The sequence below is a fragment of the Chlorocebus sabaeus genome, chromosome 25 (genome assembly GCF_047675955.1).
Source record: "Chlorocebus sabaeus isolate Y175 chromosome 25, mChlSab1.0.hap1, whole genome shotgun sequence".
NCBI lineage: Eukaryota > Metazoa > Chordata > Mammalia > Primates > Cercopithecidae > Chlorocebus > Chlorocebus sabaeus.
Genome location: NC_132928.1, coordinates 71,598,218 through 71,742,396, shown reverse-complemented (window position 1 = coordinate 71,742,396; position 144,179 = coordinate 71,598,218). Strand labels below are relative to the sequence as shown.

The following is a 144,179-nucleotide window of genomic DNA, read 5'->3' as shown; positions in this document are numbered from 1 at the left end:
ATGACAGAGGTAATGAAATTTTCTGAAACCATAAATTATTCCTGATTTATGTTCTAGGCAAAACAAAGTATATTCTTGTGGTATAAGTATATCTTATCTAAGCGTTGAGTTAGATAAATATCAATCATGTTTTCACTGGCATAGAGGTCCAATGGGATACTTGAAAATCAGGCAGAATGGGCGGTACAATTCTTTACTGGGGATGACTGCCTCAAGGGTGGAAGATTATACAGCATTCTCAACCTCTGTTTAAATGCCATATCAACCCTACTCCCAATTATTGTGACAATCAAGAAATGCTTATACACATTTCCAAAATCCACTGATACAGACTGAGAAAGCTTAATCTGGGGTCTGCTGCCCTAAATGACTCTCCAGCTGGCTCCCAAGATCCCTTAAGTTTCCACCTGTAGAGTCATTGGTTTGGGTTAATACATCTTTTTCAGAGCATTATTGCAAAACACATGTTACCTGGAAGAGGACGTAGAGCCAATGCTTGCAACACTTTACATATTGACTACATTTATTGTTATATTGGAGAATTTGTCTTTGCAGTAATAGAAAGTGGGCAGAAGGCCAGGTGTGGTGGCTCACACCTGTAATCCCAGGGCTTTGGGAGGCTGAGGTGAGCAGATCACCTGAGGTCAGGAGTTCAAGACCAGCCTAACCAACATGGAGAAACCCCATCTCTATTAAAAATACAAAATTAGCCTGGCATGGTGGCACATGTGTGTAATCCCAACTACTCGGGAAGCTGAGGCAGGAGAATCACTTGAACCTGGGAGGCAGAGGTTGCAGTGAGCCGAGATTGCACCATTGCACCCTAGCCTAGACAACAAGAGTGAAATTCCGTCTCAAAAAAAAGAAGTGGGCCAAAATGTTCAGATGTGGGCTGAAATTCGGGAGGGGATGGGAAACGCCCTAACTAAGAAATTCTGTGAGAGGAAGCAAGTCTAGATGTCATGCTCAATGCACATGACTGGCTTCAGGTGAATATTAGTGCATCTGTCTTCAAACTTCTTTCTCTGTGAAACCTGAAAGATTTGTAAAATCTATCACCTAGAATGTTAGGTTGACACCCCAAATTTTTATCATAGGTTTATATAGTTGCAAGGGATATAACTTCTACAGTATTGTACATAGTGTCAACAAAATAAGAAAACTTTGTAAAATATTTAAAGAGGCTTATTCTGAGCTAGTATAAGTGACCACGGCCAAGAGAACAGTCTCAGGAAGTCCTGAGAAAGTGTCCCTGAGGTGATCAGGTTGGTTTTATACATTTTAGATAGACAGAAGTTACAGGCAGATATAAATTAGTACATGTAAGGTATACATTGATCCAGCCCAGAAAAGTGGGACATCTTGAAATGGAGGTTTACAGCTCAGAGGTAGATTTAAATACTTTTGGATTGGCAATTGGTTGAAAGAGATGAGCTAAAGATTTGAAGTCAGTAGAAAGAAATGCTTAAGATAAGGGAGGTTGTGGAAACCAAACTTCTTCTTATGTAGATGAAGCCTCCAAGTACCAGGCTTCAGAAAGAATAGATGGTATTCTGTTCTCTTAAGAGGTGTCAGTTTCTTAGTCAATCTCTCTTAGATTGGGGAAAACCCTAGCTGCATTAGTGGAAATTCTCTACAGATGCAAAATACCAGCCACAAAAGATGGCTTTGCAAGGTAATTTCAAAATATGTCAAAGAAATATATTTTGGATAAAATATTCTGATTTCCTTCATGATCATGTGATGCTATACAAGAGTCAGGTTGGAATTTGTTCTTATTGCCAAAGAGTCTGTTTCGGCAGTCTTCAGGTCTCTATTTTAACATTAATGCTGGTTAGTTTTGTCTAAACTCCAAAAGGGAGGTAAGATCCATTCAGTTGGTTGGAGAGTTTAGGATTTTATTTTTTGTTTACAATATTGTGATTTCAAAACGTAACTTTTACATTTATCTTCTATATCCTGTGTAAACTAAATACCAAATGGTTTGATATCATCATTCAATTCCTTCCATTTTATTATGAAACATTTCATACACACAAAAAAGTCAAAATAATTTTACATTAAGCACCTATATACTCTCCACCTTGGTTCAACAATTAAAATTTCTCTACTTGATTTATTATGTATCTATCCATCTCTCCATTCCTCTATCCAGCCATCAAGCCATCTTAGTTTTTATGCATTTCAAAGTAAATAAAAACCATCAAGCTCTCTTCCTCAAAAATTTCAGCATATGCATCATTACCAAGAATCAATATTTGCTTATATATTTTTTTATTTTGAGAAAACGCAGAAATCTTTTAAGCATGTTACTTGAACCTCAAACCCTTATCAAGTAGACTATATTGTCTTTATCTTAGAAAGTAACTCTCCAACCCCATTCCCTCAAAGTTCTGATTTTTTTCTTATACATTAGTTTTACCTATTATAGTACTTCATAAAAATGAAATCAGACAGCACGTACTCTTTCACCAAGCATAACATTTCTGACATTCATTCATAAGGTTTTGTGTTAGTAGTCCATTCTATTTTAGAATGACTGAGTAGTATTTCATAACTGAGTAGTATTTCATAGCGTGAATTTACAACAATTCTCTTATTGGTGGATACTGGAGTGTTTCCAGTTGGGACAATTATAAATAAAGCTGCTATGAACATTCTTGTATAAGACTTTTGGTGAATACATGTATTTACTTCTTTTGGGTAAATACCTAGAAGTAGAATTTGGACTATGTTGAGTTTTATTAGAACCCAAAGAGTTTGTCCCACTTTACATTCTCAACAATAATATATGAGAGTTCTGTGTGACACTGTTAGGTTTCTTTGTTGTTGTTTTATGTTAACCATTCTGGTGGATGTATTGTGTTATCTGATTGTTGTTGTTTTATTTTGCATTTCTCTAATGACAAAGAATGTTGAGCACACTATCTTCATTGCTGAAACTTTGTAGTAAGTTTTGAAATCAGGTGATGCCATTTCTTTGTTTGTTTTCAAAACTGTTTTGCTATTTTAAGTCCTTTGCATTTTGTATAAATTTTACAATTCAGTTGGCAATTTTTTACAAAAAAAATCTATGGGATTTTTATTGAGATTGCACTGAATCTATAGATTATATTGATAATAATTGACATTTATTATGATGTTAACAGCATTAAGTCTTCTAATTCATAAACATGGCATACTTCTCCATTAGTTTAGTTTTTTAAAAAAATTTCTCTCAACAATTCTTTGGAATCTTCAATGCAATGACTTGTTAAATTTATTCCCAAGTAATTTTTTAGTGTTCTTAAAAATAAAGTTTTATCAAATTTTATTTTTCAGCTGTTTTCTGTTAGTACATAAAGATACATTTAACCTTGTATCCTGCAACCTGATTTGCAAAGCACTGACATCATGAAAGATATTGAATTTTGCTAATTATTTTTACTACCACTATTGAAATAATCATATAATTTTCTCTTTTATTCTATTAATATGACAAATTAAATGACTAATTTTGAATTTTAAACTAAGATCCTATTCCTGAGATACACCTTATATGATCACAATGTATTATTCTTTTAATGTACAACTAGATTTGATTTGCTAATTTTTTTTGTTAGGGAATTTTGTATCATTGTTCATAGTGATATTGGTCTGTATTTGTTTTCTTTTCTATTTATTTCTGTCAAGTTTTGTTACTGGATTATGCTATTCTCATAAAATTAGTTAAAAAGTGTTCCTTGTGTTCTTTCCTTTATTTGCTGAAATTAGTTTCATAAGATTGGTATTATTCTCTCCTTTAATATTTGAAAAAATTTACTATTGAAAGTTTCTTTGCTGAAGTTTTCTTTGTGGTAAGGTTTTTGATAATTCAGTTTCTCCGGTAGACATAATGCAATTTTTACATTCTCTCTCATCTTGTAAATTTTAGTTTTCAAAGAATTTGCCTCTTTCATCTAATTTGGCAAACTGTCAACTTCAAACAGTTATTTCTTAAACATTCTTTTAATGTTTGTGGGGTCTGTAATGATAACTGTTTTTTCATTTCTGGTATTAGTGATTTGTGTTCACCTTTTTTTTTTTATGAAATCAATCTTGCTTTGGGTTTATCAATTTTGTTGATCTTTTTAAAAGACATTCTTTTGACTTTGTTAATTTTTTACTTCTATTACTTTGATTTGTGTAATCTTTTCTATTGCTTTCCTCGTACATACTTTGGTTTTTAATTGCTTTTCTTTTCATAGCTTCTTAAGATAGAATTTTAAGTCATTGATTTGATGCATGTCTCCATATTAAATAAAAAAGAAATCCTTGTATTTTGAGAATATTTTTACATACAGAATACTTCCTTCTGTATTGTCATCAAATAAAAAAAAATGTTTTCCAACTGAAGAGTAGTCTCCCTTTAACAAATATAGAAATGTGTAAAAGGGTTTGGGTGAAAAAATTATTCAGTCTACACTTAACCTATAATATAAATTGCTATACGAGGAAATAAACTAACATTGGTTCTCTTTAATTTAAAACTATCAGCTGGACATGATGGTCCACCTGATTTTTTAAATTAGTACTTGTAGTCCCAGCTACTCAGGAAGCTAAAGTGGGAGGATTGCTTGAGCCCAGGAGTTTCAGGCTGTAGTGAGCTAAGAAGTTGCCACTTTACTCCTGCCTGAGTGACAGAGAGAGGCCTATTTCTAAAAAAAAAATTATTTACATGCACATATGAACAAATAAAATGATAATGAATGAAAAGATATAAATATCTCTCTCATTCACACATTTAACTTTGATGTAATACATGCTCAGTATGAATATATTATGTACAATGTACTCTAGATACTTCAGGATAAGGGCTAAGTAGTGGGGGAAATAGGAATGAATTTGAAGAGTGAGGGTATTTCACTCACCAAATGTCAGTGCATTTATGAAATGAGTACAATGGCAAATAAAGATTTAATGAGAACATTGTAGAGGCCCTTGGAGCTTGGACTGAAGAAAAGCTTGAGTAAATTATGGGTTGAACAAAACTTCAAGGCATTAAAAAAATGTCCAGTAAGTCACTACTGCTGTCTTCTAACCCATTGTAAAGATGCAACATGCACAAAAAGTATTATCTAGCAACCATCAATTTTCTCAGTCCTCTTCTGGAGAGTTCAGCTTTACATCAATCAATTCAATTTGCCATTCAATTTGTCATTCAATTTGCCAACTTTGGTACTTACACTTAGCATGTTTATGGTTTAGTGAGATTAAACTTTGCAATTTCCTAGCTAAAACTAGTTTTAGAATATCAATAAATAATACTGTTTGCTGTCTGTGTAGCACATTAGCTTGGATAATTAAGCACTGTATTTTTAAATAAGAATACTTTCAAATTCCAAAAGTAGGGTTCTTGTCTCCATTTATATTTTTAGGCAATTAGAGAACTTCTTCACTTTGATTATCTTATTTTAATTTTAGGCATCACATATATGTTACCCTTCAGTGGGTGTCTTTATGGGTCTCATCACTAAATCTCATAATAGGATTATGAAGTAGACATTTTTATTTCTAATTCACAGGTGATAAAACTGACACCCAGAGAGATTAGCTGACTTCTCTGAGGCTCAACAACTGTGTTAGTAAAAAGTATGCTGCTTAAAGAGGATTTAAATAAATGGAAATGCAACCCATGCTCATGGATGAGAGGACAATATTAAGATGGCAATACTCCTCACACTTATCTACAAATTTTATGTAAGTATTATTTTTAAAAACTCAGCTGCCTTTTTGGAAGAAATTGACAAGCTAATCCTAAAATTCATGTAGAAATTCAAGAAATTCATAAAAATCAAACTGTATTTTTAAAGAAGAACAAAGTTGAAGGACTCACACTTACTTATTTCAAAATTTCCTACAAAGTCACAGTAAACAAGATTTTGTAGTGTACCATAAGGACAGACACATATATCAATGGAATAGAATTGACAGTTCAGGAATGAACCCCTACACTTATGGTTGATTGATTTTTGACAAGAGTGCCAAGAAAATTCAATGGAGGAAAGAATAAACAAATGTGCTGCAACAAGTGAATATCCACATGTAAAAGAACGAAGGTGGACCCTTTCCTCACACCATAAACAAAAATTGACTCAAAATGGATTACAGACTTAAATGTAAGTGTCTAAAACTATAAAACTCTTAGGAGAAAATGTAAGAGTGAATCTTCATAAACTTCAGTTAGGCAAAAGCACAAGAAACCAAATGCAGAAGTAACAAAAGAAAAGATAGATAAACTGAACTTTATAAAAATTAAAAATGTTTGTGATGCAAATAATTATCAAGAAAGTGAAAGACAACATACAGATTGAGAGAAAATATTTATAAACTATATATCTGGTAAGAGACCTGTAGCCAGAAAATGTAAAAACTTACACAATCCAAAAATAAAAAAAGAAACCCAATTTAAAAATGGATAAAGGATCCCAATAGACATTTCTCCAAAGATGATATACAAATTGTCAATGACTACACAAGTCCAACATCATTAATCATTAGAGAACTAAAAATCAAAAGCACAGTTAGGTATGATTTTACTCTCATTAGGATGGCTATAATAAAAAAGATAGACAATAAAATTGTCAAGGATAGGGAGAAATTGGAATCCTCAAACACTACTCGTGAAACGTAAAATAGTACAGCTGTTGTGGAAAACAATTTGGCAGTTCCTCAGAATGTTAGCCATGGAGGAGCCACATGAACCAACAATTCTATTTCTAGGTATATACCCAAGAGAATTAAAAACAGATGTTCACACAAATATTTGCATGCAAATGTTCATGGTGGCATTTACTTAGAGTAACCAAAAAGTGAACACAGCCCAGATGTACATCAACTGATAAATGGACAAATAAAATGTGATAAAGCCATATAATGAAAGATTATTCAGCCATGAAAAGAATAAAGCTCTGATTTATACTATCACATGTATGAACTTTGAATACATTAAGTGAAAGAAGCCAGTCACAAATGACCACATGTTGTATAACTGAATTTATATGAAATGTCCAAAATAGGCAAATCTATAAGAGACAGAAAGTAGTGGCTTCCTAGGACTGGGGCGGGGTAACTTGGGAGGGGAATGTAGAGTGACTGCTAATGAGTATGGGATTTCTTTTTGGGGTGACAACAATGTTCTAAAATTAGATTGTAGTAATGGTTACACAACTCTGAATATACTACAAATTATCAAATTGCATATTTTAAAAGGGTGAATTGTATGTGAATTACATTTCAATACAGTTGTTAAAAATTAAGATAGTATTGTCTGATATTACAATCATAATAAATTTAACTTGTATTTATTCCCATTATTAGGGACAAATTATTAGGGGTAGGTAAATCCGTGACAAATATGTCATGTGCAAATACTTCAGAAGCCAGACAACATTAGAATGAGAACATATGTGTAAACACAAGTCTATTCTACAAATGTGAACTTTGACTGGATTTGGCTATGCTGTGTATAGACTTCATCAAAAGAAGTATATTTGAAATAATAACACTGGTTTTCATTTCTTCATATGACTTTTGATGGTTTTAAATCTATTGTATAACTTTTACATGGACACATTGATCCTCTAGCATGCACAAACACAGTTGAGCTTCACTCTTACATTTTTCTTGAGGCTATTGTCATTTATTATTTTACAGAGTCAACAACATCACAGTTTCTCTGTTTTGGGAGAATTTGCCCTTCTTACAGAGCTATAATCAGATGGCTGCTGCTATTTCTTCTAATTCCTAAAACTATTACAGAGTGATTTACATTTTATTTTCAGCTCTTCTCCACTTGGACTAGATGCAAAGTTGAAGCAATTTAAAACGCAGTCAATGAAAAACAGATCAGCAGGGTGTCTCATTTTTGCATCCTGATGCAGGTTCATTCTTAAAGCACTGTGCCAGGCTTGGGCCTAACTCTTTTTTGGAAACAGCCAATTTCATTTGGCTAAGTGAAGTACGAAGTGAGGTCATAACAAGGATTGCTGCAAAATGGCGACCAGAGGCCAGAAATATGAAGTATCTGATTGAGTTTGATGTTTCCTTCCTTAACTGATTCTATTCTGTGAAAGATCTATTATTTTCCCATATTGCAGGGCTTTGTTGCACACGAACATAATACATTGCCAGTCATTCAGGAATCTCCTTTTGTCATTGTTTCTGAATTTCTTACAGGGACAGATTCCACAGAGGCACAATTTGGGTCACATTTTATGAAACTGTTGAGTCATATTCTTTATTCTAGATTCCAGAGGTGAATCTAAATTTTCTATGGAAACTTAAAGGAAGAACAAATAAGAAGCTTAGAGAGTGATTTCTAGGATGTCATTATAAAAAGAACTAGGCAATTCTTGATATTAGAGAAAATTAATGTCTAATGACTTCATCTTAAAGTAAATCCTTATAAGCATAGTTTCTACCAACCCATGCAAGTTCAGTACAGCACAGAGAATGCCTGGAATCATGGCATCTGTGTTTCTCCCAGTTTGGCTTCCAGTTAAATAACACATGGCCAGTTCTCTGATGATGCTCCACTACTGCTCATATGTGCCCCTCACCACTCCACACGGAATAGGCTAGGGTAGGAGGAAGGAGGTGGGATCTGAAAAATGTCTGAGTACATGGCTTGTCCTTATTGGGGTGTGTGTGTGTGTGTGTGTGTGTGTGTGTGTGTGTGAGATTTCCTAGCACCCTCAATACTCTCCCTCTAACTTTGAGGTCAGCACAATACTGTTGCTGTCTATTTAATCTCAGTCTCCTTTCACTATAGCATTCTTTCCAGGATTGGCCTCACGACGGTGCACCTTTACATTGCGTGTCACGACAACGATCTCATTAAATTCTGTTATTACACTATCATTAAAATATAGCTCTTTTTAAACCTTATGACTCTTGAATTCCTGTCCCTTCTTATTCATTTGTGTTAAGCAGTTCTTGACCTGAGGCCGGGTAATTTATAAGAAAAGAAGTTTAACTGACTCATGGTTCTGTGAGCTATACAAGCATGACACCAACATGGCTCAGCTTCTGGGTGGCCTCAGGGAGCTTCTGGGTGGCCTTAGGGAGCTTTTACTCATGGTGGAAGGTGAAGTGGGAGCAGGCATGTCACATAGTAAAAGCAGGAACAAGAGAGAGAGGTGCCACACTCTTTTAAACAATAGCCGGTGCGAATTCACTCACTATCACAGGGGCAGAACCAAACGGATGGTGCTAAACCATTCATGAGAAATCTGCCCCCATGATTTAATCACCTTCCACCACCAGGCCTACCTCCAACACTGGAGATTACGTTTTCTTTTTTTTTTCTTTTTTTTTCTTTTTTTTTTTTGAGACAGAGTCTCACTCAGGCTGGAGTGCAGAGTCTCTCTCAGGCTGGGTCACAGTTTCATAAAATGTCTCGCCCAGGCTGGAGTGCAGTGGTGTGACCTCGGTTCACAGCAACCACTGCCTCCTGGGTTCACACGATTCTCCTGCCTCAGCCTCCCGAGTAGCTGGGACTACAGGTGCCCGCCACCACTCCTGGCTAATTTTTTGTATTTTCAGTAGAGACGAGGTTTCACTGTGTTAGCGAGGATGGTCTCGAGCTCCTGACTTCATGATCCACCTGCCTCAGCCTCCCAAAGTGCTGGAATTACAGGTGTGAGTCACCACAATGATTTCTTTAGTTCACAAGTCTGAGTGGTGATTGGGCCAGGCTTGGCGGGTCTCAGCTGGACTTACTCATGTATCCATGGTCAGCTCCCGGTTCAGCTAAAAAGGGCTTGTCAAATGGAGCCTCAGTTGAAAAAAATACTCTTCTGTGATCCATGTGGTCTCATCCTCTAGCACACCAGCCCAGACTTAACAAAGAACAGCTGGACAGACTTATGAGACAGACATGCAGAAGCACCCAAAGCTTTTTGAGATCAAACTCTGAATTGGGCCTTCAATTCTGCAGCATTTGTATTGGTCAAAGCAAGAGAAAATTCTAGCCCAGAGTCAGGGGGTGGAAAATAGGCTCTTGACAGAACAGGCTGCGAAGTCACATGGCAATGGGATGTGGAGACAGAGAAAGAAACAATGGCAACTATTGTAAGGGGTAAGGAGACAGTAAATTATTTCCCGATTTTTTCAGAAATAGAGCTTATTCCAAGGAGATTTTTTGAAATATCTTCCATTTCCAAATATTTGGAATGATAACAAGTTAATTCCTGACATCTTGGAGTCAGTGGGGCTTAAAGAAAAGCAGAAGCACATCTTCATTAAATTCAGATGGTTGGAGGTTGTGTTCGGTGGTTCACATCTGTAATCACAGCACTTTGGGAAGCCGAGGTGGGTGAATCACCTGAGGTCAGGTGTTCAAGATCAGCCTGGCCAACATGGTGAAACTCTGTCACTACTAAAAATACAAAAATAAAATTAGCCAGGTGTGATGGCGCAAGTCTGTAATCCCAGCTATTCAGGAGGCTGAGGCAGGAGAATCACTTGAACCTGAGAGGCGGAGGTTGCAGTGAGCTGAGATTGCACCACTGTACTCCAGCCTGGGCAACAGAGCGTGATTCTGTCTCCAAAAAAACCCAAAAAAACAAAGAAAACCAGACGGTTGGAAATGAGAGACTGGAGCCACAAGCACATGCTCTAGCGAGAACCCAGAGCTCAGTGATTCTGCCCTCAGCTTCCTTGGCCCCCTTTCAAAGACCATCTCTTTCAACCTTGTGCAGACATGCTTCATTTCACTATATAAATACAATATTAGTAATTTTCATTTATGAAAAAGAATTTTTCACTAGACTCTAATTACTGAATTGTAGAATAGCCATGTCTGTGCCAGATTCTGTCAAGTACATTTTGTTTTATGCAAACATTAAACTCTCTATATGTGCAGTCTTCATAATTTGTTATTATCATAGCTTGATTGTCCTTTTCCAACTTAAGATATTATGGTAAATACTGGCTGTAAGACAAAATTCAGCCTGCTCCTGTGCTGGGTCTTGACTGTCTAAGTCCTGGTCCTTCATCTGTTGAGGATCAGCAAAGCTTCTAAATTAGGGTTGCCAGATTAAGAAAGGAAAACACAGGATGAAACTTTGCATGGCATCTACTTACACTAAACACTTACTCATTGCTTATCTGAATTTCAGATTCAACCGAGCATCCTGTATTGTATCAGCAACTCTATTCTACATGAGCAGGAAAGATAGAGGGGCAAAATATAGGCGTGGGGACAATAGCCCCTGATAAAGAGAGTGACACATTTAATGCAGCAATAATAGGGGACTGACTTGAATTTCTATTATAATAATAATATCATCAGAAGGACAGAACATTGTAAAAAAAAGAATTATATTTCCTGGGTTAGACATTGATAAGAGAGTTGGGTGGTAGATATGATTCTGTTAATTTTTATATGACTCAGGAAAATTAACATGTTTCCAGATATTAAGACATTTAGTATGCACAGTTTTTAATGAAAGGTAGAAAACAAGACTAATTCCTAAACTGAAAACTACTGCTCTTTTCTTCTTTTAGAGGTGAGGTCTCACTATGTTGCCCAGGCTGAGCTCAAGTTATCCTCCCACCTCAGCCTCCTAAAGTGCTAAGACCACAGACACGAGCCACCACGCTCGGCCGTGGAAACTCCTGCTTTATATAAACAAGTAATTATGTTCTCTCTTTTTTTTTTTTTTTTTTTTTTTAGGTGGAGTCTCACTCTGTCATCAGGCTGGAGTGCAATGGCACAATCTCGGCTCACTGTAATCTGCGCTTCACAGATTCAAATGATTCTCCTGCCTCAGCCTCCTAAGTAGCTGGGATGACAGGTGCGTGCCACCATGCCCAGCTAATTTTTGTATTTTTAGTCGAGACGCAGTTTCACCATGTTGGCCAGGATGGTCTCGATCTCTTGACCTTGTGATCTGCCCGTCTCAACCTCCCAAAGTGCTGGGATTACAGGCGTGAGCCACTGCGCACGCACCCAATTATGTTATCTTATTTTACACTGTGCTTTGCAATTTTTTCTGAATCCCTGTTACATCTGTTTTATTTTTTCTCACAAAGATGCTGCGAGAAGCTATTCTGCATCCATTAATTTATATTATCAACACTGAGGTCCCTGTAGGTCCATTTGAATATCCTAAAGTCCATAGTGAAGAGACTCCTTCCTGATGTCCAGTCTGGTGCTGTATCCATGTGACCACAAAAACTCATAGAGAGGTGAGTTTTCAATTTTGCAGGCAATTTTCCTTACCACCTTTCATGTAACACATATGGTGTCCTGCCTACCTCACGTTAGTCCTGGCTAACTTTGGAGGGGCCGTGAATTGCCTTGCTTTCCTTCTCCATCCTCCCCCAACAGGAAAAGTAAAAGGACAAATAATCTCTCCTATCAGCATTGATTTTTATGCATGTCAGTCCTTATACAAGGCATTTCCTATTGATTGCCAGCTACACAGAATTTACATGCTAACCTACCACATCAGTGTATTTTGTTGTCTTCTCTGACTGAATTTGGAACTTGCTTTTACTAATATGGGGATTCATTGCTACGTCAAGTTTAGTCCAAAATAAAAGAGCTTGTTTGAAGATAAAAAATTAAAATCTTCAATTTAGCAGTGAGCTAATAGGGTTCAAAGACATTACCTTGATTCTATTTTAAAAAGTAAACGAGGCAGCAAAAGCAGGATTCTTTTATCTCTAGCATGTTGTTTACAAACTGTCAGCTTTGAAGATTTTTTTAATATGTATTTTGAAGAGACAAGCACATTGAATATACCTTCCATTAGAAAGCAAATTGTAAGTTTTCAGGAGGACAGGATTTATGGAAGAATTCATTGAACTATCTACACTATGAATAAGAACCCTTCTGGCATCACAAATATTTATACGATACCATTTATCTCAAAGGCAGTATAGTGGATTAGGAACTAGCAAACCTTATGTAATTCAATATAACCCTAATTAACCAGAATCACATTCTGGAATTTGGTCAGAGAAGTAGCTAAAGATATAGTGTTTTCTGTTCGCAGTGGAAAAAGAAGGAGTTCCCAATAGACACTGACTGTTATTTATGAAACATCTGAGCCAGATGATATCCTAAAAGCTTTATATGTAAAATTTTATTTTATTCTCACAAAAACCTTGTAGCTTAGGAACTATTATCGCCTTCATTTTGCAGATGAAAACATTAGAACACAGGAAGATTGGTCAAGATCCTATAACTAAATGTGACAGGGCCAGGATGCAAACCCAGATGGTCTAAGTCAAGATTGCAAATGCAGAATCTATCCTTGATCTGCCTTTTAAATTAAATCACAGGTTCCAACTTCCAGTAATAGTGGAATAACTTGTATCTGACTACCCTTCTATAAACAACAATTATAAACACTGGGATAAAATACTGAAAACAGATTGAAGACACTAATGGACAAAGAAAAGCAAGCTGACAACAGAGAGGATGTGATCGAAGAAGGTAACTACGTTTTTGTGATGCACATTTATTTAGCTTTTCCCCTGAGTGCACGTATTAGTCTGCTGATAAATATACCCGAGATTGTGTACTTTGTCAAGAAAAATAGGTTTAATGGACTCACATTTCCACGTGGCTAGGGAGACCTCACAATCATGTTGGAAGGTGAAAGGCATGGTGGCAGACAAGAGACAATAACAGAATCTGTGAAGAGAAACTCCCCTTTATAAAACCATCAGATCTTGTGAGACTTATTCACTATCACGAGAACATCACAAGAAAGACCCGCCCCCATAATTCAATTACCTCCCACCTGGTCCCTCCCATGACACACGGGAATGGTGGAAGCTACAGTTCAAGATGAGATTTGGGTGGGGACACAGCCAAACCATATCAGTGCACTTTTGGGTCTGTATAGTCTGTAACAAACAGAACTCAAGTAGAAAAGTCCACTTGCATTGGCCTAAGCAGTCGGGAAATAAAAACAGAGGAAGAACATCCTAGAATAGAAAAAACTAAGGGAGGGGAAGCCCCTAGTCCTTGACTGACACCTGAACTACGTGTCTGTGGAATAAATTGAAGAATTCACTCTGAAAGGCTGAGTTGCTGAATAGTAGTTTCTGGAGACCAAGTTTCAGTTTGTGTCCCGTTTAGTTATTAAGGCTTGAAAAACGCATCTTGCTTTTTACTAGACATCAGAAAAGACATGCCTTAGAGGAGTAAAGCTCATGACTAAAAGATCTGCCCTATCCCCAGTGTTAAAGGAAAAATAAAGACCTAGTCTAACAAAGCTTAAAACCATGCCCATACAACAAGATCAAGGGTCTTTTCCAGTCTATCTGTTGGATAGACCCAATGTTGGGCAATGAAATAAGTCCCAGTAAATTTCAGAGGACTGAACTCATATAGCACATATTCTTTGACTACAACATAATTATATTTGAAATCAGTAATATTAAAATAACTAAAACATCCTCCAAATATTTAGAAAGTAAGCAACACTCTTCAAAAGAAGCTCATGGGTCAAAGAAGAAATCGCCAGGAAAATTTTTAAAAATGTAAAACACTATGCAAAAGAAAGCTGCTGTGTCTATATTAATACCTAACATTATAGACTTTAAAACAATGAGGGGTCTTTAGTAATAATGAAAGGTTGAGTTCATTAAGAAGATGACAAAAATCCCACATGCCTATGCATCTAATAAGTGTGCCACAAAGCAGAAATCAGCAGAATTGAAGGGAGAAATAAACAATTACACAATTATGATGGGATATTTTAAAACCCCACCTATCTCAGTAATTGATAGAACACTTAGCTAGAAAAACCAATATGAACATAAAAGATTTTAGCAGCACTAACAATTGACCTGATCTAATTGAAATTTATAGAACATTGCACCCAACAAATGGAGAGTAAACATCCTTTTTAAATCCACTTGAAACATTCTCCAAAATAGACTACATGCTGGATCATGGAATACATTTCACAGGATCAAAATAATACAGAGTATGCTCTGTGGTCACGATGGTATTAAATTATAATAATATATCTAGAAAATGGAAGAATATTTAGAAACTGAGCAACACATTTTAAAAATAACTCATATAGGTCAAAGAAGAAATCACAAGGGAAATCAGAAAATAATTTGAGGTTTGGTGCAATGGTTCACACCTGTAACCCCAGCACTTTGGGAGGCTGAGCTGGGAGAATCACTTGAGGCTAAGAGTTTGAGACCAGCCTGGGAAACATGGTGAGACCTGTCTCTACAAAAGAAATTAGCCAGCCATGGTGGTGTGCATCTATTGTCCTAGCTCCTCAGGAGGCTGATGCAGGAGGTTTGCTTGAGCACAGAAGTTTGAGGCTGCAGTGAGCCACGATCATGCCACTGTGCTCCAGTCTGGGTGACACTCGAGACCTTGTCTCAAAAAAAAAAAAAAAAAAAAAAAAAAGAACCTCTATGAAAGCCTACATCATACAAAATGGTGAACTATTGAATGCTTTGCCCTAAGTTCAGGAACAATCTTTGGATAAGTATATCCAATTCCATAACTTGTATTCAAGATTGTGATAGGATCCTAATCGGTAAAAGAGAAGGAAAATAAATAAAAGGCATTAAGATTAGAAAACAGAAATAAACTTTATTCATAGATGACATGGTCATATGCATAAGTAATGCTAAGAAATCTACATAGCAACCACTAGAATTAAGTGAATTTAATGTGATTGCATGATACAAGGTCAAGATACAAAATTTTATTGCACTCTACATAATAGGCACAATTAGAGATTAAGATTTTAAAATACTACCTTTTATAAAATCATTTAAAAATTAAATGCTTAAGAATAAAATTAACAAAAGACAAGCAACACCTGTAATGCTAAAAAGTACAAAATGTGTGCAAAAAGTGTAGAGAGAAATTTTAAAAAGCTCTAAATAACATCATGGATTGAAAGGCAGTATTTTTAGTACGTCAATTTTCCCCAAGGCTACTGGTTCAATACAATCACCACCTTATTCCCAGTAGCTTTTTTTGTAGATATTAAGTTCATTCTAAAATGTGTATGAAAATGCTAAGGTTATCAATTAGCCAAAACAATCTTGAAAAAGAACTCAGCAGAACTTACTCTAATTGGTTTAAGTACCCCTTATAACACTACAGTATTTAAGATAGCATGATACTGGTATAAGACAGACAAGTAGATCAATGCTATCGGAAGAGTCCAGAAATAGACTATTAATATTCAATTAATTTTCAACAAAAGAAGGCATCAAGGCAATTTTGAAACAAAATAAAATCTTTTCAACAAACAAAGTGACAATAACCAAATAAACATATAGGAAAATGTGAGCCATGATTTCTATTTTACACTATGAACAAAAATTATTTGGGGATGGATCATAAGCTTAAACGTAAAGCCAGAAAACTTGCCGATGAAAACAGAGACTATCTGTGCAGCTTTGAGTAGGCAAAAATTTCTTAGGTGGGCCATTAAAAGCACTAACTATAAAATAAAAATTATTAGTTAATTGCAGTTCATCAAATAAAAAATAATTTTTTTGACACCATTAAGAAAATAAAAGGTGAGACACAGAGTAAAATACTTGCAATACATATATCTGACATATGTTCAGGAATATATCCAGAATGTATATCCAAAATACAGAGATAATTCCTATATATCAATATTTAGGCTGGGTGGGGTGGTTTACATCTGTAATCTCAGCACTTTGGGAGGCTGAGGTGGGCCGATCACTTGAGATCAGGAGTTTGAGACCAGCCTGGCCAAGATGATGAAACCCCATCTGTACTAAAAAAAAAAAAAAAAAAATTAGGCAGGTGTGATGGTATGCCCCTGTAGTCCCAGATACTGGTGAGGCTGAGGCAGAAAAATCACTTGAACTCAGGAGGCAGAGGTTGCAGTGAGCCAAGATCACACCACTGCACTCCAGCTTGGGCAACAAAGTGAGACTTTGTCTCAAAAAATAGATATAGAGATATATATGTAGATATATAGATACATGTATATCTAAAAAGCAAACAACCTAATATAAATTGAGCAAAAAGCTTAAAATGAACACATTGCAAAAGACAATATGAAATGTTTGTAAGCACAGGACAAGATGCTCAGAGTTATTAGTTATTATGAGGATGCTTGGTAAAACCCCCATGAGATACCACTATCCACCAGTATAACGACAAAACAAAAAGAAACAAAAATCTGACTACCTCAAACGTCAGTAGGATAGAGAGCACATGGAATTCTCATACATTGCTAAGTCAGCGTGTAAATTAACATGACCACTTTGGAAATGTTGACAATTTACCCAAGAAAGTTAAACATATATCTATTCTATGCCTTAGCAATTCCGCTCTTACATATTTCTTCAAAAATTAAAAAGTGAAAAGATATGACTCGAAAAGCCTTGTAAAAGAAAATGAAGGTTCATAGCAGCTTTATTCATAATAGCCAAAAATTAGAAACTACTAAAAGGGCACGTGAATGGCTTTCATTTGGAATCATACTCAGCAATAAAAAAGCAAAAACCTATCAATACAACATGAATGCATCTTAAAAAGCATTATGTTATGTGATAGAAACCAGGCCCCCAAAAAAGTGTGTAATATTTGATTCAATTTTTAGAAAGTTCTAGATCTGGCAAAACTAAGCAATATTGTTAGGAAACAGAATAGTAATTGACTCTAATGAGAGGATTGACCAAAAGAACAGGTGAGGAAACGTTCCAGGGTAGTGGAAATGTTTTAACATATCTATGGGTGGTGGTTGCACGGGTGTACATGCGTGTCAAAATTCACTAAGTAGTATGCTTAAATGGGTGCATTTTATTTTATCCCAATGAAATACTTCAAAGTTATGTAACAATTAAATTATGAATGGCTGATGCTTCTGCCATATCCTCTCCCTTGAAGCATAAATGCATTCTTTTTTTTTTTTTTTTTTTTTTTTGAGACAGAGTGTCTCCCTTGTTGCCCAGGCTGGAGTACAGTGGCAGGATCTTGGTTCATTGCAACTTCCATCTCTTGGGTTCAAGTGATTCTCCTGCCTCAGCCTCCCAAATAGCTGGGATTACAGGCACATGCCACCAGGCCTGGCTAATTTTTTGTTGTTGTTGTTGTATTTTTAGTAGAGACAGGGTTTCACCATGTTGGCCAGGCTGGTCTCGATCTCCTGACCTCAGGTGATCCACCTGCCTTGGCCTCCCAAAGTGCTGGAATTACAAGTGTGAGTCACCGTGCCTGGCTTGAAGCATAAGCACATTCTATGGCTTGAGAAAGCAGGTGCCACGCCCATGAAGAGCACAGATATTCCGGTGTAGTGCAGAGGGCAGTGTCCTCAGGACAACTACATGCGCTGCTTCTACCACAGGCCACAGCATTTGTCAGTCTGCAGTTCAGCTCCACAATCCCTCAGATTTGCCACACTTATCATCCCTTTTCCAAGAGGGGCAGCTCTCTGCTTGGAATGGTTCCCCCAGTGTCCCCAAAATTGAGTTGAAGCCTAAAACGCACATCTGATGATCCATCTTCCTTCAGCCTTTTCCCTTCCTATACAAGTTATGAGTTAAGCCTTTCAACTCTGGACTCTGGATAGTGAATGTTGTCATTCTAGGCGACTCTAAGGAAGCTTCAGGTATTTGTCTACTAACTCTGCATTCCGTGACATGTTCATCTTGTAAAGTAATTTTTAAAATAAGCAAATAAACAAATAATAATCTCTCTCAAACCCAAGAACGTAGCTTTACAAATCTTTACTACTAGGCATGATCTCTTTTTGGTAATGACTTAATTCTAGAATCAAATAATCCCCAAACATCCTTCTTACAACCAAGTATCAATAGCTCAGGAAATGTTGCAGAACTCTCTCCTTAGTTCAGCTAAAACCAGGCTCTTGTCACAGGACCAGGAAAGATTAGGCTCATGGACACATAGAAAATGTGAGGAAAATGGAATTACTGTACAAAAAAAAAAAAGGAAAAATAATTCTCAGCAAAACGAGAAAGAGTCCTGTTAGCAGGTTTACAGACTGAATCCCAGGTCACCACGCAAGAACACCAGACACCAGGCTCCTCCCCTGGGCAAAGGTTGCTAACTTCCCGAGGCTCCACTCCATCCTCCCAGCCTGTGGGTGGGCATTATTCGGAAAGAATCAGACGGGAAAGGTCATCCGGGACCAGAGTCCGGCTTTTCGGCCTTCAGGCTGTTTTAGGCTTGGAGGCAGGGGTTTCGCCAGGGACTCTTGGCTACCTTTTGTCTCTATCAGAAACAGTCAAACCATGACGATTTTCCAGTTTTAAGTTTTGATCATTAACATTTGCTGTGAATAACCAAGTTTCTGATACAAACTTCCTGGTTAATTTTCTTATATTTAATTAATTTCTATTCAAAACATTTTTTCCTATGAATTATTATGTCCATTCTTATTTTAAAGGTCATTCGCTCAGCATTTATGGTAAATACGGCCTTAGCAGCTATTCTCACGTGAGTAGTTGGACCTAGGAGAATGCATACAGGGCTGGCAATCTGGAAATCTGGATTCTAGTGTTGACTGTGTTATAAGGTATGGATTTTTGGTGACTTCCAACCTATTTGGATCTCAGTGTCTACAAATGTAATACAAAGGAATTGGACTAAGCGTTCTCTGAATTTTCCCTTCTGTTGAAACCTTTGGTGACGGCGTAAACCCTAAACGGGAATTATTTTATTTCTATTTTTCCGGCTAGGTTATCATACAAGGATTCAGATGAGATGAGGCGGCTATAATATTCAGGGACTTTAGCAGGGAAAGAAACGCTGCCTTTTCCGCGAGGCTTTCTTCACTTAAAAGTACCACTTAAGGGGCAGAGGGGTCTATTTTGTTCACAGCTGTGTCCCCAGCACTTAAACCTGTGCCTGGCCCTCTGTAGACACTCAGTACACGTTTGAGTGAACTGTAATTAAACATTTGCATAGGTAGTAAGGAAGCTTGTCCGTAGGTGCAAGCATCCTGTCTGTCTTGCTCACTGCTGTACCCTGATGCCTGGAATGTGCTTGGCATATAGCATACGTGCAATTACTATCCATGGGAAAAATAAACGAAAGAAAAATAGTCATTCTCACAAAAGTGTTAGTCACAGAGCAAGCGCGGAAATTCAAAATATCTGTATCTTCCTTGAATGGTTTTAATATCCAGATCAAGTGCAATGCCAACTATAGCCAACTCCCCTGAGGAGGCCTGGAAAGTTATTTGTAACTTCTCGTTTGGTGGAATCCTAGTGGGTGTTTCTGAGACAAGGAGGGAAGGGGCAGTGAGGAGTACAGCAAAACATAAGCAGCACCAAAAACTCTTTAGAGGTTCTGGACGTGGCTTGATCTTTACTTTACATATACGCTGGGTCTAGAAAAAGCAAAAGTTTAGAAATAGAAGTAGAAGCCAGTGGTGAAGATTTCTGTCCTAACGCTCAAAACAAAAGTGATTGGCAACTTTTTTCCTAATGGCAGTAACCTCCTTTGAAATCTTTACCATTGGTTTTTACCTATTAACTTTTGCTTTATAAGGTCCTGGCACCTTATCTTTTGTAACAACTACACGGTTGGGAAAGACAAAAGAGCAACTGGGGTATTTCCAGCCCCGGGGATCTCGTCTTAGCTTCACTGAGCTACATACAAGTTTTTCAGCAAACCGATTAATTGCCTACGCTTCAGTCTTCTCCTCAAGTAAAGAAGTAAAAGTGCAAGCTCTTATAACAATTTAATGTAAAAGAGCTATTAATCCTCATCATTGTTATCATGTTCCCAAAAAGCAAGACCCAACTATATAGTGTCTGAGGGATACTCACTTTAAATACTAAGGCATATTTAAAAGGGGTACAACTTACAAGTAGTTAAAAGTAAAAGAATGCAAAGTACAAAACTCGAGCAAAAGCAGAAATTTGTGGGGGACCTGACATAGCCCCAGGAAAGTCAGGGGTGAGGCTTGCTTCAGGGAGCAGCTAACCCAGGGATACAGGGTGGTGGGAAGGCATTGCTATCTATTTTTGTCTGTCACTCTTACTTTTTCCACTGTGCTTTTTCTTAGCTCTGATTATCTTCTTCCAATGGGTAGGGAACAGAGATAGGAAATGGCAGCTACCATTTCTCACAAAATGTACTGAAAGTTTATTGTGTGCTGAATATTGTTCTAAGTTTTTTAGATGTGTTCACTAAAATTTCACCACTTTATCAGGTTAAGTGCTATTATTATCCCTATTTTACAGAAGGAAACTAAGAGACAGAGAGTCAAAGTAACTTGCCCAAGGTCACACAGATAAAAGCGGTGAAACTGGGATTCTTAGGTTTAGCCCCAGAGACACTGTGTTTTTTTCTCTGGCTTCGGTTAGGAAATCCTTCAAGTAAGACTCTGAGTTGGGGACGGCCACCAGGCCTCTTCTCTCTTTTTCCTTTTGCCCAGGTGTACTCTCTAACGACAAAGCAGCTCCCTCCCACTAAACCAATATGCCTGGAACAGGTGCATTTCCCAGAGGAGAAAGGAGAGCTGGATTCTAAAATCAGTATGCATTCACGCAGAGTCACCTGGAAATGAACCAGTCAGAGGATGCCTTTGAGATGTGCAGGTTCAAAGGGGTAAATGACACCAGTCTCCTTGCAAGTTGCTTCTCTTTCTCCTCAACAGTAACTTCCACTATACTTTGGAGATTTACCTTCTACATATGTGAGAAAAGAAAGAAGTGTGTGTGTGTGTGTACACATGTATGTACATATACACAGATATGTATACCATTATATATATGTATACACGGATATATACACATCCATGTGTACTAAACTTTAAAATTCTCATTGCTTCAGTTTTTATACCATGCTAATGTTTCAGTAAAACAGGGCTCTGCTGAGATCGCACCACACACTCAAGCCTGGCGACAGAGCAAGACTCCGTCTCAAAACACAAAAAACAAACAAACAAAAACAGGGCCCTGTTTTTTATAAACTAACCATCATCAGACAGGCCTGTAGCATTTTATTGTATTTTGTCACCACATATTTGCTTAATATTCACAGCTGACAGAGGCACTTAACTGCTTCCAGTCAATGTGGTTCAGAAAAGATAAGACATATGTTAATAACCTGTTAGAGAAATTACACCTGGAGGCTTTGTTGTAGAAAGGGAACTGCTCCTGTATCTAACTTAGCAATCTTATTTAGACATTCCTTTCTCAACTGAACATATAATTCTCTGTTTCTCAAATATTTTCCTATGCAGTTCTTTTGTCTTTCTTTAATTGACTGAATTAAACTTGGGCACTTTCTATCAAATCTGTTTGAATGTTGCCTTAACATATGGAAGGCACATGTATTTTCTGACCTAGATAAAAGCTATGATGTTGGAGCTATAATACCCCTTCCCCTCTTCTGATGGAAGAAATGCTGCTGAGTACTGGACTGGGCATCTTGACACCATCAGCCACCTCCCCCTTTCATGAAGGGTCCTCCTGTGGTGAGGGAGCCTTAGATGGGGAGGCAAGGGCATGGGAACAAAAGGTAGGGGTCAGCCGGCCATGGGTGAGGAACGTCCAGTCTGAGAGCTGCTATTCTGAAGTACAACCTTAGAGCATTTTCTATTCCTGGCATTTTTGCTGTCCTGAGGCTGTCCTGACATTGAGGCTGAGTTATGCTCTTTGCTTCAAAGGCAAGATAAAATCTAAACAAGAGCCAGGGAATTAAATGGCCCCCTTTTGGCATTCAAAGCACTCTTGAAGCCCTTTTCAGAGACAATAGTTGCAAAAAGCTAGAGCTAGACTTCTTTTGAGAGAAAGAGATTTTCAAGTTCCAGTGAGCCAAGGCTTCTGGGAGTCTAGGTTTATAAACTAAACAGAGGTAGGAAAGATGAGGATGTCACGTTAGAACATTTCTCTGGCTCAAAGTGTTACCGGAAAGGGGTCTCAGTCAGGACCTCAAGAGAGGGTTCTTGGACCCCACACAGGAAAGAATTTGAGGAGAGTCCATAGAGTAAAGTGAAAGCAAGTTTATTTGTTAAGAAAGTAAAGGAATAAGGAATGGCTACTCCACAGGCCCTCAGGACTTCTGGCTGTCTATTTTATGATTATTTCCTGATTATATGCTAAACAATGCATGGATTTTTCATGAGTTTTCTGGGAAAGGGGTGGGCAATTTCCGGAACTGAGAGTTCTCCCCTTCTTAGACCATATAGGGTAACTTCCTGATGTTGACCACGGCATTGGTAAGCTGTCACAGCTCTGGTGGGAGTGCTTTTCAGCATGCCAATGCAATATAATTAGCATATAATGAGCAGTGAAGACCACCAGAGGTCACGAAGTGAAGACGACCAGAGCAGTGAAAATGATCAGAGCAGTGAAGATGACCAGAGCAGTGAAGATGACCAGAGGTCACTTTCATCATCATCTTGGTGGGCTTTCTCTGGCTTCTTTACCACATGCTGTTTTACCTACCCCATTGCCAATTCTAGGTCACTGTCCCAACCTGTCGTAAGTGTGGGGAACACACTCTTGTATTGACCTCCTCTCTCGTCCTGTGACTTAGAATGCAGCCCAGTAAGTCTCAGCCTTATTTTACCCAGCCCCTATCCAAGATGGAGTCACTCTGGTTCAAACACCTCTGACAAAAGGAAGGCATGGAAACTTTTTCTGACCTGCACAAGGATGCAGGAGATATTTGAAGCCAAGGAGCAGATGGCGGACTGAGTAGGGATCCAGTGGCCCACCCACCCTGGCCCTTGTGTGTATATGTGTAGGTGTATGTATGAGGGATGGGACAGCAGGTGATAGATTAAAGAATTGATAGGGCTTGTCTTTTATTTTCTGTTTGGAACTCTTGGAAGGAAACCAACTCAAAAGGTTCCCCATACTTATGAAGGGTTGGGACAGTGACTTAGGATTGGCAGTTGGTAGGCTGGAGAGAAAAAAAATCCCAAAATAGTACCTTTCTGGCCTCCCTGAATGAGGAGAGAGGCAGGTGTTTCCGCAAGTCTAGTGAGGGTCGAAGGAATGTAGAGGGGATTGGTGGATTGGAAGAGGCCTGGGGCTGGCAAGAGAATGTTGCAGAGTGTGCAGACTTTGAGGTCCCACACCTGACAGAAAAAAAACGGTATCAGCAATAAGTGAATTGTCCCCTCTGGAAGACTAGGTGGAACCAAGGAGATCTGTAGTAGGTTCAGAAGGACTAGAGACCACCTTACAAAGATCTAGGGTTTATGCAGATCAAAGCTGGTAGGACCCAGAGGACAGCACCAGGACGTGAACCCTGCTGTACACAGATGCCATCCTAGGAGACAGGCAAGACACAACAGAACTGATAGAGAATCTGAACTTTAAGTTTAAATCTTGGATTGAGTGAGTAATCACCCCCAAACGGGATGTACTTCTAAACCAAAGAAACCAAATCTTCCTAGGCAGAATTAAGTGGGAACTTTGGAGCTAAGAAAAGTTCATTTTCTGAAAAAACGTCCCATCTCTATGTGAACTAAACTCTGTCCTTTTTTTCTCTTTTGCCCAACTTTCTATCTAAGCGGCCTGGGAGTCATGCTCTACACAGTGTAAAATCTTGCCAGATGGGTTTCATTTAACCCTATATAATATTTACTTTTCAACCTGACTCTGGCATAACATCACATGGAAAAAAAGAAGGAAACCAAAATATTTTAACACAAAATATGTTTCTTTGCCATATTTTGAAATGATTCTGTGGAGTGGTCTTTTGTTGGAGGGAGATTTGCATCCTATAAAGAATTATTAACACAATGAAATATTTTCCCTTCCAGACCCTCCCAATCCTGAAGAGATTAACTAAGAATCTAGCACTTTTTACAGGTGTGAATAGGAAACATTTGCCACTTATTATCTCTAAGAGTGGCTACTTCTGAGACTTGATGTACATAATAAGTACCTTGGTTTCCACAACCCCTTCTTTTAACACAGACACTTCTTTCTGTTGATTCCAGGCTTTTAGATCATAACTTAATTCTTTCAACCAATTGACAATCAGAAATTTTTTGGGTTTGTGTGTGTGTGTGTGTGTGTATTTTTTTTGAGACAGTCTTGCTCTGTTGCCCAGGCTGGAGTGCAATGGTGCCATCTTGGCCCACTGTAACCTCTGCCTCCTGGGTTTCAAGTGATTTTTCATGCCTTAGCCTCCAGAGTAGCTGGAATTACAGACAAGTGCCATGCTGAGCTAATTTTTTGTATTTTTAGTAAAGATCAGGTTTCATCAGGTTGGCCAAGCTGGTCTCAAACTCCTGGTCTCAAGGGATCTGCCCACCTCGGCCTCCCAAAGTATTGGGATTACAGGCATGAGCCACGATGCCTGGTTGCCAATCAGAAAATCTTTGAATCTACCTATGACCTGTAAGTCTCCACTTCAAATTGTTCTACCATTCTGGACCAAACCATGTATTAATGATTGACATTTTATGTCTTCCTAAAAGGTATAAAACCAAGCTGTAACCCAACCACCCTGGGCACATGTCCCAGGACCTCTTGAGACTGTGCCTTGGGCGATGGCCACTAATATTTGGCTCAGAATAAATCTCTTCAAATGTTTTAGAGTTTGGCTCTTTTCGTCGACATCTACATGTATCAGCATTCACACAAAATTCTCTCATAGAATCATAAGATAATCATAAGATATAGGAGACTTCAGCCCCAGATCAGTCTTACCCACATCAGATCTAACCTATGACTGTGTACAAATAAACTAAAAGATCTAATTTTTAAGATAGCTTTTTACCAGCAAACCGTCTTATTAAAAACCTTTCTTAGGATAAAAAAAGCTTGCTTTCTCTTTTCTTTTCTTTCTTTCCCTCCCTCCCTTCCTCCCTTCCTTCCTTCCATCTCTCCCTCCCTCCTTTTCTTTTTTCTTTTCTTCTTTCTCTTTTTCTTTCCTCCTTTCTTTCTTTCTTTCCTCTTTCTTTTCTTTTCCCTCCCTTCCTTCCCTTCCCTCCCTTCCTTCCTTCCTTCCTTCCTTCCTTCCTTCCTTCCTTCCTTCCTTCCTTCCTTCCTTCCTTCCTTCCTTCCTTCCTTCCTTTCTTCCTCTTTCTTTTCTTTCTTTCCTTCCTCCTTTCCTTTCCTTTCCTTTTCTTTTCTTTTTTCTTTTCTTTCTTGACAGGGTCTCACTTTCTCATCCAGGCTGAGTACACTGGCAAAACCTTGGCTCACTGCAACCTCCACCTCCCCAGCTCAAGTGATTCTCCCACCTCAGCCTCCTGAGTAACTGGGATAGAGGTGCATGCCACCATACCCAGCTAATTTTTGTATTTTTTGCTAGAGATGGGTTTTCACCCTGTTGGCTAGGCTGGTCTCGAATTTCTGGTCTCTGGTGATCCACCCACCTCAACTTCCCAAAGTGCTGGGATTACAGGTGTGAGCCACTGCGCCTGGCCCAAAGCTTGTTTTGTACTAGGTCTCTCAATTCACTCATACAGCAGTGTCTTGTTGGGTTTTGTTTGTTTGTTTTTGTTTTTGAGACAGAGTCTCACTCTGTTGCCCAGGCTAGAATGCAGAGGCATAATCTCAGTTCACTGGCTCACTGCAACCTCCACCTCCCAGGTTCACGCAATTCTCATGCCTTAGCACCCTGAGTAGCTGGGATTATGGTCATGTGCCACCACGCCCTACTAATTTTTGTATTTTTAGTGATGACGGGATTTCACCATGTTGGCCAGGCTGGTCTCAAACTCCTGGTGATAGATACAGGAGGAAGATATGGGGGCCTGGAGAATCTTCCACTGGTCTGCCCACTGGGTGGATGGGGTGGAGCCTTGGGAAGTTCCTGCCATTTGCAGGGGCAGGAGCATGGTTCCTCCTCAATTTGTGAGATGGGGGCCTGTTAACAGAAACCCCTCTCACTTTGCTGAGAGTTTATCTTCCTTTTCACCAAATAAATTCCATTCTCCCTTACCCTTAAAAGTGTCTGCATGTCTAACTTTTCCTGGTCGAGTGACAAGAACGCAGTTTTTTTTTTCTACAATATTTTTGGCATCTAGACAAAGGGCGTGAGGGAGGGTGAGTATCATGCAAACCAAAAAATCTTTTTTTCTTTTGCTTCTAAGCCTTTTTGTCCTTATACCTCTTCTGAGGACAGAAGAAACTGTACACCACCCCACCCCAACAGCTGCAGGTGCACATGGGATGGATCAGTGAATGGTGCCTCTCCTGCTTCCCTCCTGGCCAGGGCTGGAATGCATGGCCCAAGGGTGCCCAATGGCAGTCTGGCCAGCTCCCCACCACACAGCCACAGAGCCTTCCCCTCCACCAGCCAAGGGGTCCCACTCCATCGGACAGCAATTAAGTTACTCTTCCTGGTGGAAGAACCCATTTGCATAAGAATAAAATGTTCTTCCCCAGGCATCTTTTTCCTTTTCCCTACCCTGTCAGCAGTTGACTTTTAAGTGAGGTATTTTTCTCTTTTGAAAGACATTTTGCTGGGCCAAAAATAATAGAGATCACTGTTTATATTCTCTGTAAAGTTTTAATTATGAAAAAGGATTTGTGAGATTGGTCTTGAGTTGTAGCCAATCTGGTGTGCTTTGCGTGTCTTTCTGTATAGTCTGTAGCAAACTCCGTGGCAGGCCTCCATCTTGTTTCACATCTTTGGGAGTGTGGCCTGTAACCACGTGACAATGCTTTTGTTTTGGCCTCTGCCATTTTACATTGGTGGCCTGGGGTTCAATCCTGGTGTAGGGAATGATTCCTTTCTGGTTTGGTATCTACGCAACATTTGCTATCTGTTCTCTTCCCCTCCACAAACAGTCTTGGATTTTCCTTTCTCTGAGCCTTTAATACAGATTGAAAGCCAGAAATATTGGCCCCCTGGCGTGGTTAAAGTAAGGTTATAAGAGAGTTAAAAAGATTTTCTTAAAGAGAGCCCAAGTTAATTGTAAGTGGATATAAGTCATAAGTATATTTAAAAGCCCTTTACGTTTTTCTTGTCTTGGATCTTGTTTTGCTGGAAAGAGGTTTTTTTCTCAGTCGACTGAATTATTTTTCTGTATTTTGCCTTGCCACTCTCAATGCATACATGAGAGAAGAGAGACCTCTGTTTTCCTTATGGAAGCCCAGGAAATAAAAGTGGATAGATATCTCTCAAAACCGGGTTTTTTTTTTTTTTTGCCCCATTTATGCCTGTGTATTAGGCCTTAGAAGCTGCATGTTTTCCCAGCCCTGTTTCTTAAAGGGCTCCACCTGGAGGCCAATAATCCATTTAGGAGATTGGCCAATGAAAGATCTTATGGTGACTGGGTTTTCTTCTGCCTGTCTCTGTAGCTATGTATGTGTTGTGTGTGATGCCTATAAAAAGACCTCTAATTAATTGACCTAAAGGAAGATAAGTGCTTGGATCAAATTTCTTTAAAGGGAAGATAAAAGCTGTGGTATCTTTCAGTTCATGTGACTTTAATCTTTGAGAAATAAAAACAGTATTAAAGATTACTGGCAAAAAGCAGATGTTGTCAAAATATAAATAGATTGGCTAAATTATGCAGGTCAGGTGCCAGGTTTGCTAAATGTTTTAAGGTTATAAACTGCTTTTGGATTTTGAGAACTGTTTGATTTGCCTTCTCCACATTTGGTAAGGCCTGAGGACATACAGAACTAATCACACAATTAATTACGCTGGAAGGAGTCAAACCTTGGCTGCACCTAGCACATAATCAAAACAACTTGCCAAGTTTTACATTAAAGTTAAAAATTGCTAGGAGTTACCATTGTAACACGTAATTGAAACTACTGGAAATAAATTTACATGCTAGGTGTGCAGGAACACTAAAATGTGTTTTTAGTCAAAGATTATAAGAAGGCATGGAAATGTAAATCCTTGCCTAGAGTTAAAGGATTGTTTTGAATTAGATATAATAAAGTTAAAAGTTTGAACAAGTGGTGGAAAGATTGACAGAATTAATCTTGTAAAAATTCTGTGTGTGAACATATTGATGAAATTCAAAAAGGTATTATATGGCTTTTCTGTAAATTGAACACTGAAATAAACGCACTAATCTGCACTAGCAAAATTTTTAAAGGATTATAAAAAGTTCTTGCTTGTTATAAATTTCTGAGTCATCATTTTGGCAAAATAAATAATTTATGATAATCTGGAATTCTATTTCATTACATCAAGTATTTTAAATCTCTAACACTTAACAGGCTTCCCAAAATCAAACCTCAGTTTCAAAACTGTCTTTCCTCACCCCTGGCTTTTGGATGCTTCAGAGGGCCCCTGGAGTATCCAAAAGAGAGGTAAACAGGATTATTTGACATGTTTAGGTATATGGGATTGCCAAAATGGTGTTCAATTATCTTTAGGTTAAATTTTGGTGAATAATACTGACATATGCTCCAAAATTGTATGGGATTTCTAAAATTCTAATGTCTAAACTACATGCTATTAATCATGATTAAGGTTATGTTAATTTATTATAAACTACAGAGGTAACCAAACTGCTTTTTCAATTGTATTTCCAATTGTAACTACCCTGGATATTTTGTTATTCACAGAAAATCATTGTCTTGTTTTATGCTTTTCAAAAGATGGTTTACAGTAAGCTATAGGACTCTGACAGGTGCTCTCAAATACGGGTTTCTGATAACTTAGGAGATTGTGACTATGGAACAAAAGAAAAATGTACAGGACTCATGAAGAGCTAAAACCTTGATGAGTATCAAGCAAAACAAGAGTTAACTAAATGATAGACTGAACTCAGAATGCTGAATCAATCTTTTTAACTTTTTCTTGGAATATTGCTGATCCTTGTTTTGTTTTTCAGAGTCAAGGAAACTTATTTTGAACTATTTATGGCCTTTAATAATTGAGTAAACTATACTCCTGTGGACAAAATTTGGAGTTTGTTTCTCTTTGCCTGGTTCCTCTAGAATTTGAAAACTATCATGAGTATTCTTAATTTATGGCAATATAGTTGTTTGCATCAGTGCAATTAAGAATCCATTTTCTTTTGCAAGACAATGCATTTAGAGAAACTGGTTGTTCTATCAAGGCTTTGACTGGAAGAGTATGCTTCCTTTTAAGGAGTCAAGCTCAACTTGCAGAGCCAATAAAAGGCCCTTGGGAAAACTGGCCTCATACCCTTGTCTACACAGTCCCTGCACAGGGTTCTGACAGGCCCAGAAGCTCCAAGTTAATTTTGGGACTTTAGAGGAGAGGATCATCCAACTCACAGGTATTTGAGGATGCAAACCTGTGGCTGGCCTTGGCTTCAAAAGTCATATAAACCTATGGCTGGGCTCAGCTTAAAAGGTCTTATCTGAGAATCCTTATGGAACAGAGTTCCATCAAAGCCAATCTAAAAGGCCTATGTAGAAATAGTCATTCTTGCTGCACTTTATGCAAATAATCAGGCCAAGTATAAGACTAAAATTTATTTTGCAAACAACTCAGTCCTATCACGATTTTTTTTTTTAACAAAAATGAGGACCTGAGAGATAGAAATTATGTTTCAAACCTTATCATATATTTGTCATTAAATTCTAAACTCATTAGTTATTTTTAAGTTTTTGCCTGTATTTTAGACTAACCCTACTTGTTTCTGTAAACCAACCAGCAATCTCTGGCTGCAGCTCAGAAAGAACAAAAGGGATGCGTAATGTAGAAATATGGATCAATATTCTAGTTCTAAACAATTATCTTGCAAATCCTGCCAGGTGATGGGAATAAATAGGATGCCCATCCCTAGAGGTTTTATTTTGGGGGGGGGTGGGGAGTAAGACCAGGGGCATTAACCAAAGCCAAGCACTATGTACCCAAATCTTAGAAAGCATAACTATAGCCACCAGTTATCTGGGCATGTCACAAGACATCCTTTTTTTCTCCTTGTTGGAGGAGGACTCAATTCCCCAGCTTAACCTTGGCATTTGGCTTATGATAAGGCATCCACGCAAACCCCGAGACAAATTTTTGTCCCAAACTCGATGCCAAGCTTTGAGCCAAAGCTCTAGGAAAGGAAACTGGATCTGAAGCATCCAGAGGCAGATAATAACAGAAATTAAAAATGCACAGCACAGGTGAATGTGGCTGATTCCTGCCAATTAAGCCAAGCTTCCCATTTCATGGATAAAGGTCACACTCGTATCCATGGCATAAATGAACACTAGGGAATTCAAGGCTATTGACCCCAGAGGATATAGGGCATACATGGGAAAGAGCAGATATTCCCACCTACTAGGCCCCACTGTTAATATGGGTGAAAGCTGCTTTAACACTTACGTGTGGCATCCTGTCGCCGTCACCAGGACTCAGGGATACAAAGTCAGAACAAAGAGGAAGGCCTCACCTTCTCTCCCTCACATACCCCAGGTATTTGCTAGAAAGAGAAAGAAACCAGGGTCACCTGCTCTACTCTTTCTAGATGAGTAGCCATTCATCTTCAGTCTGTACCACTTTCAAATGCATCCTGAACCCCTGGGACTCCTTTGAAAACGAATTTTTTTTTTTTTTTCCTTCCTCCTCTTCTGTCCCCTCTTTACTAATAGGTAATTGCGTCTGCATACTACAGGACACTTCCCTCAGATGCATCCTCCAAACTGGAAACCGTTAATTTCCCAAACCTTAAACTGGTTGCGTTAGGATTGGGCTCAGGGGAAGAGAACTCAGAAACTTGACATGCTCCCACATGGGCTTCTGGCCTCCCTTTCCCTGTGAGGACTGGTAAAACGCTTTGGGATTTTCGAGCTGTTCTTACCCGCCCGCAGCCCAAACCTTGTTTCATTTTGATACATGTTTTCTAATAACCCGGTTTGTCTCTTCTCACCTTCAGGCCATCCCACTCCAAATGGTTATGCAACTGAAGCCTCAGATGCTGGCCCCTTCTGCCAGGGACCCTTAGATATTCCTCTGAGGGAGCTCTGATGGCCATTTCCTCAAAACAGCGCCCCCTGTCAGCAGAAGGCAGTTAAGATTGGTCTTCATCCTTATCCTTACTCTAATGGCAGGTAGATGTACTTCTTTAGACGGGGGAATGACAGATGCAGGAGAAAGATAAGGGTGAACATCCCCAGAGAATCTCCCACCAGCCTGCAGGATGGAAGGATGGGGTAGAGTCTTGGGCAATTTTCATTGTTTGCATGCGGGGAGCCTGGCCCCTTCTTTTCCTGGGTGGAACCTGGGATTCAAACTGTGAAATGGGGGCCTGTTAACAAGAACTTCTCTCACTTTTCTGAGAGGTTATCTTCCTTTTCATACAATAAATTCCATTACCCCTCACCCTTCAAAGTGTCTGTGTGCCTAACTTTTCCTGGTAGTGTGACAAGAACCTGTTTTTTTCTACAACACTGGCCCCAAGTGACCCACCCGCCTCAGCATCTGAAAGCGCTAGGTGTGAGCCACCGCTCACAGTCTGCTGCAGTTATCTGACTTATTGCAACCACCAGACACATCACTCACTCCCAACACTCTTATTCCTTGAAAATGTAAGTAATTTTAGAGCAGGGCATGGTGGCTCACACCTATAATCCCAGCACTTTGGGAGGCTGAAGCAGGTGGATCACCTGAGGTCAGGAATTCGAGACCAGTCTGGCCAACATAGTTAAACCCCGTTCTCTACTAAAAATACAAAACCAGCTGGGTATAGTGGCAGGCTCATTAATCCCAGCTACTATGTCCAGAACTGATGGGTTCTTGGTCTCACTGACTTCAAGAATGAAGCGGTGGTGAGTCTTACAGTTCTTAAAGATCGTGTGTTCAGAGTTTGCTCCTTCTGATGTTCAGACGTGTCTGGAGTCTCTTCCTAATAGTGGGTTCATGGTCTCCCTGACTTCAGGAGTGAAGCTGCAGACCTTCGTGGTGAGTGTTACAGTTCATAAAGGTGGCATGTCGGGAGTTGTTCATCTCTCTTGATGGGTTTGTGGTCTGGCTGGCTTCAGGAGAGTAGCTGCAGACCTTTGCCGTGAGTGTTACAGCTCATAAAGGTGACGCAGACCCAAAAAGTGAGCAGCAGCAAGATTTATTTTGAAGAGCAAAAGAACAAAGCTTCCACAGCATGGAAAGGAACCTGAGCAGGTTGCCTCTGCTGGCTCTGGTAGCCTGCTTTTATTCCCTTATTTGGCCCCACCCACATCCTGCTCATTGGTCCCTCTTGGAGAGAGCTGATTGGTCCATTTTACAGAGAGCTAATTGGTCCGTTTTACAGAGTGCTGATTGGTCCGTTTTGACAGAGTGCTGACTGGTGCATTTATAAACCTTTAGCTAGACACAAAAGTTCTCCAAGTCCCCACTTGATTAGCTAGACACAGAGTGCTGATTGGTGTGTTTACAAACCTTTAGCTAGATACAGAGTGCTTATTGGTACATTTAAAATCCTTTAGCTAGACAAAAAAGTTCTCCAAGTCCCCACCTGACCCAGAAGCCCGCTGGCTTCACCTCTCACTTCTAGGGAGGCTGAGGCAGGAGAATCTCTTGAACCCAGGAGACAGAGATTGCAGTGAGCCGAGTTCACACCATTGCACTCCAGCCTGGGCTATAAGAGCGAAACTCCACCTCAAAAAAAAAAAAAAAAAAAAGAAAGAAAGAAAAAGTAGATCATTTTTAAAATATTTGTCTCATGTAATGCAGAATTACTATTTACCTTTGGTGATTTTATTTTATTTCTAGACCTTTTCTTAACCTCGAAGAAGATGTGTGAACCCTGTAACCACAGGCCAGAGGAATGAGAGTGCCAACGGTGTAAGGAGGCTAAGGTTGTGACTGAGACAGGAGCTGGATGCAGAGTGCAGCAGGCTCAAGTGCCACTGACGTGGTTTTCTTATTTGTCCTGCAAGCTTAAAAGAGGAGAAATAAGAGGCATGCTCTTCGGGGGGTCAGCTCTTATCTGGTGGGATGAAGAGTAACACAGCTCCATGTTATCCTAACTGGGCAGCCTTCCCTGGCACCTCTCAGGCTAGCTGAATGCCTTTTCTCCTTCTTTGTCATCCTAGTATGACACTATATTATGATGGCCCGTTTGTCCAGTCCTCTAATAGGTGAGCTCTTTTAAGTCAGTGATTTTTATTAATAATCTTAATAATCCTGATGCCTTGCACATTGCTCAAAATTTAATAATGTAACTGTGGGACCAGTCCAAACTGGGCCTACTCTGATGATAACAACATGTCAAGTTACTTTGTAGGTATAACAGTGAAATAACTGCAAGTCATGTAGCCCAGGGATGCTCAAGAGAAAAAACTTTGACCTCTAATAATGTCTGTAACCAGCCAATTTTCTCAGAACCAAGACTAGGATATGACCAGAACCTGAATATTAGAACTCTTTCAGAAGCAAAAGCTTCACTGGCCTGGAAGATCTTGTGCTAAAATCTGTCTCAACATACTTCCAGTCAGACCCTGTCAAGTCAACATTCCTAAATTCTATCCCTAGCCCTCTGATCCCTTAAAATTTGTCCCAGATCCCAAATCAGGGAGCCAGATTTGAACCTACTTCCTGTCTTCTTGCTTGATGATTTTGCAATAAAGCCTTCCTTTTCTCAAAAGCTGGTGCCGTGGTTCTTGGTTTCCATCTACATCAGGCAGAGAGCCCATTTGCTCAAAAACAGTAGAAGCTTATTAATTGAGAAGTGAGTAGAATAAAACTAGGGAGGAAGAAGAAAGAAAGAAAAGAAGGGAGAAAAAGGAAGGAAGGAAAAGGAAGAACAAAAGAGGAGAAAATATATAAAAGGGAAAAAGAGGAGATAGAAAAGTTGGAGTGGGAGCTTCAGGGCATTGTGCCAAACCTCTGATCTCAAGGCATCATCCTGGCCTGACATGAACTTGGAATTCTCTGGACACAGGAAGCCAGGACCTCTGTGCACTAACCTTGCTAAAATTCTCTCCTGCCTCTGCACTTTGCCAAAGTTGAATTCGGTAGCATCCATTCTTTTCCGTTTCCACCCTAGAGCAACATTTTAAGTAGTAGAGTTATTCTGGGTTCCACAGGCAACAGAAATCAATGTCTGCCCAGTCTCTTTGACCTTGCATGTGAAGGGGAGCTTTTTTAGGTAATGCAAGTACAAAGGGAGAGTGAAGCCATAGGCAATTTGGAATGCTAAATATAGAGTGGCAATTTTTAAAATGTTGTCTTGGCTGCTCTGAGTGTCTGGAAAGACCTGCCGGTCACTGGCAAGGACAAAGGATCAGCTTTGACTGGACTATCTGAGGATTCAAGGACCTATATGGAATTGAGAAAGATTATTTGTAGCATATCTTTGGAAATTGCCATGGCTAATTATGTGCATCTTGCCTCCTGGCATAATTTCCCTGCAGGTGACCAATATAACTGTTTTTATCCCTGTTTCACAGCAGCCCTGAAAGCAGGCTGGAGTGACTAATCTGGTTTTATAAAAAAGTGTTGGGGCTCAGGAAATGACTTCCCAAAATATGGAACTAAACAAAAAGCCTCAAGGTCCCTCTAACCTTCTCCCGACCCCCATCTCTCACACCTTTGTCTCTCCCAAAGCAGAGGACGAGGCTATTCTCTGAAGTTTCCTTATCTACCCAGAAACTGGACTCCCAAAGAGAAATCCAATTGCCTGCGATCCCTTCCTTGAAATTTCATTAACCAGAGAAGATTAAAACTCATCACAGAGAAAAAGACTAAAAATTGAACACCAAACCTAGAGCTCAAACTCTGAACTGTGTCTGTTCTCCAGTCCCATTCAGTTCCCTAAGAGAATTATTTAGTTATCACCATCTGAATATTGGGTACATTCATTCCCCCTAAAAGTTATTTAGTCCTGCCCCTTCTCCTATGAAAAAAGGTTTATAAGCACCTGGACCCCATTGAATTATTGAATAATCATTCTGCTGCAATTCTCCCATGCTATACAAGTTAAAATAGATGTGTATGCCTTTTTCTCCTATTAATCTGCCTTTTTTAGTTCATTTTCAATGAACCTTCAGACGATGAAGGGGGAAGCTTTCCTTGCTCACCCCTGCGCAGAGAAAACAGCAACTGTGATCTAGGGTCATTGCCCTGGGCATAGCTGCCGTTATAATGGTAATAAATTGCCTAGAAGCCAGTAAAGTGAACTCTTCAGCTAAAGCCACTCTCGGCCACACAGTGTCACTCAGCCAGGTCCCTTTTAGGTAATGGCAGAAACTGGAAATTGACAAGGAGTTATTTCTCTATGATACAGCTTTTACCTCCTAGCCTTCATGTGACTCCTACTCCACAGTCAGGAAAATTGGTTGCTGAATCACAGACAATGAGCTGAGGCTCCTCGGAGGTCTCCACAGGTGAGTTGGGCGTATGGATAAAGAGAACAGCCTGATTTGGAATTGCATCAGATCCGAACACCTTTAACAAGATAGACAAAGCTTGCTTTTCATCAAAATAAAACGGTCACATGCTTCTATCCTTGTGTCATTGGACTAAATTATGTACAAAGAAACATGCACAGGCATATTCTTGCTTTCTTTTTTAAATCTTTCTTTTTTTTTTTGTTTTTTTGAGACAGGGTCTCACTCTGTCACCCAGGCTGGAGTTCAGTGGCATGATCTTGGCTCACTGCAATCTCTACCTCCCAGGTTCAAGTGATTCTCCTGCCTCAGTCTCCCAAGTAGCTGAGATTACAGGCGTCCACCACTGCGCCCAGCTAATTTTTATATTTTTAGTAGAGACGGGGTTTCACCATATGGGCCAGGCTAGTCTCGAACTCCTGACCTCAGGTGATCTGCCCACCTCGACCTCCGAAAGTGCTGGGATTACAGGTGTGAGCCACTGCGCCTGGCCCATATTTTTGCTTTCTAAGATAACTGAGATACAAAATATGAGAGGCAAGATTTTATTATGACATGAGTTCTGGTGCCTGAACAGATTCAAATTCATTTCCATTTCTCATTTTCAAGGTGGCATTGGACAAGTTACTTAAGTTCTATGCCTCATCTGAAAAAGGGAGTCAAAAAGAATACTCGTTCATAGATAGGGTTGCCCTGAAGATTAAGTCAGGTAATAATGTGCAAAGTGTTCAGAAATGTATCTGGCATTTAAATCATGGATAAACAGCTGTTATTCTAAATGCACAGAGCATAGGGCAATTTGAAGACCTTAGTTGTGCAGAGTTGTACAGACAGGGACAGGCACAGAAAGAATTCACCGATGATCTGCATTCACTCATGAATTCCAGCACTCTCTCATGACCAGAGGCCAGAGCCAGCTGTCCAGGAGAGCCCTGTCATCCCTCAGGCAAGCACAACCAGATTCTGTGGGGTGCAGGTGTACTGGGTGTACGTGGCAAAATGTTGCTCTTATTTGTATGAACGGAACAGGCTGTCTCATATACTGAACCATAACTTGCTATTGCCTTGTTCATCTGTCCTAGAGAACTTCAAGGAGATTGTGGTGGGCAAACCAGATGATGCCAAAGCTCAGATGTTTAGGGCCTAGTGAATGAACGGAAGGAATGGGGGTTGGCGCTTGCCAGGTTTCTGTCTTTGAACCAAGTACCAAATGTTTGAACAGTTTTCATAAGTATGTCCCAAGTGCTTCCCTGGATGTGTTAGATAGTTTGGTGACAGCAGTGCTGAGAGTCAGAGGAGCCCTCAGGAGGTGCAGTGTGGTTGTGCAGATGAGTCCTTGGATTGAGCACAGTGTGGCTGACGTGTGACTGTAGGCACTTCGGGGCAGACAGAATTAAAGGTATCCAAGTCTTATGCAGAGGGAGCTGTAGGTTTTGTCCTTAGCTCTGGGCCTTCCAAAACAAAGATCAGATCAAATAAGGTAGTTAATGATCCTTCCTGGCAGGGGGTTCCTTTAACTCATTGAAACAGTGTCTGGAAAGGTAGGATAAGGAACCTAGATACAGCATCCTGAATAGGATTACGATTGCATGAACCCATAGGACATCCATTCGTTCGGCCAACAAATACTTATTCAGTGCTAACTATTCAAAAGGCACTGAGGTAGATACTCAGGTGGTTCAAATTTTCTTTGGCAAGATATTGAGCCTCTAAAAACAGTCACCAATAAAGGTGCAGCCAGCAGCCAAGCAGTCCTGGAGTAGTGACTCCTATCTCCTAATGGAAGGGACCACCCACATTCTATGGTGACTGGTATCTCTGGGGAAAGGCTGCTTGAAAGTGGTTCTTAGGGACACAAAATCTCCATTGAATAGTCTTATTTACTTGGAAATAAATACATACACTGAAGCACAGCAGGCCTCCCAGCCAGTATTGAGAGATTCACAGAAAGAACTCAAGTTTAAGCTGTTGATACTGTTGATTAGATGATTTCTCTTACCATATCTCTAAAGTTAGCTGAGATTCTCTTTGGAAGAGGATCATAAATAAGAGGGAGGGATTGTTAACATTGTTTAGGAGCTGAATTATCATCAATTATCATCAAGAATCTTGACTCTTCAGAGGACTCAATGATTAAGGCAAATTGAAATGCTTTCTTCTTCATCCCTCCAAGAAGTTGAGTGTTCTTTCTTTATTCTTTTAATTGGTAAAAGAGTTTTATTTTCATTTAACCTCTAAAAAGATGGAAATGCCATTTTAAAGCCTCGACATCAAAAGGTGACAGAGTCTCAGTGATGAGATGTGAGAAATATACTCTACCTGAGATCTATACAGAACTTTGCTCAAATCTTTATGCATGTAAATCCTTGAGTGCTCCATACTTCATATTTTTTTTAAAGCACTAGAGGTAGAAATTTGTAAATTTAGTTCCTTGGAAATTGAAAAAAAATTATCTCTAAAAACTAATAATCAAGTTTTTAGTCCTCAAAAGTATATTTAAAGAAAACAGAATCATTCTAAAAAACCTAATCCCTATTTATGAGATAATAATAGGGGAAGAGGCTGGGCGCAGTGGCTCACGCCTGTAATCCCAGAACTTTGGGAGGAGGCTGAGGCAGGCGGATCACCTAAGGTCGGCAGTTCGAGACCAGCCTGACCAACATGGGGAAACCCCTCTACCAAAAATGCAAAATTACCCGGGCATGGTGGCACATGCCTGTAATCCCAGCTATTCAGGAGGCCGGGTCAGGAGAATAGGTTGAACCGGGAAGCAGAGGTTGCAGTGAGCCGAGATTGTGCCATTGCTGTCTAGCCTGGACAACAAGAGCGAAACTCCATCTCCAAAAAAAAAAAAAAAAAAAAGAAAAAAAAAAAAAGAAAGTGGGGGAAGAGATCAATGGTTATCATGGTAGAGAGCCTTTAAAAGGACTCCCAGTGATCCCTGGATCTGGACATTTATGCCTTTAAGCAAGACCCTCTCCTTGAGTGTGGGCAGGAGCCTAGGGACTCTCTTGTAATAAACAGAATATGACAAAAGTGCTGAGTATTCAAAAGGCATATGGGATGTCCTTTCTTAATTAGGTTACAAAAAGACTGTGGCTTCCATATTGTCACCTCCCTGCTTGCCTCATATATCTCTTTGATCCTCACTCTATGGAAACCAAGGTGCTATGTTGGGAGTAGTTCCACTGAGAGACCTGCATATCAAGGAATCGATGTTGCCAGCCAATAGCCAGTGAGGAACTGAAGCCTACCTGCTGGCTATTGGCTGGTGACATCAATTCTTTGATATGCAGGTCTCTCAACAGAACTACTCACAATATAATGTGTGAGTTAGAAGCACATCCTCACAATACATGTGTGAGTTAGAAGCACATCTTTCCCCAGGCAAGCTTTCAGATGAGACCACAGCTTCAGCCCACAGCCTTGTGAGAAACCTGGAGCAGAGGACCCAGCTAAGCTGCACTCAGATATCCAACCCACAAAAACTGTGAGATAATAAATGTTTTTGTTGTTTTAAGCCACTAAGTTTTTGGGTAATTTGTGACAGAGCAATAGATAATTAATGCAATTATCAAGTCCCTAGAAATGTTTTTAGCATCATACTTGTGCTTTCTTGATAGAGTATTTTGGTTAAGAATATAGTTTCTGAAGCCTGTTTGTCTGGAATTAATTTTCACCCCTAAATCTTGTCATTTGTACAACCGAGGAAACCTTACTTAGCTTTTGAGTGCCTCAGTTTTTAAATCTGTAAAATGAAGATAATAACTGATAGGGTTATTGTGAGAATGAAATGAGTCACTATATGTGAAATATTTACTGCCCAGAATATTCTAATAACTCAAACTCAGTAACTATGAGCTACAATTATTTTGATCTTCACAATAATTTTGTAAGGTAGATAATGTTATTCTTCTTTAGTAGACAACAAAATTGAGACCTAACCAGAAAATTGTATGCAAAATAGAGCCTCATCACTCACCTGAATATACAAAAATCAACTTGAAATTGATCACAGACCAAAATGCAAGAACTAAGACAATAAAACTTATAGAAAAAACTTAAGAGAAAATCTTTGTGACCTTGTATTAGGCAAAGATATCTAGGTTTTTCTCTCCCTATTGGCTATTCTGAATAATGCTCCTATGAGGATGGATGTACAAATATCTCTTTGAGATCCTGCTTTTAGTTCTCTGGGGTATATATCCAGACATCAGATTGCTGGAACATGAGGTAGTTCTATGTTTAGTTTTTTGAGGAACCTCCATACTGTTTTCCACTATTTTACATTCCCCAAGAGCTATTTACATTCCCCACTATTTACATTCCACTATTTTACAAGGGTTCCGATTCCCCAACAGTGCACAGGGGTTCCAATTTCTCTCCAGCCTTTCCAACAAGGCAACATAGCAAGACCCTGTCCCTACAAAAACATTTTTTTTTAGTTAGCTGGGTGCAGTGGTGTGCACCTGTAGTCCCAGTTGCTCAGGAAGCTTGAGCCCAGCAGATCAAGGCTGTAGTGAGCTATGATCATGCCACTGTACTCCAACCTGAGCAAGAAACTCTGTCTCCAAAAAACAGAAAAAAAGGTACAGCAAAAATATGGTATTATAATCTAATGAGACCACCATTGTATATGCTATCTGTCATTACCCAAAAATCATTACATCATTCATGACTGTAGTTGATAAAAAATATTTGTCCTGTAAATGAGTGAAAGCAATGATCACCTATTAATATTCATTATTGTCAGTACATTTCTAACACATTTACTAATGAGGGGGGCTTCTGGCTGAAGAGACGGGGAGATACGGGGTTTAGGACAGAAGATCCAGACAGTCTGGGACTCACATAGACCCAGAGCCTAGTGGTTATTGCTAAGTTCTTGCATAGAGGAACCCATCATTTTACTTGTAGTGGATGTTGCTATTCTTTTGGGGGCCTTCTCCTGAGCTACACTTTGGTTAAGCTTCAGTTCATCTTCAGTGTGACTTTGTTGCTGCTCAGTTTGTATGTGTCCTGTTAAAATATAATAAAATAAGTGACTCTGGAACATTGGAGTAGTGAGACTAGCTTTTCAGCTGCAAGTGGAGAGATAGAGCACTTAGTAGAGAAACGTTCTTTGATAAACACCCAGAGTAATTGCCAGCAGCAGAAGGTGGAGAAAAGAAATACGTGTGATAAGCATACCCACCCCCCGCCTTTATTTTCCCCAGGTGACTTTGAAGAGTTTTTTGCCCAAGTACAGGATATAAGGAATAAAGTGCATTTGTATTAAAAATAGGTGCAGAATCAAACTTTCTAGCAACTAACGATGGTGAAAGTGATAGTTATCGGCCATCTTCTGTTTAGAGCTGAAGTGATTAATTGGGGTGGGCAGAGGTATTCTTAGAATCTGAAGAGTACTTAAAGGAACTGTGTACAGTTATTAAACGAAGTATTATTAAAGTGTATCCATTTAGTTGTTAAACTATTAAAATGTATCCATGTAGAGTTGGTGAATGATATCAGCATTCAATACATAAATAAAATTATAATACCCGTCCAAATTCACAGAGCTTTTTCTCTCACCTCCGGTATCATTTGCCTACCCAATTATGTTGTGACCATTCCCCAACAGTGCTCCTATTATATTGTCAGTGTGGTAACTTACTTTAAAAATTCTTTAGAATAAACATGTGATGTGTGTGCTAATTAGTTTTAATCTGAACATGAAAGGTGCTTAGCAGGCAAAGTTTCTTAACCACCCATTGACATGTACTCATTCATTCGTTCAACTGTCAAATATGTACCAACAGCATAAAGTTGTTGAGGCACTGTTCTAGGAGTCAGAACAGGTTAAAGCACCCGCCTCAGTAAAGCTCATGGTCTGGTCACAACTGATCATGACTCCAAGTGCTAACTTAGGACCTCCCAATATGGCTATAGAAATCATATCCAGGGATTTGATAATTAGAAGGGATTTTAGAAACAATTATTATATTGATAAATAGGTGGTGCTGAAAATATTCAGTGGACTAAAAGGATTCTCCAGCCCCTGCTTATACATGAAGACCAAGGTCTAAACAAGGGACAGACTCAGCAGCCTTGTGTGTTCAAAGCAGGGTTGAAGTGTAATTTCCTGGTGCTCCCATTGGTCAGAGTCCTCCAAGAAGTGGAGGACTGATCTGTCACCTGATCTGATTCTGTGGCTGGCTGACCTTGCCTTCAGAGTATTATTGCCTTGACTTTGGAGCAAACAATTTATTCCAGGTGCCTTTGGAGTGCCTGAAAACAGAGTAGAGCTTTGCTGAGCTTCCAAGAAAGGTTGTCTGAGGTTTCTGCAACTGCTTGCTGAAAGTGTTTGTACACTTGGCATAATTTGATAAAATATTTGCTTTCATTGTAATCTACTGTCTGAAAACAACATTATCAGGGAAGGGCTATTTAAACCCTACCTTCCTCTCATTGCTAGAGGATACCCATATTTACCAGAAACACATGCCAACTCAATTAGCCAAATGAACTGGATCAGTTCCTGAAAGCCCAATACTTTCTTCCTCACCAGACCTTTAGTCTTCAAAATGGTCATGCCTGTGATCTCAGTTCCTTCTTTCTGCTGGACTCTAAGGGGTTAGTTATATTTGTCAATTATTATTAACTATGCAGAACACTCACACTTTAATAGTTTAGGTCAGTTAGAACTGAACTCAATAGGGTAGATTTCAGGCACTGAGAATTGCTTAATCAGAGCTTGAAGTGATTAGGCAGCTGGGTCTTTTGATTTCTCTCAAAATATTCAACTCAGGAAGCTGTTCACTCTCCTAGGGTCATCCCAAAACATCGTCCAATGCCATGGCACTAACTTCATGGAAAATGACTCTTAATTCAGCCATTTTCCACAGAACTGCTTAATTTCCCATTAGGAGCATTTATAGAGTATTTTTGTTTCTTGGGCATGTAATACCTTATTAAATGTTGCAATAAATCATCATTAATGATGACAACAAATAATTACTGAGTGTCACCTGTGGTCTCTTGAGAGTGGGGGTGAGAGTGGGCAACAGTGAGGTGCCTGAAGTACTTAGAAATAAACCCTCTGTATCACAGCTGGGATACACAAGCTTCTGTTAAGGAGACGCAGAGATCTGAGATCTATGGCTGATGAACCTATTAAAAGTGAAATGCACATCCTGACATAATCATTGAGAAGTGGGAATGTGGTCCTGGAAATAGAAAACTTAACTACCCAGTGCTAAACAGACTCACGATATACATTAATAAATCTTATGAATCTACAATATTTACAGCATTTTGTTATATTCAATATAAATGCCATTAAAGGTTTATTGGCTGATTTCTATATCTTCTCTGCATTCTTTAGAATTGTTTTAGTGATTCTCTTAATCTGGGCAGGGTGCTATAACAAAGCACCATAGACTGGGTGGCTCACAAATAAGGGGAATTTATTTCTCACAGCTCTGGAGGCTGGGAAGTCCAAGATCAAGGTAACAGCAGATTCGGTATCTGGTGATGGCTTTTCCTGGTTCATTCATCTTTTCAGATAGATGACTATCTTCTCACTGTGTCATCACATGGTGGAAGGGATGAGGGAGTCTCCTGGGTCCCTTTTATTAGGGACACTAATCCCAGGGACTGAGTCAACTACAAGAGGTTCCACCTCCTAATTCCATCTCCTTGAGGGTTAGAATTTCAACGTATTAATTTTGAAGGACACAAGCATTCAGTCCATAGCTGTGATGGATCTACTTAATTCTAGAACATGACCCATATCTCCCTAACTACTTAATGTGACCACAGTGTTGGCGGGGCCAGGTGAGGGGGTCCTTGCCAAGGAGGAAGAGATGGGCATGGAACCAGTGCTTGCTTTAGAGTGAGGCTGATGACCTCTATCCTGATCAGTGCTGCAGGCAGCCTACCAAACATGGCAGGCCTGAGTTAACACACACACACACACACACACACACACACACACACACACACAAATGACTGGGTCAGAAGGAGTTGGGCAGCAAGGATGCAGAGAAAAAGGAGAGTCTCACAGTTGACAGTATCCATCTGTATTAATCCATTTTCACATTGCTGATAAAAGACATACCCAAGACTGAATAAGTTATAAAGAAAAAGAGGCATGGTGGCAGGGAAGACAGAATGAGAGCCAAGTGAAAGGGGAAACCCCAACATCAGATATTGTGAGACTTATTCACTACCATGAGAACAGTATGGAGGAAACTGCCCCATGATTCAGTTGTCTCCCACTGGATCCCTCCCCCAACATGTGGGAATTATGGAAGCTACAATTCGTAATGAGATTTGGGTGGGGACACATCCAAACCATATCACCATCCAACTAATGTCTGCTTATTAGTCAGAGAAACAGAAACCAATAGGATATGTCTAGATACATAAGAGGAGACTATAAGAATTGGCTCACATGATTGTGGAGACTGAAAAGTCCTGTAATATGCTGTCTATAAGCTGGAGAACAAGGAAAGCCAGGAGGTCATTCAGTCAGTGCAGGAGAAGATGGATAGCCCAGCTAAGAAAAGAGAGAATTTACCCTTTCTTCACCTTTTTGTTTGTATGGGCAATCAATGCATTACGCTCACTGACTCTGGGCAGTGGGGAGGATCTTTATTCAATCTATTGTTTCAAATGCTTATTTTGAAACACCCTTCCAGAAATATCCCTGCAGACACACCCAGAAATAATGTTTCACTAGCTATCTGGGCATCCCTTAATTCCGTCAAGTTGACACATAAAATTAACCATCAGAGTTACAAAGAAGATTCACTCTACCTTTATACATCCCGGCTGTGGAGGTGAACATAACAAGCTTTCAGAGCCTGATGACATTGAATATTCATATTACATAAATAACATCCCTTGTTTTCCTTCTTTTCTCTGTAGGCCATCTGCTGATTATTCAAGTTCTATTGACGTTAAGACAAATTTTAATATTCTTTAAAATACTATTGGGTTCTGTTGGAAATGAAATACTCTACAGCCTTACATGAGAGTGGAGTCACAAAATGGAATGAGCCTGGATCTTGAATCACTATGTGAAAAGCCACCCACTCAACACACATTGGACTGCTACATCTTAAACTTCTATTGTGTAAACCTCTGGATTTTTAGATTTATTTGCACAGAAGCTTTCATTACCTTAACTAGCAAGGTTAGTTAAGGTTAGAAATTGCCCTAGCAAATCCCTCATCTTCTTAAACTTAATGACTTTTTACTTCTCTTTTCTGCTTCTGATAATTGTGGTGGGAAGATTGGTGGCCCAGAAGAATAGAAAAGGATTATATTATTTCAAATGACACTGCTACAACGCAAATACTGTGAATGTGGATCTACTGAGTGTACCACAGCACCTCTCCCCAGCATATTGTATGCTCAGTCAGCATCTGGAAACTGTAATGCTCTCTCAAAATTGGCCTATTACGTTTGAAAGTGTATTGACATATAGAAGCCAAAAAATGTTTATGATGAACAATTTCATCCCATATAATTTCCTTCACAAATCAAGGGTAATTTCTAAGATCACATAGGTATAGGATTTATAGATTTTATTTTGCTGGTAGCATAGGAATTACTAAGTAAATGATGGACTTTCTGTTTAATACAGGGTATTCCATGAAAATAACAGAGATTAGCCTCTGCAGAGGAATTCAGATGTAGTAGGAGATAATGAACTATTATGTAATCTGTGCAATGAATTAAAATGAGTGCAATCAAGTATAATTTTGATGCTTTGAGAAAAAGGTATTTGGTATCCAAAATGGTTAATAATGCCTCTTAAGGAAAAGCTCCTTAAAAATAAGCTTCTAAGTTCTTAAACAAAGCAAAACAACGACATATTATGAATAATAGATTATTGCTAGGACAAATATGAAAATGAAGAACATCAGGATAGCATGATTGACAACCAGCTTGTTTTTCTCTGTCTTCCTTGAGCATTTACAAGAGCAGAGATCTGGTGTGTTGGAACATCAGCTGGAAGGTGTAGAGGACTGTGTCCAAGTATAAGGGCTCTGGAGGCAGACAACCTTGGTTTCCATCACTCCCTGGTTACATATTCTTGAGAAATTGACTTTTCTCTGTGCCAAACTTCATTTTTCTCTCCTGTAAAATGAGAACATTAAGAGTGTCTATTTTTTAGATCAGTTGTGAAATGTAAGACAAAATTACAAAAGAAATTCCACAGCAAATTACCTAGCAAAAACTAAGCACTCACTAACACTAGCTAGATGTACATTCAGAAAAAGATTAATACAAATACAAACAATAGAGAGTTGTCATGTCCTGAGACCCATCAAAATGAGCCAACACTAGGTTAATCTGAGTACTGAAGATGATGGAGACGTTTTAATATTTCAAAGCACTTTTCACACTCTTTCATTTTGTTCCTCAGTTTTCACTGTACAACCCCACCCTTTATTATGAATGACAAAACTAAGGCATAGGCAAATTACGTAAGTTATATAGATTACACACCTTGTTAATAGCAAAAGACTAGAATCTAGGTCTACTAGTTCTCATTATACTTTTTAACACTAACAGGAAGCATACTTTTGTGTAGTTAGTCACACAAAGATTGTGTTATTGCAGAAAATTAATAAAGCACCCATGTTAAACCCCCCAGAAATAAGAGAGTTTACATACACAGGGTTTTGGGGTCTGTGCTGGAGATGAAATGTGGGTAAAGGGCCCCAATGACCAGAGTTTTTACTGGGGTTTCATCACTGAGACAGGAATGAATAAATCAATCAAGCTGGTCCGAAGAGTCAATCTTCTAATAACGTGGCTGATCTTTCTGGGGACCAGCCCCCATCCTGAAGCAATGTAGGGGGCCCATGAGGAGTTCCTTCAATAGCATAGGAAGAGCACTCCTGTCAGTCAGGAAAGCTCAAGGGTTTTTGAAGCTCAAGTTGATAACCAGGCACAAAGACCAGATACATTTTTTGTTATATCACACAGTATTACTTTGAAAAACCCAAGCCACCACCTCAAGTACTGTGGAGGGAATTCATTACTGATTAAACCAAAAGAATACTCAATCCCCTGATATGCCTTTTAACGATTTCTTTTGACATTTGTCATTCATACAGTTTATACTGATTTCAGAGGTGGAACGGTATTTTAGAGCCCCATCTGAGCCCCTGAGATAAGTTCTCATCAACAACTCTCTCTCTCAAGGACTGGACAATGGGTCTTCTTAGAGACAGTTTTCCATTGGGCAGCCTTATCAGGTAGTCCTAAAGTGTAATACCATCATGGATGCGTTTTACTCTATAATTCTTGCCTGTGTTTACCAGGTTTTCAATGATGAACGTAAGTGACTTGTTAACAGAAATTTTTTTTTAAAAAAAGGAGTAGCAGCCTATAATATGGTATATCCATAAAATGGCACTATGCAGCAATTATGAAGAATGGAAAGAAGGCCAAAATATAGCTTTAGATAAAAACATCAATGCTATATAAAAATCATTATTAAACTTAAAATATATATCTACCCTTACATATACATACACATATACATATATCTAACCATAATATAGCTTTAGATAAAAATGTCAGTGCTATATAATAATCATTAACTTTAAAATATATATCTACCCTCATATGTACACACACATACATAAATGTATCCTTACATACACATATAAACACACAAATATGTATCTCTATCCTTACATTATACATATATGTACATATAAATACATATTTAACATACACATATTAAAAGTATGTATATGTATACATATATTTTATATATACATATACATATATGTATGTATATGTAATAGGTATATATACACACATATATGTATAATATGTTAGGATATATATATTTTAAAGTTAATAATGGTTATCTCTGGTAAGCGATATTGGGAGAGTCAGTAAACATGGAGGAAAATTGGCTTCTTCCCACTGGATACTCTTCTATAGGTTTGGTTTTTAATATATAGGTAAATGCAAATATGCCTTATTGTCAAATTTTCTTCTTTGTGTTTTTTTTTTTCTTTTGAGATGGAGTCTTATTCTGTCACCCATGCTAGTGTGCAGTGGCTCAATCTTGGCTCACTGCATGCTTGAACTCCTGGCCTCAAGCAGTCCTCCCACGTCAGCCTCCCAAAGTGCTGGGATTACAGGTGTGAGCCACTGTGAATAGCCTGTGCCAAGTTTTCTCTTTGTCAATGGCAGGGAGTGGCCACAATTATGAAGTGGAAAAAAGGTATCTTCCGTACTTAGAGGAACTTACAAGCACTTAGTAAAGTCATATTTTGTAATAAAAAGTAAGATAGAAAAAAGAATCAAGCAAGGAAGAGAAGATAGGAAAAGGAGAGGAATGGAGGGAGGGAGAAAGAGAAGGGGCTGGCATGAGTTCCGTGACTGTGTACCGCATCTTGTGTAGAATTTGACAAATAGCAACTATAACTAGTTCCTTTACAGAAACATAGCAAACTCAGTCATCATCCCTGATGTTATTATGTAGGTATCTAAGATAAGTTTTTGCAACAACTGTTCTTTTTGTTCTTTTCTCTCTCTCTCTCCTTTTTTTTAAAATACAGGATCTTCCCCTGTTGCCCAGGCTGGAACACAGTGACACGAACTCAGTTCATGGAAGTTTCCACCTCCCAGGCTTAAGTGATCCTCCCTCCACAGCCTCCCAAATAGTTGGGACCACAGGGGTATGCCACCATGCCTGGTTAATTTTGTTTTTCATTTGTAGAGACAGGGTCTCCACATCTTGTCCAGGCTGATCTGAAACTCCTGGGCTCAAGTGATCCTCCTGACTCAGCCTCCCAAATGCTGGGATTACAGGCATGAGCCAACATGCCCAGCCAACTACTGTTTTTGTAGTCCGGAAATTATCCCCATAAATTGTGTAGCCAAGGTGACAAAGACGTTATTAATAAGTTTATGACACATTTCCCTTTTCTTCTATGTCCCTTCTAAAATGTTTAATTTTATTAGCATAGTAATATGGATTTAATGACAACACAATGGAGAAATCTAGAATTGCAGAATGGTGATGTTACACTGCTTTCTGGGCAGAGAATTTTATCTTGATTAAAAGTTAGTGATTTAGGGGTACTCTTAAGATTATAAACCTCCTTTTATAGAGCTTTGGAACAAATAAATGTTCTTAATAAACAGCAGGAAGTGAGGAGAGGCTGGACTCAGAGGGGTGACCTGTTAGGAGGCATTGTCTAGTCTTGGCACAGCAGGCAGAGTAATTGCTAACTGAAGGAAGCTTTCAAAGATAACTCTGGGAGTCCTCATCTGGGCTGAAGACAGGACTACTACCAGAGGGGCAGAGGGATCAATGGGACTCCAAGTGTGTGCATGTCACAGAAGCCCTGGCCCTGGTCTCCCAAGGCAGGGATGCCTGAGTGCTACTTGTCATGTGTCTCTCTGGCTGACCACAGCTGGCTGTCAGGCCCTGCAAACATCTCTGCAGCTCTTTCTGGGGCAAAACGTCTCCCCTTCCAGACATCCAGTGTCTTAATTCTCCTGACCTTAGAGCCCATCTTAAAACAAAATGAAAAACAAACCAGGGGATCAAGTTGCTGGATGACGCGTTGCAGAATTTCTCCTTCTTTCCCAATTACACAGGGTATCTAAGATTAGATTAGCCAAGGCCAACAGTGCAGACTATTGTGCACCTGGCCAGCAGAGTCTTCCTTAGGCATTAAAGTAAAAACACTTGATCACATAATACCACCTACCAACATTCAGCCTCCTGTGCCCATCAGCCTTGCTGACACAGGGAGTGGTGAGTTGTGTAGAGAAATGACTCATTCAGATATGACTTAATCTAAACCGTAAGTGTGTGATTTATTAATGCGTCACCAGTCCTTACACCATGAGAGCCATTCCAGAGAAAAGTCCTTTTTCTCCTGAGAACAGTGCCAACGGCTGGCTTTGTGACATTCTGGAAGCCCCATGCAATGCCTTCAGGAGCATAAGGGTTTTACTTGATCTTCCTTGCTTATGTTCCACATAACTGAAATCACTGGAAGCTGCAGCAGTGCTGGCTCCTTGCACAGCAATAGGTGACCACTGCAGAACAATCAGCTGGAGAGACAGTATGGACTACATGGAGAATGGAGATAAGGACAAAGTGAAGAATACACAGGAACCAGTGCCTCCTACTGGAACTAAGCAACTCCAAGCTGCTTCCATCAGCAGCTAGGTCCACTAGGGAGGGACCTACTGGGAGGTGATTGGATTAAGGGGGCGGTTTCCCCCATGCTCTTCTCATGATAGTGAGTGAGTTCTCATTTGATCTGATGGTTTCATGAAAGGCTCTTTCCCCTTTGCTTTCTCTTCTCTCTCCTGCTGCCATGTGAAGAAGGCGCCTGCTTCCCTTTCCGCCATGATTGTAAGTTTCCTGAGGCCTCCCCAGCCATGTGGAACTGTGAGTCAATGAAACCTGTTTCCTTTATAAATTACTCAGTCTCTGGTATTCCTTTATAGCAGTGTGAAAATGGACTAATATACTTGCCCTTCATCCCAACGATGGGTTTAAGACTAGAGACATTTCAAATAGTAAGTTTTTTGCCAAATGCTCTAGCTGTAGAAATTCTATTCATGGTCTTTGTCCATTACACTGGGAGTCCCGCCACCCCTTAGATGGTGGAGATTAAAACAGCGATTGCTTGTGCTGGTGGTGGGGCTGGGGGTGGGAACATTGAGGATAAGGTGGGAGCTGCTCATCTCAGACACTACTGAGATAGTGGGTACGGGCAACATAAACTTCTATGGAAGAGGTGCCCTTGTCGTACAATTCCTTCAACAAATACTCATTGATCACGCACCACATCTGGGGATGTAGCTGAGAACAAAACAAAGCTCCTGTTTTGAGGAGCTTTGTAGAGAAAATAGGAAATAAGCAAACAAATTGATGTTTTTAAGTGGCAAAAGTGCTATAAAGGAAACAAGTAGTGGGATAAGATGAGGGGAGGAGAACTTCAGGTAAGGTGGCATCAGAGCATGAAGCTGAACTGAGGGTGAGTGAGCTGAGCTCAACAGTAAGGCTAGGACTGAGCCAGCCACACAGAGACCTGAAGAGGGGAGAGGGCACTACCATTTTGTTTTTGTTTTTGCATTGGATTTAAGACACCACTATTGTACCTCTAAAAGAAAAAAAAAAAAACCTGTAATTATAATTGCAAATTGTAAGTGACAAAATTGATTGTAAAACACATTTTGATAACAATGATATTAAAATATGTTAAAATACACGCCTTAGCATCAATATATTAGTTCAAAAGCCCAGAAGTGTTAAACAATTAAAAAAAAAGGGCTTATCTAAGCAACCAAAACTAATTTGATATGTTTATAGTTGGTGAATGACAGAGAAAAAGGTATGAGGTTTCAGGGGGGCAAAAGGATAAGTCTTGAGGTCTTAGTTTGATTAAAAACGGGTGATGATACCATTTACTGAGATAGGAGAGACTTTCAGGTTGCCAAGATGTCAATTTTGGACATATTTTATATATCTTAAGTGACAATTAAGAGAACGAGGGTTAAAAGGAGACTTAAGATTCAGTGAAAACTCAAGACTTATGAAGACTTTTGCTCCATATCCATCAGGAAACCAGAAATCCCTGAAATTAATAACTGAATGAATAGAATAAGGTCAACATTATTTTTAATATATATTTTTATGTCATCTGCATACTATGTCACCATAATCTGTAAACTGTTAAAGTGCCAGAATGCTTCTACATCATTTTCATTCTGACAGGAAGTAGATAGAAATGGCATGTTATCTACAAAGCCAAGTTCTTTCAAAATTTACAGCTTAATTTCACCAATTGTTTAGAGTGATAAATTTTTCATTGAGGCCATTGACCAGCACAATAATCGTGTCTACACAGCATGTTTATACAAATACCATTGCATCTGTTATGTCCTGTTCATGCTATGACCTTCCCAGAAGGCAGTTAGGGATTGAAACTAGTACCCACAATAGTGAAGATCAGAAAACTGATATCAGGCTCTAGTGACATGTGTAGGTAGTGGCAGAACTAGAATTAGAACCGGATTTCTACAATTGCACCCCTGGTTCTTTTCTCCAAATGCTAAAGCCCTTGCTTATTTGATTTTCCTGTTGTCTTTATCCTATCCCCAGGCTCTATTTGTGTTTCTGTAGTGAAATTAAGGATAACCACATCTGCATGCTGTACTTTCTTAAATAGATTTTTCGAATCTCCCGTACTCCCACAACCATAAATGACAAAATACAAGCATGCTCAAGATCATTGTGCCCCACAGTAAAAAAGGCTGTTGCTATGTTTTGGAAACAGATCAGTCTTGGTATTTAAGCGTTGTTTGAACAAAGATTAACTGAGCCTGTTCTCCTCCCCCAGGTACTCAGACCCAGAACATATTGTTTTCACTCCAAGAAAGAGTCTGAATGTCTCTTTTCCGAGAAAGATGAAGAAAAAGTACTTTTTTCATGAATTTAATGCTCATTAAAGTCAATAGTTGGAAAGCCTGGCTAATTAGCAGACTTCTTCAGGGTGCCTTTAAATAATATAGTTACTGTATTTTTATTATATTGAAATCTCCAAATACATAAAGTTAGAATCTTCAAGGTGGGAGGAAGAGGAGAAATTGGATTTCTCTAAGCTCCCTAGTGACTCTGATGATGACTCATTTGGGGAAATGCAGCGTTGAATGGCCCTCCTAAAATGAGGACAGCTATTTTCTTGACTAAGTAGCATTATCCCTCCCGACTCTCCCCATTCCTCATCCTCTCAGAGACTTCTCTCTCTCAGATTGCCCCATCTTCTTCGTGTATTATAATCACTTCCCCTCTACTGGTTTCTTCTCATACATTTAACTTGTTCAAGTACCTTTCATCTTTAAAAACCGTCAAGGCACAGCCCTCGATTTAACCATAGGAAGCCCACTCCCCACCACCCTGCCCGCAGCTCTCTTTTTCCTGTGTAGCCAGCACTGCTTCTTTGAGCTTCTGAAAGCTGTAGTCACTGCCTCTTGCTGGTAAGTGAAAGCACACTTCTTAGCTTGCATATTCCCTGACTTCTTGACAGCACTCGTGACTCGCCATCTCCTCTTCTGGAACACTGTTTGCTTGGCATTCACAATATCACCCTTTTCTAGTTCTTTTTCCTTTTCCGGACACCGCTTTACAGAGAATTAATATTCCTCCTTTTCCCGCTGACCCTGAATCAAGAAAGAATCATGTTTCTTTCTTTATTTTTTATATCTTAACTGTTGAGTGGTGGATTTTCAAGCATACATAAAAGTGAAGAAAACAGTATAATGAACTAGGTGTACACATGACTGCATCTTAGCAATTATCAGTGCAATACACACCCATATTACTTTTTCTATACTTCATCCATTTCCTCCCCACTCCCTGACTTGAATCAAATCCCAGACATTATATTATTTAACCTGCAAATATTTCATCCTATATATGTGAGAATATATAGATCTCTCTTACTATATATAGTGACAATTTCTTTCAAAGAAAAGATAATCACAATATCATAATCTCATCAAATGTAGTTGTTATAATTCCTTAATATCAGTCTAATAACAATCCTGTTTTCACAATTTCTTCTCTTGTAGATTTTTAAAAATTAATTTCATTGAATTGAAATCTAAATAAGATACAAAGATAAAGATTCATTGACACGTCCCTTAAGTATTTTAATTTATAGGCTCTCCTACTATATTCCCTGCCTCTCCTTGCATTTTATCTTGATTCAGTTGAAAACTCTGGGTCATTTGTCTTATAAAGTTTCATGGGGTCTGCAATTTGGCAAAGGTGTCCTTTTGGCATCATTTAACATGCATCCCTGATCCTTGTATTTTCTAGAAATTATTGGTTCTATCTAGAGGTTTGGTGAGATTCAGGTGGAATTATAAAAAGATTCCTTCATAGGTGATTGTATGGAGTTCCATCAGAAGGTACCCATCTGGTTTTCTCTCCTTTTATGATGCTAACAGTCACTGAATATAGTAATCTACTCCAACCATTCAATCAATTTCTTCTCTGGAATTATTCCAAAAGAGAAACTTTTTTCATCTGTATTTGGTTGTCCTGAGTTATGATTGTATAGGAAAAATAGGAAAACCTACTGATACTTTCTCTTTAAACTAGTATTCAAAATAATAAAATTAGTTCCCTAGTATTATCTAAAGATTTCAAAAGACTTTTAAAAAATTATTAATGATTTTATGAGCTCAGGGATTAAATATAGTCAATCTGTTTCAATCCCTTGCAGTTATTCCAATTAATAATCAAATTTTCCTCCCTTTGGCTTGCGGCAGAGTATTCATGTTGATTTCTGGGTCACTTTGACATGGCTCTAGTTATCTTCGATGGTATCCTTTTTGTGACAAACTGTTCCAGGATTATAATTTCCTGTCCTATACTGGGAAACAGCCAGTTCTCCAAAGAACTCTGGAACCATTCAGTGAGAAATTTATTTAGAAGCAACATTCTGGGTGCTAAGCATGCCCATTAACCTGATCAGTCTTACATCTTTCCTTTCTTTCAGCATTGCCAGAAGACTGATTTCTCAGTGACACCATTGCAATTACTCATTTGATTATCCCACAATACACATATAAGAGTCTCAGAAAAACAGTACCATCAGCATTATATGGTAATATCTACAAGCACTTTAATATTTTCTTATTGGGGGTACACTTTTTTCCATAGATAATATTTTAGTAGGTAAGAACAATAATATTGATATGTTTTAAATTTTCTTGGAGTGGTTCTTCTTTGTGAGGTTATATCACCCAGTAGATACACAGTTGTTATGTGATTGTTATGCATTGCTTTTCTTAAAATTTAATTTTGTTTTAAAGCTATTAAAATCAGGTTTGTTAAAGAAAAAATCCTCATTCTATCTGGATCAAAATCACTTTCAGGGCTAACTAAAAATGTAGCTTCCTGGATCATGAAGCCAGAATTGCTGAGGAGATAGCCTGAGAATCTGAATTTTTAGCAGACTTTTTTTTTAGGTAAGAATGTCCCAGTTATTTTACCACAAATGAATTAAACAAGATGTAAACACCCTCAGCTTTCTAGTGGCTTGTGGCAAAGAAAGCCACAGGCCCTGGGCTGATTGCCTTCCTGCATGAGCGGCCTCATTCATTTCTCTCAGGTACCTTACCCGCGGGATCATTTCAGTGAATAGCATGAGGTGGAAAAAGACAAGGAAACACTGTCCTAGGTAACTTTTTTAAAAAGTTTATTTCATTTATATATATATATATATATATTTTTTTTTTTTTTTAGAAATGGAGTCTTGCTTTGTCACCCAGGCTGGAGTGCCCTGACATGATCACAGCATACTGCAGCCTCAGAGTCCTGGGCCTCAAGCAATCCTTCTGTCTCAGCCTCTTGAGTTGCTGGTACTCTAGGCACGAGCCACCGTGCCAGGCTCTAGGCAGTGCTATGCATAGTGAAATTTGAGGACCACCGCCTTGAATATCCGTGTGTTGGGTTCTTCTGTCTGGGCCAGATTCCTTACTCACTACTCTGCAACCCTGTCTGAGACAATTCCATCACACCCTCGCTTCAATTCCCATAACCACAGATTTGCAGGGTCTCATACCTGGAGTCTACAGCCACACCCCTCATTGTCTTTTGGCCATCAACTTTTAAATGTGTCCCAAAGGCACCAAATCAATATGCATCAGCCCCAAGGTGGAAGACAAATCTCCCATGTGTCCTAAATCAACTCACCAGGACTGTATCCCACCTTTCTGCAGTCTAGCAAATCATTTTAATTGTAACAGTTGGGATGAAATATTTCACCCCCACTAGACTATATTGTTATTAATGGCAAGAACTTTGTCTTCTGCAATTTAAATATTTCTCAGTAGGGTTAATATTACATTTTATATAAAGGATACTCAATAAACAATAACTTCCACCTGAACTCATTTCTGAGCTAGCAGCGGAATTGGAAAGGAGCGAGTTTAAATTCACCTCTGCTGCTTAGTAGCTATGTGACTTTACACAAGTTATTCTACTATTCTGATAATTAGGTTTTTTAACCTGAAAATTGAGAGGAGATAATTCATTTCATAGGGCTGATGTGGAAAAGCTTATAAAACACCTGGGGAAAACTGCGAGGCTACCGTAGGTGCTCAACAATCATCAGTGTCTTCCCCTGACATTTATCTATATAAGGGAGGCATTGGCTGCCAATCACAGATGATAAAGTGAAGACTCAAACAGGCAACAAAAGACGTTCTCAATGTTATCTGGGGGTGGCACCCACCTTATAGGGTTCATGTGAGGATTTAATCAGATAACTCATGTACATTATCTAAGCTGAGCCTAGCATGTAGTATGTATCCCCTTAAATGTAAGCTTCCTAAGAACAAGAATTTTGTCTCTTCTCTTCATTACTGGGTCCCAAGCGCCTAAAACTGTGTTGGTTGCATTGTAGAAACTCAATACATATTTGTTGATACATATTTGTTGATAACACAGATATTAATTCCCAATCCCCATTTTCAGTATTTCATTCATTGTGAACCTAACATTGAGAAGCTTCTGCTCACCATGTATCCTGCCTGTGGTGGTGTACATTCAGCTCACTTTTGCTGGACGCAAGAAATAAGGAGAAAGGGCTCCTGTTTAGTGGTTTGACGGATCATGTAATAGAAAAACATTAAAATCCACCTGGGCAAAACAAAAAAGAAAGACATAGTGTGAGATGTAGCCAATCCCTGTGGGAGAAGGGGTTAAGAGAGAATATTGGAGTTGAACAGCATGATTCAAGGGAGCAGCTTTGAAACAATGAAATAATCTAGAAATGATTATGATGTGGGTACATAGCAGGTGGTGGGGTAGAAAGGAGGCGGGGGAAGAGAAAATTAGAAACAGCAGGGACAGGGCTGGCATTAGCACAGGCAGCGAGGTGAAAGCTGGCACTGGAATAGGATTAGGCTATTAGAACAGCAGCTGATGGCAGTCAGGACAAATGGACACTGAGCTGGTGCCAATAATGGCAGAAAATAAAGGAGAAAGCAAATAGAACCTGAAGTGGCAGTAAATTTAAAATTAGACAGATGACCATGTAGTCTAAGACCCATTTATTAATCCCTGCTTTCACTCTTCTGTAGTAATATATAGTCCTTACAGGCCTGGTTCCCTCCCCCTCCAATAACATTTTCCCCAAATATCTTGAAGGAATAAACGAAAGAATAAATTATAAATTACGGCTTTTTTGAGCACTAAGCAATTTCTAAAGGAATGCAAGGATCCCCTAATCAAATAGCTCTGTATCAATAATAGGACTTTTTAAAGGAGCAGATCTGTTGTGTGGGATAAATCAGAGATTAGTGTGCCAATGCTCCAAAGAAACGAGAGGAAGGTAGAAGAAGGTCTGCAGTAAGTAGATTTCAGTTTGTGCATACATCAAAGAGAACCTGCAACCTGGTAGAGAAGTTTAACAGGCACTCTCAAGCTTTGAAATGTTAAAAAATAGGATTGCTGTCAGAAACTAAGACTTGTCTTACAAGATAAGTTTTTATCTCTATCTTTATTCAAAAAGGAAACACGAAGTGTCTGGATCAAAGAACACACTATTGCTCACAGATCACCTTCATAGCATTGTTCTTCATGCCCCAGTTGCCCAAGGGAATGGCAGGTTGAGGACTAGATGTACTTGCATGTTCAGGGGATGCAGCACAGAAGGGGAACACCAAAATTGTTATTATTATTATTATTATTATTATTAGAGACGGAGTCTCGCTCTGTCACCCAGGCTGGAGTGTAGTGGTGCGATCTCAGCTCACTGCAAGCTCCGCCTCCTGGGTTCACGCCATTCTCCTGCCTCAGCCTCTCGAGCAGCTGGGACTGCAGGCGCCGCCACCATACTCAGCTAAATTTTTTTTTGTATTTTTTTTTTAGTAGAGACAGGGTTTCACCATGTTAGCCAGGATGGTCTCAATCTTCTGACCTCGTGATCCACCCGCCTCGGCCTCCCAAAGTGCTGGGATTACAGGTGTGAGCCACCGCGCCTGACCAAACTCCAAAATGATTAAACTCTGAACTTCTGGAAGGGACTGACATATCTGCCCTTCCTTTCCTCCAGGGTGTGGGGAAGAGCGAGAAAAAGATTTCTGCTCTGGAAGGTAAACAAATACTCTCTGGAGAGAGAAGAGGAATGTCCCTAGCAGATGTCTCCAGAGAAGACAAGACTTGAAATTCCGCCAGGGAAATATACAAGGTCTAACTTTGAAGGCACATTTGCCATTCAATCATGCTTTCACCCACATTGCCAGAAATTTTTGCTCACTAGATTTTGACTATACAGGAATGTGAAAATATTCATGAAGAGTTGTTTTCCAATGCTAAAGAATTGATGTGTTTTAATAGTTGAATTAATTGTATTGATTATGATCACACCTACTTTTTATATATCTCAATTTCTAAGGTTTCTGTACAATCCTGCCTTTCCACCTGATATGGTTAGGCCTTGTGTCATCATCCAAATCTCATTTTGAATTGTAATCCCCATAATCCCCACGTATTTAGGGAGAGGCCTGGAGGGAAGTGATTGAATCATGGGGGTGGTTTCCCCCAATGCTGTTCTCATGACCGTGAGAGTAAGTTCTCATGAGATCTGATGGTTTTATAAGCGTCTGTCATTTCCACTGCTTGCACTTCTGCGTCCTGCCACGTTGTGAAGAAGGACGTGGTTGCTTCCCCTTCCACCGCGATTGTGTTTCCGGAGGCCTCCCCAGCCATGCTGAGCTGTGAGTCTAATAAACCTCTTTCCTTTATAAATTACTCGGTCTCCCTATTGCTTTATATCAGTGTGAGAACGGACTAATACTTCCCCACTTTATTTACTTTACTGTCTCCCCATACCAAGATTTTCTACCTTTTCTTTCTAGGGCTCTAGAGTTTCTGCAAAGATCCTTTATGGAACTATTAGGGAAGCTGGAATGTATAATAAATGAAGGACTCTTTTCTTTGAGTCCCACACCCATTTTCCATGTATAAAAATCTTCAACTCCACTTTTGTCTGTTCTATTTTAATGTGTGCACATTTCCTTCTAATGTTGTATATGAAAAAGAGACACCTCTTAGCAGTCTTTCATAGAGCAAAATTTTTTATTTTGATAAAATCTCATTTATCAATTTTTTAAATTTTATGGATCAATCATGCTTTTGAGGTTGAGTTTAAGAACTTTTGCCTAGCCCTAAATCCCAAGTATCTTTTAAAAATTATTTTTCTAGATGCATTCTAGTTTTATGTTTTACATTTAGGTCTATAATCCATTTTGAGTCCACATGTAAGATTTAGGTTAAGGTCAAGATTTATCTGTTTTTGTTGTTTTCCCTATAAATGTCAATTTCTCCAGCACTATTTGTTTAAAAGCCTATCTTTCCTCTGCTAGCAGAGTTCTTCCTATAAGTTTGTCAAAAGTCAATTTGGCATCTTTGTATGAGTTTATTTCTGGATTCTCTATTCTGTTTTATCGATCAGTGTATCTATCCCTCTTGATTAACTAGATAGTAAATCCTACAGTAAGGTGGAATTCTTCCCACTTCATTCATATTCAAAATATTTTAAAGTTATTCTAGTTTCTTTTTATTTCCATATGTATTTTAAGATAATCTTATCTACATTTACAAAATATGTTACTAGGATTTTGATAGAATTTGTTTTAAATTTGTGTATCAATGTAGGGAAGACCTGACGTCTTTACTATTATGTTGCTCTTCTAATCAATGAATATGGTATATCTCTCAGTTTATAGCTATTATCTTTTAATTTATTTTATCACGGTTTTTAGTTTTCAGCAGAGAAGCCATATACATATTTTGTTAGATTTACACTTACATTTTATATTTTGAACAATTGTAAGTGGTATTGTTTAAAAATTTTATTGTCTATGTGTTTACTCCTAGTATATAGAAATAAAATTGATTTTTGTGTATTTATCTTGTAACCTATGACTTTGCTGAGCTTGCTCATTAGTTTTTTATTGTGATAAAATATACATGAGATAAATTTCCTCATCATCATCAAGTTTACAAATCAGTTGCATTAAGTACCTAAATGCCTTATGCAATCATCACCTCTATCTGTCTCCAGAACTTTTTCATCATCCTAAAATGAAACTCTGTGCTTATTGAACAATAACTCCCAATTCTGCCCTCACCCCAGCCCTTGGTAACTACCATTCTACTTTTTGTCTCTATAAATTTGACCATCCCAGGTACCTCATACCAGTGGAATCGTACAGTGGTTATCCTTTTGTAACTGGTTTCTTTCACTTAGTGTGATGTTTTCAAGGTTCAACTATGTTGTAGCATGTGTCGGAATTTCATCCCTTTTTAAACTTAAATAATATTCCACTGTAGGGATATACCACATTTTGTTTACTCATTCATCTGTTGATGGACATTTGGGTGGTTTCCACCTTTTGGCTACTGTGAATAATGCTGCTATGATTATGGGTATGCAAATGTCTCCTGGAGTCCCTGCTATCAATTCTTGTGGGCATATACCCAGAAGTGGAATTGTTGCAACATATGGTAATTCTATGTTTAATTTTTTGAGGACCTGCCGTAATGTTTTCCACCGTAGCTACATTGTCTTACATTCCCATTAAGAGTTTGAATTTCCTCACATCTTCACCAATACTTATTGTTTTCTGTCTTTTAAATAATAGCCATCATAATAAAAGTAACATGGTATCTCATTGTGGTTTTAACTGCATTTCCCTTTTTACTGGATTGTTGGTAATATTTTTGTAATTGAGTTGTAGGAGTTTTTAAATATATTCTGAATAATTAATTTCTTATTAGATATGTCATTTGCAAACATTTTCTGCCATTCTCTGAGTTGTCTTTTCACTCTTTTGATAGTGTACTTTGATGCACAGAAGTTTTGAAATTTTGATAAAGTTTAATTTACCTATGGATTTATTTTGTTGCTTATGCATTTGGTGTCATATCCAAAAAATTATTGCCAAATACAATGTTATGAAGATTTTCCCCTATGTTTTCCTCTGAGAGTTTTATAGTTTTAACTGTTACACTTAGATTGATCCACTTGGAGTTAATTTTAGTATATGGTGTAAGACAAGGGCTCAAATTTGTTCTTTTGTTTGAAGATTCTAGGTCATTTGTGATCTTTAGGATTTTCTATATAGACAATCATGTCATCTTCAAATATGAACAGTTTATTTCTTCCTTTTGTATATGTGTGAATTTACTTTCCTTTTCTTGCCTTATTGCACTGGCTAGAGCTTTCAGCACTATGATAAATAAAAACAGTGAGAGCAGACATCCTTGCTTTGTTTCCAATCTTAGGAGGAAAGCTTTCAGTCTTTCGTCATTAGGTACACTGTTAGTTGTAGGTTTATTATAGATGTTCTTTATCAGGTTGAGGCAGTTTCCTCCTTGGTTAAGACTTTCTATTTTTCATTTTCAGTTATGACCAGGCGCATTCATAACTGCTCATCAAAACTTTGAATTAGTGGCTTCTTTAACATCCTTCTCAGACAATTTTAATATCTGTTTTGTTGGTGTTGGCATCTATTGATTGTCTTTTCCATTCAGTTTGAGATCTTCCTGGCATTTGGTATGAAAGTTTTTTAATATTATGTCATGAAACTGCATCTTATTTAAACCTTCTGTTTTAGTTGGCTGTGTCTGACATCACTTCTTCAGGGGAAGGTGTTGTTACTGCTAGTGGAGGGTGAGAATTATGGCTCCCCACGGACATTGTGGTGGGATTGGTCCCATTACCACTGGGCAGTATTGAAAGTCCTGACTCTCTACTAGGCCTTATCTGACCTCATCTCAGCAGGAGGAAAAGATGCTTCTGGAGTTGAAGTCAGGTTGCACCGACACTGTGAGTGTATGGAGGTAGACTGGGGTGGAAGTGGAGACTCATTACCATATGGTGAGTAGTTTCTAGCTCTCTATTTGGCCTTCTCTGATACCACCCAGACAGGGACATTGGGGCACCTCATTACAGCCTAGTGAGGGTCAAAGTTGAGGCTTTCCACTTAGTCTTTGCTATCACGGACAGTGTAGGACCACAGTTTTTTCTGTGGTGTTTTCTTGGTGTGCCTTCCTTGGACCCGGAGTTCCATAGCTGGCCTGCATTCCTCTCTCCACCTCTAAGACGTTTTCTTATGTTTATTTCATATTTAACATCCAGGGTAGTAATTAAAGGGAAGAATATGGAAAAGTACAGTTGCTTTTTGAACAACATTAGTTTTGAACTGCACAGACCCACTTCTCTGAGTTTACCCGGGGATGACTGTACTTCTATAACTTTTATCTCCCTGGATGCAGAATTCTAAATGGACTGTGAAAGTTCATAACAAAGAAAACAGTGGGGAAGACAAATCTAGAAATGAAGAAAATAAAAATTAAATAGTGAGACCACCCATGGAGCTTGTGGCAAAGCCTGGATTGAATCTGCTGTATCTTAAGATTGTGCCTCATTCTAAATTTAAGTCACCCTTCTCATTATGAAAGTGTCAGAACTTCTCAGTAGGTGAGGAGACAGTCTAAATTTGAGAAAAGAAAGGTACAACAAAGGTTTTGAGGAAGCAAGCTGCTAAGTGGATTTATTCATGTTTGAGAAATCAAACATATGGTTAATGCACTCTTTAACTAGAAGCCAACACTAGGGAGGAGTAGACAGAAATCACGGGGAGGGAGCCCCCTGACATTTCAAAAGACTTTGCCCTGCAACATCTCCACATTTAAGCTTTTAGTTAAACGTAGCCACATCACAAGCATGTTCCATACCCAGATATTGTCTGCACATTATTCCCAAAATGTTCCCTGGGTCTTAATATTAAGGAGACTCTCCCCCACGTTAGACCCCTTTGGCTTGTTCAGGAACAGATTTAATCAGGGGGACAATCCAGTAGCACCCACCTCTGGGTTGCAGAAATATCTGAGGTGACCAGGCAGTGTTTGGAGTCCCCTCAGTTAGCTAGCAAAGTGAGCTGACAGCTTCCAAGACCCCAGACTTTCCAGGCTAGTAAGGAGCTGAGGTTATAGGCTCCCTTATCAAATGCTCTTTGGCAGCTGCCATAGCCAATCCAAGTGTAGTCCTAGAATAGAAATGACGCGGTTTCAGGAGCTGACAGATGGAACTTTAAGCCTTCCTTCCTGCTATGTCTGAAGTTCTGTTTTAAAAAAATAGAAAACCGTGACAATAAACATTCCTTGAATGACCTGTGGGAAAGTATACCCCCTCAGAATGCACTAAAGTGGGGTGAAGCAGTGGGTTGTGGTGTTGAGAAAACATCCCTTCCCCTTGGCAGGATATTGGAATCTCACAGAAGTTTCTGTGGCTGGGAAGCAAACACGCTCTCTGCCCCATTGCTCTTATTCATCTTTAGACCTGATAATACAGTTTGAACTTCAAGTTGCACTTTAAAAGGCATGCATTTTTGGCTGGGCGCGGTGGTTCATGCCTGTAAGCCCAGCACTTTGGGAGGCCGAGGCAGGCGGATCACCAGGTCAGGAGATCGATACCATCTTGGCCAACATGGTGAAACCCCGTCTCTACTAAAATACAAAAAATTAGCTGGGCGTGGTGGTGCATGCCTGTAATCCCAGCTACTTGGGAGACTGAGGCAGGGGAATTGCTTGAATTCGAGAGGCAGAGGTTGCAGTGAGCTGAGATCACACCACTGCACTCCAGCCTGGCGACAAAGCAAGACTCCGTCTCAAAAAATAAATCAATCAATAAAAGGCATGCATTTTTAACTTTTACCTAAGGAAAGCATCCATTTAAAGAGTCTGAGAGACCTATTGTAGGAGCACTCAGTGATGTTTTAAATGTATTTTATTGCAAAGTATATAGTTGTAAAGAAGTATGAAGGGTAACGAGGTCAGAGAGCTGCTCAGAGAAATAAAATAATGCCTCGCTTGAAGAGAAAAAACGGTGACAACTTTTTCATGCAGTTGGTTTGAAGTAGCTGAATGGAGGAGCTAAAAAGTCAGATTTTGTTTCTTCAGCCTGGAGACGGCCACATGGTCAAGGATGCCGAAGGAAAGCAGCTCTCAAGAAAAATGTTGCTTACTCTAAACACATTGGAATAAGCCAGTACCATGCAAACGTTTATCTCTATGGATAAAATTAAATATATATTGTGTTTTTTGGAATATTTTTACCTTTACGCCTGAGATAATGACACTGACTTAGCTCACGGAAACATTGTGGGCATTAATTAATTAATTTTGAGGCAGAGTCTCACTCTGTCACCCAGGCTGGAGTGCAGTGGCACAATCTCGGCTCACTGTAACCGCTGCCTCCTGGGTTCCAGAGATTCTCCTGCCTCAGCCTCCTGAGTGGCTGGGATTATAGGCATGTGCCACTATGCCCAGCTAATTTTTGTATTTTTAGTAGAGACAGGGTTTTACCATGTCAGCCAGGCTGGTCTCAAAGCCCTGACCTCAGGTGATCCGCCTGTCTGGTCCTCCCAAAGTGCTAGAATTACAGTTGTGAGCCACCGCACCCAGCCTGTGGGCATTAATTTAAATAAAGTGTATATGAAGTACTTACTTACCATCCACAAGGAGACCTAGATCTGAGGTTGTTTTTCGTGTTCTCATATAATAAAGGTTGCATTCTGTGATGTAATATGGCTTTAGTTTCGATTGTGATTTTGGCAACATATAATTCTTCATCTGCACATGATTTTTATCAGCCAGGTGACAAGTCAAGTGTTATATAGAGGACGACCAGATGTCAATCAGAAAACTTGGTTCTGCTTATTGATGTCACTAATTGTATTTCAGACAACATATTTTCTTGCTTTATTGTTTGTTTGTTTTTGTCCTGGTTTCCTAAGTTACAATTGTTTCATATCTGAAAATCGAATACTCGTGAGTTGCTTTGAGATCTCCTAGTGATGGCTAGAAAAAAATCATAGAAACAAATGCAATATCAGAATGAGAACAGTTAAATACTGACAGGGTTGGGTCCAGAAAACCATTCCTACTTATTTTTTAACCACACCATCCTTTGCTCCTGCATTTCTTTCTACAATTTTGTCTCTCTGACATCTACATGCCCCAGTCTGACCCACCTCTCTTCTCTCAGGAGGACTAAGATCTTTCCAGACCCAAAAGGGTAAAAGTTCCCGGCTCTTTCCCTTCAGAAACAGGAAGTCAAATTCACTGATCTCTGTGGAAAGTACTCTTAACAGAGCGTTCAATGACAAACTTACTTTACCTTTCTTCTCACTTAATAGCCCTCTCGACCAGGTGCAGTGGCTCATGACTGTAATCCCAGCACTTTAGGAGACTAAGAGGGGAGGACCACCTGAGGTCAGGAGTTTGAGACCAGCCTGGCCAACATGGTGAAACCCCCTCTCTATTAACAGTACAAAAATTAGCCGGGCATGGGGCCGGGAACCTGTAATTCCAGTTACTTGGGAGGCTGAGGCATGAGAATTGCTTGAACCTGGGAGGTGGAGGTTGCAGTGAGCTGATACCGTGCTACTGCACTCTGGCCTGGGAGACACAGCAAGACTCTGTCTCACACACACACACACACACACATGCACGCATGCACACACACACACACACAGCCCTCTCTTTACAGCAAGGCTCTCTGGTTTCCTGGGTAAGGGATCTCAGCACGGTTTTTTGACACAGGGAGGGTTTGGAGAAGGTCCCAAACATCTATGTGCCCGCAAAGTGATGGGCTCTAGAGGCAATGTCTCAGGGATCACATTATGAGTTTTCAAGCTCAAGATGATTTAACAGACCTTGTACCCACCCTCAGTGCACTCTGCTCCCTTTCTCATTCAAAATTTACTGGAACCGGTAGTGATGTCCACTCATACTGCAGGTGCCTGAGCACCATCCTGAAGAGGAAGATGTTTTGTGAGGCTCCAAGCCCTGAGGCTGCAGAGAAACCATGGAAGACCTGCTCATGGGCTCTGCAGTGGCCATACATGGGGTGTCAGGGGAATAGGCAAAGCAGCTTCATGCTACGAAGGGTAGGGCCTCACAGGCTCATCACCCCATAATTGGCATATAACATTCACACAAAAATATTATTAGTTGAAGAAATGAAGGGTGAGAGGGAATAGCAAAGCAAAAGAGACGGGTGACAAGAGAAGGGCTATTGGAGGTGTCAATTTATATCAAAGAATAGAGAATTCCCCTACCCCCATCTGTTTTCTTTACCTTAAAAACAGAACACGTTGTTTGGATATGATGGTATAAAATGTAAAATCCTCTGCTTTCCTGTAATTATCATGCTGGCTCTTTCCTCCCAGGCTCTAATTGATTCAGCTGAAGCTCTTTGACCCCCTGCTTATAGGCTTAGCCATGTTCCAAACTGGGATGATACTGGCCCTAGGTGTGGGGGGAGTCGCTGTGGGGGACTCGTAAGACCTGGGCCAGTGTCCAGCATTCTATCATCCTTGCTTGCTACTGGCTCTAAAGTAACTGTGGCATCTTGCAAATTTCATCCCCTACACTTAGGGATCTGTAGGGTCCTGCTACTCCCCTGCCTAAAACCCTCCACTGGCCTCTCATTGCTCTTAGGATATAGACAATCCTCCATCCCTTAACCCGGTGGGCTGCCTCTGTGGCCTTAGCTTTTAGCCTGCCTGCTCCTCTTACTGTCAATGCTTGGGTTACATTCGGTCCCTCCTCATCGCCATAATGGTCTTCTCCACTACAGGGCCATTGTTCATGCCATTGGCTGTGGCTAGAACACTTTGTGTGGCATGAACACTTTCCCTTTCTTGTTTGCCTAGTTAATTCTTGTTCACTCTTAATCTGCTCATTAGGTCAGATCTTTCTCTCTTAGCATCCCACAGTGCTAGGCACCTTTCCCTCTGAGCACCTGGCACCGTTGCAATGTTAGACATTGGTCATAGGTTGGCTTCCCTGGGGACTGACTCTGGGACTCAGAAGTTTGTTTGTAAGAGGTAGATTGGTGAGGAATCCTGGGAACAATCAATGTGTAAGAGAGAGAGGGAGGCATAAGGAGGAGTTGAACTGTGATGCAGTTGCAGCAGGTATCTCAGATGAGTCAATAGGGTGCACTGGAGCTAGAATGGCCCTTGAAGTTGCCTGGAATGGAACAGGAGGGCTGGACCTTTGCAACTTACATTGGCCATCACTGTATCAAGACTCTCCAGGGAGGAGGTGCAACCTTGAGCAGGAAAGCTTTCTTCAGCAGAGGGCGATTACTAGAACACACTCAACATGAGCCATTAGTAGGCAACACTCCCACCCGCTAGGAAAGGGAGGGCCTCGGTCCTGAAGGGGTCCACTGCAGGGTGCACTACAGCATTTGTGTTATTTAATCAGTACCTTACTCAACCACCATATTGCAAGCTTCTCGAGGAACTTTTTGTTTCATAAAGGCTTAGTGTAGTACTTGGCACAGTGTAGGATCTTGGTAAGTATTCGTCGAAAAAAAAAAAATTAATCCAGTCTTGCTGTGACCCCTAATTAGGGCAACCAACTATTCAGGTTTGCCCAGAACTACCCTGATTTTAGCACTGAAAGTCCTACATTTGAGGAAACCTTCAGTTCAGGGAAAACTGGGGCAGTTGGTCACTCTACCTTTAATATTCTTAAGTACTGTTTACTGACCCAGAACAGAACTCACCAAAACTGTTGGCATGTTCTGCTAATAATCTGTTTTCCAGGGATTGGCTGGAATTACTTCACTAGCTTAAATGCTCACCGTTAAATGGGCCAGTATCAGCCCAGTCTGGAACATGGCTAAGCCTGTAAGAGGCAGTCAGATACTGACTTTAGTTTGGCTTTTCTACTTTCTATAAATAGGTCCTATCATCCCTTTCTTTTTCGACATCAAGCCTGTGGTTTCTGACCTACTTAGCCCTTTATGCTAACCCTGCAAGTCTGTTCAGCTTCCTGATCTCAGGACTCTCTACTGAACGTATCCTGTCATCTCCGGCATATGTCTCATTTTCTTCCCACTCTTTCCCATTCACGTGAAAACATGGAGATGGTGTGATGTGTTGACACCTGTTATGTGTTGGAATGACTGTCTATCTTTTCAAAACTGTAGACTCAGTGGGAATCGCAGGCTTCCTGGATCAGAAGCAAGGTCAACAGTATAGACGGGACAGTGTGATCTGTGTCATCATTGTGAGTCTGAGCCATTCAGAGACAGGAAGATAGAAAACCTGAGGAATTCTGATACTGACGGCAAATCAGTCTTCCTAACTTGCTTTTGACGAAGTGTTGGGTGATCACTTACTCACTCAACAAATATTTCTGATCTCAGTAATCACTCTCAATATAAGATTCTAAGATGAAATAGGAAATACAAAGAACTTCATTTTCCTGGCAACTATGATTTTTTACTTCATAGGCACATTTCATTCTTACACTAAAAATCAAAACAATGAAAATAAAAATACCCCTTTTTTCCCTCCATGTAGCTCACTGCATGCTGTAGTTCCATACTTCCTAAATGCAACAGCCCTTCAATAATCTTCTTCATCTCTCTCCTCTACCAAAAAACAGTTTTATTTTTCTATCTCTTCTCAATCTTTATGAATATGTCTAAAATGGCTACTTAATTAATTTTGTTCAATGTTGTCCCGATGAATGCAGAGATTATTGGTATTTGTTCCATTCAAAGGAGGAATAAATTAAACTGATGAAGAAACAGGCAGCCAGTCTGGCGTCACTCAGCACACAGACCTAGTATTATTGAGAGAACAGGTGGAAATCTCCTGAGCTCTGGGCATATCTGCAGATGAAAACACACTGCCTTCATTTTAGAGCAGTGCAAGAGAGAAGGGCTGTTGGAGGTGTAAATTTACATCAAAGAACAGAGAATCCCCCCTCTCTTTTTTCCTTACCTTAAAAACAAAACAAATTCTTTGGATATGGTAGTATAAAAATATAATCCTCTGCTTTTCTGTAATTATAATGCTGGCTCTTTCCTCCCAGGCCCTAATAGCAATGTTCCCACAGATATCCAACAAAAGAAAAAAAAATCAGAGACATTGCAGTTCTTAAGCACTATTAGGCAACTTTAAGGAATGTTCATGAGTACATATGTATACATTATTTTATGTAGACATGGCTAAGGAATAGTGTATGCATTTTGCAGAGTAACCCAAACTATCCATTATCAAAGAATCGGTGTGCATTGAGGTCCCTGCAAGACTACAACTCTACTGGATATCTTCCTTTGGTGCTTCAGAAGGTACTGCCATCTTCTGCATGGTCCCAGGGTCACCTGTGAGCACTAATTATCAGTACACAGCAAGAACATGTTAAAATAAATTCCGAGTTGGTGGCTTGTTTGTTATTACCCGGACATACAGCTCATACACTACAGGATTTAAATACTGATGAGGCACAAAGAAATGTTTTAGAATTATGTGGGGAAATCTTTCCATTGAGATAACTGATTTTTAAAGTGATCTTCACTCTGATCAGGTTTCACCTCAAGGACTGAAGAGGTAGCTCTCACTGCAGGCCCTGGGGGTGACTTCTGTAGTGTGAACTCATATTAAGGCCACCTCATGTCAAATGCTCAGTCTGCAGGGTGTCTTGGATAGACAAATAATTTTGGAAATGGATACATTTGACAAATAACCTTCACCGGTTAAATGAGGTGAAATAAAAATAAAATACGTTGCATAATAATTATTATAAAAATATCTATAGATACAATTGGTTCTGTAAGTAGCTAAGAACATTTTACCAAATTAGCCTTTTGAAATTAACACCATAACCACATAAGAATGAAATAGAATGGTATTAGATGTTATATTTGTGTGTGTGTGTGGTGTGTGTGTGTGTGTGTGGTGCAAAACTGGGATTTTATGCAGGACACAAACACAATGTTTGAATCATTGCTAAAAATTTCAGAAAGTACAAGTAAGCATTAAATTCTACTATTTGAAATGTTTATCAGAACTATTATCTCGTAGGCAATTATTACGGTCGCTATCCCTTCAATTTGGGTATCTACACAGCCTCTCCTAGTCTTTTCATTCAATTTCAGAAGCCCACCTTGTAATTAAATCCAGTGTCCTTTTCATCAACTCATTTGGACATTTTTCAGCAGTTGACACTTTGACCATTTTCTGAGTCTTAATATCTTCCTTCCGAATGTCAGACATTGTAGCCAGGCCTAGCGGTACATGCCTGTGCTTCTACCTACTTGGGAGGCTGAAGCAGGATGATCCCATGAGCCCAGGCGTTCAAAGCCAGCCTGGGCAACATAGCAAGACCTCATCACTAAAAAAAAGAAAAAAGTCAGGTCAGACATCGTGATAGGTATTTTGCACAGGTAATCTGATTTAATCTGTGTGAACATTTCCATTATACCAAATCCAACATTACCATGAAACAAACTCACCTTCCCTTCCCTACTTTTTTTGTTAAAGCACCATTATCTTAGTTTCAGGTTGGAAACTTCAGTATGTTTCTGCATCATAATCATTACGGGTTAGGAAGACATGTTAATTATGCATTAAAACTGCCCTCAGCATTATTTCCCCCTTCTATCCCCTCTCCTTTGCTTCACTTTCGGACTTTAATGACTAGAACTGGGCCCCAGCTATACTTGCCAGCTCCAGTTCCCCTCTCAATGATCTAGCCTGTGCATCCCTGGGTGGCCCAGTCTTCCTTACGTCATGCCTTCGGTATTCGTTTTCTCCCGACTAATGACAGTCTCACTTGACTGCACTCTGGACTCAGGTCAGTCCTCAGGTCAAAGTACTCTGGAACTTCCGTCAAGTCTTCAAAAGCCCACATCTCTCACCCTCCTGAACTGATGCAATCTCTCACTACTCCTCAACACACTTTAGTTGCCAATATTATTTAATAAACAGGCTGAATGACAAAATTCAGAATGGTCATTCAATAACACTGGCAATTAAATTGTATTATGATACATAACGGACCAGGCACTTCGCTAAGCGCTTTCCAAAAAATCACTATGATCTTTTTATCCCCCAATGGGGTGGCTAGTAGATGAGGAAGCTGAGATTGAGAAGCTTGCCCAGGGTGCCACATCTGGAGACTGGCACAGGTGTGCCTGGTGGCAGCATCTCTGCCTTGAGCCACTGTGCTGTATCCCAAGTGACCATCCTACTGCTGGTCCCTGGCTGGGGCCTTCACTTTGGCTTGTACTGGCCTCCTCAAATGCCCTCACCCTCAATCTCCAAGGACCAGGTGTCCCACAAAACCTTTCCTAATGTTGGAATCAGAAAACAATACCCCAAATGAAGGCCTCAGAAGCAAAAGTTATTCTCTGACCTTCTTCTACCCTCCTGTCTCTCAGTCCCAATCTCCCCCAAGGCTAGTCATAGAAACTAGAATCCCTCTTCCCCAAGGCAGGTCATAGAAACCAGAACTCCTTTTCCCCACGGCCATCCATAAAACGAAAAAATATGACTAAGTGTCCCCCTCCAATCTTTCTGTGTAAAAATTTATTTAAACATAAATAAATTTCCTGACCTACCTCGTTTGATTGTATATCATAAGACCCCCATTCCAGGGAGGGTGCTGCCTCACACCCACAAGGAAGGAATGTGTGCTCAGAGAGGCTGAGAAGAATCTAGACAGACAGGCCTTGCTGGGTTTCCCCTCTTAGTCTGTCAGCATTCAATCATTCCCTTTTGGTCCAATTATATTTCTATATAGCTATCCATACTTCTTTGAACTAAAGCATAAGAACTGACAGTTTCACCTGTATCTTTGGGTCTCCGTTCCGAAGGCTCCTTTGTCACATACAACTATGATGAAATAATTGTGTATGCCTTTTCTCCTATTAACCTGCTTTTATCAGCTGATTTTCACAAACCTTTGGAAGAAGAAGTTTTCCTTTAGCCTTGACCTTATCCACCGGAACCCTCAGGGACCTCTCTTCCCTTGAGTTTATTGTTTCGCTGACTACTTGCAGGACACCAGCTAGCACTGGAATTTCATGACCCTGTGTTGCTAATTGGTATGTGTTTATACTCCAAATAAAAAATGAGCAATTTCCTTGAAGATCTGTGCCACATTTCACTTCCACAGCAGTGGGTATCATTTTGTGTTTTAGAAAAATGACTAAAATTGGTTTTAATAGTAGCAGCTAACGATTGTGAAAAGTGTTTGCTAAGCACCAGTTAGCAAACTAATTGCTTTGCATTCATTATTACAATCTGCCTCCAGAAAAGCTCTCTTCTTTTAACACTTGAGCTCTAATACTTCTAGACAACCCTTGGATTTACCTCTTTCCAGAAGAACTAAGCCCCCTTTAGAAACCATTTAATTCCATTGTTGTAGAACAGACAGGGGTATAGCACTTAACGTGGACCCCTTCACAGCCTCTACCATCTGACTAGGGGCTCCATGTCTGATCTGAGGGGTCTGGAAATATATAGCCACATGCAAAGGAACTGGAAGCGACAGCCCATAACTTAAGTGTGCAAATGGTGTAAAATTACATTGAATTGTTTGCACAGAGATTCTATTTACCCATAAAGATAATGATTCACTGTTATGTTATTTATAGTTGTCTCAGAATACTGATTTTTAGTCATTGTTTAGAATTTAAAAAATTTAATAAGCCCAGGCTTTTAAATGAATGTAGTAGCTTAAATTGAATTTTTAAAAGTGTTCCTTAAAAAGTGTTCACTTATTGAGTGAACTCTACATTCTTTCTCTAGCCTCATTGATTGCATCTTTTTCTTTTTCCTTGGTTTACAGGTATAATTGTCAGGAAAATCATATTCATATCCATCTCTTCTAAGTGGGTTGTTCGTTTTACTTCTTTATTTTCAGAGATGGGGTCTTGCCTTGTTGTCCAAGCTGGAGTGCAGTGGCATGATCATAGCTCATTTCCACCTTAAATTCCTGGGCTTATGCGATCTTCCTGCCTCAGCCTCCCGAGTAGCTGGGACTACCGGCACATGTCACTATGCTGGGCCAATTTTTTTTTAATTTGTGGGGTTATTTTATTGTTGTTTGAGACAAGGTCTTGCCCTGTTGCTCAGGCTGGAGTGCAGGGGCACCATTATGGCTGACTGTAGACTTGACCTTCTGGGTTCAAGTGGTCCTCCCACCTCAGCCTCCTGAGTGTGCACTACCGCAGCCAGCTATTTTAAAAATTGTTCATAAAGATGGGGTCTTGCCATTCTCAGTGGATTTGACTGGGTCTGAGTGGGATCTTGCAACTGGACTTTTTACATATTATGTACGAAGGGAAATAAATACACAAGATGTTCTCATTTTGCAACTTGGGTAAAAAGCTATTTCACAATCACTTGGCCAGATATTCTGCCTAACACTCATAAAATACTTCTCCTCTTTTTGCCTTATATATAGCCATGGAACCTTGAAATCTACAGACGTAAGTAACACAGATGATCAGCTGGAAAGAAAAGAAATGTGAGTGCAGTGATTAGGCTCTTTCAGACCCTCCACAGTGACCCGAGAAGTGTTCCAGGTGGCACAGCTAGGTTTCCACACTGACCCACTGTGCTTGTCGTCCTTCTCCAGCCAGTGCCCCTCTTGGAGGGAGTCACCAACGGAAATATGTGGTGTCAATGTCTGACTCTGCCCATGCCATGGGCTCTGCTTCACTCACCAAGACAGGGGTCCCTGGGGCAGCCTGATCTCCTTCTCAGCTCCCCAAATTCTGAGGGAAAAATGATAGACAGTGACAAAAAGGCAGTCTATTATTTTACTTTTCAATAGAGTTCTGCCAGCTATAGCACGTGCCATAAATTACAGTGACCTTTAAATTCTAGCTTGGTCACTGCTGAATGGGTGAGAATAGGCTTGGTTCCAATTTTTAAGGTCACACTGTCCTAAATTGCAATGCATCACACCATGTACTAAGTTGGTAACAACCGCTTAGAGGAAAGCTTTCGTTATGCAAGGGAGAACATAAAAAAGGGCACTTATCCCAAATGAATGCAGCAATTTAAACCAAAGATGTTTACGCAGGGAAAGAACAAAGTAAGGCAGGAGTTTGGGGTCAACTAGGCTGTCTTTGAACACCCGTGGACTCATTGGAAGGTCTGAATATCTGGTGACTGATGGACTCGCGGTGTCTCGTCATTGCTTAGAAGTGAAAATTAAATGCTGAGTTATGTGGGTGAAAATATTTATGTGTGCATTTACACATGGAATTTAAACCAAAGATACAATTCTAAGCCCCGCAACCACTGAATGGATCCCTCCTCTCAGTCAAGGGCATTCCAAAGTTAACCTGAAACACTAGTTCAGGCTGTGATGGAAATGAGTGGTTGGACATGCCTCCATGGAAGGAATTCAGACACAACTGACCAGCATGAACATTCAAACTGAGACCTTAAGTCTAACAAAACAGACTCTTTGTAGCTTTAAATAAAATGCTGACATGACAGCAGGCCCTGACAGCAATAGAAATATTTTACCCCAAAATATATTTCTTTGATATATTTCGAAATGGCCCTGCAAAGCTCTTTCTTGTGGGAAAAATCTACATTCTATAGAGAATCCTCTTCCCTTTCCGGGTATTTTTTCTCATCTGGGAGAGAATTAACTAAGTCTGGAACCTTTTTACGTCTGATAGGAAACCATTTATAATCTATTCTCTTGGAAACCTGCTACCTGGAGACCTCATCTGCAAAATAAGAGCCTTGGTCTCCTTCACCCCTTATTTTAAACCAAACACACCCTTCTATTGATTCTGAGTCTTTAGATAAACTCTTTCAACTAATTACCAGTCAGAAAATCTTTGAATCCGCCTATGACCTGGGAGCCTGCCCATCTTGAGTTGTCCTGCCTTCCCAGACCAAACCGGTATATACCTTACATCTATTGGTTGATGTCTTATGTCTCCCTAAAACATGTAAAAGCAAGCTGCAGCCCAACCAACTGGGACATATGTTGTCGGGACCTCCTGAGGCTATGTCACAGGCATGTCCTTGACCTTGAAAAAATAAATTTCTACATTCACTGAACCTGTGTCAGATACTTTTTGGCTTATAGTCATCTACGTAAATAATAAAACCAAGAGGCTGAAAAAGACTCTCAAAACTTAGCTAATTTCTTCACCTAAAATAAATAATATAGACATTTATTTATGTAAAATTTTAGCAGCAGTGTCATCTTCATATGTAGACAGTAAGTTACTTCATGGCAGAAGATAAGATGCTTAGCCTGAGGGAATTTTCTATACAAAGAGAATAATCACTTAAAGAGGAAACATCTTAAAACAAATTTTAATCATTTTGTCTGGAAATACTATTCACTTACTTTATGTCTGTAAACATAGTTTAATGTCGTGCAAATTGTGTTAATGAAATAACATTTCATGATGAAAATAATGAGACTCTTATGAAAATAATGAAAATCATTACAAAAATAATGAAAATCCATTTTTTTCCACAAGTATTCATACTTTGTAATCATATTTACCCGAGTACTCTCTGTCATAGGCTTAAAATGTGGCTTTTCCACATTGGTAAAAATTTGCTAGGCCACCTGTATGTGGTTTGTGGCTCTGACTACACTGTGGTGCCCGCTTTAAGAGCAGCATGTGAGCTGCCATGCTACCATTTAAGTGAGGCTCCAGACTTAGGTCAAAGTTGCTTTCAGTAAGATAGGTTGTCATGTCTCTAGAGGATGTGACCATTTCTCCTTCTCAGTATGAAAAAGAGTGGTCAGACTGTTCTGCTCAGATGCTGAGTGCCACAGGATGCTAAGGGAATGGTGCAAGTACTGTGGATGCTTTTACAGAAACGAAGAGACTGCCTACTATTTTAAGGCCGCCTAAGTGATTGCACAGTGATTATTGCCAAGACTTTCACATTTTTTATTGTGTCATCAAAAATTGTAATGTCATCTATGTTGACACAAAATTTGGGTAGCAATTGTTAAAATACTTGAGAGGCCATTAGGCTGAGATGGCCCCAGAGCCCTTTGTTTCCTAGGTAAACAAATCCAACCAAGCCCAATTCAACATAAACAGTAGAATAAAAATTTAAAACACACACACACACACACACACACAAACCTTTACCAGTCAGAAACCACCAACTAGCCCAGGGACTTTCCAGTAGATCATACTCAATTAAGACAAATACGTAGCTGTAGCCAATCAAGTAATTGCGTTGCTTTGCTTGCATGTTCAGCCTATAAAACGCCGCACCTCTTGCTGCTAGAGGGAAATTCTCTGAACCTCTTCAGGCTTTGAATGCTATCCAATTCATGAATCCTTTAATGTTCAGATACATTCTGTTGAATTAATTTTGTCTTAAATTTTTCTTTTAATACAACTCTCTCCTTTATTTTCTGTGGGTTGGAAAAACAGAGTAATAATTTTATTAGAACTGTGTGCAAAGTAAGTATGTGTTTGCCCTGAGTGAAGCAAAGAGACAGCTTACTTCTTATTAAAAGTGCTTTCCTACCATGGCATGAAAAATACTTTAAAAAGCATTTTCATTTACTTCTGGGTCCTTTACTGCACTCCAAAAAGCTGAGTTTGCCTGACAGTACATATTAGATACGAGAGATGTTAGGAAAATTGACTTCAGCAATTTTACATCTTGCCTCACACAAAAGGCTTGGATGCACCAAATTTCCACAATGTAAAACCCTTGCAGGGCTCGGCGCGGTGGCTCAAGCCTGTAATCCCAGCACTTTGGGAGGCCAAGATGGGCAGATCACAAGGTCAGGAGATCGAGACCATCCTGGCTAACCCGGTGAAACCCCGTCTTTACTATAAAATACAAAAAACAGCCGGGCGAGGTGGCGGGCGTCTGTAGTCCCAGCTACTCGGGAGGCTGAGGCAGGAGAATGGCGTGAACCCGGGAGGCGGAGCTTGCAGTGAGCTGAGATCCGGCCACTGCACTCCAGCCTGGGCGACAGAGCCAGACTCCGTCTCAAAAAAAAAAAACCAAACAAAAAAAACCCTTGCAAAAAAAAAAAAAAAAAAAGTCACCATAGGAAAATCTTAAATGTGCTACAGAGACAGATTTAAAACATTACTGGGCATAGTCAAATAAAGTAAATGGTATACTGTCTCATTTCAATTTCAGCTATAAGTTACAGAGAAACTTTTGTTTCTAAATTTGCCATATATACATTTCTGAAATTACATCCTACAGGGACTGCCTTCCTAAGTTGAGGATATCAGTATTTATCACAGCTCTTCCCGGCATGGAGGCTTTGACAACAACAAATACCAAAATAAATGTATTATGCCACACAATCAGGAGGCTCTGCTCTCACTGAATTCTGAATAAGAGACAGATAATCCTGTTCTGATTCTCCAACATGTGCTTCTGCCAATTTCAAACTTTTCTTCTTTGAGACAAATAGCTGTTTTTAGTAAGAGGTCAGTGTACTAATGATAACTTTAAAGAGTTAAGAAGATTTTGCATTGACTATTTCAGTTATCTTGAGGTCTCCAGATTTGTAGAGACCTCCTCATTCATTTTCCACAAGGCCCATAAAGCTGGTTTGGAGAAAGTATGAGTGTGATTTTTTTCTCAGGTAGAAAAAAAAAAAAATGTGACCCCATATCAGTAATCTAAACATTACTTGATTTTTTTTTTTGAAGTCATACCAAATTTCTGTCTTCAGAAAATGTTTCTTTTTTCTTCCACTTGTCTTCTTCAACTTTTGAACAAATACTTAAAAAATATCTTGGTGGCATGATTACTGTAGAAAGAGACCAGTGTCACAAATGGAGTGATCTGGGCTAACCTTCATCCGTCCTGGGAACCTCTTTTACATGATTATTTTAGAGACCACTCCCATCCTTTAGTCTCTCCTCCCTTGGATTTCTGAGAGCTTAGGAACTCCCACTCTGAGATACTCTCTGTTCTCTCCTCACATGGAGCATATCTGCTACTTTGAAATTAACATCCCTACCAGACACGTGTCACATTTAAGGTCACACACAGTACCATGTCCTGGAATAATAAGGCTTTCTGCTGCTGTTCTACCCTGAGGGCATTCCGTAGGCATTTTAGGAACTCAATCTTGAAGGCTCAAGCTAAGCAAGTGAGTTCAGCTTGTACTCATCACCCAGAATCCTCTAGTATTCACTTTCACCTCCAACTTCCCACTCTCTCGCCTCCAACTAAAGGGTTCCCAAGGTCAGTTCTGGCTTAGCTACATCATTCATCTTCTACCTCCTTGTCATGCCTGCAGCAAGCCGTGTTTCTCTTCTCTGAGAGGCTGACCCAGAGCTCCTGGTTGACCAAGCTCGCTTCTCCCTGAGGACCAAAGGGCAGCATTATCGGCCAGAGACAAAAAGAACCCTGGGGAAGACATCCTCCCTTGCTTTCCTGCCTGTTGGAGTGGGGGCCAAGGCAAAACTTGCTCCTACTTTTCTACTTTGCCCTTTACATTAACAACAACAATTTGAAGGGTATTCAGGTTTAATGTATTCTCCGCGGATTCAGACGAGTTCCTAAAATTAAGTACTACACTCTATTACTTATTAATGACACCTGATTCAGAAGTTTTTCTTCACGTACTTCCTCATTTTCCGGTCTTTGAACTTCCCTCTCATGTTAGAGCCAAGCAGCTGTAGCAAACTAGCCATTATTTTTTCCTGCATTGCAGAAAATAGAATAACACTCTCCAAGTGTAATCCAGCTTCTGTGATTTATATTCATCAGCACCTCAGGGCTCTGCACCACACCAAGCCTTGTGACCATCCGGAATGTTGCAGACCCAGTTATGGCCATGATGCACGCCTGTATTCTCCAAGGATTCTCTATTCTACCCTCAGCCAACCATCTGCCCTCATGACAGCAGTCTTCATTGCAGGGATATGGTCAGCAGGGAGAAAATACGCTTACAGGGCAGCACACCTGGATTTCTCTAAAAATCATATACTATCCCTCTAAAAATCACCTACATTTTTCCATCTCCCTGTCCCCTAGTCAGTAAGATATTTAAGTATCAGAACCCCCATTGAGATATTGGACAATCACTCTATAATTCTTTCTGTGTGCACGGTAGTAATAAATGTGTATGCCTTTTCTCATTAATCTGCCTCTTTGTGAGTTGATTTTTCAGCAAACCTTCTGAAGGGAAAGGGGAAGCTTTCCCTTTGCCCTGCAGCTGGTAATAATTTGCTCATGGCAGCACATGGTACAAAAGGTAGAAAGTTACTGAGTGAGCGACCCACTGTCAAGAGACTGGCCCAGGATCAGAGTGCTTACCTGGCTCACCAGGGGGCGCTGATTTTGTACTGATTTTTACCAACCCCTCAACCACCGACTCCTGGGCAGCTACCCATGGGAGGTAAGGCTCCATTGCGGGGAGAAGTCAGTGGGCATTCATTATCAGACAGGGGCTTTCTCATTTTCTTTTCTAAAATCCTTAATAGTATCCTGTGTACATCATTTAAATGTGACCTTTATGTTTTCTATGAAGGAGTATATATATATGTGTGTGTATATATACATAGTATACATATGTATATACTATATGTATACTATATATATACTATATATATAGTGTGTGTATATAGTGTACATATAGTGTATATATCCAAATATACTATATATACACTGTATATACTATATATACACTATATATATACTATATATACGCTATATACACACACTATATATATACACACATATATATATTCTACATAGAGGCACACTTCTGATATATGAAGGCATAGGATTACAACCAGCTGTGATTTGTATTTTATTTTAGCTTCTGAACTTAAAATTCTCTGATTAATGTCACGTAATCTGTTCATTTAGGGATTTGTGTTTAAGCTCTGTGCTTTAGTGCTAGGTGGCTGCAAATCACAATGTACTTTCAAAACAGAGTATCTTAACCTTTTAATAAATCCTATTCATAACTTGTTCAATTCAAAAAAACTGTTTATAAACATGTTAGACATCTGACACCATTCTATTGCAAGAGGGTAGAAACATTTATTGCAGCAGAATACTACGGTTATTCACTCGAGTTTATTATTCCCCTTATTTTATTGTAGCAACTCTGGATTCTTTAGTATAAAGAGGAATCGAAAGAAACAAAATATCTGTAGTCTTGGTTTGAGAAGTACACTGGGATCTGGTGGCCTAAACCATATATACAGAATATAAACATATGTATACTTTATATGTACATAGTTAATGGTTACCTATGCATTATAAATAGTAAGTTTAACTTAGATTCTACAAAAATAATCATTTTGGATGGGTACATGCAAACCAGTACACATAAACCTATTTATAAAACACATCTCTAGGATTTTCTTTTTTTGCTTCTAAATATAAATTTCACTATTTAGCCATCAGCTAAATGATTTAAATGCAAACCCCAAAGTTTCCAGGTAAAAGTATAAAATCTGCTTCTAACCACAGCAGCATACTGCTTCAAGTATTCTCCTCCTATGTAAGGTCTAGATAATTTTGTCACATGTGAATTTTAAGTGCACATCCCATTTCCTCACATATTAGTCATCCTGCCAGGGTCACAGCTTCTTTGTTCCATTTTTTTTTTTTTTTAATAAGACATTGCAAACAGTAGCTATTTCTTAAAGTGACATCATTTTTGCTTTTGCATTCTGATAAAAATGAACATACTTAAACCTCTTCCTTGCACCCTGACCCTGGTGCCCTAGGATAATGCAAACAAATTCTACGCTCAATGGTTTGCAGGGCCATCCGTGCAGGCAGATGACTGAGTGGCCACAAAAGGCTCATTTTGCTTCTGGTCCTCTTTCATGCCAGCTGCCTGGTCTGTGATCGAGGAGAAGGACAGCTGGTCATGCTCTATGATGTGCACTCGATCCTCGTCCTTGTCCTTCTTCACATAGAACATTTTTCTGAATTTTTTCAGCTCATGGAGTTCACAGAAGGTTTCCAGAACTACCAACATGGCAATAAGGCCAAGTAGCAGGTAACCTGTGTGAGAAACAGGACAGTGTCTCAGTGTGATCTCAACATGGATAAATCAAGTAGCAAGTGATTTACCTCCCCACCTCATTCCAACACAGTGTTTGTTAAGGAATAAACTCATTGCAAGGTTCTTAATTTTTAGAAGTGTTTTTAAGTTCATGGCTCAAAGAGGAACTACCCATTATTAAAGAGTGAAAGATAATGAAGAATGATTTAACCTCCTATGAACTTGGATTAGTCAGAATCACAGGCTGCAATTTTTGAGAAAAAAAAAAAAATACTTGGGGCTGACGTGGCATTATTAAAGACACATAACATACTGCACTTACCCAAGTGTGATATTTCATGCAAGGAGGGCTTGCCACCTCTGTTTTATAATCAGTGGCTCACAAAATGCCAGTGATGTTTTAGAAAAGGTTTTGTTTTATCACGGGGTGCTCGAAAGAAAGCTTCATGCCTTTTTAAGCACTCAAAACTCTTACAATTTCTACTACAGAATAAGAGTTTAGTAATAGAAATTGCAGTCTAAATGCTATGGTTTGGCTGTGTCCCCACCCAAATCTCATCTTGAATTCCCACGTGTTGTTGGAGGGACCTGGTGGGAGGTAGTTGAATCATGGGGACAAGTCTTTCCCCTGCTCTTCTCATGATAGTGAATATGTCTCGGGAGATCTGATGGTTTTAAAAAGAGGAGTTCCCCTGCACATGCTCTCTCTCTTTTTGCCTGCTGCCAGCCATGTAAGACGTGACTTGCCCCTCCTTGCCTTCAGCGATGATTGTGAGGCTTCCCTAGCCACGTGGAACTGTAAGTCCAATTAAACCTCCTTCTTTTGTAGCCTGTCCAGTCTTGGGTATGTATTTATCAGCAGTGTGAAAAAGGACTAATACACTAAACTAAATCAAAATTTAAGAATGGATGTTGATATTAAATAGGTCCTTGTGCATGGCTATCTACACTTGCACCTAAATTCAGCAGCAAAGTCAAGCTCTCCATTATCTTCCAGTTGTTTTTGGACATGTGGACTATTCAGTGGCCAACACTACCAGTTTCTTACTGGGAAAATAAAGGATAACTGTTGACTCAAGTAAAATGTGTTGCTTGGAATCTGTGATGGGAAATGGTGATTTACAATTCCTTCCATCATTTTAAAAATGAGTTTTCAGAAAAAAAAGTCATCATAAAAAGGAACAGAAATGTGAAGATGAAAACTCCAAGAATAACAAAAATTCTGATTTTATGTCCCAGTGGTAAAACATTTGAGAAGGATTTTCAAAAATGTATGAAGTAAGGAAGCTAAAATTGGCAGCATAACAGGAATAAGAAGGCTGATTAGCCCAAGAATACAAAGTTTTAGTATCTTCAGAATCTGACTATAGGTTTTGAAAACAATATCATGCATTCAATGTGCTCTCCTGTACTTTAAAAATAGTAACGACATTGTTAGACGAATTGATGGATCAGTGTCTTTTCCTTTATTATTATTATTATTACTATTTTGTGAGACACAGCCTCATTCTGTCACCTAAGCTGGAGTACAGTGGCACGATGTCGGCTTACTGCAATCTCTGCCTCCCAGGTTCAAGTGATTTACGGCTGATTTTTGTATTTTTAGTAGAGACAGAGTTTCACCATATTGGCCAGGCTGGTCTCGAACTCCTGGCCTCAAGTGATCTGCCTGCCTTAGCCTCCCAAAGTACTATGATTACAGGCATGAGCCACCGTGCCCAGCCTCCTTTATCAAATTTTTGAACGCTGACAAAAATACCCACGGGGTTTCAGACAAAAACTGTGGTATTTTATCCTACCCACATCTAATATATGTTCGGAACATTCATTTGTTAGATACTCAGGTTCTTGACGCTCAAAACCTAAACTAATTCTATGTACACTGCTTTTTTAAAAAAAGATCCATGTTGTAAGAAGTGATAAAATGTTATGCAAGGATTTAGTATTATATGAAACACTGAGGAAGTAAAGTGGTTGGGCAAAATTTATGAGAAGAATTTATATAAGAGAAAATTATTGCAGCTAGCAAGCATAATTACAGAAACATTCTACTTTCCAAGTCACAGAATAAAATAAAATAAAGTAAAACAATCACCTATTATATGAAAAGAAAGTTAAGATAATGTTTATTTGGCTATCAAACTCACATACACAAAAAACATCTCTAATGCTACTGGCCTTCACCACCCCACTGTCACACTCAGATAATGCTGGTGACGTGTCAACGCATAACATTTGGAAAGCACCAGGTCATTATGTTCTATGAGTCACAAAAAGGCATATTCACTTTGAACCAGCAATCTCATTTCTTGGAAGAATATCAGAGGAAATGTGTACACATACAAAAGTATTCTTGGCCTGGCACAGTGGCTCACGCCTGTAATCCCAGCACTTTGGGAGGCTGAGACAGGCAGATCACGAGGTCAGGAGTTCACGACCAGCCTGGCCAACATGGTGAAACCTCATCTCTACTAAAAATACAAAAAATTAGCCAGGTATGGTGGTGGGTGCCTGTAATCCCAGCTACTCGAGAGGCTGAGGCAGGAGAATCGCTTGAACCCAAGAGGCGGAGGTTGCAGTGAGCCAAGATCATGCCATTGCACTCCAGCCTGGGCAACAAGAATGAAGCTCCATCTCAAAAAAAAAAAAAATTATCTGTAGTGTCATTTATAATACTCCTGAATTAGAAAAAGCTAACTAGTGAGTAATAGAGGCATGACTGGATTATGGTATGGCCACCTGGTGAATATCATATGGGCTCTAAAAATAATACCTATGGTAGCTACAGGAAATACAAAATCATCCTAAGTAACCATTTAGAAAAAAAAAAAACAAAAAACTATCGAACTTGTATGGTAGCCAGGTACTGTTCAAAGCATTCCCCAGTGATTTATGAGTGAAGTCTCTGTTTTGGCTGAGCCCACGGTTTAATGGAAATGTCAAAATACACACAATTCAACTAAGCATTTTGTAGGGTTAAGAATCACAAGATAGAGCCAAGACCGAGCATCTGGCTGCTTGAGTATCTACTATGATTTCCTAGAAAACATGACATGAGCCGAGTCATAACTTGAAAAATTCTTAAGAAGGCAAGACAGAAATGAAAACAGCAGGTACATTACACCTGCAATTCTGTGCATCCTGAAAAGGACAGGAAGGCTCACACAGAAATGAACGGTTTCTCGAAAATAGATGGTTAAGTTTTCTATGATATTATACTAAATTTAAAATGAAAACTGTTAAAACATTATAAATCCCTGGCCATCTGAATTTCAATGCCCGTTTTATTTTCCACATACAAAATTCTGGAAACAGTTAATAGAGGCTAACTTCTTCTAAAAAGAACCAGATGGACAAATGAGGTAAGCAGCTCTTTTAAGACTTTTCTGGTAAATTAAAGAGCATGATTGATAACACGCTCTATCCGAGGCCTAGTTTTCTTGGCCTTAAAATATTTAATAAAGTAGAGCAATCTTTTTTGTTTTACATTAACAGTTGGTTATCAAGTACATTCTGTATGAGGTATTTTTACACTGTCATTTATAATGCCTACGTTATTAGTAAGAAATTGATCTGCAATTTTAAGGTGCTTGTGAAAAATAACTCAGTAATAAGATTTTTGCATAAAGAGTTTTGAAGGAAATCACGAAATGGTTGAGAAGGTGGTAAATTCAGAAAACTTCTCAGTGAGAAGAAAGCAATCAGTGTTTCTATGAATAACTCCTCATTGGGAGGTGAGGTGGAGCTTGGAATGGCAAAATAGAGACAGAAGCCTGTAATCCCAGCTACTTGGAAGGCTGAGGCAGAGAATTGCTTGAACCTGGGAGGCGGAGGTTGCAGTGAGCCGAGCCGAGATTGCACCACTGTACTCCCAGCCTGGGCGACAGAGGGAGACTCGGGCTCAAAAAAAAAAAAAAAAAAAAAAAAAAATAGAGACAGAAGGAGCAGCCAGGGAGCCATAATACTCACACGTGATCCCAATCTTGTAGAGCTCTCTGAATTTTTGATTGTAGCCTTCCCCAGGCACATAATCTCCCAGGCCAATGGTGCTCAGGGAAATAAAACAAAAATAAAAGGATTCCAGGAAGTTCCAGTCATCCTCCAGGACTGAGAAGACAGCAGCCGGGATGAAGAAGAAGCAGGACACAGTGACAAACCCAAGGAGCACGGCGTGGACGATGGCCACCACCTGCTTGGGGAAGCCCCAGCGGATGTGGAAGTAGAGGACCGGCCTGCGAGTGACGTGCACGGTGATGCGCTGGACCACAGCCGTCAGGAACAGGAGGGTGAAGGGAATGCCGATGACAGAGTAGATGATGCAGAAGGCCTTACCCCCATCTGACAAGGGCACCGTGTGGCCATAACCTGCAAGGAGAACAAGGTCACTGAGGCGAACAGGAAGAGACTAAGTGGCAAACACATTTTTAAAAAATATATGCCTACCGTCTGCACTTATTGCCCTCAAACTAAAGAGAAGAGCGAGACTTCAGGTCTGCCACTTTAGAGGCTCTAGCATAATTGTCACGTCCCAGTAAAATTCAACAGTGGTCGCCATAAGTTTGGAAGTCCACCATTCTTTGTAAAATCCAACCAGCAATTCCAATACATCAGGGTCTCTGGTCTTGAATTCACTATCAGGCTCAAACACAAGTTCTGTGTGCTAAGGAACTAAGGCCCACACCATCTTAGACCATCAGGAAAAACTCATCTGAGGCCACCCATGTCACCAGGGCCAGTCTATCCCCTCCACCCCTTCACTTTCCCCAAGGATCCTCATTAGTGTCTAAACCTCAGTCTACACTCACCTCCCAAACAAACTACTCAGAATGTTCTAACAGTAACGACTGACAAATAAAGGTGTGTGAACAGAACCAAGATAATATGAGTCCAGTAAGAGGGTGGAGTAGAATCAATGAAGATAGAGGTATCAAAAAGAGGAAGAAAAATGAAGATTAAAGCACGCCATGTCACAGGATGGAGCACTGGTATACAGCACCCTTGACATGAGTAACTCCATCTTAGAAAAAGACTCCATCTAACATTTCATAGGGCTCTTTGCCAACAGGGACAAGATGTTATGCTTAATAAATAAAGTCTGCATCCAACCAGATAAGGGCAAAAACAAGCACATTGTGTCACTATCAGTCCTTGCCAGAGGACTCCGTGGCCATAAAAAGAGCAGGACATCAGTAGCTCAAAATGGCCACCTCAACTGACACTGCCTTGCTGTCAATTGTGATTAGCACTTGGCATTTGCTGGGAAGGCTCTGCTCCCACTGAAGACTCTTCGTTGCAAAACCTGTGGACCACTCGCCTGGCCCGACCAGGGGATCCTTTGTGTCTTTGTTGCTCTCCCAGTCTCCCTGGACTGGTTTGTTAACCCTTCTTCTTGTCCCTTTTCTCTTGATGTTATCTGTTACTTTGTTTGTTGTGAAATGTTTGACCTGTAACACCTATCTATTGATTAAGTATACTATTATGTATGGTTTGCAATACAATTGACTTGTGAGTGGCTTATGTGCCTATGGCTCTGACTACCGAGTAAGCAGGAGGTACTAGGGAAAATTCCCTCCTTGGAATTCCATGCACCTCCCCGCTTTTGTGACTGAAATAGCATCAGTAAAAGTCTGACACTATGGAAAGACACAAACGTGCATGGACGTGGTTATCTCTGACTCTGTACGGCTCATGAGAATACTTCTTGTCAAATATTTTGCCCAATGGCACATTCATAAACTGACACATTTCCCCTACCCCACCCCTTGTCACTTCTGTATTTTCAAAGATATCATAAATTCCACAAACAAACATTGAAAAAAGTACATTAGGACCAGTAGTTGAAACACATGTCTGTTTTACTTTCTACCAGGTTGAGGTTATTCCCAAATCAAGCCAATCAGGGGACTCTTCATCCAACCAACGCCAACAGAGAATCCAGCTGGGCATGGGGCCTGGTGGCTATTTTTAAAATCTCATGAGCACTTCATCTTAGAAGAACTAATATGTCTGAACAAGTCAATTCAGGAAAAAGCCAGCTAAATACATTTTTTTATGAAATTGGATTCTGAGAAAAATCTACATAGGTGATTATAATTGAAAAGTAGTTTCAAAATCTGATCTGTAAAATACACTCAGCTTAAAAATAAACAGACTCCTCAGTTGCAAATCCACCAAATTCTCTGCCTTACACCTAAGGCTTATACAAGTGTATGTGGATATTAAAAAGCTTCCTCGATTATTCCCACGTACAGCCTTACCACAGCAGAGGCACGGTTCTTGACCCACTGTCCCAGAAGCTACACAGTTTATGAATGAACTACAGCACAGTCCAGGAATCCTCTGAGATTGTACATCCACTTTCCCATGGAGAGATTCCAGGGCTTCAATTCTCAAAAGGGGTACGCATCCTCAAATGGTTAAGAACCACTCTTGTTCTGAGTGTCGGTTCCTGAATCCATCTGGTCCCTGCACACCCAACTACTCCTGGAATGCGGTGACTAATTTTGGGCATGATATTGAAAGAGGGAAGTGGGCAAGTTGGAGAGTGCCTTGAGAATAACATGAAGGATGGTGCCAAATAATGTTCATGCTACACATGGAAGCAGGAGCCTTTGAATGTTTCATTTTGAGAAAAAAATATGTGAAGGAAGAAGGAGACTTGTTCTGAGGAAAGCAGCTGATATCACAGAACCACCTGAACTAATGGGAGCTTCGACTTCAGCGAGGCACCAAAGAGGGATGTTCCCATGCTTGCAGAGATCCGGAAATAGAATCTGAAAATGCAACTTTATTTAACCATAAAAAAGCAAACTGGAGGCTGGGCACGGTGGCTGGTCCCTGTGATCCCAGGACTTTGGGAGGCCAAGGTGGTCGGATCACGAGGTCAGGAGTTCAAGAACAGCCTGGCCAACATGGTGAAACCCTGTCTCTACTAAAAATACAAAAATTAGCCGGGCATGGTGGCAGGTGCCCGTAATTCCAGCTACTTGGGAGCCTGAGGCAGGAGAATTGTTTGAACCCGAGAGGCGGAGGTTGCAGTGAGCAGAGATGGCACCAATGCACTCCAGCCTGGGTGGCAGAGCAAGACTCTGTCTCAAGGAAAAAAAAAAAAAAGGCCAACTCAACTGGAAAGCGTTTCACAAATGTAGTCACCAGCTTGTGACTGAAAGTGCTAGATATTAATAATAGTACTCACACGACCAGAGGGTCAAGCAGAAGCTGCAAGAGATGAATTTAGCTTTGGCACTGATTTTGTCGAGAAAACATAAGTTCAGCTGAGTCAGTTGGAATCCACGAAGGCCTTTAAGTCTATGATTTTATGACTTTTTTTGGTAGCCTTTTTATAAATTAGCTTTACTAAAAGTGTAACACACAATCCAAATTTTCCATACCATCTGTTTCAATAAATTACAGGATTTAGGTTCTAGTAGAGAAAAAAAAGTAAACAAACTTCTAGCTTAAAAATATTTTAGCTTAGGAATTTTCTCTCAAATTGTGATAGCTCTTTTCATTAGAATGTTAACTAAACCTCATTTACTAAAATGTTATCTTCAAGCAATAAAGATAATCATTATAAGATTCTAAGACCTCTCTCTGCAGTGATGGCATTTTTATGCTAGTACTGTAAAAATATTACATATTCCCACTAAGAGATTAAAAATCATCACCATGCAGATCCTTACTGAAAGTAATTTTCCTCTCCTGATGTGTACATAAATAATGTTTTGGTCATGGAAAGTAAAATTTAAAATTTACATCTCATTTGCATTCCACACACTTAGCGCAGGCCATATTGAGCAAACCGCCCTCTGCACCAACTACAACACAGCGCTTCGTTTGCAGTAGACGGCTTAATGCATCTGACGGAAACTTTCAGTCCCATTGAATTTTAGTGAAGTGGTGAATAATTTACTCAAGTCCAGTCAATTGAATCTTCAGCTAAACCATGAAGCAAAACTCATATTTTTAAATCTTATAATCATATTTAACTCCATTACAAACCACAAAGAATTTAGCAAAATGTTAATAGACCTGGCTTACTTGGGTTAAATTTTTCTAAGGCCGGTCATCACATCATTTTTGGAACCAAAAGATTGAACATAACAGACTGCTGGAAAAACTGACCTCAAAATTAGTTACAATCCTGAGACAAAGCTCTCACTCACTAATGTTCTTGTATTCTAGCCTCCTACTCCACAACTGCTGGGTTTCCTGTTATGAACTTGCACCTGTGAGGCATGTATGAGTACATGTATAATGGGTGGTTGTAATGATGACAGTCTCCTACTAAATTTGCCTTCCCATCTGGCTACTCTAATTACAACAGCCCCGACACTATGCTGGCTAATACCCAATCAGGGGCTATGCCACACTAGATTTTTCTGGTATTTAAATGCTCTCTAATGAAGGCCAAGACAGAGAACCTTTGTGGGCTCCTATTGAGTACATCAGAGCAAGTCACTGATATGCAGCTTCTTCACATATACCAGATGCTTCTGAGAAAGGTGTACCTTACAACGGCCCCACGTTATGACCCTGAGCCTGTAACAGTATCACTTATTTGCATTATTTAGTATCATATGGAACAATGTATACATTCTCCATTAAGTTAGCTTGATATATGGAAGAAGGAGGAGGAGGGGGAGGAGGAGGAGGAGGGGGAGGAGGGGGAGGAGGGGGAGGAGGGGGAGGAGGAGGGGGAGGAGGGGGAGGAGGAGGAGGAGGAGGAGGGGGAGGAGCAGCTACAGAAGAAGAACCTCAGCCTCTCCTCTTCAGCAGAGATACTGACATCAGTCACAATGTTTCCTGTTCTGTAAAACAGAATTTACTTTGCAATCCTGGACTTCAGCTTATTAATTATCTCTTTCTCCCTGGACTGTGTGGCCCTGGAGGGTAGACCACATCCTCTCCTACTTTACATTTCTCCAGGATCCCCAAACACAGCGCTGTCCAATCTACAGTGAACCATAACACCGGTGCTGTTAGTGACTTCAGTGTCACGTGGGTCAGAAACTCACTGTATGGTGAAACTCATTGCACAGTGATGAATAAGCTTCAGGTCAGGTTGACTTTTTCTGTGATTTTCATTTTGCACTTTGCTGGAAATAAGTTGTTTCATATTTTTTAAAAAAGTTAACTTCAAGATATCTTGCATACAACAGGTCTTCACAATTCCATTTTTTGACGGCAATACTTTTTCATGGATAAACTCTGTTCATCCTTCCTATCCCTGCCATGTACACAACAGGGAATGTACATCTTCTGTTATTTTGCTTATGTTATAAAAGGAAGTTTGCCAGAGAGAGAAGGCTCAAGGGAGCTCTAAATAGACTGAAGAGAAATGCTGACAGAATGAAAGTGGGCTACAGTCAATACACGTGACCAAGGAGGCACAGATGGTAAGAGGTCACAGAGGTAACAAGTCATGGCAGGTGCGAGTGGTCTAGGATTTTCTTGGATCACTTTTTACTGCCTCATTCATTTAATACTTTTCTAAACACTTATTGTTATTTCTACTCAATCATGAATGGTTTCTTGTTAAGCAAAGATAGAGAGGCAATGGCATTCCTAGTTGGGACATAGCATCAATTCTTTACCTTACAGTGGATATCTGAGAGAGGGACTAAATTAATACACTGCCCTTAAAAGCTAGAGGAGGCAGCAAACAGCTCAAGTGCCACAGGCGAGAACCTTGCACTTTTTGCAATGAAGTTTCCACTATAAATGGCAGCACAGTGAAAGAACAATCAGAAATAATAACTTAGGCAAGGGGAACTCATCATGCATCCATCAATCTGAGGAGATATGTTCGGGAAAGGAGGAATATGGGCTCAAAACAGCCATACATTGTGGCTTGCCACATGTGTACAAGCTCTAGTGTATGCAGAATTGTGAACCTTCGTAACAATTTCCAAATCCTAGCATTGCTATTTCTACTTCATAAATACAAAGACTGAGTTTTTGAGAGTTTAACCAACTTGTTCAAAGTCATACAAATAACAAATTGAGCCCATAATCTTTGCACTCTACCACTCCAGATATATTATATGACACAAAGGACATGGATGCATCAAAAGTCAACTCAAGTCCTAACATTATTTCTTAGGTGCTCTCAGTGAGAGGGTGGTGTTACTGGCTACTTGCAAAAGAAGAACAATGACATCTTTCCTATGGTTCCATGTAGCTGATTCTAAGATAGTGAGAATGAAATGAGAGGACATGAGAGCACAAAAACAATGTTTAGTAATGAACAAAGGACTGTGTAATTCACACACAGAACTGGTTGGTGGAAGGTGGAGCCTAGGGTAACTCTACAGATACCCGGAGGTGGGTCAGCAAAACATCTATCAAGGGTCAGAGAATGTAGGCATAACCTACATGCCTTTCATATTCTTGAAATAGAGTTTGCAGCCACATAGATGAACTTCTATGGTAAATAGTAGGGTCATCAATGAAGAAGATACAGAAATGTTCCTAAATTGTGACAAACAAACATGAAACATAACAAATTAGTGGTGATCTTGAAAAGTAGAGTTTCTGTGGCAATAATTAACATCAGTGATATAAGCATAAACTAAATTCTAATAAACTACTTATCTTCCTATTCAACTACTTAATTTAAATAACTCTGAAGGAATCTCTGTTTATAAATAAATATCTAATTGCAGAGATACCAGCTAAGTAAGATAGAATGTCCAATAGCCCAAAGAATGAGTTATATTCTAAAGACAATAATGTAAATATCAGGTAAAAGTAGAAATCAAAATTGTACAATATGATTATAAATTACTCAATACATAAGTACATTTTCATTGTAAAAAATTCAAACAACACTGATGCAGCAAATGTCCCCTTAACTACTCATGTCCTCTTCAATTCCAGTTCTCTCCAGAGATTACTGTTAGGAGTTTTCTTTGAATAGTACATCCTGGAGATGGCTCCATTTTGAAACATGAAAAGCTCCCTGTTCTTTAAACACAATATTCTACTCTATACAAGCACTGTAACTTATTTTATCCACCCCTCAACGGAAGGACATTTAAAGTATTTCCAATTCTTCACTATTAGAAGCAAGTCAAAGACAGTGTAGCCAGGTCCTCTGAGTCACTGGTAAGAAGAGTATAACAGAATGGGCCATACAAGCTCTGATATTCTTTATGAGTAACCTTATGCACTACACAAATTTTTGGCTTGAAATACAGCTTATTAACAGAAAGTTAAAAATAACTCCCCTAAAGCTCTAACAACCCCCTAGCTCCTGGCAGATGCCATTCTCAGGGGTAGGTACACACACAGTGCCTGGGTGGTGTGTGTTCAAATGGCAATCATCTGGCTGAAGTGTGCAGAACTGTGTCTTCCAGGTGAGAACTGGCCCCTTGCCCTGATGTAGCTTCCTTTTCCTAAGGAGTTTCTCTTATCTTCCTTGGCCTTTTTACTGGACTTCTCATGTTTGTCTGTGTTTATGATGTTTGTTTACTTAAATAGGAGCTTGCCGGCAGTATAGTGAATGTATCACATAATGACGCTTGAGTCAACAATGGGCCACATATATGACAGTGGTCCCATCAGATTAGACTGGACCTGAAAAACTCCCATCACTTAGCAATGTCGTAGCCTTCATAAGGCAATGCATTACCCAAATGTCTGTGGTAATGCTGGTGTAAACAAACCTCCTGAGCTGCTATTTGCATAAAAGTATGGCACATATGATTACAGTGTATGTATATATATCGATAATGATAATAAATGACTGTTACTGGTTTATATAGTGACAACATTTTACTAATTTTTATCATTATTTTAGATTGTATTCCTTTCCTTCTACAGGACTTGCCTGAAGCTGGTTTACATTTAACATTTTTTAAAACAAAAAATATTTAAAATAACAAAATGTCCAATGTAAACCAGCTTCAGGAAAGTCCTTCAGGAGGAATTCAGAAGAAAACACTGTTATCATAGGAAATGACAGCTCCATGCATGTTACTGCCCCCTGAAGACCTTCCAGTGGGGCAGATGTGCAGGTGGAAGATCCTGATCCTGTGTTGGCCTAGGCTAGTGTGTGTGTGTGTGTGTGTCTTAGCTTTTAACAAGAAAATTTAAAAAGTAAAAAAAACCTGAAAATTTAAAAAATAAAGCTTACCAAATAAGAATATAAAGGAAATATTTTTTTACAGCAGTATAACGTGTTCGTGTTTTAAGTTAAACGTTATCACGAAAGAATCAAAATTAAAAACATTAAAAAGTTTATAAACAAGTGACAAACGCTAAGATTAATTTATTATTGAAGAAAGAAAACAATTTTAAATAATTGAACTTAGCCTAAGTGTCCAGTGTCTACAGAGTCTACAGTGGTGAATAGTAACGTCCGTCCGAGGCTGTCACATTCACTCACCACTTACTCACCCAGAGCAACTTCAGTTCCTGCAAGCCCCATTCATGCTAAGTGTCTCATACAGGTGTCCCATTAAAAAAAATCTTTTATACTGTATTTTTACTGTATCATTTCTAGGTTTGGATATATTTAGATACACAAATACCATGTGCTACACTTGCCTACAGTCTTCAGTACGGTAACATACAAGTTTGTAACCTAGAACCATATGCTATAGCATTCAGGTTTGTACACTCTATGTTGTTCACACAATGACAAAAACACCTAAGGATGCATTTCTCAGAACGTATCTCCGTTGTTAGGTGACGCTTGACTGTAGTCTAATTTTCTCTCTTGGCATCTAGGAGTTAGCATATAGTCTTTTATATATAAGGAACTGTTTTTGTTAGATGATTTTTGCTTAATATGTAGTTTTTCTTTTTAATCTACCTGCTTATTAAGTATGTGTCCAAAATTATACAATCAAATATTTGAATTTTCTAATGTTAAAGTAAGCAATTTGGTCAAATTAAAATTTCCATAATAAATGCTTTCTTTTCTAAGCATTAAACATTTTCAGGGTTCATTCTCTATGATTTTAAAACACATATAATTATTTCTTTTGCCCCTCAAACTAGTAAATGAATGATATCCAACTCTAATGGATCCCTGTTGTCCCATTTCTATACGTTTTCTTTTCCCTAGCACTGTTTACTATTTAACTTTGAAATGTGTTGAACCTTTCTTAGCTTGAGAATTTAAATTATGATTATTTGTCCTTATTTTTTCATATTTTTAGAACTGTTTTTCCATCCATTTTAAAAATATGGATCCCTGCCATGTCTTTTCACACCACCCTCTGCATACTCTCACAGATGAAGATCATCTCATCAAGCCTTGCTTCCTAAAACTGAAATTTCAAAAGAAATATGTATGTTACATACAATTACTCAAATTCTTTATACTCCTTTTCTCCATTATCTCTAAGCTGGTGAGTACCTGGTTGACAGTCCAACTTTTGACCCATCACCTTCCGCTGTAGGAGCCTGTTTGTCAAAGTGCTAAAAAACAAACAAACAAAAAAAAAGCTTGACGTTTTTAAGTTATAACTTACTAAAATTTGCAGTAAGATATTAAATGCTATAGTAGGACAGCATAGGAAACAGACCAGGCTCTCTCCTCTCTTTCTCTCTCTCTTTCTCTCTTCTTTCTTTTCTTTTCTTTTCTTTTCTTTTCTTTCTTTCTTTCTTTCTTTCTTTCTTTCTTTCTTTCTTTCTTTCTTTCTTTCTTTCTTTCTCTCTCTTTCTTTCTTTCTTTCTTTTTTTCTTTTTCTTTCTTTTTCTTTCTTTCTTTCTCTCTCTTTCTTTCTTTCTTTCTCTTTCTTTCTTTCCTTCCTTCTTTTCTTTCTTTCTCTTTCTTTCTTTTTCTTTTTTTCTTTCTTTCCCTCTCTCCCTCCCTCTCTCTCTCTCTTTTTCTTTCTTTTGCTAATCATTGTTATTAGGCAGTTCCTTATGAATATAAATTCTGTAATAGTCTCTTTATCATCCCAGATTCCTGCAGACAATATGGCTTGGCTTGTTCAACGGTACCATCTACCGTGCACTGTGATTTTATGTCTTACTAGGTTACTGTGGGCAGGTAAATGTAGCACAGGAACATGACCCACTACTGGATATGGGTAATAACCACATTGCTTCACGATTTTAGTACAGCTTTCCCCCAATTCCAAGCAGTCACATCTCAAAAACAGAATCCCACCTACGGCTTTTCCATCCCAAAATGTACTGACACTGCCTTGGTTGCGGGGGTTGCAGAAGAAGGGGGACAAAACGCGATGAGAAAGCAGCTCTTGTGAAAAGGTGGATTTGTCCCCCTCTCACCAAAGCTAAAATAAACTCATCCTCACTCATCCTCACTGCTCATCCTCCCAGACACAAACCAAATGGGCTTCTTACTCAGTACTGGCCATCTCTCAGGCAAGATTCCCCTTTAATATTTTCTAACTAAATTACATGAACAGGTTAACTAGAAAATATTTAAAAAACAACCATCTATCTAATTCTGTAACGGAGTATACTTACAATGTGTTATGACTAGGACCAAAAAAAGGAAATAAAAGAGACTGAAAATGAAGTTTGGGGCTGGGCATGGTGACTCACACATGTAATCCCAGCACTTTGGGAGACTGAGGTGAGAGGGTTTCTTGAGGCCAGGAGTTCAAGACCACCCTAGTCAACACAGTGAGCTCTGTCTATACAAAAACTAAATCAATGAGCTGGGCATAGTGGCATGTGCCAGCAGTCGCAGCTATCTGGGAGGCTGAGGTGGGAGGATCACTTGAGGCTGGGAGGTTGAGGCTGCAGTGAGCCATGATCGTGCACCACTGCACTCCAGCCTAGATGAAAAAAGAGGCTCTGTCTCAAATTAAATAAATAAATAATAAATTTATAAATAAATAAATGAAGCTTTGTCACCCTTGTGTGAAAGCTGATCACATGAATGGAGTCATTTTTTGTCATACCCAACGAAGACAGAATCAAGAAGCCAAGGGGAAAAGCACTCCGGGTAAAGAATATTGCTCCAAAAAACATAATTCTCTGCAGGCCTAGCAGCTGACACTGCTTGCAGTAACCTGAAACCAGTGTTGTCTAATGACTAGTGAGATGACCTGCTGTAACTCTCAGACTGGGTTTGCGCACCGCCCTCACTTACCAATTGGAGCTTGCCAGCTCCTCAAAACCTCACTGGTGCCAATGAAACTTCTCAAAGAGCAACTTGCAACATTTCTCCTTTTTATAAAACCTCTAACCTTCTCTTTGTTGTTCAGAGATAGCATTTTCAGTTCACACCGGAGACTCTCTCTTCCAGGTTTGTAAACCAGTATTGCCAGTGAAATTCTCTTTTCTGTTATCTAGCCATCCTGGCGGTCCTTTGGATGATACTTGTTTAATCCTGCAACCCATTTGAAAGCAGAGATGTCAATATTGCAATTGCTGATGGTCTCACAAACCTGTTGTTTCCTTCAGCATCCTTTCCTAGGGACTTGGAATCCACAAAAGTAGAATACTTTATGATTAACTAAAAATGACAAGAAGAACTACCAAGCATAAGTTAAAGAACTGTCTAGTATGCCCTTGGCATTGGAGCAGTTTTTTTTTTGTTTGTTTTTGTTTTTTCCCCCACGTTATCTCGGTTGCTCCTCATCCAAGGGTGTCTTAGTCTGTTGAGCCTGCTACAAAAGAATGCCACAGGCTGGGTGGCTTGTAAACAACAGAAATGTATTTCTGACAGTTTTAGAGGCTGGGAGGTCTCAGATCAAGGCACCAGCAGATTCAGTGTCTGGTGAGGGCTGCATCCTCATAGCCTTCTCACTCTAATCTCACAAGGCAGAAGGAGGACGGAGTCCCTCCTGTGTCTCTTTTATAAAGGCATGAGCCTCATTCACGAGGCCTCCACCCTCATAACCTAATCAAATGCTCTACCCAAATGCTCTACCTCCTGATACCATCACCTTGAGAGGGTGGGGGTTAGGATTTCAACGTATTAATTTGGGATAGACACAAACACTCAGACCGTAACATTCTACCCCTGGCATCCCAAAATTTTATGTCCTTCTCACATGCAAAATGCGTTCAGTCCATTCCAATGGTTCCAAAAGTCTTAACTCATTCCAGTATCTACTTGAAGGTCTGTAGTCCAAAATCTCATTTAAACAGCACCTATATCATACACGGGTGAGACACAAGGTATGATTCATTCTGAGGCAATTTTCCTCCATCTGTGAGCCTGTGAAATTAAACAAGTTAAGGGGCTTCCAAAATACAACGGTGGGACAGGCATAGAATAGACATTCCCATTTCAAAAGACAGAAAAGAATAGAAGGAAAGAAAAGAAGAAAGGACAGGTCCCAAGTGAAGTCCAAAATTTTGTCTCGAGAATAATCTTTGGCTCAATGCTCTGTTCCCCAGGTCCCCTGGGGCTGTGGTCCTGCCTTCCCAACCCATTGGGTTGGTGGCCCTCCCCAAAGGCTGCTCTGTGCCCTTGTGGCTCCCAGAGCTAGAATCCTGTGTATGGCTCTACAGGTCTAGGGCTGCTGGGGTGGTCCTACCACTCGGCTATCCTGGATGTTGCTCCAGTAAGGGCTCTCTGTGGAAGTCCCATGCTTGCCTGCACAAGCTTTTGCACATTGGAGCTGTGATGGAGGTGGCAGCCCCAATTACTTCTGAGTCACCTTGAGCAATAGGTTCCACTTGGTTGGCTAATCTCCTTATCAGACGGTCATTTGGTCGCAACCTTGGTGTCCTTTCCCAATGTGCCTTCTCATTCATTTACTTATTTTTTTAAGAGATGGACTCTCACTATGTTACTCAGACAAGTCTCAAACTCCTGGGTTTAAGGGATCCTCTTGCCTCAGCTTCTCTAATAGTTAGGACTACAGGCATGAACCACTGTGCCCGATATCTCATTCTTTATAATACGGCTGGGGTGAGAATTTTCCAAATCTTTAAGTGCTGCTTCCCTTTGATTAACAATTCTGTCCTTAAATCTTTTCTCTCTTTTCACATTTTAATGTAGGCTGTCAAGGGAAGCCAAGCCACAACTTTCACACTTTGCTTAGAAATTTCCTTATCCAAATATATAACTTCAGTGTTCACCACTTTACCTTCTGCAAAACACTAGAACATAGGCACAATTCAGCCAAGTTCTCTGACACTTTCAAAAAAAGATGTTTTTTTCTTTTACTTTAAGTTCTGGGATACATATGCTGAACGTGCAGGTTTGTTACACAGGTATACAATGTGCCATGGTGGTTTGCTGCATCTATCAACCCGTCATCTAGGTTTTAAGACCTGCATGCATTAGGTATTTGTTCTGATGCTCTCCCTTCCCTTGCCCCAACCCCTGATGGCCTTTTCTCCATTGTCCAATAACATGGTCCTCATTTCCCTCTGAGACCTCATCAGACTGGCCTTTATTACCCATATTTCTGTCGACGTTCTGTTCATGATCACTTAGGTATTTTCTAAGAGGATTAAGGCTTTCTTTATAGCTCTCCTCTTTTCTTTCTGAGCCTTCACCAGAATCACCTTTAAAGGTCAATTCACAGCAATGTAGGCTTTTTCTAGTGTGCACCTCCAAACTCTTTCCAGTTTCTACCTATTACCCATTTCCAAGGCCGCTTCCACATTTTTTTGGTATTTGTTAGAAGCACTCCCACTTCTTGGTGCCAATCTTTATATTTGTCAGGACTCTCTGGAGAAACAGAAGCAATAGGATATATATATAGATACATAACAAGAGATTTATTATGGGAATTGGCTTATCCAATTATGGAAGCCAGCGAGTCCCCTGGCATGCCATCTGCAAGCAGAAGAACCAGGAAAGCCAGTGGTGTAATTCTGCCCAAGTCTGAAGGCCTGAGAACCATAGAGGCCAAGGTCATAACTCCCAGTTCAAGGTCACGAGAAGAGAGATGTCTCAACTCAAAAAAAGACAAATAGCCCTTTCTCCCCCTTTTTGTTCTATTCAGGCCCTTCATGAATTAGATAACGGCTGTCCACATTGGTGAGGATGGATCTTCTCTACTCAGTCTACTGATTCAAATGCTAATCTCTTCCAGAAACACCCTCACAAATGCACCTGGAGGTAATGTTTTACCAGCTATCTGGGCATCCTCTAGCACAGTCAAGTTGACACAACAACTAACCATCAGTCAGGGAAGGTGGGTATAGTGAGGCCAACAGACCAGGGGATATTTGCAATGGAAAAGATAGCTTGTTCAGGTTTCAAAAGTGGTGCATGCCATGACATGCCATGCTGTGGGGGCACCTAGGGAAACATCAGTTGGTCAGGACACAAAGGAATCAAGGGGGGAACTTTACTCTGGTTTCTGCAGGAATAAATGGGTGAAGCAGCATAAGCAGGTTTAGGGTTGGCTAGTTGGAATTATTTCAGCAAGCTTCGGAATATAGGAGTTGTCCTGTTGTCTGGTGCCAGGCTCCGGGGTGACTGAGGCAGAGCACTAGTGGCTCAGAATGTGAAAGCCTTATAAAGAAGGTGGCTGGGGATGGGGCTCCAGAGTGTTCAGTTTGCACAGGAAAGGCATGCTCACAGGTGAGTCCTTTACTATCCTTAGAAACTGGCCAGCCCTGGGAAGGGCAGTTCCTTCAGGGTCAGCAAAGCCCAAGATGTCAAAGCATCAGAATAAAAAAGATAATACAGAAGGAGTGTGTGACCAGAGCCAAGTTCTGCCAAAGAATGTCCACCAGCATGGCCTAGAAACAGTCCCAACCCAACCCAGAGGAGCTTGTTCTAGTAACCAAACCAGGAAGCATCCAGTGTACTGGATAGTTATAGGGGAGACGTGCTTGAAAGCATTTAAGAAAAAGTCAGGGAATGTGGTCTATGGAGAGTTATGGTATGAATAGCATGAGCTCCTGAAACCTTTAAATCACCCCATGCTTGTTATTTGTTAACTCTTGTTCCCCCTCACCCCAGACCTGTGAAGAGCATTCCAGTGAGAAAATGAAAGGAAAGCATTTGGTATGTTATGCTTTAAAGGTACAACCTCCTTTGATCTTCATATCAGCTCTTTCAGATAAGCATGCATATCCCTATTTTATAAATAAAGAGACTAAGGGATTAAATAGTTTTCCAAAGATCTGAAAGCAAGTGCGTGATGGGGGCAGGATTTGAACCATGGGTTTATCAATCTTTTATGTCTGGCCTCAGGGATAGTGGCAAGGAAGAATGAGGAAAAATCAAAGAGGGATGATGACCAACGTAGAAAATAAAAGCTAGAGAAAGAAATCCCTGGATGTTTCCAGAATAAAGGGTTACTCTGAGATAGAATAAAGAATAAAGGGTTACTCTGAGATAGAATGGACCTAAGACAACAACCATAGACCTAACCCACCCAAGCGGGAGCTCCCAGGAAAACAGGTCTCAGCCCCCATGATTCAGTGGCCTTCAATGAGAGTGAGGCTACAGCTTCAGAACACTTGTCCAATCCTTCCTGGAGCTGAGCCTGATTGTTGCTTGGCCCTCTTCGCCTTTAACTCATGGCAGCCTTTGCCGTGGGGTTACTCTCAGGTAAAGGCTACCTTTGTTGCCTTATCACTTTTGTTCACTTTTGGCCTCATTTAGGTGAAATGTCCAGGTCATCCCTTGTCTTTCTGTCCCCAATTCCATGAGAATAAGAATAAGACGGTTTATACATCCTCATGGTGAATGTAATCCACATAAATGTCTTGTAGGAGAGAGCAGCCTGTCAGAGACGAGGCAGTGTCATCAACGTGCCCTGGCATTCTCACACTAGCTGCTGCTGCCATACCCTTGACAGCACTTACGTCCACTTCTGTATAGGAGTCAGCACACTGCACATGCCCTGCTTCCATCTGCGTGTCTATCAAACACAGACCCACCTTTCTACCTGGGACATTTGAAGAGACAGTTAGAAAGCTGACCCTGATTATTTCATAAAACAGAATAGCAAAGGGAGAATCATATATTATATTCTAGTGTGCCCCTTTTTCTTTCTTTTTGATATTTTCCCCTCTCACTTTCTTTACCATTTCTTAGAAATGTTAACAACAGGACAACATAGTGAAGATAAGATAAAGAAGCTAACAGAGTGGATACATCCAGTTTTTCCTAAAGCCTCAATATTTTAAATGAGGTTGCAAATCTATTAACCAAAGCGGTATTTCTTTCACATGCCACCTCCTCTGGGTTTGCCTTCAGGTTTGACATAATTATCCTGCAGCCATCACTACCCTTAGGTTTAAAAGTTATTATACTGTAAAGCCTTTTCAGTAATGCACTTTTAGAATAAGGTTTTTAAATTCGTGCTGTAGGCATTTTTCCCCAGGGCGTAGATGCTGTGCAGGCAACTCAGGATTTAGATTTCTTTTCCTTCAAGAACAGCTGGGCACTTTGCCCAGTGGAAGACAGACTGCAAAGGTAATGGGGAAAATGCTGGATGACAAGAAGACACACCATTTACTTGATGCTGAATTCCCACACTCCAAACCTGCAGATAATCAATACAGCTCCCGCTTGGTCCCAAAGCTTGACTGAGACTAGAAAGCAAAGTAGTTCTAAATTCTCATATTATGTAAAGGGATGCAGGAACCCTAGATGCTCTGTAGAATCAAAGCAAACCTCTGCTCCTTCATTCCCTTCATTCACAGGAACTCAGAACAGCCACTTGCTAAGGCTTCCGGTGCCCCTGGGAGGAAAACATTGTGTCCATTTGCCTTGGAGGGGATCTCCATACCTTTTGGAGGAAGACATTCTTGAAATGAAGTCAACAGTTTTTTGTTTTTTCTATTGTTTGAAAGACTTTATTTAGGGGAACAGGTTGAGGAATCACATTTGCTAAATTTGAATCCTGGTTCTGCTTCTCATTAGCTATGTTTCCCTGAAAAATGTGATGCCTTAGTTTCCTAATCTGCCAAATGTGAAGACTATTTCCTATCTCATGCAGGTGTTATGAGGATTAAATTAAACAATCCATGTGAAACATTTAGTACAGATGCTGCACATATGAAGTACCATGAAGGCAAACTCTTCTATTGCTGTGGAAAGAAAAAACCAATTGAATTATCTCCACAATAGGTACACTCCTTCATATTAGCCACACTCTTCCTAGCTATACTAGTTACAAATAACCTATACGCTCCCCTCTGTTCTCTGCACACATTTTAATATTCCCCAAGTCCTTCAAGAGACCTTCTTCCAACTAACAGTTAGATGTTATTAAAGCGGTCCCTGACAATAACTAAAGACTTAACACCAGTGCTTGGGACTACAGGCGCCCACCACCACACCGGGCTAATTTTTTTGTATTTTTAGTAGAGACAGGGTTTCACCATGTTGGCCAGGATGGTCTTGATCTCCGGACCTCGTGATCCACTTGCCTTGGCCTCCCAAAGTGCTGGGATTACAGACGTGAGCCACCGCACTCAGCCTACTTCTTAAATTAAAATCCTTCAATGATTTCCCATTGCAAATATTGGAAATAGAATGTAATCTTTGATTTCTTGAAATGGTTTATAGAACTCTACAAGATCTGGCCCCTGACGACCTCTCTGACCAAATGTCTTACCATTGTTCCTCTCACCACATCCCTCTGGATAGAAGGGCCTTCTGTCTACTCTTCAAAAAGCTTGAGATCCTAGCTCAGGGCCTTTGCACTCACTGTTCCCCTGGTTTGATGCCTTCTGCACTCAGTCTCACAAGACTGGCACCTTCTCTTCACTCAGACCTCAGACCAGTATCACTGTCCCAAGAGAAGGCTTTCTCGTCACCCTTCCTAAAATAGCCTCACTCCCTCCCCAGTCATGCTGAAGCTCAGAATCCTGTTTCAATTTGTTGTAGCACCCACTCCTATCTAATTGAATTAAGTACCGATTGCCTTCCCAACTAAAATGGGGACAGGGAACTTGTTTGTCTTGTTTATCATTGTATGCCTAAGTGCTAAGAGCTGCTTAGTCAGAACTATGTGCTTAACGAATATTTGTTGAATATGTGAATTAGTAGGTACTATGGTCTGACTGTGTCCCCCACAATTCATGTGCTGGAAATGGAATCCTCAGTGCAACAGTGTTGGGAGGTGGGGCCTTCTGGGTGGTGTGTAAGCCATGAGGGCTCTTTCCTCATTAATAGGTTGAAGCTGCTATAAAAAGGGCTTGTGGGAGTGGGTTTATTCTAGCGCTCTTCTCTTCTGCCACGTGAGGATGCAGGAAGAAGGCCTTCATCAGAGGCTGGTGCCTCGATCTTGGACTTCTCAGCCTCCAGAACTTTGAGAAATAAATTTCTGTTCTTTATAAATAACCCAGTGGTATTCTCTCACAGCAACCTCAAACGGACCAGGACAGTAAGTGGTCTGTTTAAGAAGCGCCATGAACCCCCCTGAAATAGGTGGCAGTTTTATTGCAAAGAAATGTGAACTGCAACAGTTGTCTCAGAATTGTGGCACCCTGGGTAATTTTTGTCTTGTTATACTGTTTTAGTTTTTGTTTTCCTATTCTAAATATTATTTGTTGACTGTGAGGCTGGGTTTGGGGTCAGGTAGAGGGTTGGACAGGAATTAGGTGAATTTAAATGTTGCCCTGTCTGGAGATGCTGCTAGCGGTGGTATAAGTGAATCCAACCCTACCACATTCATGCACTAAGTAAGGAGAAGTGAAGCAGTTCTGGCTCCTCCTGCCAAGTCCACACCCACTTATGAGGTCCCAGTCTCCATCTCTCTTCTTCTAACTTCTGTAAACAGGTAACAACAGGAAACAGTCTGAGGATAAGATAAAGAGAAGCACTGCCTGGGAGGAGGTACAGTGTTTAAAGAGAACTGACCATAGGGAAAGTGCTGCGCTCACAATAGAAGCTCAACACAGAAAATGTTTTATCTTGGAAGAAAATGCAAAACCATGAGCTCTACACAGACCTGGATTCCAGTGAGTGTGTAGTGAGTGGACCAGCTGCTCACCCGGAACATGCCCACTGGCCATTTTATTTCAGCCAGTATCCACAGCCTCCCCATTCGCTGCTCAAAGTCCCTTATGTATATTCTAAGTCCCCACTTCTCTCACCAAATCCAGTCCTCTATTCCTAACCACCTGAGGATGTGCCATAGTCACCTATAACCCCACATATCTACGACTGAACTAGCAAGCTCCCCTCAAACCTGCTGTGGCTCAGAGATCAGCTCTACTTCTCTGACTCCTCCTTCCTCAACACTGACATTAAAATGGCACCAAGAGGCCAGGCATGGCAGCTCATGCCTGTAATACCAGCACTTTGGGAGGCCAAGGCAGGTGGATCACCTGAGGTCAAAAGTTCGAGACCAGCCTGGCCACCATGGTGAAACCCCATGTCTACTAAAAATACAAAAAAAAAAAAAAAATTAGCCTGGTGCAGTGGCACATGCCTGTAGTCCCGGCTTCTCAGGAGGCTGAAGCAGAATTGTTCAAACCCAGGAGGCAGTGGGTGTAGTGAGCCGAGATCATGCCACTGCACTCCAGCCTGGGTGACAGAGTGAGACTCTGTCTCAAAAGAAAAAAAAAAAATGGCACCAAGAGCCACTGACTTTGGAATGATTTCCCAAATTCATTGTTTTTTCTCTATTACCACTGCTGTGTCTTAGTTTGGGTTGTTCTACCCTGTCCATCCCCCACACCATCACTTCCCATGGCCACAGGCTAAAGGGCAGATTCCACAGGTCCTCTCGGTATCTCTCACAAACAAGCCCTGCCCATCTGTCCAGCCTTACTGCTTGCCTGCGCCTGCATCAGAGAACCAGGACATGGTCTCAGAACATCCCCTGCCCTTTCACACTTGCATGATTTTGCACATGCTGCTCCCTTTCATCTCTCTGACTTGTCTTCAAGCTCCTCAGGGCCAGTCTCCGCTCACATGCCCTTGTCCCCTGTCTGTCCCTACCATGGAGCAGAGGAAAGTTACACAGTTCCTTTTCTCACCTCTCCAGAAGCTTGCAGTGACCACATGACAGAGCTCTGGCTAATGAGATCAAAGTGGAAACCTGGAGGGAAGCTGGTTTGGGGGAATCTTTGTTCCTTCTTGCCTTTATCACAAACAACACATCTGCAGCTAAGCAGGCATCTCATGAGGTAGAGTGACTAGCATGAGGTCAAAGCTAGAGTGAGAGACCAGAACATGATGCCCCAAAAGCAGGAAATTCCTTATTGCTGAGCTGAAGACAATGAAGAAGAAGATGCAGGGGAGCTCTCTGCCCTCCCTCTGTTTGCCTAAAAGCAGGAGACAGATGACTGGCAAACACACAAGGTATCCTGCCCACCTCTCCACCAAAGGCTAACCACTGAAGACAGCTGTGACCCTCATCAAACATGAGATGACACCGGAAGAACTGATATCGACAAGTTTTATTAACTAATCTTTATCTGCCCTGCCATTTGTTTGTCTTCTGCCCAAGCTGCTCCCCTAGACACTCGAAGTCCTTTTCTTTTGTCTTGTCACTTGCCTTGAATTTATTGTTCTTTGTTGAAGATGCTATCTAAGCCACTGCTTTGAGTTACCATTCATGAGGTTTCTCTCATGGGACATGCACTGCTTGTGTTAATAATCTTGCTTGTTTTTTTTCTTGTTAATCTATCTTTTGTTACAGGGATCTCTCTCAACTACTTATGAACTTAGGAGGGTTGAGGAGAAATTCCATTTCCTCCCTGACACCAGCACAGGAGGAAGGAATGGCAAGCCAGGAAGTGCCAACGGGACCCCGCCGTGTTAAGTGGGGATATAACACCCCATCTGCTTACTTCCAGACCTTACAGTGTGAGAACATTTACATGTCCCTCCTACAAATTTAAGCCACTATAAATTGGGATTTTTGTTTACTGCAGCTGCAAGCAATCTTAATCGGTACATCACTTGTATTACAATCATCAGTTTAGATGTTTCTCTAAGATACGAGCTGCTTGCCTACTGAGTCTATTTGTCTCTCTAACCCTGAAACCCTGACATAGGGCTCTGCGTGGAGCAAGCTTGTAGAAGCCTATGAAACTTGAGAGGACTCAAAATACAGAGGAAAGGAGCATTTTAATCAGGAGGTGGTGTGCTCTGGCTGAAGATTCTTCATCGTGACTCAGCCCTCCGACAGGCAGAAAGTAGAGTGAAAACACCTGGTGAGAGCCATACTCTAAGCAACTACAGAGTGTCCTACATAGAAAGTCTTCCGGCTTGTCTGTGCTTCCATTTATTTGCTGAAGAAACTTATCATTTCAGAATAAACTCACTAGATTTTAAAAGAGATGCCAATTTAGACCAACACCCTCAGGCGTCGCCTATGAGAAAAGTAGAGCCAGTTGGCTGGAGACGGTATGGCTCGCTCCTATAATCCCAGCACTCTGGGAGGCCAAGGTAGGTGGATCACCTGAGGTGAGGAGTTCAAGAGCAGCCTGGCCAACACGGCAAAACCCCATCTCTACTAAAAACACACAAATTAGCCAGGTGTGGTGACACAAGGCTTTAATCTTAGCTACATGGGAGGCTGAGGCCTAAGAATCACTTGAACCTGGGAGGTAGAGGTTGCAGTGAGCTGAGACTGAGCCACTGCACTCCAGCCTGGCGACACAATGAGACCCTGTCTCAAAAAAAAAAAAAAAAAAAAGAGAGAGAGAGAGAGAAAAGCAGAACCATAGTACAAGAGCCAGACCTGACCCTCATTCTCTACACTATCCCAGAAAACCACTTCTTTTGGAGCAATTTACAGTACTCACTTAAGAGATTAAAAATACACATGTAAAATGTTACCAAAGTTCCATCACAGGGAAATCAGTTCACATGAAAATGACTTTTGAAGTCAGTTCACTTGATCATTAATATCTAACTATAATTAATTAGTTCCAAGTCTGTTTTATCTTTCAGTGGAGATAAAATTAGAATATAATGAGTCTGCTGAATTCAAGCTAATCAGTAGGTCAAAAGCAAGGTTAGGTTTCCTGAGAGTCCTTTAGAGTTCAGCAATAAGAATTCCAATTATTTCTTTATTACTTCACTTGCCCACCTGGCAGTAAGTCAGTCTCAGCAGTTAAGTCCACACTGACACCAACACTACATAATTGATTATTTCTTATAAGTGTTTCCACGCCTTTTAGAAACTATCTGTGGTGCAAAAAAAAATAAAAAATTCTCAGAGGAATATGTTTCCAATTTATTCAGATGTTACCAAGAACATTTAACTCTTCAAACCAGGATTATTTGGTTTTCTCCCTGCAGCTTCCCACATGCCTGGTAGGATTCCAGTCTTTCTCAGTTGGAGAAAAGAAATCTTACCTTGGATCTCTCTTCAGATAGAAAGCTTACAGTCCCCTTTGTGAATCCTCATTTGAAAAATGAGAAGATTGAAGTAATAGTAACAATGCCTTTTCTACTCAACTTCTTTTCTATTCGTCCCAATGCCCCAGACCACCAACTGCCCAGAGCAGGAAACAGGCAGGGGAAGAGTCCCACAGAGGAGTCCCACCAGGTGTGTTCTGAACCTGGCTCATGCGTAAGAAGGAACCAGAATTCAGGCGCTCTGCAGGAGGGAGCTCTCCGGATAAATCCCAGGAGTACAAAAGCAAAAATACGCAAACATGCAAACCACAATGCCACGTTCATGAGATGACCAATTGCCTCAGGTTGTGTGGTTTTTGTTGTTGTTGTTGTTTTGTAATTGAACAGCTTAAGAAGCATCCACTCTCTTATGATATTAATGAGAAAGAGAATCAAGTATTTGATACCAATACAGAAAGAATGTTCAATGCTTTGTCAGACGTTAGGATTCTTCTACTTTACTCTTGCCAAATAAATGAGAAGGACGCGTAGAAGTGAAAAAGAAGGTATTGCTTATGGGAAAAATGGATTCAACTAGGCAACACAAAAGTCAGAAAATCAACCCTTCTCATATCTAATCAAAATACACAGGAATACACTTTGGTTCTGATATTCACATTCCTAAGACATATCTACAATTTATCAAACAATTTGAAATGTTGCAGATTCTTCAAAGAAACACAGGACTAGATCCGTGCTCTTGTCTTATGAAAAATATACTTGTGGAATCAAAAAGCAAAGATCATTTAAAAATGCAAAACAGGATATTAGGGGCCAAAAGAGTGGTTAAAAATATGCTATATAAGAGAAAGGAGAGCAAGCACTGTGTGAGGTCAGTTAGCCCTTTCTTTGGACTTTGTCCTGATTCAGGATCATATGAGTGAAAAACTCAAGCCCTGTATAGCCATCTGTTCTTTGGGTGCATTAGGACTGGAGCCCATCAGCCAGGGCAAACCCTCACATGGGTGCACAAATGTGGAGAGAAGACTTCCAAAGACTTGGATCAGAGGAAACTAATCATCCCTAGGCTTATTTTTTAATTTTCCCAAACAATGAGTGTTATTTGTTTTGTGGACATTTACCCCGAGGTAGCGGGAAACATGTATCTGCCACTTCCAGACATACACACTACCCCTCAGAGCCAAACGTAGGAAGAACAAGCTGCTCAGTAGAATCACATGAGTTCCTCCCTTTCCAAAAATATTACTTTCTGGCATAAAACATTTTCCTGCACATGGACGGCCTCACTTAGTCATTGAGTCCATCCATGGATGCAAAGCTGGAGTGTTCATCACATGCTGTGGGTCCTCGGTTGGCTCCCCACAGCCCTGCACCTGTGCAATATGGCCACTCAGCCCCAGAAGGACAGCCCGGGGAGCTCAAGGGGAGGCCCTGAGGCTGGTGTCACCATGGCCATCACTGCTGTGCAGCCTACAAAATTGGTCAACGCTTTGCTTCACGAAACTGCCGCAGGGCAGAGTTTACTCTGCAGTGCTCCAGTCCAATCAGGCCTGGGGAAGAAAAGCATTCTCCCTTCTGCAAAACCCTCATTTCTCGAGTTGACAATTGCATTCTTTTTTTTTTTTTTTTCTTTTTTAGGTATTGGTTATCAAAAAACAAGAGAAACAAGGAAAAGAGCCATTTTAAATTTTCAATTAATTAAATTATTTTTACATTTAAAATTAAAAAAAGTTTTTCTCCTGATAAAACCATCAGACCCTTCTTTGTGGGACCTCCGGAAAGAGCATCAGGTGGCCTCACTGTCCAGGGCAGGAATACTGGAGTCGGGAGAAGAAGGAGCTCCCTGGTCCTCCCAGTTTTAAAGATCTCACATCAGACACTTATTTGGCTTTGTTTTTAACCACTTAGGACATATAAGCTAACAAAGGTGAATATCCACACCAGTTTTTTACTAACGTTATAAACAATGCTCCCTTCGGATAAACAACATAACAAAAATAAATATACCAGAAGCAGGAGAGGATAACCCTGCATTTTTTTTTCATTTTTCCATAGCCCAGGACATTGTCAAGCATTCATTTCTGTAAATTGCATGATAAATATTAAATATTAAATATAATACTAAGTCTTCAAGCTGTCTATCCCTCTCCCTCCACAACCCATTGAGAATCACTGGTCTTAAGGGTTTTAAATATTGAATCTATTCAGCCCAGTGAATAGAACTATTTCAAATGTAAAACGAGTTTCTTGCTCCTCCAATGATTGAATTGGGTTTGCTCTCAACCCTCAGGTTCCCAAAACGACATTACATTCTAACATTCCATTGCACCAGAAGGCAGAATTCCAATTTGTAGGTTTTACACAGATGACAACCTCATCACTGGTCACGTCCTTGGGAAGACACCAGAGCCATAAAAGGGCTTCCATCAAAAGGCTGGTAATTCTGTCTTTAAGAAAAGATAAACTTGCACTGCTAAATAGAAAGTTTTAATTTGAAGGAGCTGAGAGTCTAGCTTGAAAGAAAGGACGGTGAACACTGAGAGACAGGCAGAAAAATTGGTATGTATATTGGTGAGTTTTTAAAAGTCCTTTGTTTCTAATTTTCCTTACATTCTCACCTTCCTGAGGAAATGGATGCCAACTGACATGAGCTCTTATAGAAACCCACCAGCACATCTCCCATCCATAAAAATGACCTCAGTCTTCTCCTGTTTCTGATGACAGCTCTCTTCCTGGGTATGGGGTCTTAGCCCCATTCACCTGCTCAAAAACACAGCCCAGTAAGCCTGCCTTCTTTCCATAACCATTACTGCTCTTCCATCTCACCATCTTTTTTGTTTGTTTGCTTTTGAGACAGAGTCTCGCTCTGTCACCCAGGCTGGAGTGCAGTGGCGTTACCTCCGCTCACTGCAAGCTCCGCACCCCGGGTTCACGCCATTCTCCTGCCTCACTCAGCCTCCTGAGTAGCTGGGACTACAGGTGCCTGGCCCCATGCTGGGCCAATTTTTTGTATTTTTAGTAGAGACACAGGTTTACCATGTTAGTCAGGATGGTCTCAATCTCCTGACCTCATGATCCTCCCTCCTTGGCTTCCCAAAGTGCTGGGATTACAGGCATTAGCCACCGCACCTGGCCCCATCTCACCACCTTAAACACCATCTCTTGATCCTCCACTTCCCTGCCACCTACTGCCCATTCTCCTGTGACCGTTTGCAGGACAACATGTAGAAACCATGATCCCCCTGTTGCCTTCAGTTACTCCCACCTCTCTCGTGATCCCTTGACCTCCAGGACACCGCAATCACCTGTTTTTACTATGACATCACTAACCACCCCCCAGTCCTCTGATTCGATTTCTCCCTATTCAGATATCTAATGTGAGGGAGCCCAATCCCACACACTCAACTACTTCTTCTGTATCTCCACTTGGCCGTCACACGGGCATCTAAACTTAACACGTCCACAGCTGAGCGCCTGGATTTTTTTCACTACCTCCCAACTTGCTTCTACTGGGGTTTAGCTCCTCTCAGTCAGTGGCACCTTCATCTCACTGTTGCTCAAGCCAAAACCCTGCAGCCTCACTTATCTCTTGTTCTCTCTCTTTCCCTCATTTCCAATCCACCAGCGAATCTTACTAGCTCTACCATTAGATGACATGCAGAATCCACCAATTCTCGCTCTCCTGCTGTAGGCCAAGCTGCCGAGATCTCTCTGAGGATTACAGTAACAGCTTCCCAGCTGGTCTCCCTGATCGGCCCCCAGCCTCCCATAAACAGCAGCCACAGCAACCCTAAGAAAACAAGGATATCATGTTCACTCACTTCAACTTCACTCGCTTACAACAAAACCTAACGTCCTTATCAGGGCCCATAAGGTCCTATATGATCTGACTTCACTACTTCTGTAACCTCATCTGCTACGACTCCCCACTGTTTATTCAGCTCCTGCCACACTGGCCTCTTAGCTCCATACTAGGTATACTCCTGGCTCAGGGCCTTTGCACGTGGCTGCCACCACGGCCTGAACAGTCTTTCCCCTATTATGCATAGAGCTGGCTTACTCACCAACTACAGGTCGCCTACTCAGAGAAGCCTACCCAAGACGCTGTATATAATATATCAACGTTCTCTTCGATGCAAACTTTATATCACCTTTCACTGCTTTATTTTCTCTTAACACTTATTTTATGTAAAATATTTTATGCTTTATTTATTTATATTATGGTCATTCCTGCCTTCTGGAATAGATATTATATAGCAGGAATTTTAGTGTATGTTGTTCCCTGATGTTCCTCAGCATCTAAAAACCTGCCTGGCACACAGTAGGTGCCCCCAAAATATTTTGCCCAAGTATGAATAAATGAACCAACAAATGATTGAATAAATTTCTTTTGGCAAAAACAAATTCACACCTTAGTTTGAAAAAAAAAAAAAACCACATTATTGGCTTATGACTTATTAACATGTTATTAACTAAATCATATGTAAAGAAGTATTACAATTTCAAATAAAAAATATATATAGTTGTGCTGTCCTACTGGCTTAAAGCTTCCACGTTTATTCAACAATTCAAGACCATGAAAAGCAACAAAAACGTGATGGTCTTGGAGGCAGATTCCAAGCTGCCTTTAGGCAAAGACTATCTGCTGTTTATCATCATATTTCAAGCCTAGCAGAGACAGGCTCAGAGTGGAATTCAAAATATATGTGTGACCTGAATAAACACTAAATATGGCTTTTATTTTCTAGTTAAATATCATTATTTATTGTGCTGCTCTGGGGCGACTATACCCTCAAGGGATATTCTCCATCCAACTGAGTACATACATAAAACATTTATATGAAAAAGATGATAATTTTTCCATTCACAAATTCCTTTTAACAGAATCTTAAAGTAGTTTCTAAAATAATAAAAACAAAACAAAACAAAAAGAAAACACTTGGATATTTACCTGTTTTAGCTATTAGGAAAATTCTATTTTAAAGAATTGGCCTAAGCAGTCCATAGGTGGGACTAGAGAACTATTTATAAGTAAACACTCTTCTTTCTTTTGGAGTTGGGCCAAGGAGTAGAAGAAGCCTTGAGTACAAGTGAGGGTTATAATATATATCAATTTAACTTTGAAAAGACACGATTATTTCTTTGATGAAGTGTTCTGTCTGGACATAATGACCACTTCATACTCATATGCCTCAGCAGGACATACTGGCCAATTGAGAAACTTAATCAGGCTTCTGTCTGCTCCCAAGAGATGATCTTGCTTTTCCTTCAGCTTTTCATTAAGTGATTCTAAGGAAGTATAAGTGCATGATCATTAGCAACAGAAGTTTCTCTAGCGACCCCTATTACTAAAGAATAACCAGAGCACTTAAGAAAGCTACAGTCACTGTTGCGGGGCATGTGGTGGGCATAACAATCCCATGAGCCCTGCTTAGAAAAAAACTCTGCCCTCAGCCTCGCTGACGCTCTCCAACAGCCGACGCTCTCCAACAGCCGCCCTCCGGGACCGTCTGAGCACTTGGGTTTGAGTACCTGTACTGCCACTTCCAGCCGCCGCACATTACACAGTCATTTATGAATGCATTATCTGGCCTCAGATTTCACATCTGTGGAGCAGGGATCATTAGTTTCTGCCCTGTTGTCCACACATAAACGTTTTAACTACAAGAGAAGTGATGTTTGTGAGAGCAGTTTAAGAACCTGAAAAGCTATACCAAAATGTAATTTTTTTTTTTTTTTTTTTTTTTTTTTTTTGTTAGACGGAGTGGCTCTGTTGCCCAGGCTGGAGTGCAGTGGTGAGACCTTGGCTCACTTCAACCTCCACTTCCTGGGTTCAAGCAATTCTCCTGTCTCAGCCTCCCAAGTAGCTGGGATTACAGGCACCCACCACCACACCCAGTTAATTTTTGTATTCTTAGTAGGCACAGGGCTTCACTGTGTTGGCCAGGCTGGTCTCAAACTCCTGACCTTGTGATCCACCCGCCTCGGCCTCCCAAAGTGCTGGGATTACAAGCCTGAGCCACCACACCTGGCCCCAAATATAAATATTCTTATTGTGTGTGTCTATTTCTCATAGTCCCCTTCTCATCGTAGCCATTGCCAAGCACATGTCTTCATAATATTTTGTATCCAGCTATTAATAAATGAATAAATCAACCACTGCTATGTTGTGGATGTGTGACTATGTTAATTTCACTCCCTCCTTATACTAAAGGCTAATCTACCATTAATGAGGCATAATGTTTTCTTCTTAAATCATGTGCTGTTTGTATCTCTTCCTTTAAAATCTTCTCCTCCAACCCCAAACAACCACCAAAAACTATCCCTCCTAAAATGAAACAAAACATGGAATTTTAGACATTGGAAACTGCAATACCGAAGCTTGTGTCCTTTTCAGAGTGTCCCTAAACACTAAATAAATTTAGTATTTTACAGGGCATTAATCAAGATTTTAGACATATTAGCACCACAACTTTATTTTTCTAGAGAGATAGGCCTATTTGATAACAGGACTTCAAATTTCACCTTACAAAATTGGTGGTTTAGAAATGTAATGAAATCACATATTCTCAGATTCAAGAATATTCCTTGAATCCTTCAGAAAAACAAACATTAAGTTCATCAGGCTATCAACATTTCCCAAGAACATTATGTTAATCTACCTTATTTTAACGTGCTTACCTACATGAAAATGCTCTGCAGAAGAACCCTGTAATACATACTCTAATGGAGCTTTCTTCTAAAAATGTGGTGTGTTCTTTTTTGTTTGTTTGTTTGTTTGTTTTTACATACTTTGACAATTTCATACCTGTCAGAAGAAGGCAAATGGCAAATCCATCTAGTATGGGATAGATTTCTCAGGGTCATAAAAGAAACCAGTATCACTTATAACCTCCTCTTCACCACCCATGTTTCTCCAGGCTCTCGTTGCTATTTTCATACGATTCACTCACTAAAAATCAACACCGTTATCATTGAAATGGCAGACAGAAGCAAACCCAAGTCAACAAAAATGAACCTCGTCTTTGTAAAGGCCAAGGAGGAAGATCTGGTCTGGAGCTGCAGGCAGACACAAGACACTGAGAAAACAGGTTTCAAAACATTTCTGAGAATAGAAAGGATGCTCTCCTTCCAAATGTCTTCACATGAAAAGACTACCTAAGAGATGGGATGCCCCAAAAAACTAAGTCCTGAGAGCTGAACCGCTAATGAACCTGATGAGGGAGAATAATGGGAGGACAAAGAAAGCAAGAGTTGTCAGTCAGGAAGTTGCACACTGGGCTCCTTCTGAAAAGAGGCACAAACCCACGATCCTCAGGAAGAACAGCCAGGACCTCTAAGACCAGTGAGTGGACAGCAGAAGCACCAATGAAGGGAAGGACAAAGAAGTCACATCCAGTGTGCAGCACACACTATGTGGTCATCAGGTGGTAGCAATTACTGGAATCACTGAACCAGAGCTTCCTGTGAAGCCCACACAACAGAGGTCAAACCACCGCCAGCACAGCCAGCAGCAGCATCTACACTGAATCCTGACAAGAACTGTTGGCAGCTTGCGAAAAAAAGAAAGAAAGAAATCCAGTACTGGTAGGGTTGTGAAAAAATGAACCTTGAGGTTCATTAGTTCATTAATTGACCTTACCATCCTATCTGGTCAAAACTACTAATAAAATATTCTCCCCGCTCTATCCAGTAATTTGGTTGCTTGCATGTCAAAACTTATTAGCTTCAAATTAGAGCTCATAGTTTTAGGGAGAAAAAAAGAGTAGAAAACAGGGCAACGATGTTAAAGTGAATTCATGCAGAACCTGTCATCAAAGAAATCATTAACTTAAGCAGCAGCCTGTGGCAATAAAATGAGAGTTCCCTGAGCTGGGTGGACAGAGCACATATTAGCCCATGCTAAGAAGCTTTTTAGTCAAATGTCCTATTCCCACTTAGCAGAAGACAGCGCGATGTTTTCCTGTTCCAATAAGCACAGCAGCACGCATATGGAACAGGGAACAGACAGCGCGATGTTTTCCTGTTCCAATAAGCACAGCAGCACGCATATGGAACAGGGAACAGGATGGGTAAATTTTGTCATGGCATCTTGGGCAACTGCTGTCCAACTGACTTTCAGGGCTACAGCCAGGTTGAACTGTGAGACCTCTGTCGAGCCTAATGCAGTGGTTCCCTCTGATCAAGCCAAAGAGGACCAACCTAGAAGTCAGTCTCAGTCAGGGACATTTCTGGATGAAATACCTCCCCCTACCTCTGCATTTAATGGGAAAAGGATAATTACTTGCCTAGAAAAAAAGCAGAATCTATCAGCATGTAATGAGATCCAGCATTACATAGGAACAAGGCTAATGTGTGAAAAGAGTGAGCACATTTCTTTAGGAACACACAGCTAAATCCTAGCTCAGCCTCACTGCACAGATGAGCAAATGAGTGGAGAATGGAAACACTTGAAAATAAATGAATGGTCTCACTGTGTACCCTGACACACGCCACCTTTTTAGACTTGCAGAGTAGAGATGATGAGTGAGGGTAACTTTAGTGCACTCTTAGAAGGCTGCTTTCAAAACCATCACGTCTACAAGCAGGGAGAAATTCAGTTAGATTAACGGCGAGCTCACCTACTGCACATTCTTCAAGATACCAGGACACAAACGAGAATGAACATTTTTTGCTTTTGAGCTGATAACCGTCGAGCTTAAAATCTTATCATGAAAGAGAAACATAAAGAAGCAGGCCTAATTAAACTCTGTGTCTCAGGGCAGTAATTCTCATTCTTCCCCAACAGTTAAACAGGAATTAGGGGTTCAGTGAGTGACAACCTTTCATGGGCATATCCTGATGTTGTCAGAACCCTGCACCTGGTGGCAAAGGGAAACACAATAATAATCGGTCACCATCACGCCTATTTGAGTTAGCAATTACCACGTAAGTATAAATAAAATAGACAGTGGATGATGCACAATTTTGAGAGCCAGAGGTGAGGCATGGTCTTTTCCTTGTCAGAACATGTAAGAACAGAAGTAAGGGTGACATTATTATAGGGCTCGTACTCAACCTACTATAATTGTTTTAAGTAGTTCTTTTGGAAATGCTAATATCTACCTCTCTCTTTTGCTGCAAATGAGCTATGTATCAAGTTTCTATGGTGCTCTCACTGCTCTGAGAGTGCACTTGACCAACGTGACCTGGAGAGGGAGCATTTCTGACGTTGACATTTACCAGAGTGGACCCTCAGAGGTTAGATGACAGGTTATTAAGAGATTGAAAGTCTCATCAACCTGGCTTTGCTTTTCAAACGTTTCCACATACCTGTGTATCTCCAGACTTGGGCGTGAGTGTGGAAGTGCTTTGGCTAAAAGAATCACCTGCACACATGTAGGTTCAATATGGGACCTACTTCTTGAGTTCACAGCTTCTAAATAAAGTAACAAGAAGGAGAAGAAGACTTTGCAAGTGTGATTCTGTGTGTAGTTAAAAAAAAAAATCCTATCTGATGAGGAAGAAAACAGAATCAAAGGTCTGCACTTCTGAGCATTTCTGAGTTTTCATACAGTAGTTCTGTCATCCCAACTTCCTTGTCAAGAATGGACTTGTAATATTAGGTGCCCTAGAGCAAAAATGAAAATATTAAGAGATTAAAGAGAAGCCAGACATCCTTAATCTGAGGCCAATGTGCTAAGAAGTTACCTTGAACAATTACAAAATGCAAAGAATTGTGCAAAATGTAAAGAACTGTGCAAAATGCAAAGAATGGTACAAAATGCAAAGAATGCCTATTTCTTTTAAAGATGAGAGTAAACTAAAGCTTAGTTAAGTTACAACTCAGTGACTTAAGAACTGAACTGAAGTTGGAGTTTTGCTCTGAACAAAATAATGTATTTAAAGCCAATTAACAGTATAAACACGGTTGGAGCGACTACTCAAATGCTTTCAAAACTGTTTAGAAGTACCCATTTGTAACCAACTGACACAGTAATTACAAGCAGTATCCTACAGGTACTCTACCCTTGAGAGCTTACTCATCATTTTATGGCTGAATCCATGAGAATTCAGATGGTGGAACCAGCTCCCATTGCCCACCTCTCAGAAGAACACCCAGTGTCTGGGGTCGGGCCGGCCCACACAGGTGTCGGGAGGTGAAGAGACACAGAACTGGAGTTGTTCCCTTCTATATCCCCTGCCGCATACACACCCAGAAAAAACTTACACTCCTACATACAGCAACAACTTTGCTACTCACCCAGGCTTTCTAGTCTGGTTTGGGTTGTGAAATTCTTGGTGCGGCCATCCAGGGCCATCTCCCTCTTCCCGCCATGCCCCAGGACCAATGAGTTTCCATTTCTGTCCACCTAGGAGCTGTCCATGACAAGCTCTGCCCACGGCTTTCCTTCATCCCTGTGACTACGGAGCAACACACCCTGGGGATCCTCTGGTCAGTGCTATCTCTTCTTTCGTGCTTGTGTTTGAATGATGGAGAAAGCTCGGCACTCTGTTGCCTAACTCCGGCTTTCCCTGTTTTAAGCCAGGCTGCAGGACAGGCTATTTATCACGGTGCAGGACCAGGAGCCTACAGTGGCTCCCCATTTTCTACCGACTCAAGTGCCAGATCTGCTTCCCACGTCTCACCTCCACCTTCAGTGCCTGTCACCCGCTGCTGTGTGCCAGCAGGGAGCTTCGGCTCTGAGAGGCTGGCACCCTCACGGTCTCTCTAAGGCAAGGCTGCATTCCACTTCTGGATGCGTGTGTTGAGCATATGTCTCTTTCCTTAACAGCCCTCTTCCCCGGCACCACTCTACCTAACCTTACCCACGCTGCCTGTTTATCTCAATGCACCTCCTCCGTAAAGCTTCCCTGACCACTTCAGCCATCTCCGTGTAAAAGTCCCACAGATGTTACCAGGGGTCCCATACAATTCAACAGTTAGGTCTCCACACCCTATGCAGCTTTCTGGGACTTTCACATTTCAGTCGAGTCTCCCCAGCTGGCTGTGGGCTTTTGTTTTTCAGTGAATATCCGTTTACAGTATTTTTTAATGCATCCCCACATGTTGTGATGTACTCAGTAAATACTCCAAAGACCTAGGATCATAAAATGTTAGAGCTAGAAGGGGGTCTTACTTAGCCTTTTCATTGTATAGATGAAGCAACTGAAATCTGCAGAAATTCACACTGAATTTTTGTCTGAAGAGAACCCAGGCCACCAATCCCCAGTTCAATGCTTTCACACTTCCAATCCACACATTCACTTCAGTCTGTGTAAGGTCATTTAGTATCTCTGAACATAAACATTTTCCCTAAAAATAATTCATGATCCTCACTTTTCACTACATTAGTTTGGGCTTTTAAAATTTATTATTATTATTATTTTTTGAGACAGAGTCTTGCTCTGTTGCCCAGGCTGGAGTGCAATGGTGCAATCTCAGCTCATTCCAAACTCCGCCTCCCAAATTCAAGCGATTCTCTGCCTCAGCCTCCCGAGTATCTGGGATTACAGGCACCCACCATCACGCCTAGCTAATTTTTGAATTTTGGTAGAGATGGGGGTTTCACCATGTTGGCTAGACTGGTCTCTAACTCCTGAGCTCAGGTGATCTGCCCGCCTTGGCCTCCCAAAGTGCTGGGATTACAGGCATGAACCACCATATCTAGCCAACTTTTTAAATTTTTAAAATTCTTTTGTACTTTAGGTTCAGGGGTACGTGTGCAGGTGTGTTACTTGGGTATGTTGCGTTATGGTGAGGTCTGGGCTTCTCATGAACTCACCACTCAAACAGTGAACATAGTACCTGATGGGTAGTTTCTCGACCCTGGCCCTCCTTCCACCCTTCCCTCTTTTGGATTCTCCAATACCTACTGTTTCATCTTCGAGGGTTGGACTTTTCAATAGTATTAATTCAGTCTGATAGCACTGATGACAATTTGATTTGCCAGCTCCATTCCCCAAGCCAGTGATGGTTATGAGGAAATGCTCCTGTGAAATGGCACTGCCCTTAGCTGCGTTTGTGTAGAGACTGGGACACTGAAGACAGACAGAACAAATTCCAAGGACACACACACTCCACCATCACTGGGTCAATGCAACACAGCCCAGACATCCGAGTATAGACGACTAACACAAGTCAACGCACAAAACATAGTTCTGAGTGAAGCGAAAGAGAAAATCTAGACAGGCAAGTTCAGGTGCCAAACATGTCTTTTTAGCCTCATTCAGATTACAAATAACAGGTGTTCCACCAGAGTTGCCGAAAGGGCAAATATCGCTTTAGGTCATGTCCCATCAACTACTAACAGAAATTTGCTTTTTTGTGCTCCCCAACTTTCTTAACATTTTAGGTTTTTTTCTTTCTTCCATCTGGGTTGGTTGCATTTTCAAACATCAGCTGCTCTGCGGTGGAGGGGAGGGTGAGATGGGAGTAGCAGTGGATGACAGATTGTGGATCCACACAGCAGCGCTCTTCCCTGCTGTTTGGGGGTGAGAAACGGCTCAGCTCATCCGCACCCGCCCACCCTCCCACTGCGAGGTGCATCTGCTGGAACTGGCCCGTGGGCGACAGACTGTTTTTCTGAGATGGCTCGTGTCAGAGCACTGGGTGGCAGGTAGGTAGCGACGTGGGCGCTTTGCTACTCAGAATTTCTGAGTCAGAATTTCTGAGTCAGTCTGACACGTAGGCAGCTGCAGAACAGGCTCTCCAGGTTCTTTAATTAACTTAATCCATCTAACCATGGTCTTTAAATAATTAAGTGCCTTGGTAACCCGTGTTCAAACATTTGAAGAATGTTAGTTACCACCATGTTTCAACCTTTCAATTCTAGTTTAAAACACCTTATTTTTCTTCTTGTTATTTATAAGCTGTGACTTCTTTAAAAATACAGTATTTGAGGGGAAAAAAAAGAAGATGTTTAGATGACCAATAATGAGCACGGAGCCAGCCCTGTTATACTCATGGGATCATTTCAAACAGTAAAGCAACAATGCAGTAAAAATGTAAATCACTCAGGTGTTTTTCCGAGAGTCACACGAAAATCCTCCCATCATTACAAACTGTAAAAACCGTCAATTGTTTATTTGAACCTGACATACTCCTAAAATGTTTAGATTGCTTGTGAAAAAAAAATCATGTTTCACTTATTTACTTCCTAAAAACAGAAACCACCTAGATTCATTCTTTGATGCCTTTATCTAATATTAGCTACTCCTTAAAAGTGATATTTATTTATTCTTTGAATTATATAAAATATAATTTTTATTAAACTATTACGTCAAATACTAAATATCATACTGTTAATTTTAAGAAAATATGAAGCAAATACTTCTTTTTGGGGCTTTTTTTTTTTTCAGTTTCCCAAATAATCTTTTGTAATATTAAATTAGAAAACAATATTACAGTTTAGGTACTCTTTCTTAGCCTGGAAGTATTTAACACTGTTGTTAAATGTATTCATTAAATGGCAGATCAGCCCAGGGAATTCACATTCTCAATCTGAATGACTTCTTTCTTTTCTACTTACTAACATTCGATTTCTCCTTCAAGGTCAAAATCAGATATCACCCCCAAAAGCCTTCTTCAGCCTCTGCAGTGAGTTAATTGATGTGCGTGATCCAGCATGACACCATGGCATGCTGTACCAACAGAAGGCACTGTCACCTACACTCCAAGTGTGGCTCTCATCACGCCCCATTAGGGTTTACTGTGTGCCTCGTGTAGACAGATCCTCCTGGACACCCAAAAGGGATCTCAGTTCAGCAGGTTCCGGACCCTGCTCCAGATTCTTTATCCAGCACCTTCTCCTTCCATGGCCTTCCTTCGGTCTATAAAGAAGAACCACATTGCCAGAGGCTCAGGCCAGAAACCCTGGGGTCATTCTTCACTCTTCTTTTTTTACCCCTCACATCCAATCTATCAGCAAAGCCAGATGGTTTGGCCAACAATATGAATCCAGAATCTGACCACTTCTCATTACCACTTTTCTCAGTCACCAACAGGCATCGGCGGTCCAATGACCCCCTGGGTCATTGGAAGAGCCTCATTTTACGTCTCAGCCTCAGCCTTGCCCTCCTACACCAGCCAGAGTGAACACATTGGAAGAGTCAGTCAGATTGTGTCAACCCTTTGCTCAAAATCTCCCGGTGCTTTTCCCCTAGCTCAGATAAAAGCCAGATGCTTTGCAGTGGCCTGGGACATCCTACAACATTGGCCCCCTCCCCTTCTTCCTGACCTCATCACTCCCCTCTTACTCAGCTCCAGCCACAGTCACTTTCTAGTTGCACCTCCAATAGGAGCCTTTGTTCTGGAACACAGCTTCCCAGAAAACTGCATAATGCACTCCCTGCCTCCTCTAACTCTTTATGTAAGTGCCATCGTCTCGGTAAGGCCTTCACGGACAACTTTATGGACGACTGCAATCCTGGACTCTGCCCGCCTCACCATAGACTAATCACACACTCCCCATCTCCTTTGCTCTGCTGTGTTGCTCCCGAGCACCTATCACCACCTAACATCCTGGGCATTTCCCTTAGTTATCTCCTTGTTCACGCTGGAGCTCAGAAAATGATAACCCAAAATGAAGGTCCCAGAAGCAAAAGTTTTTCTCTGATCTTCTCCTGCCCTCCTCTCTCTCACCCCTCATCCTTCCCCGAGGCTAGCCATAAAATCTGGAATACCTCTTCCCCAAGGTGGATCCTAGAAACCAGAACCGTTTTCCCCAAAGCCAGGCATAAAACCAAAAAATACTCCTCTCTAACTTTTCCTCCACCTTTCTATGTAAAACTGGCCAATGAAATTATATGACCCATCTTGTTTGACTGTAGGTCATAAGAATCCTCATTCCAGAGAGGGTGCTGCCCCACACCCAGAAGGAAGGAATGCATGCTTAGAGAGACCGAGAAGATTCTAGATAGGCCTTGCTGGGCTTCCCCACTCAGTCTTGTAAGAATTAGATCATTCCCTTTTGGTCCAATCACATTTTTTACACATCTGTTTATCCTTTGTTGAACTTCAGCATAAAAGTGAATGGTTTCCCCTGCATTTTTGGGTCTTCATTCTGAAGGCTCCCATGTCACATAAACTATGATCAAGCAACTGTATATGCCTTTTCTCCTATTAATCTGCCTTTTATCAGTTGATTTTCAGTGAACTTTCAGAGGGTGAAGGAAAAGTTTTCTCTTGGCCCCTACAATTGTATCTCCCACCCCGACCTAGACTGACACAGCCAGGAGGACAAAAGTGATTTTTCTTTTTGTTCCCTGCCATATCCCTAAGTGCCTGTAGTAGCACCTGGTCAACCCAAGTGCTCCACAAACATTCACTGAAGAATGAATGCCTCTCTTCTCTTTAGATCACTTAGGGCCCTTTGTGGTGCACTGAGTACACATGAGGCCCCTCAGATATCACTGCTTTTATATGAATAGCTTCAGAACCCATTTGGCAATGCAGGCCTCTGTTTCCTCATCTAAGAATAAAGTTATATCTAAGGTCTCTTGAGTAGAAGTAACATCTTGAGAACCTTCTTCATTTTTCAGAAAAGGACACAGATTCAGACACATGAAGAAATGTGCCTTAAGATGCTCCTTTTGAGCACCTGTTGAGTGCTAGGGATGCCAAGTGAGGCCAAGACAGGTGCCATGGCAACTAGGTGCCAGGTGAGGCCACGTGAAGACAGATGTTATGGGAACCAGCAGGTAGAAAGCTAAGTGCTGTGGAGAAAGAGCAGGAAGGGGTCTGGGACAACAGAACCTGAAAAGAACCTGCTTCTCAGTAGCCCCAAGTCCTGTGTGTGCCTGGCTCAGCACGTCCTGGGGAGCACACTTTGCTGGGATAAGGCACTTCTGCCACCTCCCTCCTCAGTGCATACTTCCACTAAAGACTCTTCAGACTCTATTCAGATGAAATGATGAAATGATGAAACCGGTGGCTGAATAAGCCCCAAGAGGGTTCAGTGAAGCAGAGTGAATAGAGGACTGGGGCATCAACTTGAGTAAACAGCTTAACTCAGGTCACAGAACCCCCTACATAACAAGGGATGACCATAACAACTGGAGCCTCCAACTCCAACTCCAACTCTATTGATCATACTCAGAGATATGAAAACTAACATGTTTTACTCTCTCTAAATCCCTTAGAAACATTCTACCTGCTTTTGTTACGTTTTTTGATTCGAATAGTTTTAGGTTTACTTTCTTTTTTTGAAAGAAAGCTTTTTTGGCAGGGGCGGTAGCTCACACCTGTAATCCCAGCACTTTGGGAGGCTGAGGTGGACTACTTGAGGTCAGGAGTTCAAGACCAGCATGGCCAACATGGCAAAACTCTGTCCCTACTAAAAATACAAAAGTTAGCTGGGCATGGAGGCATGCACCTGTGGTCCCAGCTACTCAGGAGGCTGAGGCAGGAGAATCGCTCGAACCCGGGAGGTGAAGGTTGCAGTGAGCTGAGATTGCGCCAGTGCACTCCAGCCTGGGTGACAGAGTGAGACTCCATCTCAATAACAAAAAACAAAAGGTTTCTTTCTTCTTTTTAAAACTGACACATAATAATTTTACACAGTGATACCTCAATACATATAATATACAGTGATCAGATCAGGGTAATTACCATATCCATCATCTCAAATGTTTATCATTTCTTTGTGTTGGGAACATTTAATATCTTCCTTTTAGCGACTTGAAACTATATATTACTGTTAACTATAGTCATTCTACAGTGGTATAGACAACCAGAACTTATTCTGCCTATCTAGCTGTAGTTTTGTATCTTGTAACAAATCTCTCCCCATCCCCCCTCTCTGTACCCTTCCCAGATGCTAGTATGCTCGGTTTACTTTTTACTTCATAAAGCCAACCTTTTTTTTTCATGCTAACCATTTCCATTTGTTTTTGTTTTGTTTTTGTTATCTTCCATTGTTTCTTTTTGAAAAGATAATCCCAGAAGTTAGTATATTAGAAAAACTGTTTGAGATTAACTTTTTTTTAGCTTCCACATGAGTGAGAACATGTTGTATTTAACACTCTGTGCCTGACTTTCTGTCCTCTGAATGCACCAGCCATGATTTCACCAACTCTCTCTGAGTCCACTGGGCGCTTTCTGTCTAAAAGCCCTTCCATGGGTACTAACACGTGAGTCTCAGAGGCAGCAGCGGGCAGGCTTTTATTTCACAAAGTATGTCAACCCCAGTCAGAGGAGCTAATGCAAAAAGTTAGACTCTGATTTGGGATCAAGCAGATGGTAGGAAATTAAAAACACTATCAATGTCTAACCTAAGCCAATTAATCTCGTCAACATAACAATCAACTGTTTCATAAATTGAAGAAGACAAACATGACACCAGTAGAAAGTCACAGATAAGCCCTTCTGGTCTGATTCAAGTTCAGGGAGATAATCCCACAGTCCTTTCAGGTGCACAAACTCTACACCTCCAACTCTGCATTCTCTCTCTTCCTCCATTCAGCCTCAGATCAGGGTCATCACCTTGCAGTATGCTGCTGACAGACAGTGGACCACCAACTTTGAGGATCGGACAAAAAACAAGGGATCTATGCAGAAGAAACAAAGAAAGTCGGAGTACAAACTGAGGCTAGGAGATAGAAGGATCATGGGAGACAATAAAACACCCCAAAAGTTGCCTGCTTTCCAATAAAGGGACAACCTTTATCTCCTGCCATGAATAAGCCACCTGGGCATGACACAGTCAGTGGAGAACTTCAGCACCTTAGTATTTCACAGATTTGCCAATAATATAATTGGAAGATGTCTTTGGAGAATAAAACGCAGCACAGTGCAACTCTGAGTATGTCAGAGTGTATGAGGCAGATGAGATTTCTGTCCCTGAAACCAACCTTGTAGTAAGCTGAACCACGTGGAATTGCCATTTTTATGGGCCACAACAATTGAGGGTCGGCAATTCACATGCTCCAAAGACAACAGACACTCACACACAGCAACGGTCCAATGAGCAAGGTCATAAAACAACTTGCTCTGAAAGCATCAGAGTTCCCATTAGGGTACTGGTTCAATCAAAGATTCTGTTTTTGATAGGACTTATAGTTATGTCATAAAAGCAAAGACATCATTTCTTCCAAGTTATTGATAATAGTAGCAGTATCTTTCAGGGGCTATAAAATGACACCCACACACAGCAACAGTCCAATGAGCAATGTCATAAAACAACTTGTTCTGAAAGCACCGGAGTTGCCATTAGGTTACTGGTTCAATCAAAGATTCTCTCTTTGATAGGTCTTACAGTTATGTCATAAAAGATCATTTCTTCCAAGTTAATGATAATAGTAGCAGTAACTTCCAGGGGCTATAAAATAGGCATAGATAACAACAAATTTGTAATTAAAAAAAAAATCCAAACCTTCAAAATACTAAAAACTGATATGTTTTATAGACAGGTATGAGTTCACAGATTTAAACACTAAGTATCTGTTCTCTTTGACCATTATTGGGTGGAAATGTTTCTAGAATTTATTATATACTTCCCTGCCTTCTTAGGTAGAAGCATGCTGAGATATTTTTCTTGATGATTCAAGGACGTCGATTACTATATTGTGCCCTAAAACCATGATGCCCCATTCGGGTATATAAAATTGTTTGTTGCAAGACTAAAGACTTACAGATTCGTCTCTTGTCCTCCACTATTTGCGTGGTTTCTGTGCAACTAAATAAAACCTATTATGTACCTCTATATTAGTTTGCTAGGGCTGCCTTAACAAAATACCACAAGCGGGTGGCTTAAACAACAGAAATTTATTTTCTCAAAGTTCTGGAGGCTTCAAGTTCAAGATCAATGTGTCTATAGGCTTCATTTCTTTTGAGGCCTCTCTCTTGGCTTGCAGATGGCCACCTTCTCACTGTGGCCTCATTTTAACTTAATCACCCCCTTAAAGATGTTACCTATAAATGCAGTCACATTTTGAAATATTGAGGTTAGAACTTCGACATAAGAACTTGAGGGAGATGATCCGGCCCATAACAAGTTCCTATGCCCAGATGCTATCAAAGCTCAGGTTCTTAGATATACCTGCGTTCGAATCAAGACCAAGTCACTTCCAGCTTTGGGACCTAGGTAGAGAAGCTATTCAACCTAAATTTCTGTTTCATCCTCTGTAAAGTAAGGCAATGATACCTACATCTCATCAGTTTATTGCAATGCATGGAAAAGAATGTGTATAATAAACAATTGCCTGGCACATATAAAGGGTTCAATAAATGTTATTTTAAAATAAAATTTTAGTTTGTAATTTTTAAACTATCTTTTTATAACCTGCCATGTATACTTCCCCATAGCTGTGCCTTTCCCTCTGTAATCTATTATATTACAGGCTGGAAAACCAGATAATTAAACTTCTAGAATTAAATGTAAAGGCTCAAAATCAAGACCTGTGAATACAGAGCACAAACATCAGAATATGGGATTTTGGATCTCTCTTCTGGTGGATACAGAGTTTGCTTGTTTAATTTTATGTAAATTCTATAGTAGAGATAATATAGTATTTATTGCACATTTTAGATAAGATAATCACAATGTGAAGTGTAGCTTGTCATCATTAAAGGAAAAAAAAAAAGCAGTGACATAAATTGGGCCACAAATAAGTGACATCTGAAATAAACATTTGTTTTGAAAGTGGTCGGTGGTGATACATAATTTATTCAATGTTGCATACCACTTAAAACAACAGCATAAAGAAGGCTGAGAAGCTGAACTTTCTTATACAAAGTTTCCCCAAAGGAAGTGAAATACTCAGAATACTCTTAGCATATCTTTCAAGTATCATTCTGAAGCCCATGTCAGCAAACTTTTTTTGTCAGACAGTAAATATTTTAGGTTTTGTGGCCACATGGTTTCTGTTCAACTATTCAACTCTGCCACCTCAGCCGGAAAGCAGTCACAAATGATACAGAAACAAACAGGCGTGGCTGCACACCAATAAAACTGTGTTTATGGACAACGAAATTTGATTTTCAAAAAACTTGACTGTGACAGAAAATATTATTTTTCTTTTTTTTTTTTTTTGACCCAATCATTTGAAAATATGAAGTCATTCTTAGCTCAGGCAGCACAAAAACACGTCATGGGCTAGATTAGGTCCGGGGGCCCTAGTTTACCCACTTCGTTCTATTCTTTCTCCTCCCCTGCCCCACCAAAATGGAGTCTTGCTCTGTTGCCCAGGTTGGTGTGCAGTGGTGTGATCTTGGCTTACTGCAACCTCCGCCTCCTGGGTTCAAGCAATTCTCCTGCCTCAGCCTCCCGAGTAGCTGGGGTTAAGGCATGCAACACCACACCCAGCTAAGTTTGGTATTTTAGTACAGATGGGGTTTCACCATGTTGGCCAGGCTGGTCTTGAACTCCTGACCTCATGATCCACCTGCCTCAGCTTCCCAAAGTGCTGGAATTACAAGCATAAGCCACCATGTCTGGCCCATTTCATTCTATTCTAAAAACTCAACAAATATTTGTTGATGGTAACACATTTGTACTACTGAAAATAATTTGAAAACTAAGGATCAGTCCAGCATCCCCCATTGCCTCTTCCCATCTTCTTTATTTGAAAATTACCTATTTATTTGAAAACTACCTATGTTGTAGCAGCTCCCTACCCGCCTTAATCAAAAGCCACTGTACACCAAGCCCAATTAAGTTCACTTACTGAACACTTTCAATAGAGTTTCAATGTATCTCTTCATAAATAGGAATAAAGCAGTGTCCTGACTAAAGGCACCAGGGCTACCAATGACAGGAACAGGGGCCAGGCGTGGTGGCTCACGCCTGTAATCCCACACTTTGAGAGGCTGAGGTGGGAGATGGCTTAAGGCAACAAGTTTGAGACCAACCCAGGCAACAAAGCAAGACCACCCTCTCTAAAGAAAAATAAAAAAATTGGCCAGGTGCGGTGGTGCGCGCCTGTAGTCCCAGTTCCTCAGGAGGCTGAAGTGGGAGGATCAACTGAGCCTGGGAGTTAGAGGCTGAAGTGACCCATGATGGTGCCACTGCATTCCAGACTGCGTGAGAGAGCAAGACTATATCTCCAAAAGTAAAAAGGAACAGGTACTGAGCTGTCATGTGGATCCCACATTTACAAAGCAGCAAAAGGTACTAAAAGTTTGTATACTGCATGAATACAAAAATTGTACTTCTTCTTCTTTTTTTTTTAAGATGAAGTCTTGCTCTGTTGTCAAGCTGGAGTACAGTGGTGCGATGTCGGCTCACTGCAACCTCCGCCTCCCGGGTTCAAGCCATTATCCTCCTTCAGCCTCCTGAGTAGCTGGGACTACTGGCATGTACCACCACGCCCAGCTAATTTTTGTAATTTCAATAGAGACCATGTTGGCCAGGATGGTCTCCATCTCTTGACCTCGTGATCTGCCCGCCTCAGCCTCTGAAAGTGCTGGGATTACAGGTGTGAGCCACCGCGTCCGGCCAAAAACTGTATTTTTACCAAAGAGTTGTCACAACATGGCCTTGCTTTGGGGAATGAATAAAGAAGTAAACTTTAGTGAATCAACATCACAAGTTGTTCTTAAGGATGAATGACATGTCCAACGTTTTAGACGGTTACCAAAGTTTAATAATTATTTCTTACTCCCCAGATACCACCTGGACAGTATTTTCTCAATCCTTGAAAAAAGAAAAAAAAAAAAAAACCCACAGTATAAAAGTTCTGTGGGAAATTCTGCAGTCTATAATACCTCCTTTTTTTTTTTTTTTTTTTTTTGGTATACAACTCTTCTTTCGGAAAAGCTCAAAACTGTATTGCACTCTTTCCCTCGTTCTCATGTGATTCCTATGCAGACGTTGCTGTATCTTTTAGAATGAAGGGTGATGGAGTTCAGGGCATGTGACCCCCAAACAGGGCACCTCAGCATTTGAGAAAACAGCAGAAGCAGGAAGGTCATTCTCGCCTTCCTCTCAACCTTCTCCCTTAAAGCTCTGCCTTTCCTTTGAAGAAGACCCTCATTACAAGGGTCTATACCTTGAGAAAAAGAATACCCTATCCTTGAAGACACAGAGATGCCAAGGAAAATCTGAACAAATAAGCCTTACTAAATTCCTCCAGTTTATTAGCTTTTTAGATCATATCTTCCTTTTTTTTTTTTTTTTTTCTCCAAGACAGACTCTTGTTCTGTTCCCCAGGCTGGAGCACAGTGGCTCAATCACAGCTCACTGCAGCCTCAAACTCCTGGGCTCAAGCAATCCTTCTGCCTCAGCCTTCTAAGTAGCTGGGACTACAGGCACACGCCATCATTCTGGGCTAATTTTTTAAACTTGTAGTAGAGACAAGGTCTCACTCTTATTGCCCAGGCTAGAGTGCAATGGTGCAATTACAGCTCACTGCAGTCTTGAACTCCTGAGCTCAAGCAATCCTCCTGCCTTGGCCTCTCAAAATGCTGGGAGTACCTGTGTGAGCCACCGTGCTCAGCCAGATCATATCCTTCTGTTCTTCAATCATTCACCTACACAACTGTCCCTAAAAATACATAAGCTTCCCTGTTTCTTTGGGTCTTCATTTCTAAAGGCATCTATGTCATCTAAAACTTACATTAACTAAATGTGTGTGCTTTCATCCTGTTAATTTGTATTTTATTATAAGTTCCCCGGCCATGAATCTTACGATGAGTGAGAAATCTTTTCTTCCCTACAAAGGGAAATAAAGAGATGTTAAATTGTTTGCTAGAAATAATTCAGAGTCTTTGGCAAAGCCCAGAATGAGAAGAATATTGCTGAATTACCAACGTAAGCCTTCTTCCAAATAGACCATGAAGACTTTACTCAGTTCCTTCCAGAAATGGAAGTCAGTACATTCTGGGGTGAGAAGATTCTGACATAAATGCACTCATGGGCCTGTGTTACAATGATGACTACCAATAACAGCATCTTCATAATGCTCATTGTCAGCATTCTGGATAAGTCAAAGATTAACTGTACTGATTAATTGGGTAACAATTATTTCAGTGAGTTGCCATCAAAAGAACTAGAAGTGTTAAGAAAAGAAAAGAAAAAAAAAGCACAACATGTCTAATACCCACCCAGAAAAAGAAAAGGGATTGCAATTCATTTTATTTTGTTGGCGCTTTTCCAGAAAATATTTTCCTAGTAATGAAGCACACCAGCTTTACTCTAAAAAATTGTCTGTTTCCAGCAAGCAATTTAAAATATTGTTTGTTTCCAGCAAACAATTTAACATCTCTTTATTTCCCCTTATAGGGAAGAAAAGATTTCTCACCCATTATAAGATTCATGGCCAGGGCACCTATGATAATTTGAAGACTTTAAAAAACATCAAATGAATCAAATAATGGGTAATTATAATTTTGAAACCTTAAGAAATATCAAATATGTCAGATAATGGGACAGTACAAAGCCAACAGAACAGTATTTTTTATTTAGAATAGTTGTATTCATCTAGCAAGACTTCATTGATCTGCTAACTTTACAAACCAAGAGGCACCTTTTTCATTTAGTTTATCCTTAAATGCCCCTTGCACTGATTTCCTAAATGAACACTTGTTTTGCATGAATACAGACTTTCTTAGGAAATACAAAGCAATCTGAACACCAATAATAAGACGTCTATTCCCACCCCACCCCTTTCTTAAACAGAAACTACAACTTTTTCTAATTCTTTCCTGGGTAGAATATCTCATCTATACAAGATTATAAACAATTTTTAATATTTAGTTAGGCAATATGATGTTAAGACTATACATGAATCATGAAAAATCCCACCCAGAAAAAAGCAAAGCTTTTTCCTCGAAACTGTTCTTATTCTTGTTCTATCCTCACAATATCATTAGTAAGAAAACACCACACACTATAATCATCCTTTGAAATGTTTACCCAACATTGTGACCCAGTTGTAAACTCTGTAGCCCCGTGGAAACACTTACTTCTGGGAAGAATGAATGACTCTTAATATAGCACAAATATACTCCAAAGGAAAGGTATGGTGACTTCTAAATGATCTGAGGAACAGAGAGCTAGGTAAAGACAATGGAGGCAGAGTTACGAAAAGAAAAATTAAATTGTATTGGCAAGGGAAAAGGCATTCTTTGGAAAGTGAGATAACAGGTCTGTCTTGTCGAACGCTACATTTAACACAGTTTTTCAGATCTCACAATAGAAGCTAGAATTCCACTTCTGTTTATTTCAGGGTAGATTTACATCGGTTTACTAACTCACCCCAGACCTCTGAGTAATTGTTTCATGTGAGCTACATGAATAGTGTATTATTACTCATTACCAAGTCATTACCAAGACAATCAACAAGATATAGCCCAAAGGGAATTATACACAATAATTTGGATGGTGGAGAGGGGGTGGGGAGGAAAGAAGAGTTGGGAGTCACACAAAGAGACGTGATTCACCTGTAAACGTTGAGGGTAGGGGGTTACAAAGTGTTCCTGGCAGAGAAACCACAAGGCCCAGGTTCCAGGACGACACTGGTAAGTAGGAAGTGTGTGACCTTGTGCATGACGAGATGGATTGTTTCAAAGATTGGATCTCATAGATCAAAAGAAGTGACTGTGCTGAACGCTCTTTGAGATTCCTCCCACTGTCCAAATACCAATTGGTATCTCCACTCAGGGTATGTACCTTACTAGGTCCGGCTGGGAAAATTCGGCCTTCATTCATCTAATCTGGCACAGTGACCGAGCCCTGGGGCATGCGCCCGGCCTCATCCTTCTCCAGAGGACGCTCCTCCATGGCCGGGCGCCCCGCGGGTGAGTCGTGCGGGGACGTGGCGCTTTAAAGTTTATGAGAAGCCTCGCACACCTCAAGTTGAAGGAACTGCTGAATCAGGGTGCCCCCATTTAGTCAGATCTTAGGCAATCCTATGGTTCCTTTACTCTCCCTCACCCTTCCTCCTACACTGAAAAGAAACCGGATCGGCCTGTCCGCCCAGAGGTCACCTGGGAAGAGCAGAGTGATGTCACTCGGCTACCCCCAAAACTGCCTCCAAGGTACAAAAGAGCTGGAATATCTGTGCACGGTCCAAAGGGACGGTAGACTCAGGAAGGTGACCCTTTAGAAGGTATTATTACTAGACTGCACACTCGGCCTCTGGGATGGGGTGAGGAGGAAGGTGGTGAGTTTCCATCATCCCGCTGCCTTGCTGCCCGGCGGCCAGGTGCTGCTACACATTCCAACCCGACAGTTTGGCTTAGGGGACTGCGAAAAAAGAACTCAAGCGGAGGAAGCACCTGCAGCCACCCAGGCCGGAGTTAGGGACCACTTCCCCAGAGTTACGTGCTGCAACAACCAAGCCACGTCTGGAGCCACCTCTCTGGCTTCCGGCTCCGCAGGGCTTGCCCTCTCCGAGTCACCGCGGCAGGGGCCGGGGGCGCCGAGATGAAAGGGGAAGGTCGGAGGGTCGGGAGCACAGTGAGGGGAGGCGGGTTGGAGGCGCCGGGATGGCGAAAGATGGGGGGTGGATTGGGAGGGTCAGAGGGGCCTGGGGCGCCAGGGCCGGGGTGTGTGAGGTGTGGGCGAGGTGGCCAGGGGGCGCGCAGGATACCCTACCTGTGGTGGAGAGCACGGTGCTGGCGAAGAAGAGCGCGGAGGTGAAGTCCCAGTTCCAGTTGCCCGAGGCGTTGCTGAGCACCGACACGCCGTAGTTGCTGGCCTCCAGCACCCGGCCCAGGAACTGCTCGAGCTGCTGCTCGGACAGGCACTCGTGCTCCTCCAAGAAGCGCCGCTTCAGCTTGCGCAGCTCCTGGCGCAGCAGGTCCTCGTAGGGCAGCTCCACTGAGGAGAAGACCACGGCGCCGAAGACCAGGTACAGCAGGTAGCCGAGCACCAGGAAGCCGAAGCACCAGGCCGAGCGGTGCCGCTCCACCAGGCGCACGCACGAGCTGCCCGCCAGGGACTGCAGCATCTTTTCCACCGCCGCGGCCGCCGCCGCCGCCAAAGCCAAGGCCAACGCCGCAGACCGGCCGGAGCGCGGCCCACCGCCCCCTCCCGCCCCGCCGCCCCCGCCCCCGCCCCCGCCCCCGCCCGGGCCTGGCTCCCGCCCCGCGACCGCTCCCCCGCGCGCCTGCCGGCCCCGCTCCTCCAGGCTCCCTGCGATTGGCTTTCTCGGGAGATGTTTTTCTTCCTTCTTTTCCTGTTTCCTTACAATATAAAAAGCCCAGATGATGTGGCGCTGACGTGGTTGCCGGCTCAGGTAACCCGAGAGTCAGCAGAGACCGCGCGCAAACTTGGCCAGAGCGCCAGGGCTGGGCCGCCGGGGCCCGGGACGCACCGCCCACGGCGCGTTTTCCAGGGGTGGGGCGGGCGCTCGGTGGCGCCTAGACCCCGACCCGACGCCACCACCTCCTCCCGCTCCCTCCCTCCTTGGGTCCGGGAGCCAACCTCGAGTGGAGAGCGCGCGGCGTGTGTGTGTGTGTGTGTGTGTGTGTGTGTGAGTGTGATCGCGCGCGTGTAGTGGGGGCCGCTTTTGGGCAATGCGCTGCCAGTCCAAGCCCCCTGTCCGAGCTACTCCTGTTTCCCACTTATTTTCTCCTAATGGAAGCCACTATTACAAAACAGCAAGCGCCGAAATACTTTCCTTCTTTGTCTTATTGGCCTAAGGATTGAGCAATGTGGTGCCAGTAATGATGGTGAAAATACCAGAACCTCGGAGTTGGAAGGCACCTTGAATCAGTTTCCTCTCTCCCACCCATCCCCCTCACCAAGAGGACTTGAGGGAAAAGGAGAGTCTCAGAGAAGTCCTATTTCTGGGTTCAAATTTTCTAAAACGTGACCTTAGGTTTTATGGTGCAAAAACATCCCAAAGCTGTCAACTACCAGAAGAAACTGAGCTTTCCCAAGTGTCACTTCTTTTTAAAGTGACAAAAATGTGGACAAAGGTTGGCAAGCTGCCTGATTGTGGATGAAAATAAAATTGGCACACCCTTTCTGGAAAGGCAGTTTAGCAATACGTCTCAAGAACCTTAAAAGGGTTTATTTGTTCTGATTCATTAATATGTCCTAAGAAAATACAGAGAGACACTTACTTACAAAGACTGTTCATAGACGGTATCTATATATACATGCATGTAGTTGTATAACATAGTGCATACACATGTGAGACACACACACACACACACACACTGTAGAGATGAAATAATGAAGACTCAGAACAATCTAAATATTCCAAAATAGAGAATGGTTTAATAAGTTATGGCATCTCTACAGCATGGATACCACATCGACATTAAACACATTAAAGATGTGTCTAAAGACTCTTGAAGCAAAACAGTGTAGAGTCTCAGATATGTAAAATATTTGTATTTTGTTACAAAATAAAACGACATCTGCATTATTAATCAACTAATTCCTAGTTAAAAAACTAATTCCTGGCAGTTGTCTTTGGGTAATAGTGGAGTATATAGATGACTTTCCTTTCTTGTACCTTTTAGTATTTTTCAAATTTTCTACAGTGGATATATATTATTTTTGTAATCAGGAAAAACTTTTAAAACAAACAAACTGAATTGTACAATTACTCATTCCAACACCTACCTGAACATTTGTCTACTTTACTGAAGTTCTCTAAACAAGTCATATTTTGTATTTTCATAGAAACTCATGCACATGTCTAACATATGTATCAGCGATTTTTCACTTTTAGTCAATAGCCTTACCTCCTACATTACTCAAAAGATTGAAGCCAGCCCTCCACTTTACTTCTCTGTACTTCAGAATTTACTCATCACTAATCCATTTCTTCCCTTTGCTCTTACCCCCAAGGAAAAATGCACCTCCTTATTTTCAAGGTGAAAGGAAGCACTCACCACTCACAGTCCTTCCGCCTCTGGGAACCCTCCCCCATCAGCAAGGGCCCTACTCTTTTAGGACTTGGATTCCTCCTTCTCCCTCAAGTCTCCATCCTACAATGCCCTTCCCTGTCCTGCTACGTAACCCTTGCTTGCCCTCTCCTATTCTTGATCTTTGCCTATTTGCCCTGTTCAAAGACCTCTTCATTCCTGAGGCTACCCCCCGATGTAGCAGACCCTCAGAATTCTCCTCCTGCCTCTCATGAGCATTTTTCACCCTATGTCTCTGCTCACCTGATTCCTGCTGCTTGGACAGTTCCTCCTCCATCTTCATCTGTGACATAGTTTATGTCCTTCAGGACCTGGCTCACTCATGAAACGTCTGATGCTCCCACAGGGTGTGAGTTCCTCTTCCCAAGCCATACAACCCTTTGAATGCCAGATTGTGTGGGGTATTTGTGATGAACTGCAGGTGTAGGTGTGGTTATATCATCACACTCAAATATACATATATGTGTGTGGCAGCTTTGGAATATGGTTGCAAATTCTTTGACAGTCCCTCACCAAAAGGTAGGGTTTGTGTCCCCTATCCTTGAAACTTGTGACTACTTCAACCAACAGAGTATATCAGAGGTGATACTAGGCAATTTCCAAGGCTAGATGATAAAAGGCCAGCAGCCTCCAACTTTGTTCACTGGAACACTCCTCTCTTGGAGCCCTGAGCCATCACATAAGATGTCTGGTTAACTTGAGGCTGCCATGCTGGAGAGGCCACATGTAGGTGTTTCAACTGACAGCCTAGTGGAGCCCAGCTTCCTTATCATTCTCACCAAGACACCAGATAGATGAGTGCAGCCATCTTCAACTCTCAAACCAGGGCATCCACCTGCTGAATACCACCGGGTATCTTACCTCTGTCTATCTACCCAGGAACAGAACTCCCAGCTGAGCACTGCCTGAATCCTGAGGTATCATCAGATGGCTGTCTTAAGCCATTGAGTTTTTGGCTAGCTTGTTATACAATAATAGATAACTGGAACAACATGCATCTTGACTACATGGAATTTTAACAATTATTATTAGAAGTTTTCTTCAGAGAAATTTGCCATTTTCTCCATAGTTCACTTCTCTGGCTGAGACTCTGCCCCAGTTCTACATCACAACTACGCCAAGGATACCAAATATTTTTAAATCATGTGATCCTCAGACTACAAGTAGAAACTGGAAATATCATGGAAGTGGTCTGATGGGGGCATAGATCCGATCCTGTAGGGCGAAATAGGTTGAGTGGAGCCTGGATGTGGGGCTGGGAAATGCAGACTTCTGTGGTTCTGGCTCTCTGAGTTGACAGGAATCCCGATAATACAGGTTGGCTGCCTGCCTTCCTCGTCCTGAGCCACTGCCCTAGACAGATGCTCCTGTCTTCAAAGAAGTTAGCAATCTCAGAAATGTTAGATTTTTTTCTTCTAAAGTTTGAAACCTTTACCCCACATGATTTGTGTGTACCTCACTGCTGACTAACTACTTCTCTCTGGACCTCCCAACACAGATTAAAGGTACCATACAGGCTGACATTTCTGCTGACTCACCCCCACCTAGCATGCCACACACTATCTCCAAGCATGTTTTAGAAGAGAATGGGAATATGGAAGAAAACTCAGAGAAGAGTGCAGAGATACAAAAGAGGGGAGCAAGAGGAGTAGGAGTAGGGGAGTGAAGAGAGTGGGGGAAGAGGCCATGGCTCCTTTCTGCTTCCTGCATCAGTGTTCCCTCTAACCGACATAATTTGTGAACTGGTGACCATGCTTTCTGAGAAACAAACTTTGAGCTTGGCACAGAGTCTTGCAAGTTAATCGGATGTAGAGCTAATGATGTAAATGATCACTACTGTGTTGTATGATACTTGAGCATCAATGGGCTTCATGAGCTCAACAGGTTGAGATGATGCAAACAATTTGTAGAGACAGTGGTTCTATAGGAACGTGGGATCAAAGAGTGAAATTCACAAATACAGGGTTGGGAAAATCCCGTCAATCAGCAACAAGCACAAAAGGTTAGCATTTGCAATTCCACCTCTGGGTATGTAACCAAAATAATTGGAAGCAGGGACTTGAACAGATATGTGTATACCCATGTTCACAGCAGCATGATTCACCATAAGTAAAAGGTGGAAGCAACCCAAGTGTCCATCCACAGATAAATGGATAAAAATTATGGTACATCCATACAGTTCTACAGTATTCAGTCTTAAGAAGGAAGGAAACTCTGACACCTGCTCTACACTGGATGAACCTTGAGGACATTATGCTAAGTGAAATAAGTCACTCACAAAAAGACGAATATTGTGCGATTCCACTTGTATGAGGTCCCTAGAGTAGTCAAATTCATAGAAACAGAAAGTGAAATGGTGGTTGCCAGGGACTGGGAGAAAAGAGAAGGGGGAATCGATTGTTTAATGGGTGTGGAATTTCAGTTGTCCAAAATGAAAAAAGTTCTGAAAGTAAATGGTGGCCATGATTGCATAACAATGCGAATGTACTTAATGCCACTGAACTGTACACTTAAAATGGTTAAAATGCTAAATTTTATGTTATGTGTATTTTATGGAAATTCTAAAAAAAGAAAAAAAGTGAACATTCACATGGACAGAGGCGCCACATGCATTAATAGCGAGCTGAAGCTGTCCCACCAGCCATTGAGCTCCCAGGCTCTATCTGTGACATGGGGCCCTTGAAGAAGCAGACAGCCAACCATTTCAAGAGAGTGCTGGATGGTTCAGGTGGGGCACAGCACAAGGAACCTGAAAGACTGGCGCAGACCCAGATGCGGGGCACATGGCTGGTGATGGGTCTGGAAATTCTGCTTAGAGAAGTGGCTGGAGGATTCCAAGTGCTTTCCCTGAGAGGAGAAAACTTAGGAGGATCTGGTAGCTACCCAGGGAAAAAAAAATGTGAGTTTATTTTGTATGTCTTCAAAGGGCAGTGCTAAGATTAATAGGTGGAAGATACAGAGTGTAATATTTAAAATTCACCATACGAGAGAACATTCTATTCATTTGAGTTGACTATCAATGGAATGAGCTGCCTTTAGAAACAGTGAGCTCCCTGTCATGAGTGTTCAAGCCGAAGGCAAACAACGACAGATTAAAGAGGTAGAACGAAGAGCATGTAGCCGATGTCATTTAAGATTCTTTCCAAGTCTGAGATTTTATGGTTCCAGCATCTACAAGGTCAAGGGGAGGGGGAGGGAAATAATGAACCAAGTGGAGCAAAAAGTCACCCTGAGATGCCTCTGAAAATTTTTGGATTCACAAGCAGGGATGCCCAGAATGTTCTAGCCCTGAGCCTCTAACTCCCCAATGGTGCTATGTCCAAGTGTCAGGGAACACAGATGGAGCAGGCGCTCAGCTTCTCTGTTACCTTTGGCTAAGGGTGTTGCCAATTCCTCTTATTGTGGTAAGATGGCTATGCTCTGAGGCGTGCAGATCAGGGCTCAGCCTCTAGACGGGGCCTGCCAGGAGGCAGCAGTGACAGATGATGCCCCTCCATGTCCTCTTCCTGCCCACACAGGCCCGGAGCGGCCTGTCCCCTGGTGGCCTGAGTGATGCTCCTGCCTTCATCACTGTCTCTTACCCATGCCTTCCCATCACACTTTGCCTGTGAGTGTTAAATCATAATTGGTCCCTGCTCCTCTCTCATTCAACACATACTCCATGGGTATGACAGGTAAGGAGAGGAAGGAAAAGAAGAAAGGGCTCTCCTAGAAGCAAGTGAAGAAAGATGGATGAGAAACAGATCAAATGACGGGGGGAGGAGCTGAGGGTATTCCAATGCCATCCACTGCTCTGTCCTGTCATGCATATTTGGAAGGTGTCCCCAGCCCAGCCATGCACTCCCCCACCCTCCCTGGCCTCAGAGTATTTCCGGGCTGAAGTGAGATGGTCATCTCAGTATTCACTCAGCGGCCTCACTGCTTTCTCCCAAACAGACCCTATGTGTCAGCAGCTTGGAATGGGCTCACCCACGCTTGTTTGCTCCCATGATTTCAGACCATGACTATGTCGGGTGTGGTGGCCTTGATGCTAAAAAAGAGAAAGAACACAAAAGGTGGATGATCCTTTTTGCCTCCTGGAGCAGTCTAGCCCTGGCTGCTGGTTATTATCCGTGCACTGAGTCTTATGGGCACTGGGCTGACACCTGGATGACAGCACCTGAGCTGTAAGCTCTTTGACAACACTGGACAATACACTTCATAAACCACTGTGTTTGTATGTGATTTGTATCAGCAGTAAAAACACAGGGCACTGTGTAGCCTCAGGAAGCTTTCCAGCAGAGAGTAGTTTGCTGCTGAAGATCAGCTTTTTATCTTTTCAAGAACCTGTATACTCAGAACAAAAATTTTCAGATCTGGGGACACTGGAATTGACCACTTCATCCTGCTGAACTCTAGGGCCTGAATGAGATCTGCAAACAGTCACTCCATACGGTTTTGAGTTTGCTACATTAGCACCTCCCTTAGATCCTAAAACAGTTCTGTTCCTTCCCTCTCAGTGCCAGTTTCACTGGAACTTGCCCTTACTTCAAGATCCCATTTGAATTGGCGCTTCAGTTACCTTTAACTATGTAAACATGCAAAACCCCATCTCTCCTCCATCTGAATTCAGCTACACATGCTCTCTATTTGAGTCACTAGGTCCCTAACATGCACCTCCTTATTATTATTATTGTTATTATTATTATTATTTTGAGACAGAGTCTCGCTCTATCACCCAGGCTGGAGTGCAGTGGCATGATCTCGGCTTACTGCAACCTTCCCCTCCTGGGTTCAAGTGATTCTTCTGCCTCAACCTCCCGAATAGCTGGGACTACAGGCATGCGCCACCACTCCTGGCTAATTTTGGTATTTTTAGTAGAGACGGGGTTTCACCATGTTGACCAGGCTGGTCTCTAACTCCCGACCTCGTGATCTGCCTGCCTCGGCCTCAGCCACCGCGCCTAGCCTATTATTTTTATGAGCAAATGTATTGTCTCTCCACTAGATTGTACACTCTTAGGAGGAAACACATTAAAGATGTGTCTAAAGACTATTGAAGCAAAACTGTAGAATCTCAAATATGTAAAATATTTGTATTTGGTTATTACAAAATTAAATGATATCTGCATTATTAATCAACTGCATAGGAATAAAACTAGCTCCTAGCAGTTGTGTTTGGGTAATAGTAGAGTATATAGATGACTTTCCTTTCGTGTACCTTTGAATATTTTTCAAATTTTCTGCAGTGGATATATATTATTTTTATCATCAGGAAAAACATTAAAAATAAACAAAACTGAATTGTACAGTTAATTACTGCATCTCTTAGTTCTTTTTATTTTCTATAATATTCTTTCCTGTGCTATGTATGGAGTAATTATTTTTCATTTTTTAATTAATAATTATTCACAATAATTACACTTCCCTCAGGCAGTAGTACATTGTTCAGTGGGAAATATCTGTAGAACCATGGTCAACCGCCCTGTCCTTATGCCTAAATATCTGTTATTGTATTTAATGTGAGGAACTTGCCTCTTAGCACAGGACATGACCAAGGAGTTCTAGACAGGGAATGATTTATTTGCAGAGTAATTCTGCTCTATTGGATTCTAGGATTCTCCATATACGGTTGACCCTTGAGCAACACGAGTTTGAACTGTGCAGGTCCACTTATATATAGATATTTTTCAATAAGTATATTGGAAAAATTTTCAGAGAACTACAACAGTTTGAAAATCTCACTGATGAGGTGCATAGTCTAGAAATATTTTTCCATTAAGAAAAATGTAGGTATGCTATTAATGCATAACATACGTGTAGATACTAGTCTATTTTATCACTTACTACCATAAAATATATGCAAACTATTATATTAAAAGTTAAAAATTATTAAAAGTTGCACACACAGACACTTAGACCATACATGGCATCATTTGCAATTGGGAGAAATGTAAACAAATGTAAATATGCAGTATTAAATCATAATTTCATAAAATTCACTGTAGTACTCACTAGAGTGAATTCTATGCAATTAAAAATTTTGTAGTTTAAATTTTAAATTTATGCAGTTAAAAATTGTGTAGCCACCTCCTGTTGCTATTGCAGTGAGCTCAAGCGTTGGGAGTATCAAACACTGAAAATGCTATATGATGCTAGTCATCTCTGCGTGAGCAGTTCATCTCTCCAGTAAATGGCATATTGCAGTAAAAAGTGATCTCACAGTCTCACATATTTTTCATCGTGTGTAGTGCAATATAATAAACCTTGATTAGCACCATGGGGCCCATAAAAAGTGCCACTAGTGATGCTGGGAGTGCTCACAAGAAGCAGAGAAAACTCATGATATTACCAGAAAAAGCTGAATTGCTTAATACGTATCATAGATTGAGATCTGCAGCTGTGTTTGCCCACCATTTCAAGATAAAAGAATCAAGCATGAGGACCATTGTAAAAAAAGAGAAGGAAATTTATAAAGTCATTTCTGCAGTTAAACTGGCACGTGTGAAAATCTTGCATTTTATGTAAACTATGATTTTATCTTATATTGAAAATGTAGCAGCTGGGTGCAGTGGCTGATGCTTGTAATCCTGGCACTTTGGGAGGCCAAGGCATATGGATCCCTTGAGTCCAGGAGTTCAGGACCAGCCTAGGCAACATGGTGAAACTCAGTCTTCATACAAAAAAACACAAAAATTAGTCAAGCATGGTGCTGAGCCTATAGTCCCAGCTACTCCAGAGGCTGAGGTGAAAGAATAGCTTGAGCCTGGAAGGCAGAGGTTGCAGTGAGCTGAGATCACGCCACTGCATTCCAACCTGGGTGACAGAGTAAGACCTTGTTTCGGAAGGAAGGAAGGAAGGAAGGAAGGAAGGAAGGAAGGAAGGAAGGAAGGAAGGAAGGAAGGAAGGAAGGGAGGGAGGGAGGGAGGGAGGGAGGGAGGGAGGGAGGGAGGGAGGGAGGGAGGGAGGGAGGGAGGGAGGAGAGAAGGGGAAAGAGAAAGAGAGAGAGAAAGAAGGAAAGAGAGAGGAAGGAAGGTAAAGCGGGAGGGAGGGAGGAAGGAAGAAAGGAAGATGCAGCTTTTATGTGGGTGCAGGATTGCAATAAGAAAGGCATACCTATAGGGTCTAATATAACTTAATAGAAAGTAAAGTTATTATATGACAACTTAAAGAAAAAGGAAGGTGAAGGATCTAAAGCTGGAGAATTTAATGCCAGCAAAGGATGGTTTGATAATTTTGGAAAGAGTTTTGGTTTAAAACAGGTCAGGATAACAGGAGAAGCAGATTCTACCAGCCAAGAGACAGCAAAGTTCCCAGACATGAGTAAGGGAATCATGGAGGAGAAAGGACATCTGCCTAAACAGGACCTTCATTAAATAAAAGTGTCTTATTCTGGAAAAAAAAAATGCCACAAAGGATGAACATTTATTAGTAAGGAAGAGAAGCAGGCACCAGGATTGAAGTCAGGAAGGGATAGGATAACCCTACTGTTTTGTGCAAATACAGTTGTATTTATGATCAGGACTGCCCTTATCTATAAAGGCACTAGCCCCTGAGCCTTGAAGGGAAAAGATAAACACCAGCTACTGGTCTTTTCATTATATAACAAGAAGGCCTGAAAAGTGGGAATGCTTTTTCTGAATTGGTTTTATCAGTTTTGTCCCTGAACCCGGGAAATACCTTGCCAGTAAGGGACTGCATTTTAAAGTTCTTTTGCTATTGGACAGTGTTCCTGGGCACCCAGAATCCCCTGAATTCAACATGGTAGCCATCAAAATGGTCTAATTGCCCCCAAACACAATGTCTCTAATTCAGTCCCTAGATTAGGGGGTCATAAGGACCCCTAAGGCTCATTATACACAGTACTCTGTGGAAAGATTGTCAGTGCTATAGAAAAGAACCCTGACAGACAGAACATCATCTATTCTGTCTGGAAGGATTATACCATCGGAGATGCCATTGTTATTACAGGAAAACCACGAAAGCCATCAAGTCTGAAACAATACATTTATGCTGGGGAAAACTGTCCAGATGTTGAACATGACTTGCCAGGATTTATGATAGAGCCAATCAAAATAATCATAAAAGAGATTGTGGAGACGGCAAAAAGGTGGGGGGCAGGGGTGAAGGGTTTCCAGATGTAGATCTTGGAGGAATTCAAGAGCTAATAGACACCCCACCAGAGGAATTAACAGACGATAGCTTGATGCAGATGAATGCTTCCAAACCAGTGGCAGATGGTGAGAAACAAGGCTTAGAAAAAACAGTGCAGTGCCAGAAAACAAATTGACGTTAGATAATCTGGCAGGTGCATTCTGATTATTCAAGACCATTTTTGGCTTCTGGTATGACATGGACTATCCATGATACAGGCACCGAAACTAAAGCAAATGGCAGAAGGACTGGTACCATATAGAATTTTTTTTTTTTTTTTTTTTTTACACGGACTCTCGCTCTGTCACCCAGGCTGGAGGGCAGTGGTGCAATCTTGGCTCACTGCAACCTCACCCTCCCAGGTTCGAGCAAGAGAATCACTTTTTGAGAAACAGAAAAGCAAAAGACAGACAGAAATTACGAGACATGTCCATAAAGTTACACCAAGTGTGCCTACCTCTCCTGCCTCCCCTTCCACCTCCTTCATCTCTTCCACCTCTGCCACCCCTAAGACAGCAAGACCAACCCTTCCTTGTTCTCCCTCCAAGGAAGGCACTACTTCTCCTGTAGCCTTCTCAGGTCAAAGTTCTTTTCTCAAAATCCTCACAGCGTTGCCCCTACAGGTGGGAATGTCCTCCTTTCCTCTTCATTTTTGTTTCCAAACCACTCTTCCTTTCTCTTTCCTAAAAGCCTCCGCCACCTCAGCTGTGAATTGCATGCTTTCAGACTAGATCGTTTTGCTCCTCCACCTGTTGGTCATCTCCAGATCTCTTTCTACCTCATTGACATTCACCACTCAGACTTTGAAGATTTTAGCTCCCTCTTTGCTGTCATCCAGTGTAGCCACTCATTTGCTGATTCTTCAGTGATCCTAATATTGATCTTGGTGATCCTCCCAATATTTCAGTTTGTCAGTTCATGATTCTCATCCCTCCAAT

General features: G+C 40.7%; 1 protein-coding gene across 1 annotated transcript; it reads right to left on the bottom strand.

Annotated features, from left to right (window-relative positions):
- Nucleotides 1–80,030: 80,030 nt before the first annotated feature.
- On the bottom strand, nucleotides 80,031–133,258 carry KCNK1 (potassium two pore domain channel subfamily K member 1). The gene is made up of 3 exons (XM_007989821.3): nucleotides 132,821–133,258; nucleotides 85,088–85,483; nucleotides 80,031–81,117 (listed from the first exon to the last, which is right to left on the bottom strand). Exons 1-3 carry the CDS (start codon nucleotides 133,173–133,175, stop codon nucleotides 80,858–80,860), a joined length of 1,011 nt encoding a protein of 336 aa, XP_007988012.3. The 5' UTR covers nucleotides 133,176–133,258; the 3' UTR covers nucleotides 80,031–80,857.
- Between the last annotated feature and the right edge of the window lie 10,921 nt (nucleotides 133,259–144,179).

Bases quoted from the DNA above. Each gene is read 5' to 3' on its own strand.
- KCNK1 (XM_007989821.3), bottom strand. From the start codon at position 133,175: ATGCTGCAGTCCCTGGCGGGCAGCTCGTGCGTGCGCCTGGTGGAGCGG. The intron at 85,484-132,820 runs GTAGGGTATCCT...TTCTCCTTGCAG, and splicing joins CACCGTGCTCTCCACCACAG to GTTATGGCCACACGGTGCCC. The intron at 81,118-85,087 runs GTGAGTATTATG...TTTCTCACACAG, and splicing joins CTACAAGATTGGGATCACGT to GTTACCTGCTACTTGGCCTT.